This window comes from Sylvia atricapilla, chromosome 4, assembly GCF_009819655.1.
Source record: "Sylvia atricapilla isolate bSylAtr1 chromosome 4, bSylAtr1.pri, whole genome shotgun sequence".
Taxonomy (NCBI): Eukaryota; Metazoa; Chordata; class Aves; order Passeriformes; family Sylviidae; genus Sylvia; species Sylvia atricapilla.
The window spans coordinates 7,647,075-7,763,144 of record NC_089143.1 but is presented as its reverse complement, the minus strand read 5'-3'; the positions used below and the strand labels follow the sequence as shown (position 1 = coordinate 7,763,144).

Genomic DNA, 116,070 nt, shown 5'->3' with positions numbered 1-116,070 from the left:
AAAAGCAAACAGGGAACAGAAAATTTAAAAAAAAAAATCTTTCACCATCAGAAGAAAGCATGAAGGGAAAGAAATCAACTCAGATTGTCTGTATTCCTAAGGAAAATAAGCAATTAATGAAAACTGCAAAATAAAAAAGAGAATATCAAAGAAAACTGGGGAAATCACTTAGCTGGGTGTCAAAAGAAAGAGATGATACCGGAAAACACACTAAAAGATAGTGAGTTAGTTACTAGGGCCTGCAGATATTTTTCATCTGCTTGGTACTGATGAACAAATCAACTTGCTAACCAAACAACAGTATTTAAATTCTCAGTTAAAAACACCTGCTGATGCTGGAAGTAGGAAGGCCATCTTTAAAAATAAAAACACCGAGGTGAAGAAAGGAGTTAATCGTGTCGCTTCAGACCTGCTTTCAGAAGGTCTTTCAGAAACATCAAATTGACCAAAGTTTAGCAAAATTGTAAGATTCACATCACTACTATTACGAAGGAGGAACAAACAAGAATGGCTTCTGCAAAGGAAAACCACATCTCTATCTTCTTCAGTCATATTTGATGAATCTATCAGTAGAAGAACAGGGCTTCATAGTGCACTGTCTCTTAAAACCATTTTAAGTCTATCAGGAATTTGTTAAAGAAGCTGCATAGTTCTGGGGTCAGTAAGAAAGTAAGACCATCTTTCCGAAACTGCTTGAGACTTCTGTTAACTTTCCATGTTAAAAAGTTGAGTTCTTGAGATTAATAATCTAGAGATTAATTATCTGCTCTTGACATTATTGTGTTTAACTGAATAATCACTGCATTAATGGTTTCAAAGAGAAGAAATAAAAAAAAGTGTAGATGAAAGTTTCAGATTGGTGAAGTCTCAGAAAACAAGTGAATATATTGTTAAAACATCCCAGTGTAGAACATCCACTATAAAATAGGAGGTGATAATATGCTGATAAATGGAAAAAAGAAAAATAATCCATGGGTTGAATTTAGTAAAGATTGTAAGTGCCTAAATGTAAAATAGCATCTCAGCTGTCACCTCTGCTGCTGCCTAGTAGTCAAAAATCCAGAGAAGTCATATATTCAGACTTAAGTGAAATTCCTCCAGGACTACAGAGGAATATCCACACAAACAGGAGGAGCACTAATTTGGGCAGCTCAGCACCCACATGCTGCCCAAACTCACTGCAAAACTTTCTCTCCTCTTCAGATTTAAGGAGCACAAGATAGACTAATCTCATGTAAAAGACCTTTAAAACACAGCCAGGCTAGATCACCAGTTCCCTAACGACTTAGAAGTGTTTTGGATCCATTGTTTTGGATTCCATAGAAATGTACCTAACCTTATGCACTGTAAAAGGAGAAAAGGTACTTAGTGCAAGCTCTTGATTTCCAGTCTGGAAGCCACCAATTCAACCGCAAGGTACCTGCAATCTGTGATTCATCTAAAGGGACACAGGAAAGAATTTTCATGCTTAAGGCTGAAGTCCAAATAGAAGGAGGAGGAAAAAATCTGCCATGAATATATAAACAGCAAGTATCACTGTATTTTTACCTGGGAGGCTTCACATCTAGTATTGAAGAAAATTTTGATTTTTCATAATTCAATTGTTCAGGACCACAGAGGAAGTTAAAAACACTCATATGTAATTTTACATAGCTGACATCCTACATCTGCTGTATTTCTCTTGGATATAGCTACTAACATACGAGAATTGATGCCTGCATACCATTTTGAATGCATAAGAACTTTGAAACCCTAGACTTAGTGGATGACCCATCTTCATTCTCTGTGCTCGAGGGAAGTTAATGGCTCTCATGTGGTTCTGTAAGGAGCACTTACACTGCTGAGATCAAAGTTATCCAGCGTGCAGAGATGGAAGAACAAATTATTATGGTGTTCTCTCCTCCACCAAAAAAACCCATCTAGAACAGCAAGAGCTCAAGCACCACTGCAGTCATGTCTTCAAAAGGGTAGGTTTACATAACAGTATTTTGATGAAGTTGCATATGTAGACCTTAATTCTGTATTTACAAAACAATTTTCTGTGTGCACCCTACACCTTAGATTTATAGAACCAGAGAATACTTCAGGTTGGAAGAGACTCTTCAAGGTAATCTAGTCCAACCTCCCTGTTGTGGGAAGAGACAATTTCAAAATGTACACGCATGTCATTTGTGTCCCTGTGTTTCAGTAAGCACAAATGTAAGAACAGAGTCATAAGCACGGCATTTAAAACCTGCAACCCAAATGGAAACAGTTTCATTCTTCTTAGGGAATTTCAGAAAATGTGGTTTTGTACATGCATCATCACGGTTAATCCTATTTGAATGTTAAATATAAATTAAGAAAGCTATCTTAAACAGCATTCTAGCCCAGTGTTACAATAAATATTAAAAAAAAAAAGTCTCAAAAATAAAGAAAACTAATGCAAGCATTTTGGTACTGGCCTTTTTAAAAGGGGCCTTTAAACTCGAGGATGGTGGATATCCACAGGAGGAGAACAGAAAGATTCAGAAATGTCACTTCAGTGCAGCTTTTCTATTGTGATTTGAACTAAAAAATAATTGCTTTCAATGAAACAGTCAACATCTTAATAGAAAATAAATTATAAAATTCTCACTTTTCATAACTAAATACTATTTTAATTAGGATTTAATCTCCAATACATTCATTTAACTGCTCTCTCACATTACTCATTAAAATGATTACCAACACACACACATCTTCAGCTGCACTTAAAAATTAAGCAAGGGAAATCATCTCAAGTAGAGAAAAACTGATGAAGAAAGAAGACTGCACCTATCTTTGCATCCAGGGGAAGGGGAAGTGTTACAGCATATAAAATGATATTCCTTTACATTTAGCATGTTACACTTCCTCTCCATTTACATTAGGATGAAATGATAAATGATAAAAAATGAAATTGAAGTGTAGACAAATCTATGGAAACTAGGCTGGAGTGCTTAGGTACAGAAAGATAACTTCAAACCACAAACATTCTCTTGGTCTATTACTATTGTCATTGCCTTTCACTAGACTTTCAAATCTTTTCAACGGAGCTAGCAAACAGCAAATAAATACATTTTGATCTTTCCTGTTTTACAAGCTGCAAGTCCACAGTCCCTAACTCTTCTTCACCCTAAGAGTGCAATTTTAACTTTGCTTTTCCCTCACCTATCAGACAATTTCCCAGTAAACAGAGACTAAGACCCTGGATTTCTCAGGAGCCTGGCTTTAACATCTGTCAAGACACATCCTTGGAGGCAGATGACTTTGATAGGGAACATGGTGACCAGTGAGAAGAGGGGTACTTCCAAATGTCAGGCACCTGTATGCCACAGACAAGGCAAAGAGCCTTACAGGGGACTTGCACACCAAGGTGCACTCTTCATTTAGGAAGTTAAATCTAGCTTGGATAACCCCAAAATTACGTGCAGAAGACGAGCGCTATTCAAACTCTTCTCCAGTTTGTGCTCTATTTTCCCTGTCAAGGAAGAGACACAGTTCAACCCAGTGGACCCCAGTGGCACAAATGCACAACGTGGTTTACATTGGCACTTCTGTGCAAATGAAGAACATTCAATTGGAAAGTGGACCATCAGTACACGAAGATGATTGCAGCACCTTTTGGATGTGCTTACCAGGACTGCTGGACTATACTGTGCTCCAGCACTAATAGGTCTTCCGTGTGTGGAACTAGATTGGTGCTAGTCTAGAGTAAATCCGCTCCAAACCACAGTTACTGGGGGTGCTGGCTTCTCACTACCAGTGAATTGTCTCTGAAGATCTGTTCGTATTTCACTCCAGTATTTGCCAATGCAACCAAAGCCACTGTGAATTATTAGAAGACTAGCACCCTGACATGAATCATGGCAAAGCAGAGTGCCAATGTATGTTTGATGTATGTTCACCCATACTTTGAAATCCCATTGCAAAGAAATCTTTTCTTTTCCCTAATTCCTCTTGTCTCCAGCTAGGATGAAAATTCCCTTCAAATGGTAAAGAATAATTTCACAGCTTATAGGATGCTCTCAGGAGAATACTATTTGATTATCTGTCTGGTCTTATTTTGTTAGAGGCTAACAGGGCAGCTGTTCTACCTGACTACTGTGAGCACTTACTGTTCCAGCCAGATCAGGAGGACAAAGACATGTGAAAATGAAAAATAATGGGGCAGGCAAAGACTGTGGTCTGTACTTTTTCCAGTTTCAAAAAGATTCGGTTGATACTTGGCTCAGCCTTTGTTGAAAGTTGAAAGTGGCTTTTCAGTGCACCCTATCCTGAGCAATCCTCCTTAGAGTATAAGAAGTTTTTTAATCTGCAAAGCACAAGAGATAAAAAGGTCTCTTCATAAGGCTGGTCTGTCTGATAATTGGAAAACATTTTCTCCAGAAGGACAATTTAAACTCTTGGTACCAGCATCCCTTAGCAAATCTAAAGGAAGGGTGAAATAATTCTGTCCAGAACATTACACTCTGTCTGCAATAAATTATGTCACTTGCTGAACTTCTACAATTGCTGTTAATTGACCTCTAGGTCTCTCAATTGTAACAAAAGTCTCAGATATTTAGAGATTGCTTTTCAGTATATTAGACTGTATTTTGCTTCCTTTTACATTCTCTAAAGTTGCACTAAATTTATCCTTTTGCTTCTCCATTTTTCTTAAGATTCCTTTTTCATCTTCCAATTATTGCTATATAATCGGTCAATTATTATTACTATGCTACATTTTATGAAACAAATATTTAATAACCCAGTTGAATACATCACAGTTATAAATATCTCCTGTGCTTACTAGAGAAATAAGCAGAGATCTGGCTGAGCTTCAAATTATTTTAATTGTTATTGAATATTCACTACATAATCAGATAGAACAGTCCTACAATATACCTTGGTGAAAACTCAGCTGTCAGATCAACATATTTTTTTACATTTTACACATCATGTAAAACCAGCATTGCTCCTTAGTTTAATTATTTAGGAAAAAATGGTTTATTATGACAGGTCTTCACTAGATAGTGTAAGATAAATACCTTTGATTATCAAAATTCATTTTTGGATAATATCAAACATATAAACATTTAACAGCATCAGGATACCATGGAGGTTAAAGAATATACACACATTCCACTATGACATAATGCAGAATTGTGCCAATATTTTAATATATATTTCAAATATATATTTCATGATATATTTTCAAAACTACTTCATTGCATCCTCAGTATGAAAGTGCTTTGATTTGTATATTTTTAAACATGGCCTTGAGAAGAATAATTTTCCCTCTCAAACAATACCAGAAAATAGGACTAGAAGACCCTTAGTCTTAGGTCTGTTGCTGCTAGACAAACACTTTTTTCTCTTGTTGTCTTTAATCACCAATTAGCATATTCTAGCATTTGCATATAATGAAAATTCATCATTCCAGCAAGACAAAAAATGTTGCTGTGCAGAGATAATTCTAGTGAATAGCAGAGAAATCAGCTATTTTTGAAAGTGGACAAATTACGCTGTGGTTTATCATACGCTCTCAGGAAGGCCATTATCAGTTATGATTATCAATACCAATTCACCTTTTTGATTGGAGACTGATGAAACAGCTGCTTCGGTTTGCATCGTTGATGACAATTCTCAAGAATGATCCTACTCTGGAGTAAATCAACCATTCTCTTGAAAGTATTTCCTAAAATAATACCACTGACAAGATTGGTGATACTTATATTATCTTCTGCTTCAGCTGTGTTGCAAATGATACTCTGTATGTCAGAGTCTTTGATTTCCCTAATAGCTACTAAAAGCATTGCATGTTTTTGTGAAGCTTCACCTCAGTGATCACACTGTATTAGCCATGTAAAACAGCTTTATTTAGTCGGATAAAAATCATTATAATTTAGCCTGATTTAATAAAATAAAATGCAATTTTGTTTTCTCTTCTATTTTGTTTCATATTTATTTTACTTTAAAATATTTCTTCTAAACTACTAAAATGTTTTTTCTCCATTGAATTCTCATTAGCTCCTGGAAAAATGTTGTCCACCCAAAGACTCACCTTTGCCCTTTTAGGAAGTATTGCAAAGGCTGCAGTGTATTAATAGCTGCCAGTCTCAGTGTGCCACAGGCTTATGACAGCTGTTGAGCAGAAGCTGCCATTTGTGCAGAATTTGACAGTGTTCCAGAGCTGAGGAATTTCCATGATCTATCTTCCATATATCCTTATCATAGCGTGCAGTTTTGGGCTCCACAATATAAAAAAGACATAAAGCTATTAGAGAGCATCAAAGAGGGCCATGAGGATGATGAGGGGTCTGGAGGGGAAGCTCTGTGAGGAGTGGCTGAGGTCACTTGGTCTGTTCAGCCTGCAGGAGACTGAGGGAAGCCTCTTTGCAGTTAGAGCTTCATTACAAGGGGAAGAGGAGGGGTAGAAACTGATCTCTTCTCCCTGGTGACCAGGGACAGGACTCAAGGGAATGGCCTGAAGCTGAGTCAAGGGAGAATTAGCTTAGATAACAGAAAAATGTTCATGAGCTTGCAAATGTTCTTCAGTGGTTGGGCACTGAACAGGCTCCCCAAGGAAGCGGTCACAACACCAAGCCTGAAAGAGTTCAAGTGTTTGGACAATGCTCTCAGGCACATGGGGCTTTTGGAAATGCCCTCTGTAGGGCCAGGAGTTGGACTTGATGACCCTTGTGGGTCACTTCCAACTCACAATATTCTGTGATAATTCCTACTTCCTTTCCAGATCAATACCAGGATCTGGATGCCTACTTACAGTAGAATTTGCAGCTCTTCCTGCATCACACTGTTTCTGCCATGAAAAGATTCTTTTCAGAAGACTTTACCCCTAGTTCCATTTTTCCAACTTGAATCTTTTTCACCCAAGACAATTTTCAAAGTAGCCACTGTAGTACAAGAGACTTTATATAATTTCTTAAACTACCTCATTAAATTTCTGTGCTAGTTGCACAAAGTCCACTTACTCAAAAGGGCAGGGTTTGAATGGAAAATCTTATGAAAAGACAAAAAAAGAAGGGAAGATAAAAAGGCAGTCACTCTTTTCAGTGTTGTTGTTCTGCAGAGCCTGTGTCCATCATGAACCTTGCTTGGCTTTGCTCATTACACAAATTGCTTCCAGTAGATTGTTACGTTGTTATCTGCTAAAGTCCTGTCTCCAGGTTTTGACATTTATAGCTTTCTTGTGAGCATTACCTGAAGTCCAGCTGTGCTCTCTAGGGAAATCATGACAAGAATGGGAGACTTTTCTTTTGCTTATCTTTGTTGTAGCTCCACATGCTGGGTTTGTAACAAAATAGGATCTGCCCCTTGTAATAAATTATTGTTGTTTAGGAATGGTATTCTCCAATTCAGCACTCTCACTGAATCCACATACTTCTTCCCTTCCCACCCCACTCACGGATTGAGATAAGAACAATTTACTGAAAACAGCAATGAGATGAGAAAACAAACAGTAACAGCAACAATAACAATAACAAAAGGTATAAGAAAAATAAACAATTTGTGCTGAAAAAACTCCTAACAATAAACAAATACTAGACAACTCCATCCACTCAAATGGGGGGATCCTTTTCTCTTGGATCCCTTTCTCCCTTTCCCCCTGGGGCAGCAAGGTGATGGTGCCTTGGCCATATCCTCTCACAGCTTCTGCAAAAAACTAACCCCATCCTGGCAAGACCCAAGACATGAACGTTGCACCGATGGAAAAGACACATCCCTGCCACCTCTTGGCTTTGGGTCACAGCCACATTGTGCCAAGCAGTAATCCATGTGTAAGCCTAGATAAAGTGAATCATAGCTGTACAAAAACCAGGGATTGCCAGAGCCTACTTCAAATGCAAAATACTCTTGAATGGCAGTGATGCAGTCCCCAGTCAAATTTGGTATCACGGAAAAATTTTGCCATGGTGAGTAAACACTAATCGTCTTTAAGAAGGAAAGCAACTTGCATTTGCAGGATGATGGAGACTTTTGCTAGCAGCAAGTATTCTGGCTGGAACCTTATGTGAATGTGTTAGCCAGGAGCACCTATTTCTTGTTTGGACTCAGAATAAGCTGCCTCTTCACAAGCATCCAACTCTTCAAGACTTGTGACAGCTTTTGACCTAACACACTGCATGCGTTGAGAACAGATGAGTTAATAATCCTGCTGAAGCCATTGATGATTAAGAATGTATTGAAAATAAATCCAAAGATTAAATTCCATCTAAATAGACTTTGGAAAACATAAAATGGCAGGATGTGATATTAGATGTACCTAATGTCATCTTACCTTACATCTGTTAACTGGGGTTTTTTTATCTTAGAGGTGTTTCAAGATAGCAAAATAAGCTTTTATTCTGTAAGAATTCTCCCTGAAATAATGTCAAATTTTCCTTGGAGAAGCAGTCTGGTAAGAAAAAAAACCACTATACTGAAACAATCTTGTTTTTAATCTATACCTAGGAAAAAAGCAAGTAAAGTTTTTAAGAGTGATCTGTATTGTTTACCGGTATGTGTGTTTGGAAAGCAAAGTGCTTAAGTCCAAGTTACAGGTCATCTCCAGGCCGGTGCAACTTGACCTCAGTAATATCAATGTCTACAAATTGAAAGATGCTCCTGAAAACAGGCTAAATTGGTTCAGTAACCAAGTGCTAATCTAAAATTTAATGGATGTATTATCCTAAATTATTCAAGCTACCATATTTCTTTATTAACACATATGCCTTAGCACTCTGTAGCAGTGGTCCTGTAAGTACAAAGTCATGACTGGTGTGCTTCTGGAACCAATGAGTCAGAAAAAGTAAAGTATCTACTATACAAACAAGGACTACTCTCACATTGTAAACTGTGGTGGTGACTTTTAACAGTAATTTATCTGTAAAGTAAGAGAAAATCATATTGCCAGCGCCCTCAGTACCCACAGGTGAATTCCATGCAGCCCCATAGATTTGTGTCTGAGTAGAAAAACAGGTCCTTAACTGCTTCCTCCTGGGTTGCAGAGGATCCTTGTGCTGGTCTACCAACTGAGGAGACTAGTTGTCCTGAGGATAAGTAGCCTTTCTGTTAAAGACTGAGGTAAAAAAGGCACCAAGGACCTCATCCTGGGTGAAAAGTATGGAGTACCTAAGTATCTCATGCCTTTTTGTCATTCTTGGTGACAACGTTGCCCTCCACATCCAATAAAAGATGTAATATTTATTTTCCCTTCTTTTGTTGTTAATATATTTATAAAACCATTTTTTATTATCTTTCTCAGCAGTAGCCAGATTGAGTTCTAGCTGAGCTTTTGCCTTTCTAATTTTCTCTCTATATGACCTAGCAACATCCCTGTACTCTTCCTGGGTTGCCTGCCCCAAAGTTCATAAATTCTCCTTTTTTTCCCTTCAGTTCCAGTAAAAGCCCTCTGCTCAACAAGGCCAGTCTTCTTCCATGATCATTTATGTTTCAGCACACAGGGACAGCCTGCTCCTGCACCTTTAAGATTTCCTTTTGAAAGTCTTTCCTACCTTCCTGGATGTCTTTGTTGTTAAGGTCTGTTTCCCAAGGGACTCTCTGAACCAGAGTCCTGGACAAGCCAATCACCGCCCTGTGGAAGTCCAATGCAGAGGTTTGGCTGACCACTTTTCTTACTTCACCAAGAATTTAGAACTCTCTCATTTCATGGTCACTGTGTCCACTACAGCCTCTGTTGCTGTTTCTTTTCTGCAACAGGGTGTCTTGGTCTTTAGGACCGACAACACGGCGTCCACTTGTTCCTGTGGCGCCGGGCTTAGTAACAACGCTTACACCAATTTGGTGGACGGTTACAAGGCGTTTATTATCTCAAACATGCAATTTAAATACTCTGGGGTCTTTACTACGTCAGAGGGGTCTTGCTAAACTTCCTGAGTTAGAAGGGAGAATGGAAAAGTACTGGCACATGTTAGTAAAAGCTTACATTCTTGTGGTGATAGCTTATCTTTGGGGGGTTGGAGTGTTCTGCTCTTCCCGTTACAACCGAGATCTTCCGAGCGCCTGTCCCTATCCAACCACAAGCCTCCAACCACCTCATCTCCCACCAGCCCTTCTCTGCTTGCAAGCTGGGGGTCTAATGGATTCCAGCCCCAGTAGAATCACTCACCAGCTGTCAGGAAATTTCCTTACACAGACTCCAGGAACCTCCTAGGCTCACTCCTCTCCTCTGTGCTGAGTTTCCAGGAGACATCCAGCATGTTAAAGTCTCCCACAAGGACAAGGGCTTGCAATCATAAGACATCAGCCAGCCACTCACAGAATACTTCACTTGCCTCTTTCTTCACCCTGGTCTCTTATAACAGACTCACCCCAGGACATCTGCCTTGTTAGCCTTCTCCTAGTTCTTTCCCACAAACACTCAATTCTATTCATCACCATCACTGCAATAGTACAAAATTAAAACACTTCCTAACATACAGGGTACCCTGCCAGCTCTCCTTCCTTGCCTGTCCCTTCTGAAGAGCATGTAGCCATCCATTGCAGCACTCCAGTCATGCGAGTTTTCCATTTTAGTCCTTTATCCTTAGCTACAGAAGCATTTATGGCCCTCATATCTCTAAATAAGGGTGACTTTCCAATAACTTCTAATCTTAAATTTCACATTTCTGCTTTTGTGTGGGATCCCAGACTACTGCTCAGGCTTGCAGGCCTGAAATCTTATGCTGCATGCAGATTCTTCATCCTTATCCCCATATAGCTCTACCACGCAGGATAGCAGAAACACATCTGTTGCATCAATTTATGTCTTTTTGGAGCGAAACAAACATAAGATAGTCTATTAGAGCAGCTGAAATAGCTGGAGAAAGCACAGAATCTTGCAAGTACACCATGTCTCCACCAATTCTGAAAAAATTGTGAAAAATTCAAAGCAAAGCAGAGATTAAGTGCAGTTGCTTTGGATTTACCATGGTTTCATTTGTCAAACAGACAAGTTGAAAGCAAAGAGCACTTAGCACTTGTTCAAGAACTACAGGAGGTAGGAGATGAGGTATGTTGCTTTAATGATCACTTTGCAGTGTGGTTCTCAATTAGAATTTTAGGTTTGAAAAGCTCCCTGAATATTTGGTTGCTGGACTAAGAGAATTGATGATTGGTGTCTGAAGGTCTGAAGAAGGGTTGACTTTTTGGAGCTGGTTTCTCAGATTACCAGGGGAGTGTTCTGCCACCAGGTCTTGGTGACACTATTTTTCCATCAATTGCTATAAGTCTTAGTACCTTCTAATGGCTTTAAATCTTTTTCAATTCCTTGATATATTTATTCAAATACCCTTTTGAAAAATCAGCTCAAATTTCACTACCTTGAAGATCTTCAACTTATACAGCTTTTGGAAGGGTTTTTTTTTCCAATCCTCTTTCTTTTCTCCTACAAGTTTTACTCCTTTTCAGAGGGGTTTTTTTTTTTGTGTGTTGTTTTGGGTTTTTGTTGTCGTTGTTGTTGTTTTTTGGGGGGGGGGGGTTGGTTTTTTGGGTTTTGGGGGTTTTTTTTAATACTTGCTTCTAACGTAGCAAGTCCACAGATTTCACTTAGGAATTCCAAATAATATTTTAAATATCTGCCAAAATGTCTTATCTTGAATGGAAGAGGGCTTGGTAATCAACATATTGGTCTGGCCTGGTTCTGTTGTCAGCCTACTTGAGGTGGTGTAAATAACTATGCAAAACATAAAACAACTGTTAAGTCTGTGATTAGAATTAAATCATGGTTATAATAACAATAAGCTGGAATCAGTGAGTTGGAAGTGGCATCCCAGTCCTACCTACCAATGAAATTTTCACATGGAATGCACTCAAACAGAATTACTCCACAGTTAATCCTACACAGTTTTGACAATGTGCAGAGTGCACTAAGAATCTGAGTTCAACTGTTCAAATCTGCCCTTAGCTCTAAAAGCTACTAACTCATACTGACAAGTTATAAACACCAAAAGTAACACACTGTAAACTTTTTAAAATTGCTACTCCATGTCTAGTGACTGAAATCCCTCCTCTGGTAAAGCAATTTCCGTAACAGTTATACTGCCATAACTAATAGGTACTAATAACAAGTAGTTACCAAAACATATCAGTATACAAATAGATTTGCCCATAGAGCCTTCCTCTTTGTGGCATGAACCTTGAGTTACCCTTCAATGAGGCTGAGTTAATGTAACACTACATTATTAATATAATAATATTATATAATATTATTATAATTATTTTTGTTATCTGCTAATATAATGCTACATTACTGGGAAAGAACAGCTCCAGGCTTTTGGAAAAAAAAAACCCATGGTCTCAAAAAGTCAAACACAAGATGCAGAGTGGGCCTTAAAAGTGAAAGAGCAGGATGGCATCAGAGCTCTTACGGCTGCAGACCAGGATAGTTCTGGATGTAGGGGTAACAAAGGCAGCAAAATCAAGTATCTAAGACATGAAAAAAATACTATCTATACTAAAAACTAATGATATCGTGCTACTTGCAGACCACTGAAGAAAGAGCAAATAACACATAAATATAACACCAAGTGAAACCAGAAATGATGAGGAAGAAGTCCTACTAGAACCATCACTTTTCTGTCAGTGAAGCACCTCAGATGCTGGATCTACCATACAGCTACACTCCCCTATTGTATTCTGCTTAACAGCGATTCCATCTATCTACTGACCAGCAATAATAGAGGTGTGTGCAAAAGACTAGGAAATCTGTGTTCAACAGATGTATTTTAAATCAGAAATTGTTGTAATTGGCTAATTTCAACTGTATGTGCTAACATCATTGTAGCTAGATTAGTGATAAAATTTTGATTAGATTTCTAATACTTTAATTGGACTAACAAATTCCTGAGTTTGTATGAGATGTGTGTTTCATTAGCCCAGATGCACTACAAGAAGCATTTGGTCTGCTACCTTACCCTTAATTGCAATTTGAATGCACTTTTCTTTAAAGTTATGTAGCATATCTCATGCATTATCTATTCTTCCTTACATATTCATCCAATGTAATGATAGACAAATTAATAGGATAGTCTTTATTTTACTGAAAGGCTGTGCATATACGAAGGCCTAGTGAGTAGCTATGTTTCATCACTTTTGATGCCATGACAATGAAGATGAGAATAGTGGGAATTCTGCCACAGGCTCTGGATGCTCTGGAAACAATCAGGCAGAGCACAGGGTAAGGGCACAAGCTACAGCAAGGGAGGAGCAAAGCCTTCACAGCCCTAGCTAGCTGCCAGCACTGAGTGGTACTTCCTAAATTACACGAGTAAGAAGCCCTGTGTCACACACAAAGAAGTTACCTGTACCCTCAGTTCACTCATGCAGACACTGTCAGTCTTCCTGTTCATCTCTGCAATCCCTGCATGCTCTAGTTGCTGCAAATGCAGAATATGTTATCCTGTCTTGGTGCAAGTCTGGCTGGAGGGTTTGTCTTTTCCACTCACGGTTCCTCTTCCAACGCTCCTGTAAAGCACCTGAGATAAAACTCTTCCCTTTGCACACAAAGTCCTACTTCCTCTCATCTCCAGGAGATTTCTATCTAAAATTACAACACTTCCAAGGATTTTCTGTGAGGAAATCACACTGGAAAAAATGTTCCTTATATCTCTGATATTTATTTGAGTATTATTATAGCTTTTCACTAGCAGAGGTAAGCTATCTAAAACAAGTATTTATAAATTAGTGATAAATGCCCATGAAATTAACTTCTAGAATCCCTTATAAAAATCATGGCCAGTCAGATCAAGACAGAGTTACTGAAAGACAACAAACTACTTCGTCTATCACAACACTTCTTTTAAGAATATGTAGTAGGTGCCGTTTAATACATAACCCTTGCAAAAGTCCTTTTCCAGAGAATCCATGTCTTTTTACCTCCTTGATGTGTCAGATTCCTTTACAGAGTTCTTAAATAATCTGCATCCTAACATAATTCGATAATTTTTAAGGACAACATCTTTAGGAAATTTCTTTTAAAAGGAGTCACACAGTTGCTTGTGACTAAATATTGCAAATTATTAATGTGTTTGCTTGTTACTTTCCCCCTTCTGAACTGTCTAAGCATAATTTTTAATTTTTTTCCCTGTATCTACTTTGTAGACATTCTTTCTACTTCAAAATACTGTTTTAGTCATAAAGCATCAAAGACCTATAAAAGCTGACTTTAAGTGGTGTCCTGAAATCTGTTTGAGATGATCCAGCATTCAGGGGATTAAAGCAGTAGTTCTTCAAATCTGAAATGACATCTAAGTGTGAAAAGTCCTTTTAGGAAAAAAAATATTCTTGGATACTATAGCAGACAAACAAGTATTTTAAAAGGCAGCTCTTGCAGAGCAAAGTCATTAGCTGGATATTAATATATGTCTCAAGGAATTTTTCATACACTAAATGAAAGTGTCTGGGATAAAAAAGACTTCTTGTGCTCCCTTACCATTTACAGTATGCAGCGGTGAGCTTAGTTAATGCTTAGTCATCTCCCAGCTCTACCTGTTGATGTGTAAAGGCCTCTCCAATGGAAAACAAACCATTCTCACTTAAAATTAATTGCAAAGTCACCAGCTGGACTTTAAACACAGCATCTGGAAGATTGTGCAGCAGATCTAACACTCCCACACAAAAACTAACTGTTAATAGACAACAAGCTGGAAATGTTCTTTTGCCAAGTAAACATAAAATGCTCATGCCAATGAAAACACAACTGAAACTCAAGCAGGTAGTTTAGGTTAATTTAATAGTAATACAAACATGTAACAGAACTGAGGTTTTATATTTGTGACACAATACCCCAGCAATTACTCTTCCATGGCTGCAGTACAAGCAGCAGGGCACTGCTGACTCCTAGGAGGTTTCTAATGTCGGAGGGAAGAGCCTCTTGGGTTAGCAAAAGCTTCATAAACCTCAAAATCAAACTAAAGAAAAGGTATCTGAGGAAATGAGGCTTTGAGGTTGACCTTTCTTTGCTATTATTTCCAGAGAAGGAAGTGATGGGACCATTTCATTCTTCCTGCTCAGACAAGAAAGTACAGTGTCCTTTGTGCATGCAAAACAAGTGGGAAGAATTCTTGTGAGGAAAAGGTAAAGGGCAAACAAGATAAATTTATTTTTCATGCAATTCATACCAACTGAACTGGGAATGGAAATACTGAAGGAAAGGAAATTGTAAAACTGAGCTGTATTTTATCAAGAGCTGCAATGTGATCTGCTTTAAGAGAATTCCCTGGAGATCAGTCCAATATGCAAGAACTAATATACGCTCCCACACAACATTTCTGTAATAATTTGAGACACCATGCAAGCTGAAAGAGCTAGAAAATATCTTAAATAAATTTAAGTTAAATATCCCTTATAAAAATATTTTGAGTTTATTGAGCCAAGAAGCTCCTTTAGGGCTATTTAACACTTGTTACAATTTTAATTTTCTCCCACATTATTCCAATATTTAAACAATCTCAATTGCTTCTTAGTGGAAAAAATACAGCAAGCTACTTTGCCAAAATACACCAGGTAAAGTGATTGCTTACATCTGATGCATCTAGAGGGAATTTTATTCCCAAAAGTACTTTCAAGGCACCTGGCTATCTTATTAACACAACAAATTTACTCCATCATTTTTATTATAGAGTATGAACAAGGGATTTTCTGGGAATTAATAAGGGTTTGAATTGTCTCTAGGCCCTTTTGGAGCAAATTTTTGTTTCTATAGAAAAAAATATCTAACGATACAGATCCTCTGCTTGACTTAGCTGCACATTTTCTTTGATGTCTGGATTCTCTCACTGTCTACAGCAAACTTACTGTGATTCTCCACCATGAATTTTTTGAGATAACTTTCCTTGCTGCCATTTCATCAGACTTAAGCCCTCTCCTCTGCTGCAAAAGGGTGGGTCACACTGTCCTGCATCCAGTCTTAAGTCAGTTTGCAAGGGAAAAAGAGGAGAGAGCAAGCACCTTGGCAGCTGGCAGTTCCCTCCCTGCCCTTGCTGCCCTGCAGGAGTAGGAGGCTCACTGTGCTGTTTGCACCCATCTGCAGCTCCAAAAACCTCTGAGTGTCCCCTCCTCGAGCTGAGCCAGCCTACAGGAACCAGGCAGAATTTCTCAGATGATTCAGTAAAGCCAAGGAAAGGATTATGGCTTTACATATATTATAAATGCTTATGCCTTCATACCTTCAAACCATCTGCAAAGGGTATTATGTAGCTGAGGTTTGCCTCTTATTTTTTGCCTCACTTTTCTCCAACGCAGGCAGAAGTTTCTGTAAACAAAAAATTTTTGTTCCTCAAGAAGTCTGTGCGTCAGGAATAAGAGGTGCATTGAATCTAATCTTCCTTGGGTTTGTGGGGAGATAGGGGACTCAGAAATGCTCTTGTAAGCTCTCATACTTTTATAGAAAGAAATATGATGTTATGGATTGAATCCAAAGAAAAATTCATTTCACTAAGTTAAGGAGGAATTCACTAGAATGAAACAAGTCAGGAAAACGACTGACACCAAAATCTCATAGAAAACAACCCGCCAAACCCCAAAACAAATGGAATTTTAAAAAGTTATTTTCAGAAAAGTTAGAAGGTGTAAAAATTTGAAAAAGTATTAGGAAAGCCTGATCCTAAAGAAAAATTCTTTTCAACTAAACTAAGGAAAAATTCAATGGGATGAAATGTGTTAGGAAAAAAACAAAAGCAAACAAAAACCCCTTAACCAAATGGAATCTGAACAAACTGGTTTTTCCTCAATTTTTCCGCAAGTTCTCTTTGAGAAAGTACAAGTTCAATAGCTCTCTATTTGTCTGACTTTCTGCTATGAGAAAAAAAGCGCAAAATGAAAATATTTTTCTTTTGATAAAACCCTCCTTGCCTTGTACATGCATTACAAAGAGCTGAAACACAATAACAACTGCCTTTATCCTGAACAAGTCACCTTGAGAGGTACAATCTCACCCTGAATTTATTTATGGTGACTATGAAATATGACTATTGAAATACGACTATATGAAAGGGATACACAGTACTGAAGAATGAAGATGAAATACATTTTAGTTGAAGTGGTACATTATTACATAATCTCTGCTTTGTTATGTAGCCTCTTGTAATCTGATAGAAGGCTGCAAGAACAAAAGGGAGGCGGTTTTGAGGAAGATTTTCTAAAACTAAACTGCAACATGAGTTCCCTGTTAAGTATGAAGCCAAATCAGCTACAGCTCTCTCTCTCCCAAAATCTCTGTGGGATAGCTTCCAAATAAAAAGCACATCTAAGTACTAATGTTTTGGGGAAGAAAACAGTATAGAAAAAGAAAAACTGGCAAAAATGTTTTTCATTAATTTAAAAGAATCTGCCCTTCTTCTTTCTTATGCATGCCTCTATCAGAGGGAAACATGCTCAGGTTGGAGCTGCAAAATTACACCATCATCTTCATGGGGCAAGCTATTAAGTCAAGGGTCTGTTTATTCAGAGATTGAATTAGGATGTGAGTTGCCTCATAATATTGCCTATTGACAATACCAGTAACTTCTCCTAAACACTTATGTGCTAATTTTAAATTATTCACAAATAGTACACTATTGATATTCACATTCTGATGCTTTCTGTGTCAGATAACTTTGAGTCACTCCCCAATTATCTAACTAATGACAATTACCTAGACTGTGTTTCTGACTCACAATGAGGGAAATAGTCCATGAAATGAAAAGACACACTCCTATCCCACAAAACATTTATTGAAATCCAGGTGCCTGTTAAATATTTTTATGCTTTAAAGAGTATTACACAGTTGCATGAGCAGGTGAGATGGAAAACTTATACAGATTTTCTTATTATTTTTCTAAATATCAAGGATGATTACTTCAAAAGAAGTCCTTAAAGAACCAGTGATCTCTCACATGGAAGACTTATCTCACTTATTTTTATTATAGGTGCTCCCCATGAATGAGAAATTTAGTTTTCATGCTTGTGTATGCAATGTGCTTTGTGCAATCTACATTTTTAACTCTAATCTAAGACTTTACTGAAATGACCATATTTCTGGCTTGACAAAGAATATGTCTGTTGTGCTTTTTGCTGAACTGCTTTTTAAAACAGGTATAGCAATAAATCGCGTTCCTCTATGTAGTCAGATTTTCTGAAGTGCCAAAGAAAATAAGCATCTATTCTTTAAAGGTAAGTCAGACTGCGAGGAAGTTTGGATTAGAAACACAAACATTTTCTAGGATTTTAATTTTAAAATCAATTGAAAATATTCAAACATACAAATAATATGCCAAATTGCCAAGATTTTTTCTGTAATTTGCTATGAAAATAGTGTGAGTCATTATCCTGAAGTATTCTACTTAAACAATTTCTCTCATTCCACTTATTTCTCAATTAAAGTAATTACTTTCTTAGATGCTTTGCATATTTCATTTTCTTTTATTCCCTATGGAACTGTACCACACAACAGATGTGTTATAGCTTTTTGCTCTTTAAATTAAACCATTTTTGAGGGGGAAGATTGGTGCATGGGGTAGGCAAAATCACTGAGATACCATGTCAAAGGGTTGCTAAACAGATCCCAGGTTGTTCTATGGCCTCAACACTTCTTTATATTTTAAAAGCTTTTATGTAAAATGGCAAACTATAAAAAATAATGGTCCTTGAAGGTTGGATAATGCATTTAGGCTTAGCTGCTGGCATTGATTCTGGATTAGGCTGCTTGAAAACAGTCCTTGGTACAGCACATATGGAAAGTCATTCTCTTTGCTGCTCCCTGCTATGGACCACCAAATACACCTGCACCATGAGAGGGTGATGACCAAGGCTCTCACCTTCCTCAGGCAGTTTTTGGTAGCTCACTTACATTGTATCAAATGAAATGAACTGTCTCAGGTCCCCAGAACACCAGAGGAGGTAGGACAGAGGGGTGTTAAGCTTTGCTCTCCTACAGTGGTACCAAAAGGGGCCTGTTGGTGTTGCAGGGAACCAGAGAACCTGGAGGAGAAAGCCAAAGTCATATAGAGCAGACCTGCCCTCACAACCCACCAGGGCAGGAAAATGCTTTGTGAAGAGGTCCATTAATTTAAACAGGATTACCTGAGCAAAGTCACCACCATATAGGCAAGAGGGCAAATCAGATGTGAGATGAGTACCAAAGGGTTTTGCTTGAACAGAATCCACTACACCATTCACACATGTGGGTTACCCAGGCCCCTACCCTGGACAGTATTCTGGTCACTGCTCTCCATGACAGCAAGCCTCTGAAGTTCAGCAAGGTGGGAACACCACCCACACCAGACCACTTCAACCTGGAAGGGCTTGCTCTGCAATTCAAGCAGAGGTCTGAGCTCAAGAGACACAGAGTGAAGGACTAGTACTTAATAACATTCAATTTGATCTTTTCTCTAAATGAAATTTAACATGCAGACTATTAAAAAAGGGAGCATCCCATATATCATAAGGTCAGGGGCTCGCCAAGTCAAAAATGCCTGTGCCACTCCACTCCTTCTTGTTTGCAGTAAAAAGCTGCACTTAATTCCATACTCAAATGCAATGATTTTCCTCAAGGAATAGATAGGAAGCAGACTTTATCATCTCAGTGGTAATTCCTTCTAATACAAATACATAATTATGATATGCAATGACCTACTACTCCACTGAAGAAATCTTTAGGCAGACAGGCTTCTGTTTCAGATTTTACATATCGTCTACATTTTAGAAATTTTAATCAATAAATGAACTTGCAAATTAAACCATTGATCGTTGTGAATAATATATCATCTATTATTCAGAAATTCAAAACTTTTAAGATTCCCTCACCATGGATCAAAATAAGTTCTGGTGAAGGACACATACAAGTGTTCTGAAAAGTAGTATTAATCTGTGCCTGTAACACCTCGTACAAGGAAAAAAAATTAACTCTTACTGAAAAATGGAATTGGATGTAAGGATATAGTAATTGGTGCCTGAGCAGGTGTAAGAGATTTAGGAATATTTACTGCAGTGAGAAATTAAATGCCAACATACATTTAAAAAAAATTCTGTCAATAAAACCAGGTAGAAACTGAGTGGAAAAGAATAAGATCTGCAATGGGAGATAGCGAGGGAAGTCAAGCTGAGACGTATTTCTTGTCATAACTCAAATACACTGCTAAAATTAACAAAAATATTACTCATAACAGATTCTCATTTTATTGTGGTTATTCATTTATCATTGATGATCACTATTTCATCAATAGTGAAATAATTACAACAATATTGATATGTGCATTATGATCAAAGGTCTTGGAAGTTTTGTCATGATTGTAATTTGTCAACAAAGAAATTACACTTCAGGCAAAAATACTTCGGCTTTACCAACAAGTGTGATGTGTGAACAGTGAGAAAGGCAATAATTTCAAGTAGTCATCTCTTTATGACACTGTGATTAGCTCAAAATAAATAGAAATCCTCTTGTTGCCATGAATTGTCTACACACATGAATGGTCACTTTCAAAATTTTCATTGTGAGAATGGAGGATGGATAGCAGAGAAAACACTGATTCAGTTGCAGGATCTTAGCATTAAAGCACTATTTCATGCACTTTTAGAGTCACAAACATAAGATATCAAATTTTAATAAGAGATCTAGTCATTCAATACAGAAGAAATTATTAAAGTCATGAAGCACATGAAAAGCCTTCTCACATACTGGTTTTCTGTGATGGGCAAAAGAGTTCTCCTTACCAACACCAAAATGGCCTGCAATTCTAGTGTGTGTTATACAATAGGAAAATGTCGTTATTAAAGGGCAGGTGCTTGTACTGTTATTATGAGTTATAGCTTTAAAACTTTAGAAGGTATTTTTAAATACGTCCTTCCTTGCCTTACAACCTTCAAAATTCAGTTCTTTTGGATTCATTACAGCGTAGCACTGCGTAAATCTCAGTTGGCTCTTATTTTATGATTTCCTCTTTCCCATCTCCTAAGCACTAAAGTTAAAAATATGTATTTGTAGCCTAGCAGAGGAAACAAACCCTCTTCCATGCTAAAATTACTCAAATTGTTCTTAATTGGAGTACCAATTAAATGATTAACTGATTTTTCCACAACACACTAAAATGGCACTTCTCAGAAGTGATCTATTGAGTCAGATTGTCTGCAGATTCAGGGAGGGCTGTATCTTTTGATGTTGAGTGTACACTTCAGAGGCTTCCTTTGTAGCTGCAAGGAATAGAAACTGTTGTTCTAAGGCAAAATGAGACATCAGCATACAAGGTAAGAAAGGGGCAATGGTGAAGGGTTGCCTACTGTGTTGACTGTTGCAGGAATGCAAGAGATATAGCTAATTTTTCCTAAACTCCTTAATGTAGGAAAACGGCATTTGCAGAATCAGAAAAAATCCTAGGACCCTGACAGTAATGTCATACTGCTGGAAAAATACACTCCTTGATGCCAGACTTTCACACACAATGTCACACACATGGAGTTCAATGGGTCTGCTGTCTTTAAGATATTTAAAAATGTTTTCCAGGAGTATTTGTTTCATTACAAAGACACTAATCAAGTATCAAGGTAAAGATAACCTGTAGGTCACCAAACCCTCCTTCTACTCCCCTTTGAAGGTAGGAGCAATGTTTGCTTTCTTCCCATCCTCAGACTTTTGTTTTTCCTATGACTCTCTCTCAAAACTCAGAGAGTGTTTCTATATTCCCTCCAGTTCATCCAGCCCTGCTTCTGCCTTTTTAAATTTGAGTTTAGTCAAAGCCAACTTATCTATACAGGCCTTCTGCCACCTTGGTGTGAATTGTTTCTTGCCAAGCTGGACTTTGCTTGAGGTCAAAGAAGAACATGTTTGGAAATCAACCAGATGCTCTGGACCTCTTTTCTCTCCAGAACAATCTACCAAAAGAATCTTTGAAGCCTACCCCTCAGCTGCCTGGGGCTGTGAATGGAATTAGCACCATGCAGAGATCAGGGCCAGTCTGCCCTCTTGCAGTCCAGGGCTGGTACCCAGATTTTTGCCTTGTTCCCGCCTCTAAGGATCCTGAACCCCTCCATCACCCAAGGCTTGCACATCACTATCCTGTCCATTACTTTTGTTAGTTTGAGCTGCAGCCAGAGCTGCATGAGCTCCTTGGCTCCTCCATCACCTCAGCCAGGAAGTTATCATCAATGCACTTCAGAAGCCTCATATATTTCACTGGGTTTTTTCAACTCTTTTTTTTTTTTTTTTTTTTTTTTTTTTTTTTTTTTTTTTTGTCTTTTTGGGTTTTTTGTGGGATTGTTTTGTTTTGTTTTAGTTTGATTTGTTTTTTTTAATACTATGTCTTAGTGTGAGGTATGAAGTTGCTCTCACCATTTGTAAATGGCAGAGTTGCCATTTGGATTTAGTCTTTGATATTCCCACTATCACCTGATCACTGGCTCATTACTGGACACTTGTTCTAGTGTTCAGAATTCTTTTCAAAAAAAATAGAAATGCTGACCATTGTATACAACCTACAGTAAAAACAGCTGAACTTTACCTATAATGAAACTTGAAGCATGGTTGACTCTAAACTGCCACCACTGCCATTTCTGAGGACACTAACCTGTTTAGTGTCAGGTGGCTGTGGTAGAAAGGAATAAAATAAAGGTGTTTTGAAGGAAAATGTTTTCCATCAGAAAGGTTTAAGAGCACTATGTCAAGCCACAGCTTGAGGGCAATTTTTACTGCAGGTTCTTACTTCCTCCAATATTAACAATTGATTTGGGAGGCAGGGCAGGGGGGCAGATAGAGAGGAGTGCACCAGTTAAATATGTTGCTCTCCAAAAACCAGTAATCTTCATAAAACTGTCGCATTCTTTGTATTTGTCACTCATGTTCATCATTAAAAAAGTGGTTCTAATCTTTGGAAAGTTGAAGAGATATTAAATTCCTTCCTCTTTAATAACTTATACCAGGGTCTCAAAAGACCTGCAAAGAACTTGAAAGCAGAGTTGCTTTTCAATATTTAAAATGTTATGAATATTCATCTTTCACTTGTACTCTGACTCCTATCCACCACAAATGCACAGGACAAAATGTTCAAAATGTTTTCCATGCTGGATCTACTTAAATGGTTCTTTTCTCCCATATGATTTGTCAACTCTGAAATATTACTCAGGCTCCTGTTTGCTTCTTATCCATACATAAAGCACATGGTTGAAACTAAATCCTTATTCATTACAGTCTGATTTTTGGATTATGAGTCTGCTGAAAAACATACTATATTTTAGACCATTTTCTGCATTTCTGTTAATCCCTCAGCACTCTATAAATCGCCATAGGCAAGGACACCTTCCACTAAACCAGGTTACTCAAAATCCCTTCCAACGTGGCTTTGAGCACTTCCAGGGCTGGGGCACCCACAATTTCTTTGGGCAACTTGTGCCAGTTCCTCCCCACATTGGAGTAAAAAATTTTTCCTAATATCTAATTTAAATCTTTTATATTTTAGTTTAAACCATTGCCCCTTCTCCTATCACTATCTGCCCATGTAAAAAGTCCCTCCTCCTCTTTTTAACAAGCCCTCTTTAAATACTGAAAGGCCGCAATGAGATATCTCCATAGGCTTCCTATCTCCAGGCTGAATAACCCAGCTCTCTCAGCCTGTCCTCATAGGAGGTGTCCCAGCCCTCTGAGCATCCCTGTGGCCTCCTCTGGACCTGCCCTAATGCATGTGTGTCTTTCCAACGCTGAGGACCCCAGACCTGAACACAGAACTCAGACAGGTGGGGTCTCACCAAGGCAGAGCAGAGGGAGAGACCTCCCTTGAGCTGCTTTTGATGCACCCCAGGATGCCATTGGCCACTGGGCCTGTGAGCACACACCAATGGCCATGGCCATGTTTTCATCCATGAGAACCCCCAAGTCTCCTCATCAGGGCTGCTCTCAATGACATCTTCTCTCAGTCTGGGCCCATGTCTGGGATTGCCCCAACCCAGGTGCAGCACATTGCACCTGGATTGCTGAACTCATGAGGTTCCCATGGGTCCACTTCCCAAGTGTGTCCAGGTCTCCCTGAATGCCACCCCTTACTTCTATTGTGTCACCTGCACTGCGCAGCTTTGTGTCATTGGTAAACTTGCTGAAGGTGCATGGATCTCTTTGTGTCCTTGATAAAGATACTGAAGAGCATCAATCCAAAACAGAGCCCTGAGGGACACCTCTTGTTACTGGCCTCCACCTGGACATTGAGCTGTTTACCACAACTCTCTGTCTTTGTTCATCCAGCCAATTCCTTACCCAACATATAGTCCACGTCTCAAATCCACGTCTCGCCAGTTTGGACAGAAGGATGCCATGTTCTTCATCATCCATGAAGAACATTTATGAGTTTATCTTGAGTCCTTGATGTGACTTTACAAGAAAAGAAACGGTCATCCCAGAAAAATCTATAGCTTTTCCACTGAAAGACTTGGAATCAGAACACTCATTTTAAAATAAAAAACCAAGCCCAAACCCACACCTTACTAACAGTATATTCTTTTGTTTGTTTCTAAGTAAGCTTTGTTACCCCATATACTCCCACTGATGAATTAAGCTGTCTGGTGGGAGGTTTCTTATGCTCCACATCATTTGGCTGTTAGTGTATACCCAGCAACATGTTTTATAACCTTCAGAAAGTATGAAACATTGCCATTTGTAATGTGAATGCATGAGGGTATCCTCATTATATAACTAGGAAATCTGCTAAACTCTCATCAAGCTGAGGAATATTTTCTTTCCAATGTATTGTTTGTTTCCTTTGGGAAATATTGTCTTTAATAAAAAAGCACCTTCATGGAGGCTGTAATGAGTTGTTTAAAAACAAGAAAATGAAAAACCCACACAGAAGTCCTAAGAGAAAAGATATGAAGGGAATTAAATATTTGTACTGTCAAAGCATCAAAAACAAAAAATACAAAATGTGCTATATTTAAATTAACTTTAATAAGAAGTACAAAAAGATAATGTTAAGCAATATTTTGCATGTGGTTAATAAATATTCTTCAACAGCAAGCAGTGACACATTCAAACATAAATCCAGTTATTTCTTTTACATTATAGAAAAGTAACAATTTTCCCAGTTAAAACAAGGTCACAAATTACAGAATATTATAATCTTCTTTAATTATTTATAGCTATGAATCCTACTAAATAAGTAAACTGTCACCTGGAAGATTTTATATGACATTGATGTTCAAGGTTAAGTATACTTACATTTATCATGCAGTTTCTTACTGTGCATATTTGATTGGTGTTTAATTTCAAAATTATTGGTTTCATTCTTCCCATTCCCTTATTTGTTATTAATATACTGGGAGTGCCTATTTTCCAAGTCCTATACATTTTCACACCTAAGTGACTCACTAAAGTAGATTTGTCATACAGTGCATAAATGTTTTCTGACTCCAGCCCAGCTGAGAAATTGCAAACCATGTATGAATCAGAGACCACTTTATTTTTACTACTTTTTTTTTAACCAAGTATAACAACATTTAGTGTAATCACTTCCATTAAAATTAAAGTGCCTTCAAATGTTTCTTATAAAGTGACCATTTGGAGGGGAGAGGGTGAAGGGGTGCAGTTTAGGAACTGATTTTTTAACAGTTTATAGATACGGTGCATATGTATTCTAATAGATGTAAAGTACTACACTGCATTCCGTGCTATTGCTAAGCTACAGTAGCCTATAAACTGATAAATTCAGCCAAAATGAACCTCTAAGAAAGAATATCAAAAGCAGTTGATCAAAGTAATATCTTGTTCCATCCACTATTTCCATCCATCCTCAATGGCATAGTTTGATGGATAAAGTATTGGAAAACAAATAGAACATTTCAACCTGTTGAAGCTCACCCCTTTTAATATCAGATGAATGAAAGCACTCATTGCATAAGGACACACTCCAGAACACCTTATTGAGTGAAGCATTCACAACATTATGTAAAGAATCTGAAAGCAAAATAGAACTTTTAAATCATCCAACAATAAAAATATAATCATATATATTTATGTAGACTCCATCACTAGAGGAAGAGTATACATCATCTTGCATATTTAAAAGTATCCTCCAAATTCCTTTATGTCCGTGTTATTACCTCATCCTACCTTACAGCACTTTCACTATATTAAAGGGCATTAATATAGATCAAGAAAAAACCAGACATAAAGTCCTTTTATTTTAGTATGGTTGGCACTTCTTTTAAGGGCTCAAAGAACTGACAACCCATATCCAAAAGAGAGCCCAGGTTAGCTGTATTCCTCTTCTGTAAAAGTCCTTACTGACTTCATTGGCAAAGATGAATATGATGAGGATATAAACTAGTTTTATTTTAAATTTAGTGCAAATTTTGCCCTGATCTTCATCAGAGATGTCATGCCCTTAAAATGTATCCTCTTCCAGTAAGATATAATCACAGACTCCAAAAACACAAGTTAAAAGATTCACCTAGAAAGATCTGAATCTAGAAAATTAAGTGGTTTAAAGTAGAGGGGAAAAAATAATTTTATGCTATTAACATATGCCATGCATTGTAGCAAAGTTTTGAGCCTTTAACTTCTACTACTGAAGACTTAAATCCCCTCACTGATTCTCAGTTGGCTGTAATTAATAACTGGATTTAGAAAATAATTAAAAGTTTTTGTTAGGGAGTTTGGGTCATCTACAGAAATGAGGTGGAGGTTTCCTTGATTAAAAAAAATAAAAAAAGAGCTATTAAAGAGATGTAACTTGAATTTATATTGCACTCTAAGAGCATTCTAGCAGGAGGTTCACCATTCCTGGGATGAGATAGAAGGAATCCCAACACTACTTTATAAAGAACCATTCACTTTACTCAAAGCTGAAGGGTGATCTGATTTTTACATAAATACACATAATTATTTTAGCACTTAAATATGTGTAAGACAAAAACTTTATATGTGATATGAAACTATACCACACTCAGAGAGTCTGTTTAGGTATGTTTAGACATTTGTACAATTGTCAAACTCTGTATTTTTTTAAATTAAGCTATTTAACTTACTGGGTTTATTTTAAAATGTTTTCTTCCTCTACTTTAAAACTCACTGCATGGCTTTATAAATTTTAGCATTATGTGTCTGCACATAATTGGGCATAGATGATGATAGCTCATATCCACACTGAAATAATCTTTCATGCAAATTTGTTAAGAGCAGTGACGTTCAGCGGCATAGACTTCATCTATTTTGTGAAGGTCAAGGCAAAACCTGTGCACTACTAAGCTTTCAGAATAGGAATGAGAGGTATGGAGGATGAGTGCTGACTCTCTGTGCTTAACGTGAAAGCCATGCTTTTTAAGAAAAGAAAGTGCAGAATTAACAAAATTCTACTTAATTTCTGAAGGTTCTTTTCTCCTTCCACCCAAGATGTTCTAAGCAGCAGGAGACATGCAGCATTGCATGGTCTGTTTTCACAAAGCAGTCATAGAGGCCTCTCATTTTCAAAGGCACAACTCATGTCCCTCAAGTTCAGTAGAATTATACAAGTATTTCCATTTTATGTGCTCTATGTACTATCCCACAACTCAGTTATGGCAATGAAGGCTCAGAACTGAAGCTGAAATTAAAACACACATTACCTCCCTCAGTGACTTCTTCCTCAGTTACCTCACATTCCTCTACCATGGTAACAAACCCGTTTGTGTGCTCTCTTTTCTCCTTTCCTCTCCCATACATCCCTGCCTCCTCCCTGCTGCTTCTGGCTGATCTCACGCAGACAGGTTTTGGTCACTTTTGGAAAGTCTCATCACCCTGTATGTTATCTGTAACTGCTGGGAAGGGTTCAGGTGATTCAGTAAGGCTCCTGTTCAGTCTCTAGATGCCCTTTCCATATACAGGCAAATTGGCCCCTTATTTTAGAATAATGTTCAATGGCATGAGCAGTCTCCCAAATTAAAGCTCGTATCTCAGAACACATACAGTAGCATTTTTTTTAAAGATGCTCAACAATGCAGCAGTTACAAGTTGAATTTGCTCACATATAACAGGTAGAGATAATTTACTTGGCCACAGCATAACTGAGAAATTTCAAAGCTACTCTTCTGTCATGAAGTCTCCAGCAGACAACTCTGGCTGATAAACTGTGCTGATCTCTACTTTTCGTGCTGGTTTACAAATTACTGTTAAATTAACTGATGCATGCATCCAGAAGTATGTGCCCCAGTACTACACTGGAAGCCTATTTCATAAACCTCATTTAGAATTACTGTAACTCCAATCTAACTTTACCACAGTGTTTTATCTTTGCATTTATTTATTTAATTTCCAAAGTCATAAAATATGACACGTTGACCCAAGAATAATGGGAGAAGTAAATTAGATTAATACATCAACCAAAAAATTCACTGGCCGATCCCATGTGCAAGTCCTTGATAGAGAAGTGACTTGCATTTTCTGACTCATACTCCCCACTTTAAGTATTTAAGACTGTAAGATTTACTCAAATTATAGGAAACCTCTACGTATTTGGCATATAGATTTGCGACATAAACTTTTAAATCCCAGACACAGATTCTATACTAAATGAAATGAGACAGATTCTTTATAAATGAGAATAAGGCCTAACTCTTGTATTCTGGTATTCCTTGCACGATGTTCCCATTCACTTAAAGCTTTACATTTATATTCACTTATCCAGTTGGTAGTCTTACAAATTTGCAACTTATGTGCACCCAGTTGGGCCACTGTAGCTGTTCCAGCAGTGGAACAGTAAAGCATAATTCTTCTTCCCATAGAAGGAGATTGCTTTAATGTAGACCAACTAACTAAATTTTCTGGAGCACACCCATTTAAAAACTTTGCTGATGCCCACAATAACTGCATGTAAATATTTAAAATGTTTTGGGTTTTTTTTTCACTGAGTTTACATAGTATGCCTACTTTTCTATGTAAGTGGGCAATAAATGTAACTTCACCAGGTGATAAGCGCCTGTTTTTTCTACTGACACAAGCAAGTGTAGAGAAAAGGGTCAGTGAATGAAAAAGTAGTTGTACCCAATAAAAGTGGTAGCAGCAGGGCTGACTAACATGAGACAGCATTGGGCTTCTTGTGCAAAATGAAGATACGCTTTTTTGCATGCAGCTCTGAGTTACCCAGATGTTATTCTCCAGAAAGCCTTGTTGGAGATGACTTAACCATTAAAAGCCTTTGAGAAGGTCTCATTCTTGGATAAGGATGCAAAATCCTTCCTTATCAAGTAACTCAACACGACTGAGCAGACTCATATTTGGCATGGGGAGAGTTCTGACTCTACAGTGTGGTACGTGGAGAAATACACAACAGTTTCAGCACTGTGAAGGGTTTGAGTACCTGGGATGCAGCCAAGGGTGAAGCACAAACCTCTGTTTCTCATACCTCAGTCAGGTGAGGTTTGGATCTTGCTGACATGAACAGAAGGTAAGAACTCTCATAAGGTCACAGGAAGGAGACCTCAGCCACAGAAAACATAATCGAGCTATTCAAGTTCAAGAGCATTTTAGCAGGGGCCTCCATTAAACTATACAGTCAGAGCCCTTTGCCAAAAACAGAGCTAAAAGTGAAGGGATTTTTCTACAGTCCTAATATTTACAATTATTTGTACATATGTACATATTTATATATTTATTCATACCTGGACAATGTGATGTTGGAGGGAAACTTTATAATTTACAAATGAAACATTTTAAAAATGTATGCTTATACCATGGAAAATTCCTTTTTTTTATTATTATTGCTTGCCTTCTAGCCTTTTGTTCATAATCACACTATTGCACACATCTCCATGTTACATGGAAGATCTACATTTACATATAAATATATATGAAAATAAGGATATTTTTATTTTAATGTTCCGAGTAAAGTGCTCATTTTTAAGCTACTGTTGATGAGAAAGGTTTAGTCTGACAGTTTAATTAGAGGGAATTCAAGGGATACACACCTTGTCCATGCTTCTCCCTTTCTTTTATTACCTACTAAATGTCTTTGTTTTACTGACGTCAACTCTGTCTTAACTATTAATTCTATTTATAATATGCATTTGTGACCTTGGCATCTATACTGTCACACAAAGTACAAAACAGAATCACATCAAAAGCAAAGAAAAAGCAAGAAAATAAAACAGCAAAAGAAAGCGGTGTTTCTCTTTGTTGTTTTTAGCACACTTCCATGTCTTAAGATACTCTTTTATTTGATTTTAGAAATATTTGTACAACTTTTTTTTTTTTTTTTAACTCTGAACATATCTATTTTATGCACTATACTCAAGTTACTGTACAAAACTGCAATAAATGACACTATACGACTACATATGTCTCTACTAGAAGACATCATCATAAAGGTGTATCTTTTTTAAAGGTCAACTAATAACTGCTAATGTATGTGTGAATCAAAATATTTTTCATTGGCCAAGTATACTAAAATCTAAATACAGTACACAATTATTATCTATGCTATGATTTACCAGGCCTTTAGGGGCATAAAGAATCTTTGCAAAGGCTCAGAAGAAAAACAATTTTACTGATAGTATTAAATGCTCTTATAAAATTGCCAATGGCAGATCCAATTTTGTTATATTTGTGTATATGAAATACAGTTGATGCCTACTGATGATGCATGACCTTTTATTAAAAAAATAACATTCAAATCTTAGCAAAATCATTTCTAGTATACAAAGTTGTTGTAAAGTTATGTCAGCGAAATGTAAAGTTGCAATTTACAAAAGCAGCAGTAAATTTTATTTATCATATGGACATATTCCTGAACTTAAATCATGGTTCTTGTTTCCCTTGAAAACAGTGCTTCCTGGGACAAATACAGGTAAATATTTTATTTGCAGGCTTTAGAAATGCAAAGAAAAGGCAAAGAAAAAAAAGTATATTATATTAATGATAAACTTGAACCTGAAAAAATTTTGAGTGATTCTATAAATCTAAAAATAATTTATTAAGAACAAAATCAAAAAAATAACAACAAAAAAAAATCGAGCTTTGCTGAACCAGACAATTCATCTTAGTAATATCAAATAAGTAAAACAGTGAAAAAATAGGTATCTCACTAGCAGAAGGTGGTTGATACTGAATTTGATTAACCCTTTTCCCTGAAATCAATTAGATGAATTTATTAACAACTTCCAAGAGGAAAGAAGTAAGAAACTTGTGGCTTTTGCCATATAGTGGTGTTTACTACCTCTTCAATCTAACTTGTATCCAGAATGTTTGTGAAGAGCAGAACTGTACGACCTCCGTACTCTGTTATGTACATGGGTACTGCTATTGTATGAAACAATTACACCTTTTTAAAAAAATCACCTTTTTAAATGACAGTTTCTTTCACTAAAGTAGAATTAGTTACTTTATAGAAAAATATTTTAACTTTAAATTAAAAAAATACTGCTCCTAAATAATTATGTAGGATCACATCTTCGTCTCATTGTAAGGAGAGAATATAATTCTGTATATTCGAATCCTAGTTTAACAGAAGTCCCCTGGGTTTAACTTTTAAAGAGCTGGCTGTATTTGCCATGGGTGCTATCTGTTTACAGACCCATGAATTAACACTGTGTCCCTCCTTTGGAGACACACAGATGAGACATTTATATACACACTGTACATAATGGTTCACAGATTAGCAGTTATTAGTCGGACTGTACATAGCAAACAACTTATCTGATTAGAATGATGCTTGAAGTCCTCAGTGCAAGTCAGCTTTTAGGTTGATGGCGCAAAGCCAAGTAAGACAGGCTCCCTGTTTAAATACGTAGCCCAATACACTAGATTAAAAGTACCAAATAAGACTGGAAACACTATTCTAGACATTCTGTCAATTTTGCTAACACTGTTGAATGTCTTCTTTGCCTCTTGTGGCTTCGCTTCTGGTTTTGCCTTGTTGGGTTCTGCAGTCGTAGCACTCTTGGAGATGGTTGGTAGCACTGAGTCCTTGGTAATATTTGGAGCATAGTTGGCAACAGCCACTGCATAGGCATTGTTTTTCTTAATGACAGATGCTTTTTCTTTTTTCTATTGGGAGACAGCAGGAAGTTAAATATTTCATGTGTATTTGCCAGAATAGACTTAATAAAACATAATTTCAAAAGTAAAAGAAACAAGCGAGCATATTAAAAAAAATATATATACCATGCCAATAAATTCAGATATAAAGAAAGACATTTCCAGTCTATCCAAAGAGAAGGTTGAGGTGACATAAGATTGCTCTTGCACCATCAAATGCCCTACTGAAGTTATGTGAGAAAGTCTCTGTTACTGTGATGGTAAGCATAACTGGAAAAGAGTTGGCCTCTCTGTAGTGGCTTTGCATCGTCTCCTTACAACAGAATTGCAAGTTATTTACAATGTTTTCTGTGAAGATTATCCATCATTGTAGAAAAATTAGACCACCTTTCTCACTTAAAACTAGCACAACTATTATTTGGGCACGTCATAACATGCCACTAATAAATAAATGAATTTCAGTTAAGGGTATACATTTTTTAGAGATTCTGTTTATGCATATATATACATAGACACACATAGAGAGAGGTCAGGAAGAGATTGCAATTAAATGAAAGAAGGAATCCTGACTTTAGGATTTAGAGCCGAGCTGAGATTTAGCCCTAGAACTATTTATTTTCCATCAATTACTGGTTAAAAAAATGCATAACAATGATGAAAACAGGACTAAGAACCTAAAAAACCACCAGAAGATAGAAAGAGTGGGATGGAATTATCTTAATGATGCTCAGAAAAGAGAAACTTAAGTCCTGCACCTGGAGAGGAATGAGCTATGCACCAGTGCAGGTTGAGGCTAATGGGTTGGAAAGCAGCTTTGTAGAAAAAGCCCAGGGGGTCCAGGTGGCCACCAAGTTACACTCAAGCCAGCAGGGAGCCCTCCAAGGCAAACAGCCTTCTGAGCTGCATTACAGAGTGTTGCCAGCCAGCCAAGAGAAGTGATTATTCCGCTCCACTCAGCTCTGGTGAGGCACGTCTGGAGTGCTGGATCCAGGGCTGTGCTTCCCAGTTCAAGAGAGACATGGACATAATGAAACTAGTCTAGTGAAGGACCATGGAGATGATTTAAACCCTGAAGCCTCTGAAATATAAAAGGCCAAGAGCACTGAGGCTGTTCAGCCTGGAAAAGAGAAGGCTCAGGGAGAGTCTTGTCAATGTATGCAAATATCTGAGAATAAAGAGGATGAGGCTTTTCCCAGTGAAATCTGGAAGGACAAGAGGCAATGAGCACAAAATGAAACACAGAATATTCCACTAAAGTATTAAATCTCCAATTTTTACTATGAGCATCACCTAGCACTGCCACAGGTTACCTAGAGAGGTTGTGGAATCTTCATCTTTGAAGATATTAAAAAACAATATCTAGACAATGAGCAACCATCCCTAGTTGACCCTGTTTGCACTACGGGAGATAAATTTAATTATCTCCAGAGGGCAATTCCAGCTTCACCAATTCTGTGTTGTTATGGGACTGTGTATGCTTTCAAAGGGCTAAAGTTCAACCAGGGGCAGTTCAATGGAGAGTCCACGTGCACACATGGGCACAGGGATGTACAGGGAATGAATCCAGGCTTGGGGTTTTAGACAAATACATAGGGTCACACACTAGCTCTGCAATAAGCCTGTAATGGTATAAATTGATCCAGCAACCTCAGACTAAGGAATTTCTAATAACCTACAGGAAAGAATGGAAAGCAGTTTCTCAGGAAGCAATATATATTATTTACATATACATAAATATAGCATATATAATTTATATATAAAATATAATACAATAATATAATGTAATTTAAAATATATGTACATCATTTAGAGAAAAACAAATAAATGTTGGATTTAGTCCATCTCTTCCACAAAATACACAATTAAGCAGATGAAGAAATAGTTAACTTCTGGATCATATAAGAAATCATCAGTTGTTGAATTGGTTTGTTCTGGTTTTTAATCTGCAGGAAGTGACACAAGGGAATTCTTACGACATTTCTCATATAGGTGCATTTCAATTTTTTACTTCCATGGGGAGGCATCTATTCCATTTCTAATTTTGGGTTTAAATTGAATCCAATTTGATATTTATCCTGGCCATCTAAAAATCTTGCTAAGATCTTCATGGTTTGGTGTTGTGCCCAAAATACCTTGTCTTAGAAGATGGTGTCACATAAAAAGAGAATCTGGGAATCAATTGGGAATTCAGCATTGTTATTGACTGCAGTGTGAAAATAGTTGATCAAATATGTAGCTTTTTCCTGCACCTGCTTTCCTGTGAGGCCAATTCCATGTCAACAGCACTTAGAGAATTTCCATACAATGTGAACACAGACAACTGTCACTGAGGAAACATATTTCATTTTAATTGGTGAAGAGTAAGCCTGGCTTTAGGTGTACAGATGCATTCAGCTAAAAAAAGAGCGAATTACCAAATCAAATTAGGAGAGGAACCCTTTAATTCGTCTATAACTCCTTCCTTTCAGGCACAATAGTGTGTTTTCAAAAGGTTTCTGTAATACCATTAATGAGACCTGCATAATAAAGATGAACCATATTTTTGCATGAGAAACTATGACTATGTTAAAAGCTTATCTTTTTTGCTAAGTCAGTTTGAAGAAAGTAGAGAACTGGACACAAGGATGGTAAATAAATCTTAGAATGCAATGGATATTATTGTCACTCCTACGGAAGGAATACTGCCTAGCTGCTAAACAGTTGCCCCTCCTGAGATCATGAGACAACACTGTCCTACTTTAAAGGAATGACCAAAGGATGAACAGAGAGTTTATAAGGACTCCCAACATTATCACCATGCCAGGGCAATGTGCCAGTCTGAAAAGCTTCACTCATGACATGCTGATAAACTTGCCCTGATTCACCTCTAGCAGGAGGTAACAGATGTTGAAGTCATGGCTAGTTCATGCCCTTCCAGAAGTCACAGGCAATTATGAAGAATGAATATTTCTTCTAATTCTCTTTTACTATTAACTGAACATTTTGCTTCTTCATGCACTCAAACTGATGAGAAATCAGTTAATGAAACCTGCTTCACGTTTATTGCAATCATTTAGGAGGCAAATAGAATTCTATCTTATTTTAAGAAGAATCACAGAAATCTGTGTATTTTTCAGAAATCTATTTTCATGGGCAATATCAAGGACTGAGATAGAAAAAAAAAAGGATAAAATATATTAAGTCAGTCAAAACGAGTGAGCTTTAATAATTTTTCTGTGTTAATACAGTTCTAAACTGCAAATACACAAATTTAGGTGTGTCCCCAGCTCATTCTGTTTGTGAAATGAGAAACTTTTTTGGGTTAAAACTTCATTCCATCACAGCTATACCATTATAAAGAACAGAAAATAAACGCATGACTGTGTTTCTGTGTACTTAAAGCATCAATGCATCATAGGTGAATAATACTGCACATCTGCTATCTAAAGTAGTTTTAAAATTGATGTTTAGCTATCATCAGGGATAAGTTTGAGAATACTGGAAGTATTCAAAAGTTCTGGATTTTGTTATTCACAGTACTTACATATATGAATAGTAATTTGTTTTTCTAAACCTTCCATACCCTGAAAATTAATATACATTATATAGTTCTGTATTTTTTATTTCCAACTCAATTGAATTTAAAAATAAAAAGGTGATCAACCAATACAATCTGGTTTAAATTTTTTGAATAACCAGATAAACAGTTGTATCTGAGAAGTCAAAAGCAAGACAGACAGATCCCAAAATAAAAAATAATGTTCTTGATAACTAAATCTGTATTAGTGAGACAAATGAGATTAGCTACATAGGGGCAGATATATTTTTCTGTTCAGGACAGAAAATACATCTACATTCTTTTGATTTAAAGCATCTTTATATATATATCTATATATATAGATAGATAGATATAAATATTAAAATAATTTATTAGAGCTGGTTTAGGTAATTGACTGGAAATAAGACTATTTCCTTAGGACTTACCTTATCATTGACTACACTTTTTCCATCCCAGGCCCATCCTCGTTTTGTGAAATAATTTACAGTTGCAAATTCAATTAATGCAGAGAATACAAATGCATAACAAACAGCAATAAACCAATCCATAGCTGTTGCATATGCTACTTTGGGGAGTGAATTTCGAGCACTGATGCTTAGTGTTGTCATTGTCAACACAGTTGTTACTCCTGCAAGGGGACACAAAAACAGAACATCAACAATTTCACTTGCATTTTGAATGTTAGCAAAAATAAACCAAAAAATATTGTGGCATATTTTTTAAACACAATGCAAATGCGGGTTTTTTTCTAAGTTGGTGACAAACATTGCTAGAATTATATTAAATACTTTTTCTGGAGTTTCCTTTGAAGAAATTTCAGTTCAATTTCTTGTCTAAATTTCCCTTTTTGTGCTGATGACTTTAGTTACAAAAATTTTTTTTTAACCTATCAGGGCAGGATAGGGTATTTTAAGGAACAAAATTACTAATTTCTTCACAGATACATAATATTTAGCAACATTAAAGTAATGATTAATAGGTTAATGTTTGGTAGCTGGCTTCTCTACAATGGCTGCAGGCCTGGGACCAATATTTACTGAAATTACCACACAAATCCACTCTTGTTATGAGATTATTTCTTTTTTTTCAGTGTCTTACTAACCATTCAGTGACATACTTGAAGACATAAACAGGGTCAGTTTTCATTCAGGTGACACGGATTATTTTCTAGAACAGCATTGATTTGAAGTGACAGATTATAACTGCATTATGTGTCACAAAACAAGAGCTGGTGATACATGAAGACTGTGAATTCACTGTGGCAGTTACTAAAAGAACTTTGCAATACTTTTTACATAATAAGGACCCAGGAAAAAAAAAATCCCTCCCAAAAGAATCAGGAAGAAGAGACATGGGAGGAAAGGAAGAGAAGAGTTTTTTTCTGAATCAGATTTAACAAGCAGAAATCCAAATCCATAAATACAGTCTCCATTCCTTAAGTAAATCAGTTCTCCCACCTCAGGCTGAATCACACTTGCACAAACTAAGCTATTCCTTTTGTTGCACACCATTAAGTATGTCTCCAGAATTAAAAGCAGCACAAAGTGATATACTTAGCACACATCAGCAAACCTACACTTCACTATGACAGGCAAAGGAGATGCCATGGCAGAAATATTAGTAACAGCACATCACAGCTTCAACAAATACACACTCATAAAATTGTTGTAGGAGGCTTCCCAAGAGAAAGGAAAGTCACTCTCCCTAAGCCAGACCTTCTGCTGTCAGCAATCTGTCACCTGGGTTTGAGAGAATATTTTCCTTCTGCTACAAGAGAAGAAGCAATTTTACCCACTGTGTGAAAGGGAAGAGAGGCAGCAATTGCATCTACTGATACCTCCTCAGACTTCACAATTTTCATCCCTCCCTGGAGTAAAGAATCTCCATCTCTGAAGGTGCTTCAGAGGGTGACAGAGCAAAGCAAAGTGGACTCAGCCTCAGTGCTCTCAAAGGTCTGTGCAGCAGGGAAAATAATGCACAGATACATCCTGCTGAGTCACACAGTATCAAGACCTTAGCAAACATAAACCTCTAATTGCTGTTTCTTCAGCCTCCATAAATTAAAGGAGTGGATTTGGCCTGGAATCAGCCACGACACTGTTGGCATCTACCAGCCTATACATGGAAAAGGAAGCAGCTATCATACAGTGCAGTATGAAAATCTGTAGACAAAATATATTTTGTAAAGGACTTAGTCTCTCCTAACACTTACAGAACATATGGCTTAATTATTTTCAGCACCTCGGGAAAAAGACAGCCTACCTTACATTTAAAATTATCACATGTAAATTTGAACACCAGTCCTGAGCTGCAGATAAATCATTATAATTATACAGAAGTATCAGTAAAGTGAATGTTTCTCAGATATAAGGTGATCTTATCCACATGTAAATATATACAGTTGCTAAGGTACTGCTCAGTTTAAATCCCACTTTATAGAATAAATTAATCTTCTGGAAACCACATTGACTTCTTCAGAAATCTGATTTAAGATTTACTGCTGGCCTTTCCTAGTTCCAGTTAAGACATTGTGAATTTAAATCTTGTTACTCCATGTTACCACTTGACAATTTCTCTAGAAAGTTCAGCAAGTTACACCACTTTGTGACCCAAATGCTAATCAAGCAGCACGCTGTCAGACCTTTGCCAACATACTTTCATTTACTCCTTCACTCGATAAATTTGGTGATGTTCAAGCTACCACAGTCATTTAACCTGAATTGAATGGGAAAAAATTGGATAGAAAATTTAATCTGTAATATCTTTCAGTTTAGGATTCTCTAGACCTTTTATATTGCTATTATTCTTCAGAGAAAAGGCATATGATTTTGCACATTACAGTTAATTTGAAAAAATCAGTTTTATCAAGTCTTCTTTATGAAAAAGGATTGAAAGGAAATTACGTGCCTCCTTGACACTGCTAAACCTGAGAGGATTGAAAAGTTATTAATGTGGAAGAACATGGTCAACTTGTAAAACAAAACTCATTTATTTCACAAAGATTTAACCTAAAACCCCATAAACCCACACACTGATCAGAACAAAACTGTTCCTCATTGCTTGCTCATTTCATAACACTGGTGAACTAAAATTGGTATAAAAAACAGGGAGTAGATTGTAGCCCCTAAAATGAAGTAGTCAAAAAAATATTTAAAAGGCTATGTAAAGACTGCATGATATTTCCCTATGATGCAGAAAAAATAAAGTTTAAATACAGGTAAAAAGCCCAGCATCCAGCTGATGTGGCAACTGAATTGATGCCAGAAGAAACAGTCATGTATTATTTTGTAAGGGACCATGAGCAGTCATCAGTTTGTCTTTGAAAAACGTCCAAAAAATAAACCACTGACATTTCCTTTCTCCAAAGAAGACCAAGCATTTTTAACTTAACAGAAAAGCATTTTTTACTTAACAGAAAACATCCTTACAAGGTTTGTTCTCAGCAGTGAAGCCTATAAAGCTAAATATCTGCTATCACTACAGGTTTATCCATTGCAGCCAAGACTGGAGCTATTTGATTGCCTGGGATGGTTTTTTGGATTTCTTTTATGGTGCTGCTTTTGAAATAGCATTTGCTTACAGGAGAGAGAAAATCCATCTCCAGAGCTGCAAATTCAACACTTTTCACCAGCACTAGACTTAGATATCTGGAAAATACCAGCTCTGTTATGCTTATAACTGTGGCAGAGGTAATCTGAAAAACTAGAAACCTCTAACTAGAAACACAGAGTGGAAATTGGAAGAGCTAACACATATATATTAAAGTTAAAATCTGTCATGATGACTACTTTATGCCCACATTTATGTGGAAAAGTCAGGGTACTCCTTGACAGGGACAAATTTTTGGACCCTAACTTCACCTCTTGTGTACTAGCTGATTTTTCTAATTTGAAGAGACTTTAGTCAACTAAACATATCCTAGCCTTTTGTGCTAGAATGTGGACACTTCCTTTGGAAGTGAAAGGCCTAATTAATGAGTTACCAAAGGACAGTTCTGTAATAAAGAGGTACTGTAGCTTTGCAAATACTTTGTACAAGATGTTTTAAATATGCTCTATTTCCTTTAATTTCAGGCTACTCATCCCACTATTTTATCCTTTCATCACAGAAGTTTGCAAACTTACACATAATGGTTGAAGAATATATCACAAAAAAGATTGATAAAGCACCTTTTTTTAATTAAGGAAATTAATTTAATTGTTCTATTTTTTTAACAGCAATTGCAAATGTGTTTTGGTAATTAGATATCCCAACCTGGTCCAAAAGCCAAAGAGACTCATAAGCCCAAAGAGATTCATGAATACGAATAACAGCAAAAACAAAAGATTGGTGACCATTTCAGAGATTCAGATTACTATTTAATTTTATCACTCCAAGACTGAACAGTTAGAATTGTAGGCAAAAGCTTAAAAATTCTGTATGTAGCATGATATTAAAGTACTGCACCATAACATTTGGCTGCACACTATGTTGTTTGCTTTTATTTACTCAGTGTCTATGTGTTACTAGAGAATGTAATACAAAAGGAGTGTACCATCATTTTGCTCGAACACCAGCAGGTAAGTCTGAATAACCACTGAGAGAAAGATTACAGAAAATAGCTCAAGCACTCTCTCTACCCCTTTTTACTAAAAGAACAACACAAACCAGCCTTTTTAAATAGCTTGAGAGGCAAGAACCTATTTCCAGAAAAGCTGGATTCAATCAATTGGATTCAAGTTGGGTAAGCTACGTATCCATACAGTGAAGGAGGTACCACGCTGCTTCACTGGATCAATACTGAGCAATGGAACACAATTTCCCATTGAGCAACACACAAGCTTATTCCCAAAACTGAATGGCATGTGCTGTTTACCCCAGCTCCAGGAAAAGTTGCATGCAATTATGCCACCACTGGAATATGAACTAGTGTCCTCACACATCTCTGGGTTGAGGAGATGTATTTGTTTGCAGACAACTCAGTCTCTTAGTAAGGACTAGTTTTCCACTACCCACTGCCTATCTCTTAGTTTTTCTAGATATTATTATATCTACATTTAGCAGAAATTTCCATTTAAGAAATTATAAACAGAAATGTGGTATTTCTCCAAAGGCACAAAAGATAATCTGCAACATACGAAAGGAGAGAAGAATAAAGACAATTGAGGGCTTTTTTTCATTGAAATGGGAAAAGGTACTTTGTATCTATGGAATTGCTGAAAAGGACGGGTCTCTATTATTCAATTCCCATGTGAAAATAACCAGAGAACAAATCTGAACTTTCCTTGGGCTCCTCTTTCTGTAGTGTCACAAATAAAAAGCTGCTTTGGATTTGCATGGCAAGGTTTTGGTAGTGGGGGGCTACAGCAGAGGCTTTTGTGAGAGGCCAAGAGTTTCCCTCATGCCTGAGAGATCCAAAGCCAGCCAGCTCCAAGAGGGACCCATCACTGCTGGCCAAGGCCAAGCCCAAGGACAACACTCTCAGTGCCTCTGGGATGACATATTTGAGATGGAGAAAAAATTATATTGGGCAGAAGCAACTGCAGGCAGAGAAGACAAGTGAGAATATGTGACAGAAACAGCTCTGCAGACAGCCAGGTCAGTGGAGAGGGAGTGGGAGGAGGTGCTCCAGCACCAGATAAGAGATCCATCCCCCTGCAGCCTGTGGTCAAAACCATGGAGAAGCAGCTGTGCCCCTGCAGCCCAGAGAGAGGGCCATGGTGGAGCAGAGACTGACCCCCAGCACATGGAGGATCCCAAAAAGAAGAGGTGAAGGCCTGGAGGAGGCTTTGACACTATGGAAAACCTGCGCTGGAGCAGGCTTTGGGCAGGACCTGTGGCTCCACAGGGGACCCATGCTGGAGCAGTCTGTTCCTGAAGGACTGTACCCCATGGAAAGGACCCACATCAAGAACAAGTGGAAACAGACACAGGAACAGAGAGTAATAATAAAATTATCACAGTCAACTGACAAAAGAACATAGCTACATCAATTTTAAATTCTTTACTTTCAACAATATAATAAATAATAAGACTAATTTTTGTTCTTTCCTGCTTCAGTTAACAAAGCATATATACCTAACTGCATTTATTTTATCATTCTCATTGATGCTCCATGTGAGTTAAAACACAGATAACTGCAGCACTAAGAAAAGTAATTTCTGATTTTCTGTCACCTGCATCTAGTGCTGCTCTTCAAATACATGTGATGCTTCTAAATGTTATGACCCATTAAAAATGAAGCAAGAATCCAATAAGCGACATAAGATTAGTTTTTTCTAATACTGTTGACACTAAACGCATAACAATAAACACATTACTAAATTAAACAGATTGTAATCTTGCACTAAATGAAGGCATTATGAACCAGTCTTATTCTCTTTCATTAAGAATGCAATCAGATTTATCTGCTAGAGAAAACACATTCAAGACTTATTTAATCAACAATGACAAAAGTTTCTTCTTCCAATCATTTAAAGCAAAGTTGAAGCAATACAGCATTAGGCCATAATTCATTTGGGATAGCGTAGGTCAACAATATTAAATAGATGCCATAAAAAAGGGATTAAAGAGCTCAACTTTAAAGTAAGCCTCATTATACCAACCCCTGATGTTAACCTAGAACTTGAAACCACATTGCAAGAGAAGAGAAAGGGGGAAAACTTCTTTCACCCACTAAATAATACATGCTAAGTGGTGCTTTGAGCAACTAGAGGTTATGTTTCTTTGAAAGGAACAGCATTCCAGTAGTTCACCCTTAGCTCTCAAGAAGATAATTGAATTAAATTTCTCACTGATTTTTGTTGATTTTCAAAAACATTTTGTCAAAACCAGTAACTTGTTTAATTATATTTTAATATTGATATATTCAATATACATCGCAAAGATGGGTATCTAGCAAGTGACTACTCCATATAAAAACCAAAAACTAAGTATGATCAATAAATGTGTAAAGGAATACCCCCTACAATTTTTGTATTCCCTGCTGAATGTAGCTTGTTTAATTAACAATGTAGTAAACAATTTAATGTAGTAGGGGCTTCTTTTGTCACTGGACAAAAGGAAGGAGTCTATTCCAAAGTATCACCCAGATGAAACCTTGAGTGCACCAGCCCAGCTCTAACTGACAAGAATATTTAAGTACAGTCAAAAACCACTAAAGAGCAATAGACAAACTTTGTCATGAAATTCTAACTGCACATTTTTGTAACACGTTCAGGCAAGAGACCAGAGGGTTATCAGAAATCTCAGTGATAACTGCTGCCAGTAGGTACGGAGAAAGACTGGGAGATCCACTTGAGGCTGTGTTTAGAGAGCCCATTGGCAGCTTATGCTGCAACCTCATCTGGAGAGTAAAAGGATGTTACAGAATAGCTCCTCAGGGAAAATCCAACCCAACCCAATGAAAAAGGCTAAGCCTGAGCAGCAAATGCTGCATGCTAAGGTTCTTCAACAGGTAGAGCCTGGATGTATCTTGTTTCCCTGGGTTCAGGATGCCAGTCTACGCTGGCCTGGAGGGGAGAGAGCCCTGAGCAGTGCACAGTGTTTTATTCCTGCAGGAATAAAATACTAGCACAAAACTGCTATGTCTGCAATAAGCCCATCATTCTTAGCAAACAGATTTCAGGTTCTGTGTCACTGAGTGGTGTGACACTGCTCTTGTGGCCCTCCTGTGCACTTCCCTCAAGACATCCTGAAGCAGGACACTTCGTTATCCACGTTAAACTAAACCCCAGGAGAGCAAAGCAGCAGGCTGCCATGCAGATACTACTTATTCTAAAATATATATATATAAATTAAACAGAAAATATAACAAGAACAAGAAAGAGGTGTGCAGGAAGTGACACATTTCAGGAAAACTATCCCAGGGCCTTGTTAACAGTGACACAGTCACAGAAAGTGCATTTTAGGAAGAGCAGATGCGAGACTTTTTTTGGAGAAACCAGTCACACTGTCCTAAATGTATTGGAGTGGATACAGAAAAGGGCAAAGATACAGATGTAGAAGGATCTGACAGTGTGCTTGCAAGGCTGGAAAGCAGGAGTGCACACTTTCATAATCAAAAATGGATAAATTCACAGAAGATTTTGAAGAAAAGACAAAAAAATAATCCCTGCCTGATAGCTGCCTGCAAAACCATGGTAGAATTCTGGTCCCACTGAAACACTGATTTCATCTGACTTCAATGAGACTCATATCCAAACCTGCAATTTTCACAAGGCTTTGTGTGGCATGTTCTCTACCAGAAGCGACAGTAAATGCTTTGTTGTGCATCATACTTAATATGCATTTGAGTTTGGCCTATTTTTTGAAGAGTACATGGTGTTTACTGATGACTAATCACACAATTTTATGCAGCATTTTTGAGGGCTGCTTCCACACAGACATTAATTTTTTTGTGCTAATCTATTTTTCTTTAAAGGCAAACAAACTAAATGAACTTTGCTTTGCAAATAGGAAAGACATTTGTTACTTTGAGAAACACCATTTTATTGCTCTGCTGAACCTGTCTGCTGCCTCACAGTAGTCTCCAATGTGAATTAGCAAAAAAGTGTTGGCCACAACGTCAGAACAGGGTTTCTTTAAAAGAATTTCAGCTTGAAATTTTGACACAAATAATTCGACAAATTCAAATTTAATTTGCCTAATCAACAAATAAATTTAGAAATTTGCTTATCTGCCAAGTACCAAAATACTTGGATAACACCAAGGTAAGATACTTCAGAAAATCATCTAAGTTTACTAAATTTACTTTTTAAATAGAAACATTATCATCTTTTTCTATTCTGTGGGTTTGGGGTTTTTTTAACTCTTAAAAGAGTCAAGGATACATGAGGACAGTTTGCTTGCATGTACTAATTTCCAAAATCTTTGGGATTCTCAGGAGATCTGAAAGCTGCAGTTGAAAGCTGTTTGGACTAGAAATCATATCACACTCTACTAACATTTTAACTTGAATAAAAAAGCCTATTACTTCAGCAGTACTTTCTAGTATGTTCAGCTATTGCAAACAGAGCTAATGCTACTCAGTGTACTCACCAAAGACTGTCCTGGCAGGTACAGACTCTCTGTTCAGCCAGAATGACACTTGAGACAGAATGACAGTCATGATACAGGGGAGGTAAGTCTGAATGACAAAATAACCAATTTTTCTCTTCAAGTGGAAATGAGCCGTCATTACTGTATATTCACCTAGGTGCCACAAACAAACAAAATACAATGAAACAGAAGATTACCATCTTAAGAAAGTTCATTTCTTTGATAAGATAAATTTTGCCATACTTAAAATGTTCTAGGGTTATATTGTAGCAAGGTATTTTGTAACAGAAAGCATTTTATAGAATATAAAGAAAGAATTTGCATACAGCTATTTCTCATTCCCAATGTATTCCATGAAAGATGTGTGTTAAGGAACTTCCAGGAACTCTTGTATTCACTGAGAAGTACTTCAGCCTTCAAGGCTTCTGCTCATAAGCAACTCTCTCCATTCACACAAGAGGTCTCTGAGAACTTAATCATGGTTAGAAAGCAGTCACAGGGATCCATCACAGCCCAGCACATGCAGGAGAAGAGTCTGGAGTCTAATAAAATAGTCCAGTGTTTAATGTCAAAAACATGATGGAAGGGAAACGTGATTGAAACCTGTCTGCTTGACCATTTAATAGACAAAATCTATATAATTTATAACATGAAATTTAACAAATATCCCAACCCTGGATTACAAACATTAAGATTTAACATGGATCTCCAGACAGCATTTTAAAAAACAGTTACTGAGGGCAAGTTCACCTCTGCTATCACAAGTTAATTATCATTTGAAAGAATCAGTGAAGTTTTGTGTTACTAGTATAGTACATGCCTAATAGATCACATTTCACAACATTCTTTTTCAGAAGGCTTTAACACCACCTGGAACACAGTTTTCACAGCCAGTAACTGCCTTTTTCTCCAGAATATCTTTTACTAACCTGTACTTGACTTAACTGTCTCTTTTCCAATTGTTTGGCCCAAAAGATCATACTGATTCAGTCTTGAACCATCTGGTGCCACTTGCACTGAGTCTGAAGCATTGTAAGTCCAAATGTATGTCACTTCTGAAGTTGTGTATGCATCTGTGAGAAACAAGGTAAAATATGTTTTCAGCAATTTAAATTAAACAGTGTTCATCAAAACTCACAGAATCACAAGAGCTACTTATTTTTCAAATAAAAACTCACCCAAAAGATTTTTAAATTATGCGATAAAAAATATCTTTGGCTGTTTAAAATAGCTTTACTGTTAAGTAAGTGCCTATTGCAGAATGGGAACAGGGCACTCACTTTTGATCTTATTAACCACAGTTTACTTCTACTAAACTACAAACAACATCTCTTCTACACTGTTAAAAGAGTTGCCAGAGATTACATATTATATGTATCCTATAATTTGTGACAAGGCAGATGAAAAGAAGGACAATTTGCAAAATTTAGGACACAAAATATTTTCAGTAAGTCATTCCTGTGTAGTTCTGACCTTCCATTGTCTCCACTCTCAGCTTTGGGGATGTTTCATGAGAATTTTATTATTAGTTGAAATCCAGACTTTAAAAAAAAAAAAAAATCACAGCTTCCCATATTTAAGTCTGGAGTCACCAAAACCACAACAGAAGCCAGCAGTGACAACGCTCTGGTACCTTGTCCTGCCTACCTTCATTAGTTGCCATTATTTTGGGGGACACACTGACATTAAACAGGCTGCTCTCTCAGTACATTCATGATCAAACATACATTTAGTCTGGTCTCTCAAAATAAACTAGTATGAAAGAAAAAAAAAAAAAAAAGTATATCCTGAAAGTGTTTCCAGTCTAATATCCTACTGACAAAGGGAATGAGAAAGGAAAAGGGTAAACCACTGATGGAAGAAGTTGTGTGTTCATTTTGATTGACTGAGACAAGTACATTTTAAATCTCACACCATAATTACAGTGCAATTAAAAAGTAAAGCATCATTACTGTTGGTCTGCAAACAGTAGCACTTGAGAAATCTCTAGAGGCCCAGAAAGTAGCTTCTTCACACAACAAGCCATAAATTGCACGACTAACAAAATCTAGCAGGTGGGTAGCAAGCAGAGATTTTTAACACTTCCCATCTATCCTTCCAGCTCTCCACAAAAATATCTCTGCTTTAATGCAAACCAGCAGCATGGGAAATTGTTGGTTGGTCTCCACTCTCTTCACTGTCAGCTCGACTTTTTGAAAAGAATAAAGAAAAGCAATCTATTAAGCTACAGCTTCTCCCATACATTCAGTTTGGCTTTTCTCTTATGTATAAAAAGAGGCATTCATACATGCTGATGATCCTCCTAGCAACGTAAGATTAGCAGCCTATGAAGAGCTGTGACAAATATATACCACTGGCAAACTTGCCTTAGTTAAACCAAAATCCTCAGGATTCCTGCTGATTTTCACCACTATTCATCATTCATAGTCTATCCTAGAATAAAAGCTGAAAAATGCACAGTTGTCTAGAAAATGAGTCCTAGGTAAAGAAATAAAATGTGTGTGAAGCCATTCAAAATGAACAGGAATCAGAGTCCCCTGAATGTGCCAACAGGTTGGAGCACAGGTGACTTTGAGGGAACTGAAGGACACTTTTCTCTTTAATCACATTGCTCACATTTAGAATTCCTCTGATTATTAGAAAATCATAGGCAGAGAAGAAAGAGCAAGCTGGTAAGAAAAACAAACAATCAAGACCAAAAAAAGACAAAAAAGTAGGATCAAGACCAAAAAAAGACAAAAAAAGTAGGTAGATCACAAAAAGTCTAATATACCTAGTCATAATGGTTTCCAACCTAAAACTGGTCATGAAGAAAGTAGCCTTTTAGCCTGAGCATGAGTTTCATTATTACAGCAGGGGTTTTTTTGAGGCTACATATGAGTCTTTTTTTCTGCAGCACCTTATAAATCCAACATGCCTTGCTGGGCACATATATGTAAATATTATTAGTCAGGAGCCAATTCTGGCTAACATCTCTGGTGTTAGTTATTTAGGCTGCATTATCTACTACCAATATAATATTGAGGGGGCAGGAAAAGTCTCCATGAAATGGTATTCATTCTAATGAACTTTTATCTCCATAGCCAAGATTTCATTCAAGTGTGGAAACATCCTCAGAAGCACAGGCTTTATTTAATTTGCTACAAACTCCAAGGAAAAGGCATATTGGATTATAATGGAGAGAGTGTGCATAGTGCTGTGACAAGCATCATGGGGTTAATGATGTCCTTAGTGGCAGCATATCCCTTGATTTCTATTCTGTGGTTCTACAATTATTGTACAGTCAGGCAGAATTTACAGGTTTTTACTTCTTTCCTCAAAAAAAAACTATTTCCTTTCCTGGGCCCAGCAGAGAATTCAGTCTGCAGCCAAACGAAACAAAACAAAACAAAACAAAAAAAAACAACAACAACAAAAAAAAAACCAAACCAAACCAAACAAAACAACACTTTTTGTGTACAAAATCCAAGAAATATATCTATGAAGAAGAAGAATGGCTGTAATCTGAGAAAGTGAAATAATGCTGCTGTTAAAAATAATACCAGTGAGGTCAAATTCCCCCTGTCTATAACACGCAGATGCACTAAAGAATGAATGAATTTTTTTATCACATAAAGCCATTGGTTATTGCCTTCCTTGAATAAGAACATTAAAAATACAGTTAACAATAAAGAGAAACTAAGTTGTTGAGATAAATTCAAAAAACCTGCTCACTGAAGTCTTAGATCTGCTCTTTGTTAATACTACACAGGCTACATGCATCCAGTTCTGTGTTCATCAGCATGATTTGCACACTGCAATGACAGAAGACCAGTGCAGTGATGATCAGCTGCAGGGTGTTAATTGTTAACTGGAGTAATAAAATCTTTTAAATACACTAGAAGGCACAACACTTGAATAGAGGAAAAAAAATTTTTGATGTGTCAGGGTACAATTTTTTTTTTTCAAAGTCCCACCTTGTGGCTTACATTTCTCATGTGTCAATTTACTGAAACAAAATTATGCTGTGAGGTGTTAGATATCCACTAACAAAAGGCTGTATTTCACATTATATACTTACAGCTGCCAAATTTCAGTGGGCATGAGTGAGCATCCATGGGGAAGTCCTCCAAGTGCATTGGACATTCAGCTTGGACTGTAAGCCTAAAAAGGCAAAAGACTTCTATGCATTTAAGTCATTTAGCAGGACAAGAAAATCAGTTCCACAGAAATGAATAGAGTTCATGCCAATTCAGTAGACTGAATTGAAATTTTATATTAAACAAACAAGAATTTAAATTGGCTTTTACTTCTGTTTTATGTGTTCCTTTGAAAGGCATTTACTTATCACATCAAGAACCGGTAAAAGCTGACCTCAAAATTATGAACAAAGGTCATTTAAAGAAAAATACAAATTAAGTAATGCCAGGTTATTAAGAACAATAATTTTCTTCTCATAATATTCTGAGGTACATGTGTGCCATTTCAGTTCTTAAAGGCTCATTAAAAAGGCATCTAAAATACAATTAACTTGCTAAAGAACCTTACTCCAGTCTTCAGAATTTAATTTTTTTACAGTTTGAATGGAAGATACAGATAAAAAATATTTGTGTTCTTTCAAAAGGTTTCTGTTGCTCATTCTCCATGTTACCAGTGATTATATTTATGTAAAGTGCATGTATGTTAACAAAGCATCTAATTTTGCCCATTTTATGAAAAAAATAAACCCAGCAATCTCCCAGTATCATATATGAGGATTAGTACAGTAAAAAATAATCTAAAACTATTTGAAGAAAGCTTTTCATGGACTTCCTCATTATTTTTAATTTAAAAAAATAAATTAAAAAAATAACAAAAAAACTCCTCTAAGTTTCTCCTTCCAATCCTGTAAGTCTTTTCTGGGTAAAGATTTTTTCTGTATGCCTCTTCATCGAGCCCCAAACACCAGTTACATCCTTCTGTACTCCCCGTTTTTGTATCCTAGTCATTGTATCCTCTGCTATTTTCTCCCAGCCTTCCACCAAAAATATTTCGTATTTCTACTCTTCCACTCCCCAGGAATGTTTATCTGGATTCAAGGGGCACTGAGAGAGAAGAATCAGCAAAGAGCTGAAGGCAAAGGAAAGAAGAGCATGAGCCTCTGATGTAAATCACATAATCATTTTATGTAGACGTAATAAAAACAGCTGTTTAAAATCTAGGCAAAACAGTTGGATCAGTGAATGCTTCAGTCTCCTACTCTGAGAACCAACATACTTACAAGTAACAAAAATGTTTAGTTAATTAAAATTAACCTGACCCAACTTATACTTCATAATGGTTTCAAACAGTAATATTATTGACAAAAGAGTTGCCAAATAAGAAATCGGTTTTATAAAAATGCTACTAATAACTGTATATATGTGGTTTTTTATAATTTTCATATTCTATATTCTATTTTCTAAGCAAATTTATTAGATTTTACTAGCTAAATATTTATCTTAGCTACAAAGGATGCACAAGAAGAAAAAAATCAAAGTTCTAAGTTAAATATTTTAATTAGATATAGAGAAACTCTAATTATGGAGTAAGATATATTTTCACTTAGCTCCTGCTGAAAAGACTTTAAGACCTTATAACCTCTTTATTCTTGCTCTATTTTTTATTGCTCCTGATCTTAATAAAAATTTTGCTTAGGATCTCACATATTCAGTACAATGGCTGCAGTAACAAGCTAAACTCCTACACTATTTTAATCATTCTAAGACAGTTGGTAAACTTTATCTGAAGGTCAAACAACTTTATTCAGGTTTTCAATATCTTCAATACATTATAAAAATATGAAAACTGAGGCACACATAGGAAAACTGATCTAACGCATTATCAGCCAAGAGACTTTTAAGAGAACTGAAAACATACATTTTTTTAGCTTGCTTGCTGCTTAGACAGAAACAAAATAAAGGAGAGCCCTCCTGAAATCTGATTTAATTGTTCAAATTTAAAAAAAAATCAGATGAGTAGAGAAGACATGAACAGACATGTACCTCATGGTGTACAAGAGTGTCCCATCGTCCTGGATTCGTAGAAGCTTGTTTGGCATCGTCATGTTGTGAGCCACTGACTTCTTCCCATTGTGAAAAAATGTATCTGGGGTCCAGATTTTGCTGGCCATCAGGTTGTTCAGTCGAAGAATGTTCATTGGGCCTTTAAACTTTAATCTCTCATCTTTCCACCGCTGACGGAAGAAAACATCTATTGTGTACTCCTGTAATGGAATAAAGGTGTGCTGGTTTTGACACAACCAAACACTAATCTGCTCTCTAAGAACAAAGATAGAAAAGCTTGGCTTGCAAAATTCCCTTGGTAAAATTGTCAAGGGGGAACAATCATCACGAGAATAATGAACAGGAAGTCAATGAATCAAGAGTATAACATTCTTCCTCATGATTGCTAGATGGTGTTTTTAAATATTGTTGTTTTTAAATATTTAAATATTGAAAGAGTTCAATATTTCAATATTTAGAATATTGAAATATTTAGATTCAAGATTTAGATGTTTAGATTTCAATATTTATTCACTATCTAGATTCAATATTTAGATTTCTGTATCTGATATACAAAGTATCCATTACATGGGTAATTTCAGCAAAGACAGTAAGGAAGGAAAGTAAGGAAAAAATACACAGGAAGACATTTAAATAGTTCATTCAGTATCTTCTCCTGTACAGTAACCCAGCATTTCAAGAGCATGGAGAATGGCTGAGCCTGGAATTAAGGAAACAAGGCAACCCATAAAAGGTACAGTATATACAAGCAGAATGATAGAAGATTTTTCCAAAGAGGAATGCAAGGCTCTGGAGTGGTGTGGAATTTATGAACGGAAGTACACAGGTAGGAAACAACATCTGATGATAACCAGGTGACACACACTGCCTGGTGAACCTTCCTCTGATGCCTAGTCCTGGGAAGGTAGTACAACTGGGAAAAAAGGGATGCAAGCCAAAACAGACTGATGACCTAGACCAGATGCCTGTGTCAACCAGCCCTTGGTATCCCATCTGGTGGGTTTTGCTGCCCTTCAGCTGGTTGCTGGCTGGGGTTAAACCACAACACAAACGAACAAAAAACTGATTAAACATCGAAAATGTAAATTCATCAGCTATTTTCAAAATGGAGCTGGAAAGGGGTTTAGTGTTTTGCTTCTGACAGCACAGCATAAAAATTGGATATAGGAGAGCTTAAAAACTATTTTGGAAGCAAACAGTATTCGGCATACTGGCAAATGCTACCTTGGTGCAATTTTGTTTTGCTGGACAGATACAAAATGTGGTCTCATGACTTCAAAATATTAGTATGCTGCAAGAGTCTGTACTACTGCAATTGCTCTGCATAAACCATTTTCGAGTAAACTACTTTGAATGGACAAGGCCTGATAAAATTTAACCAATGTAAACTTTTCAAGGGATTACAATATAAAAGTGACTGCAAGGAACTTATCAGCCTCAATCATTTTCTGCTGGCTCCCTTGTGTGCTGATTAACAAGGCTTAAGGTTCTTCTCCATCAATCATACAGTGATACAAAGGGAGTGCTGACTAGACAGCACAAGTGACAGCTCTCTTCAGCTCCTTGGCCTGGGAGCCAAAGGGCTGCGAGGACCTTTTCCAGGTCAGTGCCAGAGGCTAAGGAGAGCATAAGGAACAAAGAAAAGAGAATTTTGTTAGGTGAAGGAGCATGACAGGGGCAGGAGACAAAGCAGTTCTCTTTATAAACAGCAAAAAATGCAAAGAGATATTTTGGAAATTATGGATACTTATAAACTAACCTGACAAAAACCAGAAGCTCAGTTTTTAGCTACACCAAGAGGCCATACATTAGTGTAATAAAATTGTCATTTTTTTAACTAAGATTTAAAATATTTAAAAAAATATTAAATAAAACTAGCATGACAGTACACTGAAAATTAATTTGTTTTTCTTTAATCCCATTTTTTATTATCCCTCATAATATTTTAGTAAATATATCTGTTTAACACAAAATTACAAACCTCTAAAACATGTACTTCTTTGATATTATACTTGATTTTGTTCAGTACCTCATCACTGCTAGAGACACTGCCTCATAACAAGTGGTTTGCTCACTCTCTATGATAGATCACATTTAATTGTCTTCTTTTATTTGTTGATTTATATGAAGTTTTATTTGTTATGAAGTTTTATTTGTTAAATATCATGTGACTTAAAATCCCATTTACAAATAGCAAGTTACCTATCAGATCAGTTGCAGAACAGGGAAAGTGACAAAATGCATAATATCATGGAGGATCAGGAACAGCAGGGGAATATATGAAATCTGGATAGAAGTACCAGGTAATTAAAAGAAAACAACTGCCCTAAGAGTCTCCTTGTGGTTTTCATCTGAGAGGCTTTACCAATAAATCATTTTTATGGCAAAACTGATGTTTGAGGTATAAAGAATTGGGAAGAATAGCCTGAAGGGATAAAGACTTTGAAATTCCACTGAAATGCAACAGGAGTCAGTGATATGTCCTACAGGTTCTTTTGACTAACATCCCTGCACATAAATAATTAGAATATAAATCTGAACTTTTCTGCAATGCTTCCATAAATTAAAAACCTCAAAGATCGTGCTATTTTACTGTATTCCAACATACATAAAAAGAATAACGAGAGAAATAAAAAGTAGGGGAAAAAAAGGCAGAGATTAAATGCCACTAAATCAAAACAACATCTCACAAAAACCGGCATCTGCTGCATGGCAACAGCTAAGGAAGTAGAATGAGCAGGAAAGAATGAGCAGTAGAATGAGCTGTAGCCTTGGGAGACCCTTCTGAGAAACCTCTGACTGTTCCACAGGCAATGGTTAATGGCTCAAACTCTGTTAAGGTAATCACCAAAGGACTTTGCCCACTATGGCAAACTGTATAAGGAAGCAACTGCTCATCTGAGACCACAGAACTCCCCTCTGCCTCTCCCCAACATGCCTCAGTGGATTCCTGGAAATCTGGACAGTAAATTAAGCCTTCTGATGGGAACTTAAGATAAGATAAAAGGGGTACTAATGTCCCATTATCTCAGGCCAAAGAACCGAACAAGGCTGAGAGGAATATATCCACAAGAAAAGGCAGCTCAGTAGATGTGGTGAAAATTAGTCCTGGCTGGGTTTGGCAGCAGGAGACCATAGCTGCCAGACTGATTTCTGGGGTCTTCCACCAGAGGACTGTACATGATCCACAGTTGCAACAGGTCCATAGTGCTGCAAAAGACAATATAAAACTCCTTGCCCCATGAGCAGTGTCTGGGCACTCCCATGCAAACCTGAACATTTATTATCCTATTGAACTCAGTGTCTCATAGGCTTCCCCCACCCCTGGCAGATCCAAACTGTGACCATCACTTGGACTAACAAACATTGAAATGACATCAAGTCTGGTTGAATCCATGCATGGTGGTATCTATCTATTCTTCTCCTATCTCTCTCTTTCTTTCATTTCCTTATAAATATTCTTCAGTGTTATTTTTATGCTTTTGTATTACTATATTGCTATTGATAACAAAACCCAAAAATGGCTACATACTTCCTTTCCTTTGCAACCAAAAATTTCCAAATTAACTCATACATATGTATGTGTGTGCATTTAAAAACACTGATCATTCAGGGTTGTTTCACGCTAATCCACTCCCAGGGACCAATTAATAAGAACCTGAGTTATCCTCATGTTTAGGGTGGTTTGTAACACCATCCAGTCTGTGCTGGAGGTCCTTATTTCACAACATCTCATTTAGAAGATAGAAATAGGGAATAAACCAAGATTTGGTGTGAATGATGACAAACACCTTCTGTTTCCATTTACCACAATGGTAGTAAAATCTCACATAGTTCTTAAATAACTTATCTTTCTACAGACTTCTTTGCATTTTTTAAATGGATGTATTGGGATCTCAATTTGTTCATTATCCATTTAAAACTATTATTTGAAGCAAAATGCAACCCCTGTCTTTGCATCCCAGTGCTCCCATGTTCCCTTCTGTGCCAAATCTATTCTACTTATGACCATGAAGATCCCTACTGATGTTTACCATATTAAAAAAATGGGGAAAAAAGGAAGGTATGGAAGTACTTTTGAATATAATAAATATGATAAAAATCCAGCTACAAAAAGATGCTACATAAGGATTTTGAGACTAATTCCTATTTGATATATTTTATATACACCACTTTCTGGAAAATGCTGCATATTGTTTACTTTTCAGTCAAGACTGATGTTCTGTGACAAAGAGAAATCTGGACTCTAGAAAAACATACTCAGATTAATACCTGATACTAATTTAATTCATTCTGCAGATATTCTCCTATGTAAAAGAACTGCCCTCTTTGGACATGACCTAACCACTCTCCAGTATATAGTGCAGTATCTCCACAAAATCACAGGAGCATACTTCCAGATCCTCAGAGGACTCCTGTGATGATTTCTAGGCAAGAAAGTGCTTCCTACCGTGTTGTGTCTAAAATGGTGCTTATACAGTCAGACTCTAATGCAGTACAACAGAACATAATCTTTCAAATATGTGTTATACTACCTTACATGAAATTTTAGGTACAGACAATGAGATTCTTGCTACAGTTTTACGAAGCACTTGACCCTCTGCCAGTTCTATGGTCAGAAGAATAAAGTGGTGAGGAAATTTCATTCTTGTTTTAATATGCAGTTGTTGTGCGTAACACTATGCACAATAAAAAATAATGTTAATACCACTGGCAAAAGCTTTAACTGACCTGAGTACAAGCAAAGCCTCCCCACTATATTGGCAGTATTTTGGGGGGTTTTTTGGGTTTTTTTTTTTGGTTTTGGGGTTTTTTTTGGTTTGGTATTTTTGGGGTTTTTTTTTGTTTGTTTGTTTTTTGGTTTTTGGTTTTTGTGGGTTTTTTTTGTTTTGGGGTTTTGTTTTTTTTTGTTGTTGTGTTTTGTTTTTGTTTTTGTTTTTTTTTCTGAAGGTCAGATTTGCATGGGGAAAGTTCAACCAAGAAAAAATGTACTCTCATCCTTTCCAATTATGGTTGGCAGATTCTGGCAGCCTTAGGATCCGGAGTAAAGATGGACATGTTCCAAATACCTCAAAAATTGCAAGTGTCCATTAGCAAGCAGTATTGTCCTGAAGCAGATGGAACATTTTATTAATTACCTTCTGGAACACAGCATTTTGTTTAATGAATAGTTCAAGCCAGAGTTCTTCATTCCCTGCTTGTAAAGATTTTTCTTAGTCATTTATCTAAAGTATGTTTGTCTTTTTCCTGACCGCTCTTAAAGTCATTAACAGACATGTATATATAACCACAAAAACAAATTTTAAATACTGTAAAATATAAAACTTCTAGAATAAAAAAAATTAGAAGCAAGCAAAGAGGAAATGGCACATATAGCTTTTCATCCTTAAAACAGTTAGAAATACTGTGGTTGATACACTGATGAAACAGTTCAGATCCATGGACCTAAATCTTGCCTAGCTAATATAGGAATTGCATATTAATATTTATTTTTATGTCAGTATAATTTCTTCATTTTAATTCTTAAAATGTATGTTCTTGTTTTTATATCTGCCATAAGGAAACATGTAAGTTTTTCTTTTGGATTTGTGTAAAAAACATTAACAATCTTAGTAACTGGTGCTGCAGAATACTAACATGATTGGTAGGCACCTAAGCATCAAAATTACTTTCTAAACTAAGGAGTTTAGACAGAAGATTTAAAAAATGCAATTAAAAAAAATTTAAAAAATGCAAAAAACGTAATTTAATTAGTCAAAGAAAACCAATCTGCCCAGTATATACACTGTTACCATAACCTGACATTCGTCAGTGTGACAAGTGCAAGTTTGTGATGCAACTTTTGCAATTCAACTTATTAAACTTGCCCACTGGACATTTTCAGTGAGTGCTGAAATTAGCTTTCCAGTGGGAGGATCACATCATTAGCTGGCTGTCTGGGTGGTTGTCTCTGTGGGCAGATCTGTGCAGGGTGCAGATGGCACACAGAAGGACTAACAAGCTACAACAGTCTGCATAAGCTACTTCATCACTGTACTGCCTGGCTTTACCTAGGCCCACCTAACAGATTGGACAAACAATCCATCTCACTTTCTACTTTTTTCCTCTCAAAAAGCAAGCAACTGTCGCAAAATATGAGAACTGAAAGATTCTCCTCCAAACCCCCTCAATGCTCCAGCACTGACTACCCAGGCTCTGTACAAGCACCTTGTGCATCAACATTAAATCTCACTGCACAGATAAATAAACTGAGCCCATTTCCTCTTCTCCAAAACCTACCTCCTGACGTGTACACAACACAGAACATGGAAATAGCAGACAGCCAGAAATTCCCTTCAGGTCTTTCAGAGTGTGGATCTTCCACATTAGAGAGCAGAATCCTTGAAAATATTCTGGGGAAGGAGGACTGTGGTTTGAAACTGCACTGTTGGTTATTTTTTATCAAAAGCCCTAACAGCCCGTGTTGAAAACTGAAACACAGTCCCATCACTGCATTTCAAAGAAACATTTTTAAATACACAACTAATGTCTGCCAGATACATATGACCTTTAATACTATCAAGAATATGTGGAATATTTCTAGGGAATTGCAGCACAATTTTTCTCTATTTGAAGAACTCATTTCAAGTCTTTTATTTCTGCCTAATCTGTCAACTTCAGTCATTTTTGTCTAAGCATTTAATCGAAACATGAAGTATTAAAAAAAATCTGGAAAAAATGTGTTTAACCAGTTTGAATGATAGCGTCTAGGGAAGAAAATGTCTTTCTATTCATATTCATTTATGAAAAGGACCTTCTCTGAATAATTTGCCCTCTCTTTTTTTCCATATACCTGATGTAGAGTGAACTCTGAGTCTAAAAGAAGCACCAAGCAGGGATAAGAGTTCTGTAAAAGATATGAATAGGGATTACTTAGAAAAGAGACTACAGGACATTTTTCCCACTGCTGTCACTGAAAATAAAAACATTTGTCATTATCCCTTTTTTATTCAGACATAGAGAAAGAGCAACCCTGAAATCCAGTGGATGCCTGGTGCCAGGAACAGGAATCCAAACAAAGGTACAGAGAGAGCAAACAGCAGTGACAGGCTTGGACACAGACTGACAAATCAATCTCTAATATTGATCCACTTGGCAGGATGCTGCTCAGAGGAAAAAGCCTTCCCAAAATAATAAAAGGACAGAAACTCTGAAAGAGATCATGTGAGATATTCTCATCAAAATTTCAGTGCATGGATTTAACTTGCAAATTACCTGAGCCAGTAATAAAATGGAATAAAGCAACAAGTTTATTGACTTTTCAGAAACATATCAACTATAAAAACACAACCTAGATGTTCCCCAATGCTCCCCAAAACCTAAAAAGTCTAAGTGTATTTATCATTTCTTTTACTCTTTAATCTTCTCTTACTGAGTTCAAATAATAATTTCATTAAAGTAATTGCAGTATTTTTTAAAAATCCTCTTGAAAAAAAAATCATCCTGATGCATTCCCTTATTCTGTCCAGACTTACATATCATACCAGCTCTGTAAAGCATCTCTTAAGTCAAGGAATTCTAGCTAAACAGAAACTAAACAGAGCTAAAATAAGTTCCATTGGAAAAAAAAAAAAACAAAACCCAAACAAAATCTGAAATACAAACAGAAACGAGGAAATCTGAAAAAACAAACAGAAAAAAAAAAATAACAGTGTTCCAAGTTCAGTCACTGTCTCTAAGGAACCATCCTCAGTTGTAGTGATGAATTCTCTAAAGAACCTTTCTGGTAATTTCTGCATTTGACTTTCAGTCTTCCCTGAAAACTTCTATTCTGGCCATATTTGAAAAATCAGAAACACTTATTGACATGTGAGTTGAAAACTGATGAGATGTAAGTGTGTGGAGTGATGAAGTAGCTGTGTATGATGATGTCTACAGAGAAACATTTCCGTTCCTGGAAGTCAAAGTAAAAAATGAGAAGTCTATCATCCAGAAACTAGGAAAAACTTGTTTACAAATGACTTGGGGATAAAGGTGTAACCGCAGCAAAACTCCACAATAACAGTGAAAATCTAAGACTGCAAGTTGAAATACAAAAGTTTCAGAAAGCTTCTTAGTTTTAATACTGCAGTTAAACTGATTCAAGTCCCACTACCTAGTGTATTGTAGGAATGCAGGGAGGACCACTCCCAGACTCTTCTGAGGCAAAATTTGCTAAATCTTGGCAAATCCTTTTTCACAGTACACCTTATATAAAGGGCCTCAGTGCCTACATAATCTATCTTACACAAAATAACTATTGCTTGACGTCTCATTTATTTTTTTCTTTTTCAGCTGCGGACATCAGCACTTACTATGTCTATGACTATGGAGGAAATTTTAGGAGCCAAAGTGTCAGAAGAGCCTGGAAAGACACCAAGTCTGAGAAAAGAGGTAAAAAATACATTGTTTTCAGTGATGAAATGCAAGATAGCAGCATGTAGATGTACCATGGTGGTACAGTCTACCAGATTTCAAATAATTAATTTTTAAAAACAGAAAAAAAAATCAAGCTTAATTTTGAATCCTTTTTATTCTACAAATTATAATCCAACTAAGTTCATCCTTCACCTCTGAATTTTCAAATATTAAACATTCTAATTTCATGAAAAAATCTTTAATTAACCTCTGCAATAATAATTTAGTCCTATAACTCTTCAGAAAATTAAGAGATGCTTTGTTTTTCACTGTTCTGTCCAATTTTTCATTTGTTTGTTTTTCTAAACAATGAGCTTTTCTTCTCTCGGGCTAATGTCAAAATAAATTTGTATCACTGATTGGCTTGGAAGCCTATAAGGCATAGCATCACAATACTGAACTTGAACATTTCTGAGAAATAACAGCTCAAAAAGACAGAAGAGGGAAAGTAAAATCTGTTTAAACCCGTGTTTTGCTTTGCCATCCTTGATTCTCACTAGTTTGCAAAAGGAAGTTGAAAATTCTTATATATTAGCACTGCATAATTGACATTAAATAGAGTGGTTGACATACAATAGCTTTTCTTTGACACAAATGATAGATACCCAAATATTTTTGTTCATTTGAAGCACAGTTTGCAACAGACTCCTGACCAAGAGGGAACAGATTTGGTAGCTGACTATTTTGGTAAGAACAGAGAGCAGCATCTTTTGAACTTAGTTAAAATGTTAATCCACTACAAGCACCAAATATTTTCAACTCTTAACACATTAGGAGACCAATTTTAGCCTCAGCTACTACTTCTTGAATTTAGCAATGGCAACTTCAGCTAGCTTAAAATCAGTCAAAGATCAGATTCCCCTGGACATAATTATTTCTTGGCAAAGTTGTGATACTGGAAAAATACAGCAAATATGAATAAAACCCCACATTCTAGCAACCACACCAAGTCGCAGATCGTGCACCATAATATATTATCATCAATGGGAACTGCTTGTGAGGAAAACTGAAACCTCACAAATTCAGAGCAGTTCAAAACAAAGGTTAGAATTACATTTTATCAACTTTGTGAATCAACACTATGTGAGAACTGCATCCTTAGCTCCAATCCACCCATCACTGCCTGTGTGCCACTTCCTTCTTCTGTATTCTAAATGCATATTAGACATCTCCCATGTCAGTGAGTCCCTCTCCTGTTTTCAAAAGCAGCCCTCTTCTTTTAAGTACCATTTCTCTTCACAAGATACTAATTAAGGAGGAAAAAAACAAACTGGAGAATGGATCATGCAAAGGGGTGCATTCACACACCTGATGATTTTATTACTGTAAGAAACCCCAGTGGAAGGAATCCTAGGGGCACCAATAATCATGAGAGTTTTGGGCAACAGCAGTGTTCAGCCTAAATACCCCACGTGAGTGAGGGCCTCACCATTCCCATTGAGACAGCAGAGGACTTCAGGGGCTGGGACACAGCCTTCCTGAAAAAATCTGAGTTTGGGGTCCTCTGAAAATTCTGGAGGACATGGGCAAGAGTCCAACTCATTCTTCCAATGAAGTCTTTTAAGGAAGAAATTTTAAAAAATATATAATATCCCAGAGTTTCCAACATTTACAGAAGAAAATATCAATGAATCCTCTGTATAATAGTTTACATTACTGATTCAGTCCTGCAGCTCCAAAAATGAAAAAATACTCATGGTTAAGACTCTAATGTCACCTTCATGTTCGACAGAATACGTGATGTTTGGAAGCTATTATTTCAGAACTCACATGTTGGAATTTTCTAATTGACTGCTCATACGTTTCAAAATTATTTTATAATTATCAACAGAACAAGCTAAATTAACCCTGAAGCTTGTAGTAATAAGAATTAAGCTGCTCTTACTTATCTATCTACTTATCTGCAAATAAACCTACCCATTAGAGCAACAGCTGCTGTTCTGATGCACTGCACTGTGCTTGGATTAACACCTCTGCAGATATCTGCTAGAGCATCAAAGGAGCTGACCCCTTACTGCACTGCCAGTGTATCTGTGCAAATAGACACCCAGAGTTCTCCATACATTTATCCACTGATGTCAAAAGTGTGTTGAGAGTGAGGGAATAGACTCAAGGAGCTTTTCAATATATTTCCACTGAGCACAGATGACTTGCACAGCTTTGGGTAAATTTCCTTGTGCCTCAGTTCTCATCTTTAAAAGTGGATTAATATCATCTCCCTGTTACACAGGCCTACTATAAATGCAAGACTTTACCACTCTAAAGTCATGAGATACTAGAACAACAAGGTCAAGATGTTCATATCATCTTTTTACATAGCTGTGGACACCTTTTTTACAAAATTATTAACAAAATGTGAAAAATTTCATAAACTTAAAATCATTAGAAAAAAAAACCTCCAAAGAATCAGCAATATGTACAGGAATAAAAACAAAAGTCTACTTCTCCTAGGAAATGGCCTTTCATGTGAAGCCTTACTAGTGTATTCATAATTATCAAAATGGAGTTTGGAAACTGAAACTATCCCACACAAAAAAACAAACACAAACCCCTGCCAGAATATATTCTCCAAAGCTATGATTATCTGGTAGTCAGTAAGCAAATAACTTTTAAAATGCACAATGTGCCACGAAAAAATTAGCTTCATAAACTTCTTCATAACATCATAATGTTCCCTGCTTTGTATGATGCATAACCTGAATTTTTTCATAGAAAAAAATAAATGTTTTCTGATTTAAAAATACTCATTTTTAATACCTACCAATACACCCAGGTAGTATTTTATATGTCTCATACCTAATAATGAATGCTCAAAACACTTCAAAAACAATTTCTTGCAGGATTGACAAGGGTAGTGTGAGACACTGAGATGTTAATGGTTAATGGCTCCAACAATCAGCCACTGGCAAAAGCAGCAGGTGCTTTGCTGAGGATAAGCACAGTAAGAACCCAGGTGCAGAGGGTGTGAGCACCAGGGGATGACCAGGACAAAGCATCCTTTGTTTAGCAAGAAGCTGGGCTTTGAGACAGATAAGGGAAGAAGCCAGAAAGAAGCAAAGCCTGTGAGAGGGATTAATACTTTTTATCATGCTGCTCTCCTTCCTGACACAAGTGGCTCAGTTGTAAAACTCCCTCTGACCTGGGGGACATACTGGGACATCCAGGCACAGGCCTGAAGATGTTCCTCCTTCTTCATGGGGTATAATGGGCTCAACTGCACTGACTGAGTGGCAGCTGTCATGTCTCAGAAGGTGTCATAAACCTTCAAATGTCACAAACCCCAAAATGCCCCCAGACTAATTTCTGGGGCCTTCCACCAGAGGACTGTGCAGGACCCACAGTGTTGCTACAGATCCAAGGTGCTGCAAGACAGCATCAAACTCCTCACCCCAGGGAAGGTGCCTGGGCATTCCACATTAAGCTAACCATGTATAAACCCTCTGGGATCTGTGTTTTGTTGCTTTCCCCACCCCCAATGGATGAAGATACCACTTGGACCAAAGGAGATCAAAACTGCAACAATCAAGTCCTGTTACTAAATCCACAAATAGTGATATTCTTCTACTCTTATCCTTTCTTTCACCCTTTCTTCTTAAAATACATTGTAAGCCAGACTAAAAAATTAATGTCAAAGCCTTAGTAAGTGCCTTGCGTCTGGATTTGTTAAGGTTGGCTAAGTTTAAGTTTGCTAAATTAAAGTTTGTGAAGTACTTACTTTGCCTGGATGTTGTTTTAAAATTTGTCAAGTACCTTATTCTATCTTAATGTTCTAAATTTTGCAAGTAATAATTTGTTGTTGAATCTGCTGAGAGTTTTGTTCTCTTCCACACATTGCCCAGAGTCAATTAAACCACTTTCCCCTAAACCAGGCAAGTGGACAGGAGCATAACAGTAAGTTTAAGTAAGTTTGAGATTGTCCTTCCCTTTTAGAGAAGCTATATCCATCAGATCTTTCTACTCAGTGTGAAACATTCTCCCCAATCTCTGTATTATTTGCAGTGAGCCTACAAACAACTCCCTAAAATAACAGAGAGCAATATTCTGAAAGTTTCTTTTTTTTTTTTTTTAATGTTACTGACTTCCTTAAATGCTTACTAAGCAAAGCAAATTATCAAGGACAGATGTGTAAAACACCACAATCATGTTGCTGACTCAGTTTCCAAGCTATGTCTTTCAAGAAGTTTAATTTAGATTTGATTCCCAAGAGTGCTCCTTTCACTCCAGGTTTTCACCCAAAAAGAATCCAGTTCATCCGTATCAAGCTTGCCCCAGAATATAAACCAAAGTACAGTCAGTGGGAAAATCAGAAGATTCACCGGTCTAAAACAAACAGCTAACAAAAGCACACTTATGATGTGAAGTCTATAAACTAATTTCCAAATTTTGAACTTCATGGGGTTTGGCGCGTTCTACTTTTAGTGAAATTGTGTCAAATTCATCTGCAATAAGTAAAAGAAGAATACAAGTTTAAAGGAAGTTTTTATATATATATATATATATATCTTATACCATTTACCCATATATGCAAAAGATTCAGGAACTCACCATATCAGTATCTGACACAGGTCCAAAACTGGTGACATAGATGTTAGTGAAGACTTCAGTAATACTATCTGATAGAAAAAGAAAAAGAAAAAAAAAAAGAAGCAAACATTTTAAATTTATAATTTATTTTTTAACTCTCTATGCAAGATTACGGGACATTTTGAACAGGTTTCTCTCCTGGTTTCCTACCCCTCACCAGTATCCTGTTGTAAATACTGGGAGTTTCTCTCCTACTTAACACAGAGGTTAACAAACAAGCATTTCCACAGAGTAGTTTGTTTCAGTTTGTTCAACTATACAATCATCAGCAACTACACACATTCATCCCATTTCTCTCAGCAAAAATAACCACAGCAATTTGGACTTAACATGGAAGGACAGCTCTAAACACCAAACGCCTTTGTTGCAGAGGTGTTACCTCTGCTGTTGCAGATCTCTCCTATTAAAGCCTTTCTAGTTGAAGGCTGTTTTCTACATCCTTAATAGCTTTTTCACAGAAAAAAGACAAGAAAAGGCAATTACTGACTGCAACAAATGTAACAGAACAGCATCCTACTTTTCAATTGGGTGTGTTTTTAAGTGGCACATACTTTAATATAACAGTTCCTTTCCTTGATACGCAGTGCTCCTGATACATTGCTGTGCTCCTGTGAACACTTTGAGAAAATGTCCTTCCTAATCATTGCAGTCAGACAGCCATGAAATCAGAATATTAGGTATTGTACTGCAGGGAAAAATAATTGCTTAGTTTTCTATCTTCAGTTTTCAATTAGGCTCAAAATAGAATGATATTCACTAAGAGGTTTAGTACGCACAGGAAATTTCTTACAGCCAGCGCCAACTACGGTCTGCATTCTAGACAGTCAACAAAAGGAACTCTCTGCCTTAAAGCCAGCTGCTGATTAGAAAAGAAAAATTTGAATATAACTAGGTGCAATTTGACTCACTGCAGAATTTCCCATTTCCAAAAATAATACAAGTGCCTGTTGTATAAATGACCCTGCTGTTATATTATTATTATTATATTTTCCTATTTAATCGTTATTACATGTGGGTAGTTACTAGTTTCTGTTTTCCTAAAAGCTGCCTTTTTAAAAATACATGACATAAGCAAACTTTAATTATTTTGAGGCCAATAGCATAATCCCTGATGTTTACTGGGAGAAACCAGTGGTGCTCACTCATGACAGCAGAGTCTCTACCAGCCACCAGGAAAAGGCCAGGACTGATCCATGAGCAGCTGCATGGGGAGTAGTGCATTTTCAAAGGGATGAAGCTGCAAAGAAAGAGTGATTTCAGATAACTTCTGGAGCAGGGGCAAGGGATATCCATCTGTTCTCATCTATAAGGAAACTTCCTTCTTCAGCCAAATGCTAGAATGCAGGACTTAAAGCCCTTCCTACCAAAAAGAATCCTTTTTTCCAGGATCATGTCAGCTTTTTAAGCAAATAAATAAAGACTGACTCCTACAATTCCTCTGCATGGCTTCAGACAGGTTTATTTGTATGACAGAGACTTCTGGAATCCCATTTGAAGCATCTTTACACAAGCTGAGTTGATTTCTACTCCAAACATCTTACAAACAAATTTTAAGTCAGTGGACAGAAAAGGTGCTGATCTGCACTGTTCTTGGTATTCACCAAGGCTAAAGTACAGGTCTGGCTGAAGTGTCCTACAGAAGCCACAGTACATTTCACAGGACTTCATGCTGCCCATGGGAGATTCTTCAGGAAAAAAAAAAAAAAAAAAAAAAAAAAAAGATTATTATCTCCAAATAGTTACCTGGCACAGACTGGAATGAAATGGGAGAGTGACAAGACTCTTCAGGAGGTAAAATGGTGCTGCAGGGAATAATTGTGACATTTGGCCTGTACTGTGATGACAATACAATATATCAATTATAATTCCATTAAAAGTACTGCTGTTAAAAAAAATATGACTGAAAATCAAGTATCCCAACAGCAAAGTGACAAGGCTAAATATACTTTTACAACTTGAAGGAACTCTACTATAGGCAACAAAGTCACTTGACAAATCTTCACCTGCACAGTGCCTGTCTCCCAAATGTTTGGAAACACAGTCCTCTTGTAAGGTCACTCTATTGCTATCAGTTATTTGTATCTCTTTTATTATTTGACACAGAGGAATTATTTTAATATTTGCATATAATAAATTACAGGACATGGAATCTTCAAGCTTACCTTGCATTCCAAGTTTTAATTTTTAAAAAATTCCCATAATCTGTTATATAATTATTAAACTCTTCTGGATCTACTCTTCTATCAGAAATGAGCAGAGAAGACACAGAGAACAAACAATAATCACAACTGAAGCTATTAGAACAGTCTCTAGGTTCCTCCTGTTGGTTTGTGTTAACTAAGAGAAAAGTACACTAAAGAAGAAATGGCAGATTTTTTTTGCCTCCTATTTTTTTCCAGATTCTGCACAGTTAAGAAGTTTCTATTCTTACCCTACCTTCAAGAAAACAAGTCCTTAAAGAAAAAAGAAGCTGATATGTAATAAATCTGAATTACTCCTGTTACCATCCATTTGTGTTAGCAGCCTGAGTCTTGTGCTTGTTTCTTCCCTGTTACTTTACATAGTGTTACAATAAAGGACCCTCTGAATTAAAAATTTGAATTTGAGGGTTCAGAATCAATGTCTATAAAAAGAAAAAATACATCCTCTTTTTTTTTTTTTTTTTTTTTTTTTTTTACAACAAATATTGTAGCTACTGCTTTGAAGAAGTATATGCTTGTCAAACAAAGAATTCAGAAGCTCAAAGCAGTTTCAAATGGACTCTCTAATCAAAATTCATCCAGCAGGCGTCACAGTCACAGGCTTTTTATAACTCGTATTCTGTCAAGAAAAGCACCAGTCATCATACTTAGCCCACCAGAGATTCAAACAGTTCTGGATTATCAGTTCTTGTGGAAAAGCCAAGGAATATACTCAGCTAAAAGATGTTCAATGCAGCATGTGCTTGCATACAAATCTAGCTTGTTTTATTGAGGAAAGTTAAGGACAATTTTTCTCTACTGGGATTATAAAATCTGTTTCCTCCAGGGACATGTAAGTATGTAACTAAAAGGCCTGATTTTCAAAAGTGCTTAAATCAATGGAGGCCCATATTGTAAAACAGTCTAGATTTTAAACACCCCTCTGTTGTGAGGAAAAGTGGCAGATTCATTTATACTTGTGGGCTCTTAAGTTATTCTGAATCACTGCTTTTGAAGGTTATATAAAGAAATTGGAACAGCAAAAGGTAAGGATATAATTTTTATTTAACATGCTTTTAGGAGAAAAAATCTCAGGTAAAAAAATATAACATGTAGCTGCCACCATCACATGAAGTACTCCAAAATTCTGTAAAGGCTATTACAGCACCATTTCTAACTTGTTTTGGTCATAAATGTTAAAAAAGAAGCCATATCTGACCTAGATCAGACCAATTTCTCAGATGATGGAAGCCAAACATAAACTGATAAAACACAGTCAATAAAGTTACACATCCCGTGGAAGTAAAAAAAAAGCATTAATTATTAAGATCATATTGCACATGGTTCTCAAGCACTGATTTCTTCTGATTCCCTTTCCTAACTTGAACTGACGTGGTATCATTACTGGAAAAAAATAAAAAATAGAAAGTAAGAAAAAGCAATACACATACCAAACTGCAGAAGACTTACACATCCTTATCTGTCCTTAGCTGGAATGTTTGCTGTGTACTTTATTTGTATCTAGGATTGTTAAAAATTTTAATTAAAATTTTAATTAAAAATTTAAAATTTTAATTATAACAACTCCTCTATGAAGATAATAGTTTTATTGTCCTTAGTTTTCCATACTTGGGAAGCTGAGGCAGAAGGTTTAAATTATGTGTAAGTAATATGAAGTACAAGACTTTGCCAAGTCTGGTTACAGCTGCCCAACACTAAGTAACCACACTGGAAAATGTCAACATCATTGATTTGTCAAAAAATTAGAGAAGTGGTTCAGAGCTCAGCTAGAGCTGACACCAGTGGCATTGCCAATTCCTTTATGCCAGCTCTCCTGCTGTTGGGATACCCTTTCTGATGGTCTGAAATCCTGCTGACTTGTTTCTCAGTAGAAGAGCTGGCTCAGCTGAAGTAGGCTGCTTGGCAGAGAATCTGCAGTGGCTGAAGTCTAAACCAATCCAGGCTGAGTAATGGAGATGATCAGAAAAGTCAGATGAAAAGGTTCCTCATAAGCATTCGCCAGTTTGCCAAAATAGTAAAATTCCACAGAGGCATTTAAATTTTCAATGAGTTCCTTTGGTCTGCTGTCTGACAGCAGTTTTCAAATTTTTTTCAAGTTCTTTCATATGTCCCTTCTCAGCTGCCTGCATCCCTGACAGGGAACACAGAGTTCCAGTGCCTGTGATATGAGGCAGCGAGACATGCGGGATCCTGCATACCTGAGAGCTCTCCTTTTCCTGAAGAATGCTGGGAAAGCATTATCCTTACTGAAATAAATTTTCAGAGTATTTGTCATATTTGAGCATGACCTGAGTGTTACTCATTCCCCCTCTCACCAAAATAATCCAGAGTCCTTTCTTCACAGAGACCAGAGATAAAACATATATGGCTCATTCTATGTATGTTTAAAAGGAAAGAAGAAAGGAGTGTGATCACTGCAAAATCTTCAGAAAGGTTCCAGATGTTTGTTTGCATGGAACTGGCTATGTTATTGATTAATGTGTCAAGGCTATTTTCACAAGAAAACAGGCCTAGTAGATTGGGATGGACTTTTTATTCTTTTTAATTTGAATTTTTAGTCAATAAAGCTGTAAATACAGGTTTGAGGCTGCTAAAATAGAAGACAACCTCTTTGAGGTGATTAAAAACCACTAAAAGTGTTCTTGGTGGGACAGAACTTTTAAAGTATACACATGCAGTTTTAACATATACTATAAAAAATTCAGACAAACATTTTTTAGAATTATTAGTGCCTGTGAGAACACTGCAAGGCTGTAGTTGAAAGGCTGCTCAAGCATGCAGAAAAAAACCAAAAAAAAATGAACCAAGAGAAAGAAATGAGAACAAAATACTGCTTCTAATTACGTCAACAAAAAACAAAAAAAAGGAGGGCAAGTTGCAGTGCTATGGGAAATTTAACTGAGGATTTCTGAGTTTTTGTGGAAATGCTGTCAAAAGCTTGACGCTAATTTAATTACTTTTCCATCAAATTATTTAACTGGAATTGACATTGTTCTGACATTGTAATATGGCATCCAGGGGCACGCTTGGCAACGTTGCCCAAAGGCCTTGAAAATGTCATTCATAATACAAGTCAGAAACTGCACAGGTGAAACAGGCAGGGTCTTAATCCATCAAACACTGTTCCAACTCAACATGCTGCCCTTATCTGACAAGCTCCTTAGTGTGTCTGCTGACAGCTCAAGACACTGGCTGGCTGGCAGGGAATGGGGGTCAGAGGAGGTCATGCAACACGGAGCTGTAAAAGCAGCAAAATCTCTGCTACTTCAAAATTGTCTTCTGCCAGTTCCTTTTTGGTTTAGTTGGTTTATGCCACGATTTTATTTATCCAACTTCAGCATCTTCATTCATTATCATTCATTAAACTACAAGAGTCTCAAAGCCACATATGCCCTACATAAAACTCTTCCAATTTGTAAATTGAAGTCATCTGTGAGAAGAAAAAAAAAAATAATTTCTCCCGTTGACTTCAGCACTTCACTTCCAATGGCCTCACTTTATCCATGAATTATCAGCAAGAAAATTTCTTCATATGGGCCACGATTCTCTTTCAAATCTCCATCTTTGACAAAGTATCTGTAGAGTAAGCTTACCAGTAAGAGCAAGTAATACCTCTAAGTATTGTATTAACAGTTGCATTCTTGATTCACACTGGTGTAAATAAGACCAGAATCAGACACTGTACTTAATTTCTCATGGTGTTGACTGGAACAGGAATATATTCTTGAGAAAATGTCTGGAGGAAGAGATGGGAAGAGACTCCAACTGACCTACCTCTGAAGAACTGATATCTATTAACAGACATGATATCACTTCCTAAACTGACAGCTCTATGTAAAGTTTATCAGGGGCCCTCCAAAGGCCTATTCAGAACTTATGAAATTTGGCAGCCCTGTAAAGCAGTACCATATGATGTCATTTACACTAATAGAATACTTGGGCTGCATATAAACCCATTCTTTTATTTCAGCAAAGTAGTATTCGTTATTCTGAAATAATTAGAACGGTTCAAAATAACAGGAATTTGCTATAATACAATAATTCAGTTAAACTATAGTGTTTCTTTAGAAATGAGTGAGACTTTTTGACCATCAGAAAAACACACTGACCTGGAAAAAAGAATTTAGCTTAACTGTCAACACCCTTCTCTACTGCAGCAAAAAATATGACACGGGAAAACAATCTCATATGTTTTTATCTCAGCTAACAGCTTTTGTTAGGTGTAGGTTGTGCACAAAATGTGCACAGAATGATATGTAGGCACATCTGCAACACAAATAATGTGATATATTATCATAGTCAGTGTTTACTCTTTGTCCTGGATGAAGAAGAAACTGCCTTAGCATCATTATCAGATATCAAATGAAAAAAAACCAAAAAATTCTCTCTGCGCTGAGAGAACATTTACACGTTATAAAGATAATTTGCACATGTATATGACAAATTCGAGGTTTAATTCTCAGTCAAAAAGAAGAGTGCAGGTCACACAGACAAATGTTTTATTTGCTACTTTTTCTTCTCTCTCTCCCAAGAGACCTTTATTTTGCAAACCTTATTACCTCAGGTCACAAATTTAAACACATTTCCAAAGGGTCCTATGAATGAAGAACCTTGGATACAAGTAATATTTGAGGTGCAGTTTTAACTCTACTATATGCTTTCTCCATATTTAAGAAAGTTACTCAAGGATAGAGCTAATGACTGATTTTGGTGCCCAATTATCTATTAAAGTACATTGGACAAGCTCCACAAAGTTATTTAAGCTCCAAGTTTCCATTTAAATCAATCAAAGTTAATTTAAACGTCTCTGTGGTCCAGATCATAATGACTAAATTTTGCACTCATATTTGTCTGAATCCCCTTTATTCCTAAATTACTGTCTAACATTGTCAGTACCTAAAATTCCCTGGCTGCTTACATTTCCACCTTAAGGCAAAAATATCCCATAGCTGCCAAGCAGCCTAAAGAACTGGCTCTCAACCAAGTCCCAACGAGTTCCTCAAACTATAAATAATTACAAATTTACTGAGCCAGAAAGATTTTGAGAGAGAAAGCAAGAAAACAAGTAAGATACTAATTCCACAGTCTAGCAGTACTCATGGGACAGAGCAGACTTAAATTGAAGCCTCTGCTCAAGACCTAATTATTTACACAAAGCAGAACAAGTCCTTCCAAAGACTGAGGAAGCACACTGTATCTCAGAAAATTCACCTTTGTGGTCAAGACAGAACGTGACACACAGTAACTGAGTTCATGTCTCTGCTTTAAACTAGAGCATGCACTTGACAAAAGCTGCTCTCTATTTTGGAAGTTTCCATTAAACCCAACTATCAGCTTCTCTCGTGGCTCTTTTCAGGAAAGGAGGAATGACATGAGCTCTAGAGGGGGAACACCCCTGTGAACAGATGAAAAGGAGACTGGTAATCTTTTCACACCCAAACTTGGTTGTTTTATATGTGCTGGTGAGGAAAGGCTCCAGCTGCATGGTCCTCTTCAGCATTTTAAATTACTTAGCTTGACAGCTCCCTACTCAGTTTATCAACTTTGAGAACCACATTTATAGACAGTTATGCCCACACCATCTCTGAGATGTGCCAACATGCCCTGTTCTACTTGTGCTTCACACAGGATGCCTCTGGAAGCAATGAATTCCACTGTATGTGTGGTCCAGGAGATGTGGGAACTGACAAACCTAAGCCTTCAGTCTTGTGAGGCCAACTGGCCAAAGACCATGAATGTCTCTAAAGGCCAGCAGGAAAAAAAAGACCTCAGTCCATGTTCTGACACATATGTAGCTTTATTATACAAATAAATAAGTAAAACATCTCCAGTGGAAGAAGCCACATCTCAGAATGATCAAAAGCCCCATGTCTATAAAAGGGAAATGTGAATTCAGGTCCCTTTTCCAACTCAGGTAGGGAGTAACTAAGACATTTAAGCTAGACTGTACTTTATCCCTGTTGAGAAGGCTACTGGACTGACTGGTGCAGCTCATAGCACATTGGGCCAATCAATCAACCAGCATTTAGCCTGAATCCTGCCAGTACTTCAACATGGAAGACATTTCAAACAGCCCAAAAGTGCGTAACTTAATTGGTTCTTTGCACTGGGAAAAGAAGATACTTAGATACTCTCCCTCATTACTGTTGGACTTCACAGACTTTTGTCACCTCCGGCAACATTTTGACAATCTCAGAGGTATTGACTTCCAAGTGATTAAAAAAGCAATTAACTATCTAGACAGTTTTTTGGATTTTTTCCCTATCATTTAAACAGAGTATTCCTCCAATTCACCTTCATTGTAAAGGTATTAATACAGTATGGATGCTTTAGTTGTATTAATACTTCTGATAACCAGGTAATTAAAAACAGTTATGTCAACCATGGTACAATTAAAAAAGGGAGAGACAAAATGTTTAAAAGAAGTAAATAAAATCATTAGGAAGGACAATCTAAACACATGGGCAATTTGAAACTTGTTCCCATAAGACTACCATGAAATCCACCAAATCTCCCTTTCTTCCCTTTTCATTACATCGTCACACACCATGAAGAAGAAAGAAAAGAAAAAAAAAAAAAAGAAAAAAAAAAAAAAAAAAAAAAAAAAAAAAAGAGAGAAAAAAAATTTAAAAGTATTCAGCTCTAAAATAAACTACCAGTGTGAGGAATTACCAGTTGAAGTTGCATAAAATGTTCAGTAGAAACATGAAATTGAAAACATAGTTGAGTTTGGCTGGAAGAAATGAGATCTTGTTGAAATGGGTTACTTAAATTTGAATTTAAAGGAACTTAGCTAGCACACAACATCTTTGGCAGTAAACCAAAAACACATGCCACACAAATGAAAAATAAAACATCAGCACTAAATCCTGTTTCTTTAGACAATACAGGTTCCATCAGGACGAGGAGTATTTATAATTACCAGGCTGACTAATAAATATAATGACTATTGCATTGTTTAGATCAACTGGATGAGCATGATAGAGCTAAAATGAACCAGACTGCCCCAACACACTCTGAAGAATGAGAGAGAGAGGAAGACAAAAAGAGCATTCAAATAAGTCTGGAAGGGAGCAGACTTTGATAAAGTAGAGCAGTAATTACGTGAACTGACCTGAATTGGTGTCATCATACAAGTAGGGAGGGCAAAGCTGTTATTCACATGAGACCATATTTCTGTCTACTCTGCTTAGAGGTTTCTGCCATCAGAAGGAAAACTGTAACGCGTAGGTAAGGCAGAAAAAATTCCCAAATTTATTTCAGATTGTAGAAATTGATACTCAGATGTCTTAATCTCTCTTCTTTTTTTAAAAAATGTTTGAATTTTATGACCTTAGTACTTAGAGTCATGGAACACCTTGGCAAATTCTGCTGCATTACACTTCTAGGCTAATTTCAGGTTTAATCTCTGTGCTTTATTCCAATTCATAAAATTTATAATTCATCCCATTTGATACACTCATTCTGACAGTCCTTCCTGCATTTCAAACCACATCTACCCTAACAGCAGCATCATTTTTCAAAAGCAGCAGCTTCCAGTTTCTCTTTGCAGCAGCATAATGAATGCAGCCAAGTCTGGGTTTCTTAAGAAGTCCTTTTATTGTATAGTAGCTATTGACTCTTCAAAAACTTCGTTTGTGTGCTAGCTTATTTGCTTGCCCATCTCTTACACAGACCCAGCTGTTTTTCTATCCAAGATTACTCATCCTAGATTTTATTAGAGTTGGATTTCAGACGCCACTTTGGTTCATATATATATTAAATATGTAACATGTCAACTTGCCAGTGAAAGTACAAGTTATGAAAGGACGCTGTCCTTCAGGACCTTCCCACATTCTAAACATTAAAAAAGACTCCAAATTCTCATAACTTCCTGGAAAAACATCAGAAGCCTTCTGCACCAAGCACCTGTAAAATGGCCACAGAACTCAGTGGGATGGCCAAGAAGCTGTGATAATACATAGATACTCACAGAGCATTCATTCTTTTGCTACACACAACTTTTTCTAAGCTGAAACAGACACTATCACAGTCCTTATTAGCCTTGTTAATTATTTAATGAGGAATTTGGGTAGCATGCCAGAGCCCACTGAAGTCAGTGAAAAAGTCTTCCCCTAGTGATTACCAGCTCCAGCAGAAGCCTTTGGATTGTGCCTGTCTCTGTGATTGCCACCCTGGAGCTGACAGAGATCGTGGTGAAGCTTTGGGAAGGACTGTCTTGCTTATTCTGTTGCAAGCTCAGAAGCTGGCACCTTCCCAAGGCTTGCTGCTATCAGAACAAAGTATGAAACTCACATGTGCTAAGTCCCAAAGGCTGCTGGAGGTCCTCTGGAGATCAACAGACATAAGAAAGCATCGAAAATGAAGATCCTTTCAGACAGATTAATTTTAATGTCTGTGCTTACTGTCTGGGTATTATAGTCCTGGATTGTACAGTCATTAAAAATTGAGCTGCAGCTCTTTTATCTTTTGCTAGCCTTGTACTTTGCATTCAAGCATGACAGGAACCAATGGTAGAAAGAGGTAGTGCCTTTATTTGACAGAGTTGCATATTAGTGGGCACTTTTAATGCACTTTTTTGCAGCAGGATCCTCAAATATATTTTTAATAGGTAACGCTGTATGAAATTCTATAATAGTATTTCAGAAGACTGTGACACACTATTAAAAAGGAAAAAAAAAATTAAGACAGCATTATAATCCTTCTATCAACCAGACAGTAGTTCCTATTTCAAGCCAGGTAAAATAACTACGAAGTACAGGAAATTAATGTTTATCCAGACTCCTCTATATTCTCATAAAAGCCAGCCAGAGGAATTACTAAAATCAGCCAGAGGTTGTGGGTATGTTAACAGCCTAAATACCCAACATGCTTAAGAACATTTAGACACACACTTTCCTCACATGTTCCCAAGCCTCACAGTTGCTGAATTGCAAGGAAAGAAGAAGTAGAGTTATGGTTTCAAGACAAAGCACAAATCAGACTGGCTGCCAAGCTGTCTTTTATTTTTTTATTCTTAACATTTTTTGCTTGGCAGGACAACTCCAGGGATGGTCATGGGTAATAAGCTTCCTGCTAAACAGGAGTCCTGACAAACAACGAGTTTGATCTAACAGAGAATCATTTTAATACTTAAACAAGCATCTACAAAATAAGCAAAAAATACTGGTATGGACAGCACTGAAGCAATTTTAAGCATCATTTTAACATATTAGAGAGCAGTCAGTTATTCTCCTGTTATTCAGTTAATACTAAAAAAAGGTCTTAGTCTAAGGCTGTGCAAAGTGTCTACAAGAAGTGTACTGCAGCACTCCAAGTCCCACAGCTGAGTCACTTGAATGTCTCCAAGCTACTTTACAGATAACAGTGTTTCCCAGAATCTCCTCTAAAACATACTCCCAGGATACTCCCAGAGCTTGGATTAAGCAGCCTCAGATTTGTCTTTTATTTTTGCCTGTGACAAGAGAATTTGCCTCTGGCTGTCCATGGAACTTTGAGAATCCACTAGGCTTCTATATGTGGAAAGACTATATATTTGGGACTGGGATCTGCTTTTAATATTTAAATAACAGCTTGGGCATAAATTAAAAAAATGGAGTGGATTTTTTTTTTATTTGAAACAATGCCTAATATGAGTTCAATCAGAATCTAGTTTCTTAAAGTGCATATTCTTCTAAGCAGAAACTATGGCTTTGTTAAAATGCAGGTAGTATCTACCACTGATATTATTTTAAAACAATTATTTTTAAAATTGCATATCATGCAGTAGCAAACCAGATTATCTGTTCTTTTTTTTCCTTTCAATGGTCATTAGAGACAAAAAGTCTAGTAAAAACATAAAGAATTCGCTGACATCTTTTAGCATCTAGCAGATAGAAAGGGATTATTAAAAATGTGACCATTTCCTTATCTCAAACAATAGGCATTTATACGTCTCCTTTCTCATCTTTATCTATTTATTTATTCATTCATTCATTCATTTATTTATTCTCCCAGGTGGATGCCTCTTCCCTTTTCCTTTCAGAAACTGCATGAGATGATGCAGTAGCAAATTCATATTTAAAAATCTGGTAAAAACAAGTTCACTGTTTGATGCTCAGTTTGAACTATTAACACAAAGTCCATGAAATGCTATGGAATGCCTTAGGATGGCAGAGGGACTATATAAACACACCACTGTATCCCAGACAAAAACCTTGGTGTTCTCATTTATATACATCACAATACAACTCTCTCTCCAGCTGCTTCTCATTCAATATGAGAATGCTACTCATTCTCAATAATTTAAAGTGAGCCTTTAAATTATTATTTCAAAGAGTGAGAATAAACAGGCATCTACAGTAGCCTTTAGATTGTCACTCACAATGAAAAATCTAGAACATTATGTTGGTGTATTAAGTGTAGAAATTGCCCCTTCAACCCACCTCTAAATTCCTGAATATAAACACAGACTTTCTCACACTTGAAAGAATAGAAATAATAATAATAATAAGCTATAATACCTCCCAATTTCCTGACAGGAGTGATCTCAGGAGCCTATTGTCTTAGAAGAACTGAGAATTTATACAAGAAAGAAAAAGGAGGGAATGTGTTGGAAGACAATTTCCTCTCTTGGATGAGAGAATCAGCACCAAGCAATTGAGATAAAGAAAGAAAAACTAGCAACATTCTGGGCAATCATTCAGTCAGAAGAAACATGGCTTTCATGTCATCTAGGTATTTAAGAGATGGAGAGTATACAATTTTTTAAATTAAAACAGCAGAAGGTGCTAAATGAAGATAGGTAACTTCAGGAAACCACTTTCATAGCAAAGATCATAAATGCAAGCAGTCTCTAAAATTTTACAGCACATACCAATTTTTCACAGATTTCTGTTGAACCATATGTGAAGGTCAGCAGTCCATAGCACTGAATTTTATCTTCAATCAACTCTATTGGTCATAACACTACAAGATTATAAAATACTTAATTTAAAGTCTGTAAAAAAAACACAGATTAAGTAGACGAAACATGAGACACCCAGGTTTTCCCTAATTGCAGATAAGGGATGTGACCTCTACTGGTTGAACAAAAAGAAATGCATGGGGAGGAACAAATATGTATGCATTAAAAAAAGAATGCAATTTGGTCAGACTAGATCGATTCTCTGCAGCTGCACAACTTCACTAAAGTGCTTAATGTCCTCTGATGTGCACAATAATCCCAGGTAAGAGGGGAATTGATTTACATTGCTTTCATAGCATTAAATGCTCTAATTATTAAATAGCCCTCAACATATGGCAAGGAATTAAGGAATGTAAATCAGGAGTTATGTGCTACACAGTAATCACAAAAATGGTTCCCAAATAACAGCACTATTTCTGGAAGGTTAGCAGAATCATACTTTCCTGATTTACACACAGTTTTCACAAACTAGTGGTGAAATACTCTGCATGATAAAGCAAACTATTAATAGGGTAGCAGTGGTAAACAAAATTTCCTTTAGTTTGTGATTAATTTCGTTAGAGCAGTAACATGGAAAAAAAAGATATAAAAATGTGTTTAAAGATTAATCTTGGCATAATAAAGTGCTTTGATTCTTATAATTAAAATGTATTGGACTTTTTACAGTATTAATTCAAATTCTTCTGCTGATGCTTTAATTTAGCAGTTTGGTGAATAGTACAGCAACACATCCTCTATAGCTGTTTCTTGAGATAGATGACTCATTGTTGAACAACACTAATATCAGAAATTTAAATGCATACATATACCAACCATAACGATAAAATTTCTTATCTATTCTATATTCAACTTTCCAAAGGATATTTGAAAAAACTTTCATACAGCTGTTTAAATCTGTTTAAAAGTGGTCAAGGGTTAGTATGACAATTTTATCTCACTCCTTCACTTGTCATCTCTTCTTTTCTGCCCTCCTTCCTTTTCCCATGCTTCTTGCTCACAGTGGTTTTTCACTTTGGTTTGTATTACCCTAATGCTAGGCTTTCTTTTCTACATCATATATGTTATCTGGAGCATTTAGAAGCTACTGTAAGAAATTAATTATAGCCACTAATACTGACAATTAAAATAGACCAAAATACTGTTAAAAAAAAAAAAAAAGGCATGTGCTGTTTTAATAAACAGACAATTACTATGTCCTTCTGCATGATCCTTTCTGATGAAATACTTCTCTCTCTCCACATTACTAATTCCAAAAATTGGATGCACTCAATTGTGCATGGAAAAGGTTATTCTTAAAGACAGTCATGAAATGGTAGCATTGCTAGAAAACAGAAGCTGGAATATGTACTCAGTAGTTCTGCCAGAAAGCAATAGATCTGCCTCAGTCCAGTCAACAATACCTGAGAACTGTGCTGGCACAAAAGGAAGGCCATGCAATCTGTGGGTAAAGGATAATCTTGGCTTTCTACCTACCTAGGACTCTGCCTTCACATCATTTCAACCTCCTCCATCCAGTCTCATTGGATAAGAAATCTTTCATCTTTCAGGCAGCTGGGTGTCAGCAGCTGCACCTGGGAGGAGGTTTCCAGCCACCAAAAATAAGTACACAGCTGCATCTACAGGGCACATCTCACCTGGGCTTGGGTAACACTATACTTTGATGGAATAAAAGAAATTCATCAAATTTTGGTCAGAAAAAGACAGTTGGGCATTTTTTATACTAATGAACAAAATAGATAGATCTTTAGAAAAGAAAAAGGCGATATAAAACAGGAGGAGCTTTGGAAGGTGTCTCAGGGCACTGCAGAAGGTAGTGATTAGAGGTTCCTGGGTGCTCCTGAGGAGGTGTTGATCTCTAGGATACACAGTGTTGTGCAGCTTTTCAATCCCCTCCAAAGTAAACAGAGAGGGATGCAATGAAATTCAGTGCCCGTCCTTTAAAATACTGTCTTTTTACATATTTAATCCTTTTCAGGTCTTCAGCATAAGGTGTTAATAGGAAAAATGTGGCAAAGACAATAAACAAGGATATTTCCCCTTCATTTTTGCAGATCCTATCTACCCAAAATCTTATCATTTTCAGTGGGGTCTTTATGAATAATAAATAAGCTCAGGAGTTGTACAACACTGTGCATCCTGCTGTTCTGAAGCAGTTTAAGCCTTTCATTTACACAGACATTTTTCCTTCAGCTATATCTTCAAGATCTAACATACTATATTTTTTTTCACCTTTCCCAAGTAAGATGGAAAGCTGCAGCCATTATTTCAACGTCTTGCTGGCTGTCAGTTAAAGAACCTCAGAAAAACTGAGTTTAAAAAGAACCTTTGCAAGGTCCAAAGCAGAGCAATCTCTGAAGACACAGCAAGTTGCCCAGGTCATATTCTGTCAAATTGTGAGGATCTCCACAAAGATGGGAACTCCACCACAACTCTGAGCAGCCATTATCTCTGCAACTGTGGAAAATCATATTAGTTGGCCTGGTAAAGCCAAGGAGGAGAAGGGAATAATTCTTCTTCATTTATTTGTCCTTTTAGATTATATCTCATAAAGACAGTATTCTTACACTGTTTTGCCACAATCAGGCCCTTGAATGTAGTAGAAGCCTGTTGTGCTATACAGAATGAATGTCTCGTGGCAGTTTTTTCTTTATGGGTACCAAAACATAATAATATTAATATGTACACATTTAAACTATATTTAAATATAAAATGTATTTAAATGTGTACTTGACATTAGAGGGCTCAAGAACTAAGGTTATTAGAAAACCCCCAGCCTTTTCTCCACAACAAAGCTGAAAGAGTTATCCATGTCCATTTAATCCCAAGTTTTTAGTTTTCATTGAAAATAAAATGTCAAAACTTGCCAATGATTTGTCTTAAAAGTTATGCATGACTATTTGCTTAAATATTGGTTGTTGTCACACAAGCAGAAATCAACATCATTAAATAGTGATGCTAGTCATATCACAGTATGATATAATTGCCATTTTTCCTTAAATCAAACATATTCTTAAGGCCCATTTTTTCACCTTTGTGATGGGCAGTGTAGTCCAAATATGGTCCATACATCTAAACCCAAAACATCAAAGACCATCAATGCTTTATTATAAACTGGTTCAATAGCTCTTCACCAAAATTTTCACAATATCATTAGGTGATTATATAACTGAATAAGAGATCTCTATAGCTTCCTTCTTACATTCTTAATTAGCACTCTTTTTTTTTTTAAATATCTTATTTAAGAAAATATTTGAAATGTAGTTTTCTGTGTATCTCCTATAAAAAGAATACACAAAACTGAGTACTCCATGGGTGCATCACAGTAGTAAACATTAAAGGATTTTCCTGATATTCTTTATAAGTCGTTCTTTTAGTGTAATCCACAATACTACTAATTTTGTATTACAAAATCTCTTCATTTTTACATATTGACTAATAATTTTTTTCATTCTAAGCAACATATACATTAATTACTGAATTTTTAGTTCACATTTTGCTTGGTTAAAATCCATGAAATCCATTAAAATCCCCAGTTATCCTGGATGAATTTCTAATGCACTTAAATGTTTCTGAAAACGTTTTAGAGTTATATTATTTAAATAATAATTATATTTCCAATTCAGGTGGCTTTATGAAAATTGTATCATTACACAAGGGTAATAAAAACTTTGGAACTATGATATTGCATTCCTTTGGTAATTAGCTATTTAAACTAGTCTGCCTGAATGAGAAGTTGTATATTTCAGATAGAAAAAAAAAAAAATCATTGCAAGATTTAACATGATAAAAGTCCTAAGTGGAAAGCAGTCAACAATAGAATACCTTGGATATCAGCAAGACCACTGCTTCTCAATCACTTCCTACATAACCCAGAATAACTGCAGCACAGAGAAAAGGGGATGGTTTTGATGCCTTTGTCCATCAAATCTGGCTGAAAAATGTAACCACCCCATCAGTCTGGTTTACCATGAGCACCAATGAGCTACACAGAAATCTGCAGTATCTGCTTTCACAGCTTCCTTGCAGATGAGACAAAAGTGAGCAAAGCTCTAATTCAGCCTTGGTGTTGTCAGCAGTAATTCTACCACTAGAAGCAAACGCTGATGCTTTGCCAGGAGAGGGAAAAAAAAAGTACTAAATACACATGTTCAGTGAACTGGGAGAGCCTCCCAGACTCGTCTATAGGCATATATAACTGCTGTAAAGTATCTACATTTCAGTTAACTCGTCTGAGGCAGAGGATTTGATTCTTTGGGATGCTGCTGTGCAGGCCTGGGAGTTGAGCTCAGTGATCTTTGTGGGTCCCTTCCAACTCAGCTTATTTGGTGATTCTGTGATTTTTTTGCTTTGCATCGTGCAACACTTTTCCCAATTGCACTACTCTGCACAGTTGTAGCATTAATTTTATTTTTATATCTTTGCTATTGGTTTATTCAAAGACTTTCCATAAACAAATAACCAAATAACCTCTGTCTAGCTACTCAGCCTCTGTCCTATACTGGACAATTTTTCTGGTTATTCTTTAGTATCAAAGAGGTTTCTTATCCTTCCACTTTCCTAATGGAACATTCCCTGCAATTCTTATAGCTACTGAGTTAGTTCAGTCCTTGGATTTTAGCACTGCCTGCATGCCCTGGATAAGTTATTAATGAGATTTTCATATCCTCCTCGTCTATTGCTTTTCTATTTTTTACAAGGAATGCTTTTTGCCAGTATACATTATCCACAGCTCTAACATAAATTACCCTGAGTTTCTCACTGACTCCTCTGAAAGCACTATTATGGCCAGATTCCACATGGCCCTTCCAGGTACACCCAAAAGAGGAGCACACAGTAGCTTACTCCTTTGTGTCCCAGCACAGCTACAAAGATAGTGAGGCTTTAGAAGATACAAGTGCTGCCCTGAATTGCTCTGCACTAGCACTGGCAGATAGATATTGACAGATATTACCATTTACAAAAGATGAACATGGAGCAAAGAAAGGCTAAGGAAGCAAAGAGAATTGAGATGGGGAACTTGCACTTTTTTCCTTTAAAAGCAGTAGCAAAAGCCTTCTAGTAGTGTTCTGCAGAAAAAAAATAGTCAAAGAATCTTCCTTTATGATACCTTGAATTTGCATCAAGCATGTTTGGGCTGACAAACACCACTAGGTTTGGCTAGGGGACTAGCCAAGCCAGGATCCCTCAGCTAGGGACTGCTATAGCTACAAACTCTTCTAAAGCTCATTAAAAACCTCTGAATCATAGCAATGTATAAATACAGTGCCCAAAAATTCAACGTATTTCAGATTATCAGCATATGATCATGGCTATGTTTCTTGGCAACCAAAAATCTCCAACTATGTGATAAACACCAACACACATATATTTGCATGCAGCTCTCCTGATCTGGGCAGGAGACAAAGTTAATGTCTGAAAAAGTGGGTTTCCGTTGTGCTCATATTGGTGAGTACATGACACAACTTTTAATCACCAAGTCTGATATTCTACACCATCAGAACATGTGAAAGCAGAGATGGTTCCTTCAAAATGGAATCACAGTGCATTTAATTTTCACCTACCTACTGTCTTATCTTTCTCCATTTTCTAACAACCAGCATTCAACTCTTTGGTTGCAATAAGAATGCCACTCCTGAAGGTGGTGAGACCGACTACAGTTTGCAGAAGGATCCTGACATTTCCATAGATCTTTTCAGTGTGAACATGGCACTCAAAACTTAAAGCTATTAAGTCTATTCTTCTGTCCTTGTAACTTCCCTTTTATTTCCCTGGCTTGTTTGTTTTTTTGGGTTTTTTTTTCCTCCAACATTTAAGTTTTCTATTCAATTATAAGTTTCAGAGAGTAGAAAAGACAGAAGTTCTATAGCTGATGGAAAGGCCAATTTCAGATGTGAGAAAGTAGAGAAGGCAGAATAACTTATGGAGGTAGTCAGAATACTGAAGTATCCAGTATGATCATGTCTGATCACAGGGCAGAGGAGAGCAGACAGATAATTCAACCATTTACAGATATTTTGGTTCCTTGATTAGTTTTAGTGCCCATGAACATGTGGATTTCCTTTTCTATATGCTAATAAAAAGCAAAGGGTTTATGAAAAAATGTTACTCGAAGTGTCTTGCAAACATTACAGCAAATGAAAAGAAGAAAATACCTTCAAAATTTGTAGAAAGTCGAAACCAATTAAGGTCTGTATGACTTTCCATTTGCATAGCTATATACAAATTAATGCTAATGATACAGGAAATTTATTTTGAAGTCAAACTTGTAATTTATTTTGATGACTAAACAGAAATGGCATGGAATGTTTGGGCAAAATAGTTCATTTCAGAGCTGAAAGTGCAGTCAAGAGTGTTCCAGCTGCAATCCTGTGCTGAGCATAAAATGAGCACAGAGAAAAGATTATCTCCCCTTGAATAAACCCATGCTTATCCGTATCAATGCAGTAGGCTGGGGTAAGTCATATGGGATGTCTCTGGCTTCAGGGGATGGTGCAGCGTCATCTTCTCCCTGCCAACACCCATTTTGCAGGGTTCATACACCACTCAAGGATCCCAGCTGGTAGGATAGCCAACAGCCAACAGTCAAAACCTGTTTATCTGACAGCAGTGTTCCCCCAGTAAAAGTTAAACCTTCCTCAACAGTCTCTAGAAATTAGTCAACAGTTTTGAAGTGCATCAGTAAAGCATCAAGTTACATGCTGTCAGTACTCACATAAAGTCTCCCAGTAAAATGAATTACAAATCTATTCTTTAATTTAAGAACTGCCTCCTAACCAGACATTTACTAAGCTGAATTTAATATATAGTCTTTCAAGAAGCCTATACACTTCCCTTTTGTCAAAAACTAGATAAAATGCCAGTATTAACCCCAAACATTTCATTACTAAAAGGGGCAATTTTTTATTAATGAGCTAGATTTTTTTGCTGTAAGACATCTCTGAAAATATCTTTCACAGGAAGTGAAAGTGGGCTGCTGAATAGCTCTTGCTTTCAAACGACTTTAGAGGAATTCATCTCAGAGCCTGGACTATTTCTGCTGTAGCACGTTAGGGCAGATTGTGATCCCTGTCACAGCAGTGAAATGTGTGCAATAATGCAAACTGCATTGCCCAAGTAAACATTCTACCAGCTTCAAATGAGCTATTTCAGACACATATAAATGCAAGTGAAACATAACTGAGACTAGGTATCTTAAGCTAATGAGGTGTGGCATGGTCAGAAGGCAGTAATCTCTTGCAAAAATGCTTTTAGAAAGTCCCAGGGTTTAGTAGGCACGCAGTGGTAAATAAAAGACGGCTAATTATTTCCACATCTTTACAGGTCAATATAGGAAAAAAGAATAAAAGCTACACAATTCCTAAAATATGAAACTACATAATTGCTAAGCACTATGTACAAAAGCTTTGTTTGGTATGTTTTGTATCGTGAATTATCACAACTGCCATTTTAAAGTGTTCTTTTGAACTGTAAGAATCCATCCGTCCACAACTGAAGTATTTTTGAAGATTAAGATTAATGTGTCATGAATCACCACGGTTTAATATGCATGACACAGTTTCATTTCACACATATTCTGCATGGGTTGATTGCCATGTATACCAATATCAAACAGATGTTAATTCTTTAATTCCTTTGCTCTCAGAGTATGTTTTAATTATCTACGAAGCTTCATAAAGAAAAAGAGGGAGGTTATTTTGAAGCAAATGCAATGAAAAATATAAAAGAAAAATCCATTCGTTTTTTCTTTATTTTATGTTCTTAACAATATAATTTCAATATTAAAAAAACAACTTGATATGCAAAGGAACTGCAGACTGTTCTCATTAAATGGCTTATTCCTTGTAAGCAAGAAAACTTTGAACATTTTTGTAATAAAATGCATGATTTTAAAAGCCCTGCCAATTCAATATGAGCTTGGTGATATGAAATGTTTCTGCAAGTCATTGTATGTTTATACCATGCCTAAATTCTTAAATTTGAGTATTTTGCAAAGAAATCAAAACTCCTTGTAAAACATGGCTATATAAATTCTTGCATCAACAGTGCTATAGGTTCCATGTATCATCCAAATTAAAAAGTCTTTGAATACAAAATGTTTCACAAGCCTCCACTGTACAGAGGCCAGAAATGGAAATGAAAAGACATCCTAGGTTAAAAGTAATGCATAATGAGAAAGCTGTTTTAGTCAGCATCAGCTCCACTTTCTGCTGTGTCAGATGCAAGCCACAATTCTCCAGGACCAGAACAGCAACAGAGCCACAGGTCAGGATGGAATGGTATTGGATAAAAGCTCTGAGTTTTAAGTAATGCCTAATTTGATCAGAGTTGTTATTGTAATTTCCATGGAAGCTGGAACATGCCTCTAGCTTTGGGCCTGATCTTCCTGAAATCAACAGGAACAGGAATGGCTCCCATGGATTTGGAAGTGGCATTAATTTCACCAAGCTGGAACAGTTTCCAGATTGAGAATTACAGTTACCAAAACTGTTAAAAATAATAATAATAGCAGAAGTGTATATTTGAATCACACATGTCAATATTAGATGGTATAAATACAGATAAATAACAATAGTAGAAAAAATATTGTCAAAACTAAGATATTCACCCCTTCCTACGTCACAGAGATTTTTTGGTAAACAGTAATATTTTCAACACCATAAAAATTATTTAAATTTCCTGCCTGTATAACACATACTGACATAAGACGGCACACAGCTTTAAAATCAAAATGTGAACTGACATTTTGAAAAATAACAGACAGTCACAGCACAAGAGTGCAGTGACCTCTGTCCTCCAATATTCTCTGATTTTCTGTATTTTTTTTTTGCAAATGCCCAACTAAATGTAAGGTGCCCAGAAACTAAATGCATATTACCAGTGACACCCTAATTCCAAAGAAGGCAAAATCACAACATTTTCACTGAATTTACTGGACCAAGGAATGACTCTAAAATGTGGAATTCATACACGTCACACAAAACACTTGTGCAGATTTCTGAAAACATACACCTATCGCATTGCAGGGAATTAAGCCTGCATTCTTTGTTCAACCAAAATTCCCTGACTGGAATAACAGATTTAGATCTTATTTTTGTTCACATTCTGTTTTACTATGTTAAAACATGAGATTTTTTTTTTCTTTTACTTAAGATAAATGTGTGAAAGTGCCTCCTTTCCATTCATAGATGTTATCTTCCTCAAACTTCAAATGATTCATCTGAGTGAATGTAGTTATAAATAATTTATCAAGATACATACCAGTTGTTAGGGAAAAAAAAAAACCCGAAGGAAGAATATCACTGCACGAAATCTGAACATTAAAATTGATTTTTTAAAATCAATCTTTAATTGGTTTTATTACCTCCTAATCCAGGTCTGAGGCGATTATCATAACCATCCAGAAGTCTGTCTAGAATTCTTGTAAAGATGGTGATGTTATTCTTAGCTTCGTCTTCCAGGGAGTCAGCCAGCACTGATCTAAATGGATATTTTACATTTTAGAAGGTGCTAAGTATGTTTTAACATACACTCAACATGCATTTTTTTTCAGGCTGGCCTTCACTTGCTGCATTACAACAGGAGAGATATATTTAACAGTATACGAATACACCATTTATATATAACAAGTTCAGACATATAAGAGTCAACAGCATACTATTTAAAATATCCAGGAATCATTTTCCAGCAGCCTTTACTTGTCAGCATGTTTGCATTACTGTGAGTGCTACTTCAAGCTCCACTAAAACCATTAGTGGAGGCTGTGCTGGTGCAAAACCCTAGAAGAGCTTCCCGTGCTTTGGTGGCATGTCATTCCTGGACCAATAACCCAGGATCCCACACACAAACCCATCTCCCTCCAGCTCTATCTTATCTGTCCTCACTTAGGTATAGTCTATCTCTGGATAAATCCTGTGGATTTGCCTCCACCCAATGGTCATGTCATGTACATGACCAGAAGAACTAACATGAGGGAAAACTCCAGCGATCATGCTCAGGGAGTCCTCTGACGCCAGCAGTTGGTGGGAGGGAACACCAGTGCTGACTAGCAAGCTGCAGGAGAGCTGTGGACAGCCTTCAGCTTTCTAAAACGCTATTTTGTCATAAAAAGCACTACCTGATATGCCTTTAGATTCAGACAAACCTTATAAAAGTTGGATGGAGAAAGGAATCATAAACGAAGCGTCAAGAAGAATCTGTAGATCGCCAATTGTTTCAAACTTCCCCAATAAAGAAAGAAACATTCCAGCCTTTCTGGATCAATTCTCTGTGGAACATGCTGGGGGCTGGGATTTAAACCTGCTTCTCAGCCAGCTGGGGTGCTCCACAACCTGTGCACAACCTCCAGAACCTGTGCACCCACACCAAAAGGGTCTGTGCCAGGGAAACCCTGACACGAAGAAAGCCTTACACATGCAAATGTTACTGTGCCAACAATTTTAAGCACCGTGCATGTGAAATACATGAGTTTATCAGTCTTATCTACTTAAAACGAGTATATTATCACCAAGGAAGTAAAGCATCATAAAAGCTATTCACATTACCATTCACATCTTTTTCAGCTACCTGAATTTTTAACCCCAAATTTTGAGTACTAATCATCTCAAAATGACGGCATTCCGAATGCCATAATAGCAAGCATGTTTTCCTCCTCCAAACCAAAAGTAGGTTTGGGTGATACTTTCTCTAAAGCAAGCTATAATATGATTAAAGACAAGGCTGTATGTTGGCCCCCCAGTTCCATAGCATAAAGAAGTATTTAAATGTAAATCATTGCAGTCTGTGCTTTCCATCATATAAACCATAGAATCAACCTAAACCATGAAAATGTCATGTGTGATTTTACTCATGTGTCAGTTTTCTCATTTGCAATTACTGGATGGTTCCTTTTTTTGGTTTGTAAAAATGTATCATTGTACTCATGGACTACCAGAGTATGTCTCTGCCATTTTTAATTCTTTTTGAGATACAACAGTTTTCGAACTCAAGATTCCACCAAAAAAAAAAAATATTAGATCAATACAATTATATCAAATTGGGGTCAAATCCTCAAACTTTAGTCAGGCATAAAGTCTTTAATAACGCATATAGTCCCTTTGACGTCAGTAAGATTACTCACTTGAGTAGGGTTTGCAGGATCTGGCCCACTGTGACTCAACTAATACTGCACCATAGTTAGGTATAAAGTGAAACAGAAAACATAGTTTCAGAAAATATTTTGTTCGCTGGGAAACAAACAAAAATGTTGGAGACTTGTTAAATCATAGGAAACTTGCATTATATAGCATACAATTTTTTCCACATTAGGACAAGACCTACTGCAGCCAGAATTAAAGCATGTAAATGAAAGTTACAAACTACAATTAATTATGTGTTTAGGGCCTGTGAGCAGCACGAAAGTATAACATAACAAAATGTAGTTCCTCTGATGCTGTCACTTTAGAAATTGAGAACTTTAAACAACATAAGAAAAGTTGATCAATAAATGATGCTATTGTTTTATTATATGGGATTGTGAAGTTGTATGCTATCTCCACCTAGAGGTTTAAAGCTTAAGCATCATTTTGAATTCTATTATGTTTGACCAAAAAAAAAAAAAAATCAAGGGAAAAAAAAAAAGGCATGCCCATATTAATAAATATATGAGCATTATTTTAAAGACAGTGATTTACAGTGTGACTTCATGATAACCTGTTTCTCCATTTTGCATGGTACAGAATCACAGTGATACAGTAACTCAAATCTTTAAGATCCAAAAAGGCATTTAAAGAAATTGTTATTATAATGGTGAAATAAAGAATCAATTCAGAAACCGTTTAAGAGCAAGAGATCATGCTTTCATGGTCCCTAATCTACATTCTAACACATTTCCTCTCGAAACTATGTAATCCAGCATTCAAACAGCTAAGAAAGATTTTTTTTATTACGTTGCTACATACTATACTTTTATAACCTCTCACACAAGCATCCCCTAAGCAGATTGTAACACACATGTTCGCCCTGAACGACAAAACTAAATGTCCTCTCACCTTGTTGGTAGCCACACCATTAAAACGAGAAGAACCAACTGCATCTCGGAGAGTGCCAGCTTCCTCTTCATCGCTGCTCTTCGCAAAACCTAACGGTGCAAGAAAAACACAAACCCACTCTCAGCCACAGTCAGTCTCCGCCAAGCAGTGCTTTCAACTTAAACCGAGGAAAATATGTCACTTCACTGGAGAAAGGAAACCACTGGATTTCCGCAGCACTTTTCAGTACTAGCAACTTATTGTATCTCCATCTTTCCCAACGATCCTGCTCTGTGCGAGGAGGCAACGTATGATCAGAAGTGGCATGTGAGCCGGCGCATCAGATGCTTTCCTGTTCCGTGATGTGAAAGCCCCGAGACGAAAAGGAACAAAAAAAAAAAAAAAATAAATAAAAAAAACAAAATAAAAGGCGTATGTATGGGAGGATGGGGGTTTAACCACCCCTCGCCTCACTACGGCACACCGCAGCCGGGGGGGGCGGAGGGGCGGGCGGGAGGCAGAGTCATGCCATTCGCCGGGGCTCGGTGCGGGGACCGCGGGCGAGCCGCCCCCCGCCGCCGCCGAGCGCCCGGCGCGTTCGACAGCGGCTCGGCAAAGCGCCGGCGGCACGGAGCGGGGCGGCCCCCGCGGGGACACGAGTTGCGGAGCGCAGCAGAGCCCCCGACACGGGCGGGAGCCGCCGCCGCCCGCCCCGCGCTGCCCGCGGCAGCCGGGGACCCCCGGGGACCCTACCTGGGAGCGGCGGGCGGGCGGCGAGGCGGGGAGGGAGGGGAGGGAAGGAGGGAGGGGAGGCGGGTGTCGCCGGCGAGCGCGGCCGGCGCCGAGCGCTAACCCGGCGGCGGGGGCGCGCAAGCGCGTGCCCGCGAGTGTCGGGGCGCGGGGCTGCCCCGGGGGCGCGCCGGGTTCCTCACGGGGCCGCGCCCGCCGCTCCCGCCGCGGGGCACGGTGGGGCACGGAGGGGCACGGAGGGGCACGGAGGGGCTCGGGGTCCCGCCCGCCGCCGCGCCGCCACCGGCCCGGGGAGCTTTCCGCGGCCGCGGAGCCCGGAGCGGGCGGCAGCGAACGAGAAACGGGGCGAAAAGCGCTCCCCATTCCGGTACAACACATTTTCCGTAGCCCTCCGTCCTCGGGCTCTGCATCGCCCCCGGTCCGGCGAGCCTTGGCCGGGCACAGCCCCAGCGCTGCCCCGGACTGCGGCTCCCAGCCCGCTCCCCTCATTAACATTCCTTCCCCACTTGCCCATTGGCACAGTCTAATTGGAATGCAGAGAGAAGAAAAGTCTATCATTTAGCCTAAGCTCAGGATGCAGGCAGACAAGGAAACAAACCTCGCTTGTATTTATTTTTTTCTTTTTTTCCCCTCAAATTGCATTACTTTCTGTTGCATTGTCTTTTAAAGCACGTTGCCCTCTTTTCGTGTATGCAGTCCTCTGGTAGTAACTGGAGCGCTGCTGGGATTCAATCCCATTGATTTCAGGTTTTCCAGTACAAGTAGAACAGGACAGGCTTGATAATTAAAGATAAGAGTTTATATTTAGTGTACCCTCATTTTGCATTGTTAACTCAGAAATAATTAAATAACGCTGGCAATAATATCTCAGCTTTCTTTTTTTTTTTTTTTTTTTTTTTTTTTTTTCCTTTTAAACCGATCCTCATCTATCTCCTTTCCTTTCAATCTCTTAACTGCCCAAAGCACCATCTCAATTATCCTCTCTTAATGTCACTCGGCCTCTTATTGTGTTTAGCTGAAATTCTTCTGATGAAGTTTGGTCCTGAATCAATACCAGTTCCAAAATGAACATGTGAAATAAGAAGCACGGACATGGAAGGGGACGGAGACGGTGGTGGGGAGGAGGGACGGGAGGGAAGTGGGAGGGAAGGAGAAAGAAGCAGGAAAAAAGAAGAAAAATTTCCTATGCTACCTATGGAATTGGAATGCTCCTGCTTCCCGCTAATTGTTGCAGTTTGCAATTTGAGATGTCCTTGTTTCCTTCTCCTTTAGTGGTTTAATGACTCCACAGCAGAGGATGAGAAACAAAAGAAAGAAGAAAAACACTTGGGCTATCAAGACAATTTGTTCCTTTCAACTTCGAGATATTTTATAACTTGGAGTAAGACTGAGAAGAGAGAGGGCATAAACTGAATGGCTTTGTCTTAGATTAACCAGTCAAATGACAGCCCACTCTGTGGAAAATGACAAAGATAAGGACACAGGAGTGAAAACTGAAAAACACTCTTTCAGCAGCCATCTAACCCTGGCTGTGTCTGAGACTCGAGACTTCATCTTTCTCTGTCCAGATGCGAAAATGTGCTCTATTTGTCAGGTATCTATGGTCCACCTAAAGTCTTCTTTGGATCTGCCTGTAAATCCCACATATTAAGAATTAACAACTGATACTGGATGCAGAACCAACCCTCACAGTAAAGAAAACTAGTTTTAACAGCTTGTCCTGAGAAAAAGTTACTTCGTAGATATCAAAAAAGAGGGGAAAAAAAAGAATCACTGAAAGTGAAGAGTCTTCATGATTTATTCTTATAAGGCACATATGTAATACAAGCAGAATGATTTTTTCCCATAGATATTCATGGCATTCCTTCTCAAAACACACTTCCAGTAATAATAATACTTTAGATATAGTCTAATTTTCATATGTAAGTCACATCAAAAAAATTGAAAAGCACATTTATTAAGGAAAGCAGTCACTGTGGCTCCTTGTTGCTGCAACAACATATTGTCATTCTTCAAAGGCCACATGGGGTAGGTATGTATTTATAATGAGCTTGTGCTCACAGACTTTCCCAAGAAAAATGTGCTGGGTTTTAGGCTCTAATCACAGTTATCACTTGTGATGTTCTTTGAGATTTACCATAGCTTCATGCTTCAGATCTGAAATTTTAAAATAACCCATCCTATCCATTTTGAGCAAGTTGGACAGCCCTGTGAGGCATCCCAAATCACAGGAATACAGGGACAAACTACTGTGGCAACATGAAAATCAGAGGCAATATGATTACTAACAGAAGGGTTTTTCTGCTAGGCTCCCACACTTACAACCTGTGCAACTGGTGAGCTGGGAAGATTTTGGGGAAAAAACTGGTATTGCTGGGATGTTATTTTTTTTGTTGGGTTATGTGCAAGCGTAGCTGAAAAATGCTAAATGTGTTGGATCTAGGTGGTCGGAAAATAAGTGCTTGAGTCCCCTCAGGTGCACAGCCAGCAGGGAACTCTTCTTCCCTTCTGCATTATTATTTGTGGTGTGGTATTAAATGCTCTCATTTATTATTGAATTTCAATTAACTCTAAGTGATATGTGACGTCCAACACATCACCTGGGTTTGTGAGACTCTGCTGAGTCCTGATGCAAGCACCCTGGAAGGTGGGGAGTCATGACCTTGGTTTGAATAGGACTTGAAATAGTCCATAGAAGGGCAACAGACCTACAAATTGTTACTTTCAAAATATAAATAAAATATTTTACTTAAAAGGTTTCATTTCTTTTGTGCTACATTTGCTGCAATGTATACATAGAATTCAATCCCTATTTTGACATTTAAAAACAAACAAAGGACCTTATAATCCTATTATGCCCTTTGCCAAGGATCCCAAAACTCTGCACGGGCAGATAAATGATGTTTCAGGATTCTTTTGTGCGATTGGAATGTCTTCCTGTGTGAACACAAGTTGAATAGCAGGGTGTCATTGAATGCGTGTGTCATTTCAGAAGCACTTCTCAGAGTTTAGAGGTAATAGAAACACGGGAGAGATTAAGCCAAGGCCTAGGCATTTTCCAGAGTGCAAAAACACTAGATTGAATGCTTCCTTTAAAATTGTGCTTATAAGAATCATTTATATGACAGAGCTACACCATCCTTCAGACAAAATAAATTACTCAAAAACAGTAGCTCCAGTTTGTAGTCACTAGGGAGGTCGCATTTTCTGTCAGGGACATAATCAAGTAGTGCAAAACAGAACTTTATACATAATTCTGATCTGGGCTACATTCTGCAGTATAATGTTTCCAGAAAAAAAATTTGGCAGATTGAGGTAATCAGCATTTACTTTATACTGCTTAAGAATTATCCCCACCCCTATATCTAGGCCAGAAGCACTCTGAGCTGTAAGGATATAAACAATAATCACTGGAGTTAAATCAAGGGATGCGTATGTGTGAAAATTGAAGTGATATATCAGAAATTTTTGTATGTGGTAAGCAGTGGATTTTTTTTTAGTATAAATTATGCTTTTTAGAAATATTTTTATCTCTAAAAAGATACAAAACATATTTCAATATGATAATATTTTAGACTGTTTCATACTTTTAAAATTTCAGTTTATATTAAATGTAAGTTCAAGTTTTTGAGATATATGTCCAAGACATAATTTCTATGTAATTTCAAACATGCATGTTATCTTATTTCTGTAAATAATGATGAAATAAAATGTTGATGGGGGAATTAGTTTTTGACCTAGTCAGTTCCTAGGCTGGCTCATCATGCAAGTACATGACTGCTAGTCTGATAAAAAAGAGGAAAGAAGCTAGCTTTTTTCAGGAACCCATAAAATGAGGATGGAAATCAGATTTCTGTAAGAAGACTCAGGTGTCCAAAACTCTTCCTTATGCAAAACTGCAGCCCAAATTTCTCAGAGTGGAAATTATTTTGAGATGCGCCATCCAACACTAGATGCTAGTATAACAAGGAAACATGAAAAATCTCACAACTTCATGCAATACCCACTGTTGCAAGGGTCTGAACAACTCTTAGTTTTTAATTTGACTGTGTCACTTACAGATTGGGAAGAGTTTCTGTGCTTTTTTCAAAGCTCTAGCTATCATACACTCTTCCTGACTGAAGAGCAAAGGCAAAGGGCCCGTGCCAGCTTTATTTCAGCTGTGTATAATCGGCTTTAAGTTGCTTTCCAAAGTGCACTGAGAAGTTCAGCAGAACAGGAAACTGAGATGAGTTTTCCCACCTTAAACATTGATGAGTGTTTTTTCTTTCCCAGGATTATACTTCTCCCAGATTTGAACCTTGAATACTACATGAGGGTTTTTAGTTTTCTCCAGACACAAAGATATCTACAGAAATGGTGAGCAGAGAGTCTTTGCTGTTTATCACAAGTGGTAAAACTTTCATCATCCTTTTAGAGCAGATCTTCCTTGGAGGGGGAAACACATTTACCAGCTGGGACAGGAATGCTCAGGTAAATAGAACTGGCTAATCACTCTTGGCCTGAGTTGAGAGGAGGGGAAGATCTGCTTTTATAAAAGCAACACTTTTTTTCACCTGCAAATCCCTGTTTTCTGCTTTATAGCTATGGATAAAAACGAGTTTACAGCAAAATGAAACCTTTGCTTGAGTAGACAAGACAGAATTCTGAAAATGAAAATATATGTTAAGTTGTTCTATAAATATAATTATTTGGTGTTATTTGTATAAATATAGTTTATAGTTCAGCTCTTCACTTAAGTATTTCTTGGACTCTGAAGATGTTTTTAAGGTGAAGCAACACAGATCTATGATATTTCATGTTTCAGGTGTCTAATTTGGGGCAAGTAGAACTTGTTTGTTAGGAAGATAGAAATAGACTTAATTTCTAAAAATCAGTGTTACAACATAGAACTATTTTGAGTTTCACTTTGTTTGAATATATTTTAAAGCTCAAAACTAAATCCCTTTGTATTGCTACAATGAGATTGATATTCAGAGAAAATTTTACAAATGTAGGGCAAGTTAAAATCAACCCTTTTTCCAGGAATAGAAAGAAAGGAAAAACACCAGACTTCTGCCACTTTGTGTGGCCTAAAAAAAATGCCATGTGCTGACTTTGCAGCTTGGTAACATAAGGAATCATTTTGTCAATGGTTATCTTTATTTCTGCAAAGGCCTCCTCTCCCCTTGTCACTAGCTGATACTGGCCATGCTAAATAATGTTTGATGTACACAGATTTATCAATTATCACAGGATCGGCCTGAGCCTTAGGGCCTCAGACAACTTCTTAGAGAATGTGCCTCTGGATGTCTCTTTCCCACACCATAACACATGACACAATTGTGTGGTGATATTTCTACATTTAAAATATTCTTTTAATTACTGAAATTCTGCTTCTGGGGATTCAGTAACATGAAAGATCAGTTAAAATAATCAGAAAGCTAAATGGAGCATAGTATGACAAATAAAGGGATTAAGGAGGGATGAACTTTTCAGACAAACTGGTTCAAAAAGTATTGTCTTTTGTAAATAGGCACAGGTCACTCTAGAACAAGAAGCACGATACAGACCTTCAGATTGCCTGAAAATTGCTGAAATTGGCAGTTCTGGCAGTGTCAGTTTTTGAGCAGAAAATAATCATTGGGTGTTTATCCCTGCTAAGAGTGCATTTAAATTTTAAATTTTAAAAAATGTATGCTTTTCTAAATTCCTTATTAAAAGAATAATTCATGCTTTGGCTTATTTCAGTGCTGCTCAAAAAAAAAAAAAAATGGCCAGAATTCAGTTAGCAGTGTGTTCAACAACTGCTCCTAGTCAGGAAAGCTTTTGTTGCTGATCCAAGACTACATTATCCTGGGTGGCAAAAAGTTTGCATTTTTAAAATGATTCTGCCTCCCAGGACTTCAAAGAGTTTCCTCCTGTCTTTGACTAATGTTAGCTAAAACACACACAAAGGTGTTCTTCTATCAGTAACAACAAATAATCCAAAGACAGTTCTAACATGAAATGTCTTGCCTAGCTTCAGGAAGAACAACTACAACAACAACAACAAAAACTTACATTGTTTCATATTTGAGTTAACACAAATGTAGCTTCTTCATTGATGGAGTCTAAGAGGACAAGTGTTGTGCTATGTCCCATGTTTTTTTAGGAAAAAATATAAACCATATAATTGCTTAGAGGGGTAGCTGTAGCTCATAACAGTCTGCTCACATTGTGCAGAAGCATGGAGCTATATATATCTGGGTTAATTAACAGCCATTACAGTATTTTTATGCATTTAAAAGAAGAATTTAGCTCTTCATCACAGTGCAAATGACATATTATGCAGGATGACAATTAAATCATAGCATAGACAGTTGCATAAACAAACTGCTGGATTTCAGTGCTTGCTCTAAGTATTGCTGCTTCCCAAAATGCCCCAACAGATAGAAGATCAGGGAGCTTCCAAGCTGGGCAGATGAGAACCACCCCAGGATCTGATGATGTGGTTGATGGGTCCTCAGCCTGCCCTGCTGGAGGAGGGTGAATTACCCAATGATTTCTCCTAGAATGCACCTAAGCAGGCAGTATGAACCCTTCCTTCTCTCTTTCTTGCTCTAAGCTCAAGAGATCTTTGTGAGGATGAAGGTTCTCTGTCTCAGCTCTCCTCACTTCCAAACAGGCAGATGCCAAGTACAGCCCAGAGCCTGAGAAAAAGCTTCAGACTTTGGCTGCTGTCAGTACAGCTGCATTTCATTGCTTTGAGAATGCCTCAGGCCAAAATAAATAAATAACCAGATATATGGATGACATTTCATATAAACAGTCCTGATTTACCTTCCTCTCTTTTCAAGCGGTGAATCACCAGTAAAAGAGTGATGACTCACTAGGGGAATCCAAAACGTGCTTTCTCTTTCATACATGAGTCTGCAGTAGCCATCCATGCTCCAAAGGGGGAGAAAAACTGGGCTGCATTTTAATATTCGTTTCCACAAAGCTGAGTCAAACCTGCTGGTAAGTGCCAAGGGATTTTCTAGGTAAAACAGCTGCCCTCATATTTCCTGGATGGAGCAAGAACGTATAAATAGTTGCACATGGCAGATATTCAACACTGAATTGTATTTGTCAGAGTCTGGGTAGCAACTGCTGGACACAAGAAAGCATCTGCAATAAAAATGAAATGCTACTGTCTACAAAGTAAGAACTATGTTACCCAAAAGCTCTGCCTGGTGCTATTCAAGTTTGCCACACAAAAAGGAGTGTCTGAGGTAAGAGTTCATTAAACATGACCAAGATTATTTGAGAAGAGACTTACTGTGCCCTTTATAAGTGATTCTGTGGTACCTGGCTTTGTGCTCTGAGCTCATTCTGATGGTCTCTGTTGTCTCTCTAAGAACCTGGATAGGTTCTCACTTTGGCCTGCCCAGTCCCTGGTGTGAGTGGATAAGTTACATGCCACATTTTTGGAATGTGGCAGCAGGCTCTTCTTCCCTGTTTGGGTTTCCCTTTTCTCTCTGCACAATTTCTTCACTCTGCCACCTGGCTTTAGAGAATTGATTTGGTGCAAAAAAATCTCTTTTTCTTGGGAAGCCCTAAGGGATGCTGTGGGTGCACAGGGACAGCTCCTTCCCCACCCTACCTGGGGAGTGCAGGGCCACACTTGATGAAGGAAGCTTTAAGCTAACCCCAAATTGCCCCTATATTGAAAAGCAGGCATGTGCATGGCCAGATGTCACAAACATCTTTGTTAGCTGGGGCATGATGCTCCCCAGTGCTGACTCTCCCTGAGCATCTCAATCTGTTGTCACAAACACCAGAGGCAGAGGGACAGTGATCTGGGAAGCAAGAGATTGAAGAGGCATGGAAAAAAAGAGTAATTTTTTAAATCTAATTTATCAAGTCACACAACTTAAACTTCCAGCTTTTCAGTTCTCACAGAATTCCCACTCCTCTCTTTTGCTTCCCAATTACCTCAAGCAACAGTTCACCAGGAGCCTCATATTGTCATATCCTTCACTATGTATTTTTTGAATTATGTATTTGCCCAACAGGATTATTTCCACCAAAAAAAAAAATGTGTATGCAGCTGTTGCAATTCCCAATTAGTTTCTCTTCAAGGAAAAAGAATGCAGCTGAATGGAGTCCTATTTAGTTTTTGAAATTTTAAAGGACTAGCAGGGGGCTCTGTTGGTATAAGGACTTTTCTATTACTCTGAACCTAAAGCCTGCATGAAAATCTGTAGCTAAAAAAAAGAGATCAGTCTATCAAAAACCACCAAAAGCTTACATTCAAGAAACTGAAGAAAACATGCAAGATAGTGTTTATGCACTGTTTATATTAGAGATGTACCTGCAGCCCAATTTGGCAGACTTGCAGCTTTCACACACTTTTGTTGGAGTTGTTTGGATTGCAGAAGAGGTCTTCTCTGGTTTTTACACATGAGGGACTCAATCCAGTCCCTTAAGAGTACATTCAGGAAACAGAGGATATAAATTTTATTTTTCTTTCTGCGCAGCAGCAGGTCTACCTTTAATTCAGTATAAACAGAAAGTTTCCTCTAATTAATTCTTATCATGCATTTTAAAAGTAAAAATGTAAAATGAGTCTTTGATGTTCCATCCCTTAAACCGAAAAAAAAATATTTTGGCATTGAAGAACTTTGTACTTCACTAATACAGCAGCCTCCTTGAGAACCAGTCTCAAAAATTACAAACAGTACTTGTAAAGCCATGTAAGTCTTCCTAAATGACACAATATGGTTTTATTTGGCTGAAAATGGAAGAGTAAATTTAAGTTGGTCCTGAATACTGTGAGAGGACAGATAGAGATAGTGCTGAAGGCAATCTTGCCTCTGATATGTTGCAGTTGTGATAATTACCAAAGAGTGGGAACTGCCTTGCCCTTACAGCTGTGGGTGTGATAAAAGGGTGAGTTGGCTGGTAGAGATCATTTGGAGTCTGCTGGCCTTGCTGTGAGGAGGAAGGGTCAGGAGGTGCTGGGAGGGACAGACAGAGTTAGGTGGCAGTGCTAGGGACAGGGAGGAGAGAGCTGGAACTGCAGAAGGAAGGGAGAAGGAGAGAAAGAGCCAGAGCTGTGTGCAGCTGCCCATGGGAGGCTACATAGAAAAGGTATGAAAGGCTTCTAGATAATGAGGTGCTGATGCCTGGAGCCTTCTGAAGCTTTAACCAAAGCACTCTGGGTGCCTGGCCCTCTCTACTATGACAGAATACTGTTCAAACATATTATTTAAACAAATGCTTCTTGTTTGCAGTTTTCATTATTTTATGTGTTTTGTACTCTGACTCTGTCAAAATGCAGTTTGTAAAACATTAATCATATGCATGTTGTTGCTGTGTTTCCTCAAGTTCTTATGTATCTCTGTGTTCCAGTCACCTGGCAAACCAAGCTGTAGAGTTGAAAACCTGACCAGTTGTCATGACTTCCACAGGAAAGTAATTCTTTCAAAGGGTTTTCACTTCAGAGACTGATTTGAAGGTGAGTCCTTTGGATGTATTTCACAGAAAAATGTCAGGAACTGGCACGTTATTCCACCCAAATACCTGTGTTTGAGTGAGATTATCTGTATGCTGCAACTTTTTGGGAAAGAAATGTGATGATGCTACAAAGCAGCTCAGATTTTGTTAACAGTACGGAATTTTGCAATAGGAGCAACAAAATTTGCTTGATAGTGTCTGCACATTTAAGATGGCAGAGTGAACACTCACTGGTAGGTAACTCCAGGGCTTTAGTGCTATTAACCCAGATTTGTCTACAGGTTGCTCTATACTGGATGTATCAGGATGACTCTCCTTAAAAAGTTAATGATTTTCATACAGTATTTATGAAACATATTTAAGATCTAAAGTTTTTGCTTGTGGTCCACAGTATCTTTTCTGTACCTGTGATCTGGTGGACTGAGAATGTAGAGGAAATTTAATACATTGTCAACTTAAAAAATTGAATTTTCTGCATGTATTGGTTTTGGTATAATCTTGAAGTATTATAAGATCTTGGAAGGACTATTAACATTATATATTTATACAAGGATAATGTATTTTTAATCAGTACTTAATGGTGATATAATAATAGGTTTTCCTATAGGGAATGGCAATATGATTTTTATCTTCCTGAATTAATAATCTTGTAGAATACTGAAGACTGGTTTTACATTTCACTCACATGCTGAAAGAAGAAATCTTCTTCTGGGCAAGTAAGGAAACCTCTAAAACAAATCAAAGCTGTGGCCAGTGAGAACTAAGAACTAATTAACTCAAGGCGAGTAACCCAGGAAAATTAATGCTGGACTGGGAGGAGTTCAAAGACTTTGAAGGTAACAGCTTAAAAGGAAGCATTTATGGCCTTGAATAGTTAAGACCTTGTGAATGACAATATTCTTTTCAGAAGGCATGAAACATCAAAGGTGAGAGGAACAGAAAAAAATCTGTGCACAAAAGGAACTGAGAAAGAGAAAGGAAGCACTTTCATTGTGTTCAGAGAAGGGAAAGATTCCTCAAAGTCTACTCAGGAGACAGTGAGTGCTACTACCCCACTATGAGCAGGGGCATGGATGTAGGGAGATTGTCAAATGATCACTGTAAGGGTCCAGATACACTGGGTACCCCTTAGGTGATGTGTCTGGTGGATGCTCCCGCTGTGTCAGGATTTTCAGTACACAGTGTGTCCCGTGTCTGCAAGAAGCTTCTTTTATGCTGTTGCTAAATTCAGTATTCATTGGTCAGAACCAGAGAAGAGAGGTGGTTCTGAATCACTGGTGTAAAGTGGCACTGTAAAGCAATTGTGATCCTAGGACACACCAGGAAGACTTTTGCAGGAGAAATAAAGTTTCAGTATATGATGCTTATGTGGTTCTGTCAGGAAAAATAATGATCAGTTTTTAAATGGGTGTTTCAGAAGAAGGAATTGAAACTTAGAGCATCTGTCCAAAAGGGCCATAGAAAGGACAGGATTGCCTGCATTACGGAAGTCAAGAGTTTTTTCCTTGTGCCTACTACAGTGGCACCTGAGGAGAGAGGGGCAAAAAGAGATAGGAAGTTCTGACAAAGTGTCTTTAGGAAACATCAAAGCAAAAAAGAGAAGTTGCTGCTAAAGGACAAAAAAGGAGGGTAACCACAGGTCTTGAATACTGTGAATTCAGTACCCATGGAAATAGAGGGTTTCTAGCAAAGTGGAACAGCTGCAATAGGAGGCTGTGAGAGAGAAAGACACAACTGTTGGCAAGAAAAAGGGAGCAAACCAGCTGTTGGAAGATCATTTTTCTGGATGCTTGTTGTTTTGGGATATATTTCTCATTCTTTGAGTAAACTTTGAAAACACTGGAAACCCCTCTTTCATCATCCTCAGCTGTATTTTCTACTGAAAGATAGTGGTGACTGAGAAAATTATAGGCAGGAGCAGAGAGAGTTATTTTACTTTTATTTATTTTGAATGTTTCAGCCCTATTGCTCGGTAGTAGAAGAAAAAAAATCGAATGATAGCAATAATTTTATAATAAATATGGTAGAAAACTGAGTAGCACACTTTATCATAAGTGCCTACAGACACTGCTGATGATTGTTGGTCTGGAAACGCTGGTAGCATCTATTGCACAGGTATTTAAATACCAACACTGTCCAGTTTTTGGAAGGACCTGTCTTGTGGAAAATTGTATTTTGGAACAAATAATTGATATATTGAGTCCTTACACAGGAAACCTGCCCTTTTCCAAGCAACCTCACTATGTTGGCTCATTGTGGTTATAAAAAAATATAGTATTAAATTATGCTACCATGCCTGCTCTAGAACTTTTAAACACAAAATTACTTTTTTTTTCCTGAGATTTCTTAGCTGGTTGAGACAAACTCTACCCTTTTCCAAAAAACAAAGAGAACAAGCTACAGTTCTTTCCCTTGTTTCATAAGATTAGGGTCTTCACCTTAAGGCTCAATATGGATTCAGTGACATCACAAATGTGTATTTTGTAACAACATATATTCTGAATACCTCAGGAGAGTAAGACACATGCTGATAGAAGTCAGAAATAAGTGAGATTTCTCAAGGTTTAGGAAAATGTGTGCGTGGATGAAGATTGAGTTTGGAGCTTTTCTGCTGAATCGGAAAGTATTTATACAAAACTGTCAAAGGATGTATTAAAAAATAATTTTAATATTATACCATCTCATTATCCTTTTACTGTATAGTAAAAATTACTAGCCCTTACAGCATCACCATATTTTATTTGATATGCTACTACCTCAAATTTATTCTTTCTCTATTAGAGAGAATGAGCCATGGCATATATGTGTATATATATCTACACAATAAAAATTGTGATTGATTAGGCCTGATTTTGATTAAGCAGATATGTGCTGTTCATTTTTATCCCAAGAGGGATGGAAGGTAAAAAATGAATGAAAAATGTTAGCAAAGTCATTTAAGAATGAATGTGATTAGAATCCATATCCTTCTTCCTTTACCCAGAACTCTCAAATGTATTCCAGCCACTGGCAAGCAAAGATTAGATAATAAATCTCAGAAAAATGAGAAAGGTTAATAGAAGACCATAATAAGGAAAAAACCCATCTCATGGATTCAATTAGTGATGTTGATATCTAACATATCTACTTTTATCTAAAAGTAGAAACCAGAGATTTGGCGATACCTGGACATGGAATTGTATGAAACAAGAAAATACAGAACATAAATGCTTTTTGGTAGAGAGAAGTCAGTTTTACACTGGTGGAAGAGGGACAGAAGTATTTAGTCCACTGAAAAAGCTGCTTTACTAACTAGATTGGATATTCTTGTTATGCTGTATTAAAGCTGGACTGAATATTTGTGTACTTGTGTGTTCATCTGTCAAAGCCAGTCTCAGTGGTCAGGAATCCTCTCCTCTGTTCCTTGTTTCACAAGGGGGTGTATTCCCCAGTGAATTCTGCAGCCTTATTTTTAACCTTGATTAGTTAAAGAAGATAAATATGTAAGTATAAATACAAATATAAAACAATTTTCTCTTATTTTGGACAGTTATTACTATGAGATAGAGTTAACAGAGTGGCTTACAACTTCTGTCAACTCACTTCCATGTCCTTATCCAAAATTACACACCAGAAATACACAAAATATTTTACAAAATGGTATTTTATGATTTTTCAAAAACCATAAAAAATTCTCCTATTTTAAAGAAGAAAATACAGGGATAAATGTAGCAGGACGGTCATAAAACTTGAAGTTAGAATATATGTCTTTCTGCAGCAGAAAGCAATTAAGTACTGCGAGGGGGAAAAAAAATAAAAAAGGAATGTCTCCTGGAGCTCAAGGAATAGTTGTTCACACACTTGGCCAGGAGAGGGACTGCTGATGTCTGAGTCATGCTCTGCCCGGCAGAAGCTGCCTTAGTTATGCCAGAAAGGCATTTCCAGGACAGTGCTGCTGCTGGGTAGGGGGGGGTTGCTTTTGATAATAAACTGCAGCATGCAAACTTTTACTTTCAGGAAAGGGAATGAAATCTGGCGATTTCAATGAGGATTAATGGGGTGAGCTTTGGTCCCTTTCCCTGCACTTCTTGTCATCCCCGTCACTTTTATTGTTTTCCCTTGGTTTGGGAATTTTTCCTTCTTTTATCTGTAAGATTTCGTTTCTGTAATTTCTTCTCTCTCTTTATTTAGATTTTTACCCTGATTTCAGGATTTGAGTTGGAGTAATTTTGGCAAGTTTTGAGCCTTTTCACTGCCCCTCATTTCATGTCAATCCATTTCGTTGTAATCACTCCATTTCCAAATTTTCTCAGTTGTTTTCAATTGCACTCTTTTTGAAAATAAGTCCTTTCCTGAGCGCTCGTTTAGATTTTGTTCCCCGATTTCAAGATTTCAATCCCTTTCCTGAAAGGAAGAACTGGAGTTTCAGGTAACTGCCCAAGCTTTCAAAAAATGCACACACACCTCAAAGTGCTGCATCGTGCCCTAATGGATGAAGAGGTTTATTTAAATTTAGAGTTTTAGAGACATTCCTCCAGGCTCAAAGGAATTAATTATACAGCAACTACTATACAACTAAATCTCAGCAATATCCAAGCTGTTTGTAGGCTGGAAGTACTAGTCAGCCAGTGTCCAGCATTCCTTTCCCTTCCTCTTCCTCCCTTGCCTGCCAGGCAAGCCTTTGGCCTTCTCTGCACATTCTCTGTTTCATTTTACAAGTGCAGGCTGGACCATTGGTTCTCCCAGTACTATGAAGACACAGTGATCTCTGTTTTGACTTTGTGTTTCCAATAAGGGGCCCAGAGTTCCAAATAAAGCTTTGAAATATGTATTGTTTTCATCCTTCTCTCCCTCATTTTATATAATTACCTAATGCCTTTTGGTTTCAAACATTTTAAATTTGCAGATGTCTAGAATCCTCCCTGTGGAGATCTATAGTAAATTTTAGCCTGCTAACATTTCATAGTTCCATTTCTCAGACCCTTAGAGAAGGAACCCATAGACTTTACAAATTAAACCCCACCACAGTGTCCAAGCCTTATTGTGACTGCAGCCAGCCAGTGGATGTGTCCTGTGACTTCAGTTGTACCATTTGAATTTACAGGCCTTCCTAAAGACAGAGGGATATAATTCCTGATTAAACAGGATTAAATTGGTGAGAATTGACTTACATACATATATTGAAGACAATTTTGTATTTCCCCATCAGAGCTTTGCCAATGATGGTTTATTTAAGGGGATGTAACTATGAGAAATTCTTCTTTTATATCTTTATTTCTATCAGTCAAGTGCAGACATATAAAGAAACTCAAGAAATCGCTTTAGCTCTATGCATGTACTTTTCAGCCAGAGGAGTAGTATTTTGGAGAGCAAATTTCTCCTCTGCCTGTGCACTTGTCACCTCAGATAGGGCATCCAGGAGGAAAATGGGGCTGTCATAGTCTGGCCTGTCCCTCATTTTTCCAGTCACTGGTGTGTAGGCAGTCATAGGCACCCTGTGCTGAGCCTGTTGAGGCTGTATCCAAACTAGGACTGAAGGAGAACCCAGAACTCATGTTAGATACCTCAGCACACAGGGGCTGCAAAAGAGGGAGAGCTCAAACAGTGTTAGAACAGCTGCCTGTTACTCACACATATTTTCTCCTGTGTGTACAACAGCTTTAACAATAAAGTTCTTTTTTATTTTTTGAAAATCCTGAGGCACTTAGCTCTTACATTCCAGGCAGATATTTATCTGCCAAATAAATTCTGACCCACCTCTCCCATAATGGCACCCCAGTCACCCTCCTGCTTCTGTGTGACACTGTGGAAACTTGTCTATCAACATAGAACAAACTCCATCTCAGTTATGGGATCACATGCTGCTAGGCAGAAACAAAAAAGGATGACCAAACATGATGGAGATTATGAGAAGATTCTGGAATATTTCTGTCATTCAAAGCTATTTCCAAAAGGGATATATGCTGGAGGAGGGAAAAAAAAAAAAAACACCACACCAACACAACCCAAGAACAAACAAGCAACTACCCTGCCACTACACACACAGAGACACACAGGGTTTTTATTACTCTGCACTCTCACTGAGAGTTCTGAAAAATTTGCCTGGAAAAATAAAATAGAGAGAGAAAAGTTAAGTTACTCTTTATTTTCCCCATATGCTTCAGATTTGTCTAATTTGGGTGAAGGGTGGTGGGTGGGTATTTTGGATTTTCAAGGACACTTGCTCCAATTGTACAGAAAAGCTCAGCATCTATTCTGCTTTTGGGAGAGCAGAAAGTAAGTAGCTAGCAAAGTAGAAACACCAAAATCTATAAATCCTTACTTGAACTTAATGCCCAAGCTTCTGCCTATAGGTGACAGCCTTCATTCCCCTTTGCTGCAAATCCTTTTAATCAATGTATTACTTCAAATCATATACACCGTAAAATAAAATAATTTGTATTTGAATTTCCTGTGCTGCAAATAAATGTACTTCCTATTATCAAAGGTGTCTGATATACAAGTCACACAAAACATTTTTTGGAGAAAAAGTTTAAAATCCAGTGGCTTATGCAACATGAGACACGAAAGTGTGGCATGAAAATGCAAGCTGTGCTGTGTAGAGGTTTGTGCAAAGCAATCACTGTTTTTTAAAGCTATTTCATGAGGGTATTTAAAAGAGCTGTTAAGCCAACTTCTAATTCACATGCAGGAGTTCCATAAAAATTCATTTTAGAATATAAAGCAAATGTCTCCCCAGCCATTTCAGAGAGATTGTATCCCTTGTTGATTCAACATATTAAGATGCTGAGCATATGATTTTATATAAGTTTCAATATGACTAATAAGGTTGAATTAGAGTGTTAAATAATTAGTCTTTAAAATAAGTGTGGGAAGAGACAAACTAAGGCCTTGCTATGTTTTTCTTCCTCTGAATTCACAGCTATAGTTCTGCTATTATCCTTTTAAGTTTTTTCATGGTGCATTCACATGTTTAATAAGTATTTCAGTCCAAATAAAGGTTTGACCAGACAACAAGAGTAAAAAAAAATCTTGAATTTCATCAAGCCAGGGACACAAATATGTCCTATATATTTGAAAGCAACTACATCAGTAAGTTTTGTCCATTTTGGGCCTTTTGCAATAAAGTTCTCTTTAGTGTTTATTTAAGTAGACTAAAAAGCTATTTAATAAATTCCGTCATCATGGTCAACAGAAATCTTTTCCCTCTGGTTTCAAGAGACATGACTGCTATTCCCTAAGTGTTTTTGCCAGTGAACTCCTGTGATATGGACTGCACATTTCAGCCCTGATATGAAATATTTGCTTCCATCCCAGAGGCACTACTGAACATATAAATGACTGCTTTTTGTTCAAAGATCGCATGAGTTACACAGGGTAAAGAATGTCAGTTAAATATAATCAAATTTTAACACTGCACTATAAAATTACAGCCCAGATTATTTTTGTCTGCTTGTAGTCAAGAGATTTAAACGAGCATTTCAAATAATCTCATTTCAACATTTTAGATTGACACATCACAATAGCTTTAGTTGAGTCAATTAAATGTTTGGGTACCAGAATGAATAAAGAAGGGGACTTTATTTGAATTGATTGACTTTTCCAGCTGCTTTCTGAAATACATCTATAGCGTGCTCACTGTCCTTGTCCTACTCAAAAGACACTGCTTTGACTGTAAAATGAGATTTCAGCTTCAACATCAGAAAAAAGATGGGAACAAAGGAATGTAGAATTATTGGCACTAGCTATAATTTTTTTTTCCTTGAAAATGATTTATCTCAAAAAGGAAGAAAGGAACTTCTAATCAAACATTTCAATTCAGTGGAACCCAGCACTTTGACATCCTATAGACACTGGCTTTCTAACTGATAAAACTGTTTTTTCAAATTATTTGAGACAGCTGACATAAGGATTGCTATGCAGAAGTGTATGGGGGAAGTACACCCAGTAAGTTTTACAAGGGGAGCTTTTTCTTTCGTTATGGATTTTTTTTTTTCTTTAAGAGCTTGGAGAAGAAGATCACCTTTTCCCTTTGAAATTTTAATTTCAGCTCTTAAAAGAATCTTAAAAGAAGAGACACTTAAGATATTTTGAGCCTTTGAGCTTAGTTGCAATTAAAACTTTCACCAAACTGGAACATGCCCTCATTGCTTAACGTTCAACCGTGGTGACCAGTCTGAGCTCAGTCTCATCAGAAATGAGTGCTTGGGCATCTTGAAGAAAATGAATAGAAATTCAGTCCTATCAGATGTCTCAGCTCAATTTACTCTCCATTCCAAATGAACATTGTTTTAACATGGAAACTTAATAATCATTTCAACTTTTCAAGCTTCTAGATTCTTGCTAGTTTCTTGTTTCATATTCACAAATCTCGAGTTTCTTGCTTCCCATTCACTACTGCAGAGGAATCAGTACAACTGGCACTGTAGCCTTTGTGCTGACATGTACTGCTGGAAACCTCTGCAGTGTCTATGTCTGGAAGATATTGCTCTCCAGAAATAATGTGTCTGTGGTGGCAACAAGGGGACACAGAAAGTTAATTTCCCATATTATCCACTGGAAAAAGCTATTTTAAATGAACAGATTTTAAAATTAAGAGATAGAGAGTACATCAGAAAATTGCTTGTCTCTCCAACTCGTGCTATTGAAATAGCACTTGGGGACTGATTTGTGATAATCTGGTGATTCACTGGATAGAGCTGAAGGAACAATGTCCCCCCTGTTGGCAATGATAAGCAAGAATGAGATTTCTTATTACTGCCTGTGTACCTGCTGAAATTACTACTCAAGTACTTTTTGCTGTTGCTGGTTTTGCTTCTCTTGTAATTAAAACAACACCAGAACACTGCCTTCTGATGTGTTTCAATTAAACCAAAGTCAGCTTCTCCACAAAATCCTATCCAAGAGGTTTACAAGGGGAACAAGAAGCACTTGTTCTTCTTTAACACTCTTTCAAAAGTTTTTAGGACTTTAACTATTTACTGGGGCCTTTATCTCAGAGAATTGCATTTCCAAATACTCATGAAAGTCCAGATGATTTTGCTTTTTCTATGGTCACTTCCTCATTACTAACTTAACCGCAGTAGGATTCCTGTTTGATCCTTTATACCAGAGATACCTAGAAAGCAAGAGTGCCAGTGTGTGACCTGAGCGTTTATCATGCAACAACTCAGATGAAATTCCATGTTCTTTCAATAGCTGATTTGATGGAAGTGTGGAAACACATTCCATGATCTGATCCAAAACTTTAGCCAGATTTATAGATATGATAGTAAATATAATTTGTATGCCAGGTACCAGGTTTATTAAGTAGTAGCTGAGCAACATTTTCTTTCTCTGCACAAGTAAATTTGGTTTGGCTGTTACTTAAGTCCTCAGCCAAGAGCCCAGCCCCTTCATGGATCAACAACCGAGACCTCATGCCTGTAGAACCAAGACCTACTCATATCAATCGCAAGTCATGGGGAATGGAGCTTTCACCCTAGTCCTGCACACTGAAGTACTTGACTCATTAGAGGGAGTATGAAAGATGATTATTGCCTAAAAGGACTGGGATTAAATTACTGGGAAGACAGATAGAGATAGTGCTGAAAGCAATCCTGCCTCCAATATATTGCAGTTGTGATAATTACCAAAGAGTGGGAACTGCCTTGCCCTCACAGCTGTGGGTGTGATAAAAGGGTGAGTTGGCTGGTAGAGATCATTTGGAGTCTGCTGGCCTTGCTGTGAGGAGGTTCAGTGAGTGACAGACAGTGTTAGGTGACTGTGCTAGGGACAGGGAGGAGAGAGCTGGAACTGCAGAAGGAAGGGAGAAGGAGAGAAAGAGCCAGAGCTGTGGGGCACTGCCCATGGGAAGCTACACAGAGAAGGTATGAGAGACTTTTAGTTAACAAGGTGCTGATGCTTGGAGCCTTCTTTGGTGTCAGTCATATCTCCTCTGTCAAGTTACTGTTGTGGGATATGCAGAGCTTTCCCCTAGAGACTTTTCTCCTAATCACACAAACTGTATCTCTATTGCTGAGTAAAACCAGGCAGGCAAGTGCCCACATGTTTAAAGACACTCTGGCATAGCAAGTGAGATGGTATGGTCCAAAACAGAGACAAGTAACAAGCTAGGAATTCAGTAATTCAGATAGTCAGGACCTGTATTCGATCTCAGTTTCTAAGCCTCTTGTTAAGAAAATAGTGGCATGATAGGAATGCTCAGTAACCCTCTGCACAGAACCACAGCTGAAATCACAGTCCTCAAGCATCTGCCTTTCTGCAGTAGCCACATCTTTTGTCAATGGCAAAGGGCTCTTTCTTTCCCCAGACTGTCCAGAGATGGATTGCCTTAGGACACGGATCTAATATTTGTTATATCATAATGTGATATAACATACCACTTCCGACATACCACTTGGAAGTGTGCCAGTCCTAGGAGACGAGGAAAAAAATAGCAAAAGGGAGATGACAACAGATGTCAGTAAATATAAAGACAGAGAAGCTCTGTCCATTTCATGTCCAGTTCTACTGACCCAGCTGTTTCTTTATAATTTGTGTCTCTGTAGCTATGTGCATATGTTTTTATATGCAAGTAAGAGGCAATTTCATATTACAGCTAAAGATAACTAACCTCCAGCTGCAATCAAGTGGTCCCAACATTCTCCTTGTGCTTTTTCCTCAGCATTTGTCTCACTTGCAGTGAACCAGTTTCACACCCTAAACTACACAACTGTACCCTAATTTCTGTCAGCTCAGGTCTGTGAATAAATTAACCATTGAACAGGACCCCATCATGGTGAGGGTGTACTGGAACCCAGAAAGGAAGGTGCTTAACTGGGAGGCAGAAGGAGGAGCAGAACTGGCCTTTTTGTAAGCCATCAGCTATTTGACAGGCTCAGCTGTACTTGCAAACATACTGTCAGCCAAGAAGGCTTTTATTTAGCAGAGATTTTTTTGGACCTAACAATATCTACTATTGCATACATACATTTTTACACAAAAAGAGTTTTATTCCTTCAGACCTGAAGAAACAATTAATAGATAGATGTAAATACATGAGTCAGTTTGGAACTGGAACACTTTCTGCTTCTTAGGATGTGATGTCTATCCAGTCTTACCTTGAATCTCATGTTAGAAGTAAGATCCCAGCTTATACCTGCTGCTTCTTTTTCAGCAAAGGAGCCAAAACAACATAAGCAGCAAGAAAGCTCTGTAGTCTGAAACCTTTGCCTTTAGAACACTGCTTTCTGGGCATAGAGAGAGAGTAAATCATTTGTATGGGCTGAATCTCTCAGAAGATCACTGCATTATTAATAGATGATTGAATTAGGTAGTGAAAGAAAGAATGTTTTCTGAAGTTAGATTGGATTTCAACCACTTTTTTGAATTTAGGTTATTTTTATCCACTAATTGCTTCCTGTGCATGGATTGCCACACAGCTATAATTCCTATATGATACTAAAATGCATAGCTGCTAGGCAATGCTAATCTTTTCTACCATCATGCTGGACATTCTATTGCCCACCCCCCACCATTTGGATCTTTCCCTAAAAATGCTTTTTAACTTCATCTTGAAATGACATTGTTGCATTTTCCTAGTCATGCCTTCCCACTTCTCCCACCTCCCACCAGAGATCCTTCTGCTGCTAATTTTTCATTGAGCTCCAGCATAGCACAGAACCCAAATATGTCTTGGGTTGGAAGGGACCTCAAAGACCATCTAGTTCCAACCCCTCCACCACGGGGTGAAACACCTTCCTCCAGACTAGGCTGGTCACAGCTCCATCCAACCTGGCCTTGGACATCTTCAGGGATGGGGCACCCACAACTTCTCTGGTAGTAGGGCAAGGTATCCTCACTGTCAAGACATATGAGGAACGCTCAGCCATTCTGGTTTAGGAAAGAAGCCAGAACAAGGGCTGTGCTCTCCCAACATGGCTATTTAACAGTGACATTTGTTCTAAGAAGAAAGTTTTCAAAGTTAAAGTCATGCCTCAGCACCAAATCCTTTTCAAAATGCAAAGGCAGTGGCAATATATCACTCTTTACCTTTCTCTATAAATACAGTTTATCCTTCAGCTATTTCTTTCTTGATACCATATTTATATTTATTATCAGTAACTGAACAATATACAACAGCATTGTGCAATGAAGCCCAAGTCACACTGTGCTGTGTTCACTTACAAAACAGAGTAAGTTTTGTGTCACCAGCAGATGTATGGGTTCTGTTCTGAGGCTTTTTTTTTTTGACTGAACAATTTCTTCAATTACATACACATATAATGAAATATTTGCAATAAAGATTTTAGTTAACATTTACAAATAACTTAAGAAATGAAGAATGGTAATGATTTTTCTCCTTGCTACTTAGTTAATTTAAAAATTGTTCTAGATCTTGAAATGGAAAGCAATGGATATGGAGATTCCAAGAAAGATTAGTAGTAAAATATTCACAGATACACCGAAGGGAAATGACATTAGTAGCCATGCTTTTTCTGGGAAAAGGGAGAAAGTGATGGTAATCTTGGGAAAAATAGACAATAAAGCAGTTTGAGTGCTCATGATGTATGAGACATCAAGCCAGAATATGTTAAGCCTCTGTTGAAAAAGAAAGACTGAGATTTACTGTGGAGGGAAAAAAAAAGAAGCCATGCATGAAAAGCAGTCTCGGTCTGTTGGAAACCAGCAAGAGATGAGGGTCATCTTGCATATTTTACAATCCATATCCCGAGACACTTTGAAATAACCAGTAACACTTTGAAAATGTTTGTTGCTTTCAGTTTTATTAAATTACAAGTTACTTTCTCATCAATCAATTAAATAGGCAAGACTAAAGCTTGATTGTGTATTCCTGAGTTGATCTGCCATAAATCAAGCCTACAGTCGAATGAGTGTTTAATTATGTGTTCACAAACTGTAGTGTATAAAGGGATTTATTTATCAGGTCATATTCTTTACTTCATATTTGAAGAATTTGTTTCTCATTAACAACTGACTAGCCACAGTGAACTTTTTCAGCCCAGTGTCAGGACAAAATCTCACCTGGGAAGATCCTTAGGGGAAGATACATGGGGGACAGCTGAGGTCACTTGGTCTGTTCATCCTGGAGAGGACTGAGACCTCATTGCAGTCTCCGCCTTCCTTGTGAGGGGAAGAGGAGGGGCAGACACTGATCTCTTCTTCCTTGTGATCAGCGACAGTACCTGAGGAAAGAGCATGAAACTGAGTCAGGGGAGGTTTAGGTTAGATAACAGGAAAAGCATCTTCACTCAAAGACTGGTTGGGCACTGGAACAGGTTCCCCAGGGAAGTGACAGCAGCTTGACAGAGGCCAAGAAGTGTTTGTTGAATGTTGTTGGCACATGGTATGACTTGAGGATGGTCCAGGCAGGGGCAAGAGTTGGACTCAATGATCTTTGTGGGTCTCTTCCAACGCATAATATTCTGTGATTCTATGTGCCCATTGACTCAATTAATTGTCAGCTTGAGGAAAGGACTTTTACAGAAAGAGGATTAATTTTCAATCTGAATGTGTAGACTTCTGGCTTTGTTTATCTTGAATTTGCTGTATTTGGCCCACATTTGTGAAGTGAGTACAAGATTGAGGAAAGCTTTATATTAAGATACAAGCAGCAAACTTATTTTTAGACAACAGACTGGGTTAAAAAACCATGAAGAGTAAGAGCTTTTTTTATCTATTGTGACAAGAAAAGCCACAGGGTAGGATGCCTTCCAGTGCACCCAAGAGCAAAAGGATCAGAAAAATATAAGTTTTCCAGAATGGATTGTGTGCCCAAAAGGTATCATAACATCCATTTTTTTGTAAACTTAGTAAATAGTTGGACCATAACCACACCACAGTGGTTCACAATCTTTCTACATCATTTATTGAAAAGCATCAGCCACCTGGGTTTTTTTGCTTGCTTTTAGGAATTTTTAGCCTAATGGGTGATCACATATAATCTGTCTGCACTTCCTTTTTAATGCAAACAATTGAGTGCACTGGGCTTTTTAAGGTTATCAGGCTACTGGTAGATGTATCTCAGACTCCTAATGCAAGTCATTACTGCCCCAAAGGGACAGTTTCAGAGATAGACTTCATATTTTGTAAGGACAAAGCTTTTTGGGAAGTCAATCCTAAGTTCCATAATCACAGTTTCTCTCCTACCAATATCCTAAGAAATATACTGTTAAGGACTGTTCTCCCATCTTCTCTGTTTGGTCTTTTCAATATATTTCTCTCTTGAGAAGAAGCTAGGAAACCCACATTTCCAGAGTGACTCAGTGCCTGAGGATGATATAAGAACATTGTCATCAGTTAGTGAACCACTATGATGGGTAAGTCATGAGAGGAAAAGAAGTTTCTAACATCAAAACTTATAATGCTCAAAAAAGAGCTACATTAGATAGAATCCAAATAACTTATTGTCTTTGACCCCAGCTTATGCATGAAGTACTTTATAGAGTAAGTCATCACAAGTTTTGTCCTGATCTTAAACTTTCTTCTGTTATAAAAGCAGGTTTTTCAATGGGCAGATAATCACAGCACTAGGAAACCTGTATTCTTTTCCTTTCACCATCTCAGCCAAGGTTGGTGATGTTTCATGGAATTTGATTTCTTAGAAATAGCAGGTTTTTGACAGATTTGGCTGGTTCCAGATGCCGTTAGGTGTAGAGAGAACAGATCATCCTATTACAGTGCCCTTCAAAATCAGTGGAATGTTCTTTTATCAATTTGCATAAGGGCACAAGCTCAAACTCTAAAGTCAAAAATAATTTTCAATTCTATCAATTCTAATTCGTGATGCCAAAATCTTTATCTCACATATTTAACTTCTTCCAATATATAACAATATGTTTGGAATCTGTAGAGGTTCCTACTGGAAAACCTAATTTAGCCAGAGGTCTGAGAGTTGCCACTAGAACTGTACCTTAACATTTTGTCAAAGAACAGTGAATTGCATGCTCTTTTAATCAGCCTCTGGCTTGCCACAAGAAAACCATATCCACACTCTTAGAAGATGATCTGAGAGCAGTAAAATTATACATATCGTGTAAATTTTAGAGTGCCATGGAATAATTACAGATGAATTTGGAAGATTAATTTCAGGCTCTTTTCTGAGCAATTAAGACTCTTGGCGTGGGAGGAGAATGGTCAGATCCAGGCAAAGCATGAGATTTCCAAGAAACATGAAGGACATAGATGTTTCCATCTTGCACACCTGTAATTAGTACTTTCCTGTTGCAACCATCTTAGCATATAGTAAATGAGACACTCTGGCTATTTTAACCCAGGTCAATTCTTGCCACACTTGATCAGCTTTGCATTTTTTACTGCTGGGAGCCAGATGATGACTGCCCTTGCTACAGTGCAGGATACTCTTGGAAGGAAAAAAAAAGTGAGAGAATGCACAAAAAAAAAAAAACCCCAGTGTTATGTTTCCCCTCCAGAGGGTGGGGAAAACCTGCTGAAATTATCTAATTTTTTTTTAATTATTATTTTTTGGGAGTGTGAAAGTTCTCCTGTTGAATCTTGAGCATTGGCTGCATAGTAATGTATCACTGCTTGTACAGAAAAATGTGGGTTGTGACCTTTGGTGTACCAAACACCTTTGATTTCAGTTTCTGGGCAGCTTTATATGCTCAGTATTTTGTCATATCCTGAGACATGAATAGGTTGATGCATGAGTATAGGCTAGTTTAAATTCATAAGCAAGCTATTTATTTACAGAATCCCAGGATAACAGTATTCCTATAGAATGTCCCAGATTTTAATTTGCCTCAAATATGTGTCCTTGCCAAGGACGTATCAGAAGCCAGATAAGGTCATTCAGAAATTTATTACAACTCCAAGGCTTTGAACCAAGACAAATCAAAGGCAGATAAGTCCTTAATATCCCTTTGGTACTTGGCAAGTGCAGAGTGTTGAGGGTTTTTTTCTGGGGAGTGGGAAAGAACTGCATATATTTCCCAAAATTAAAATGTATCTTGTATATTTTTTTCACTTAGAGAAATGAGCTTTTTTTCCCCTCTTAGTGTCTTCATAATTTGTTGTGATTCAGCAAGGAACTCCAATTTAAGGCTACAAAGAATGTGGAGTCAATGGAATTGCATGTGTCCTCCTGCTAAGGAACATGCTTAGATATATGTGGAATTCAGTCTTAATTAGTTTCTAGCCCTAGTAAATGCTTCTTAAGACAAAAAAAGATATGTAGTACATCTTGGTTGGAACATTTCATATACAGTAGGAACCAGGATCATCTTGATCATGATATATCATGAATGTCCTAAGTAGTTGACCAGCTTCATGATGACACTAGTCAATGTATTTATCTATTTTAAATAAGGAGAGAGAGAAGACTTTAAAATTTGGAGTTGTTCTGACACTGCTAGTACTACAAAATAAATGGCTAATCAGAATGATACAAAGAAATATCAGAAGATAGGAATGCAGCCACGTAAGCAGAAAGAATGAAGTACCTTCATTGTTGGTGAGGTATTCATTTAGATCATCAAATCAGGTATCTCTACCTATTTCTTCTTGCAGATTAAACCAAACGAGTTGTTTGAACTGTGTTTACTTAATGGAGGAAGCCCCTGCATTTTTTCAGTGGAAAGAGTGTAGACAAGAGGATAGGTTGACTTGGTTCTGGAAAAGGTATTAATTTTGTTTAGGTACCTTTGTACATGCACTAGAAATGCTACTAGGAAATCAGAGAAATACAGGAAATGGAACCATCTGCTGATAGGACTTCAGGACAGAAACTTTCTGTCTGCCTATGTAAGACTACACATGAAGAAAGGAGGCAGTTCTAGTGAACAAAAGGAATAGAAAAATGGTGGATAAGGAGTGAGTTTTAAGAACAGCCTTCTAAGCAAAATTTTAACTGGATGCTGAATTAATTAGAAGTTAATGAAATTGGTTTAAAAAAACATACCTGTTTTTGCTCAAGTCATAGCTTCCTGGAATCTTAATTGCCACATCTTCCTTTCTTGTTCTTCAAACTGGTACAGAAACCTCTGCAAGTTGCAAGGATGTGTGATGTTTTTGATTCTCTTCTTAATTTCTCTGCTACTGCATTGTGCAAATCTTCTACTTCCAATATTTTAAACTACTTCCCCTAATAAAAGTAAGAGTCAGAAAAATCACTGGAGTTAAAAGTTTATTGACAAATGTAAGTGAATAAAGTAACAAAAAAGACAGAGGTAT

The 116,070-nt window shown here is 37.3% G+C and overlaps 1 protein-coding gene across 1 annotated transcript; it reads right to left on the bottom strand.

The window, feature by feature from the left end:
* Window positions 1-30,756: 30,756 nt before the first annotated feature.
* Window positions 30,757-89,101, bottom strand: GABRA2 (gamma-aminobutyric acid type A receptor subunit alpha2). Its single transcript, XM_066317053.1, has 9 exons — window positions 88,711-89,101; window positions 86,046-86,161; window positions 63,500-63,567; window positions 50,498-50,718; window positions 48,556-48,638; window positions 45,425-45,568; window positions 44,496-44,648; window positions 35,903-36,105; window positions 30,757-31,948 (listed from the first exon to the last, which is right to left on the bottom strand). Exons 1-9 carry the CDS (start codon window positions 88,779-88,781, stop codon window positions 31,640-31,642), a joined length of 1,368 nt encoding a protein of 455 aa, XP_066173150.1. The 5' UTR covers window positions 88,782-89,101; the 3' UTR covers window positions 30,757-31,639.
* Window positions 89,102-116,070: the final 26,969 nt, after the last annotated feature.

What these genes read in the sequence shown, in the direction of transcription:
- GABRA2 (XM_066317053.1), bottom strand. Translation starts at nt 88,781, where the DNA reads ATGAAGAGGAAGCTGGCACTCTCCGAGATGCAGTTGGTTCTTCTCGTT. An exon ending in CCTCAGACCTGGATTAGGAG is followed by an intron (nt 63,568 to 86,045) that starts GTAATAAAACCA and finishes TTTTTCTATCAG; the next exon opens with ATAGTATTACTGAAGTCTTC. An exon ending in CTGTGTCAGATACTGATATG is followed by an intron (nt 50,719 to 63,499) that starts GTGAGTTCCTGA and finishes ATTCCATTACAG; the next exon opens with GAGTACACAATAGATGTTTT.